The sequence below is a fragment of the Lucilia sericata genome, unplaced genomic scaffold (assembly GCF_015586225.1).
Source record: "Lucilia sericata isolate MDLA Ls3-8-SP2 unplaced genomic scaffold, ASM1558622v1 Contig000073F_arrow, whole genome shotgun sequence".
NCBI classification, from domain to species: domain Eukaryota; kingdom Metazoa; phylum Arthropoda; class Insecta; order Diptera; family Calliphoridae; genus Lucilia; species Lucilia sericata.
The window spans coordinates 722,195-855,000 of NW_023994107.1; the positions used below are offsets into that span (position 1 = coordinate 722,195).

Sequence of the window (132,806 nt, forward strand, 5' to 3'; positions counted from 1 at the left end):
ATAATTCATTCTGAAAAAAGTTTGGATCAGTCCATAATTGGTCAAAGCTTTTATAATAAGATCCATTTCCTTAAGCCATTAACATACAAGTGTATCGATAAATCATTCTGCTAAATTTTGTTAGGATTGGCCATATCTTCCATAACAGTCCATAAACTAGTTATAGACTAGATCAAAGTTAGCTCCATAGGTGTATAAAGCAACTACTAAATAATTTCTATATGATCCACGGAAGCAAAATTTAAATTTTCACAATTTATTAAAAATCTGAAACTTTTTAGATGGGTTTCACAGGTGGAGGATATTTAAGATTCGGCATTGCCGAATATGGAACTTTAACTTTGTTATTATTGCAATTTGTACCTTTACTGATTATACTTATGTGCCAAAAATAATTTTTCTATACCTTAATTGGTTTAGGATTTAGCAAAGGTACCTATGTGATATCATAACAACACCGTAATAATATTTAATTTACACTAGCCAATCTAACACCGTAAATAATGGATCCTCTCTCTCCTTTTGGTGCACTTATCAACTTAAAACACATTTTGCGTCGATTCAATCTCGTCCGTCCTTCCGTTAATATTTCTAATGCAACTTTTTATACTCACCATAAAATATTGGTCATAGACAAAAGTATACATATTCTGGATCCTTATTAAATTCTAAGGCGATCTAGCCATGTCCGTCCGACCATCTGTCTTTTGAAAAAACGATAGAGTCCGAACGGAATGAGTTAGAAGGTTTAAATTTTCTACAAATATTCTCTATATGTAAGGTTTTTTTTGATAGCCCCCCTGCAAGTGGACCCCATAAATACAGCTTTAACGGGCATATACATACATATGTATGTATGTATGTATATCTGGTAAAATTTGATATCTATCTATTTTGAATATTTAACATAGAACATTTTTATACTTTGAGGGGATCACATAATTTTTAAACCCCCTAATGAATTTATATAATTATCTTGGTGTTAATGTGGTGTCCAACAATTGTGCTACTCGAAGTAAATGCTGTGGTACATTTGAAGGATTTTGCGAGAGCCTTCAACTACATACATATGTAATTTCTTAGGTCTATTATACTTTTTTGCTGTATGTATCTAGCTTTCTTGTACAATATTGTTTCACTACATCTTGTTTGAATTCATAGTTCATGGTACATATTTATTTAATTTTCTATTTACACGAGCAGGCGTTTATGGATATCTGTTTGGATAAAACAAAAATGGAAACCAACTCATTAATCGAACTGGGTTGGGGGCATATTAATTAACCAACCTGCTGTTGTGATAATAAATTATTAATGCAGCATTTAGGGCTTTTTATTATTGTGGTGAATGTTACGACAACATTAGCACATTATTGCCAGGTAAAAATAAAATAAAAAAGATTTATATGTTGCTATTTTTGTATGCCTAAAATTATGCACTATTTCATTACAAATATATATATATATATATATAACACCGTCCGAAAAAAGGAGAAGAAATCGTTAGACTGGTTGATATACATACATATGTACGTCTGAAACTGTTTTTTTGTTTTTCATTTCGTGATCCTGTGTCCTTTTTAAAGGACTTAAAAGTTTTAAAGAAGTACATTTTTCAAAAAATATTTTAAAATACTTTTACTGATCAAACAATGCCAACTTTGATGTCAAAAGAACAAGAAGAGTTGGAAAATATTTTGTTTATACCCTCCATCACCATCAGTGGTGATATTTAGTTAGTTTGAAAGGAGGATGTATATACATCAAATCCGAAGAAATACACCTAGGCCTCTATCCGACCTGTTGTGCGCTCCTTAACCAGTGCCTCAGGTGGGAATCGAACCCACCACCTCCGGTCTACCAGACTAGAACACTAACCACTAACCTACCGGAGGCCACATCAGTGGTGATAGAGGGTATATATAAGTTTGTCATTCCGTGTGTAACACCAAGAAATATTCATCTGAGACCCAACAAAGTATATATATTCTGGGTCCTTATGAAATTCTGAGTCGATTTAGCTATGTCCGTCTGTCTGTCTCTGTAAAACACGCTCACGTTAAAACGAAGCAATATAATTTAACCAAATTCACACAAAATATTCATTATTATCCGGATCAGTTTGGTATTAAAAATTAGCAAAATCGGTTCACATCGGGAAAAGTTATGAATCAAAATTTAAAACAACTCCGAAAAAAATAAGCATTTTTTACACATTCTGATGGATTTTCTCGAAAACTGTGCAAGATAATTTCATGAAAATCATCACACATTCGTTTTTACATAAGGTCTTGATTCCAGCCTGAAAATTGCCAGAATCGGTCCATAATTTTATATACCTCCCATACAAAAGTACATATTCCCGGAAAAAGAGTCCTTTATTAATAACTTCCGTCAGAATGTCAATATCTTCACAAAGTTTTACAAATTAAAATCTTATGTCCATGGAATTCATTGAGAGAAAAAAAATTTCTGGATCGGTCCATAATTGGACATAGCTCCCATGCAAGGTCCCCTCCCGAAAATCTCTTAAACGAACATAACTCATTATTAAATTAAGATATCCATATAAAATTTGGTACAAGTATTGCTCATATGCACAGAAATATTACTGTGAAATTTTCCGATCGGTCCATAATTGGTCATAGCTCCCATACAAGGTCTCCTCCCGAAAATCACTTAAACGCGCATAACTCATTACTAAATTAAGATATCCATATAAAATTTGGTACAAGTATTGCTTATATGCACAGAAATATTACTGTGACATTTTCCGATTGGTCCATAATTGGTCATAGCTCCCATACAATGTCCCCTCATTACTAAATTAAGATATCCGTATATAGTTTGGTACAAGTATTGCTCTCACATATAGAAATATTACTATGGAAGTTTTTTTCCGATCGGTCCATAATTGGTCATAGCTCCCACACAATGTCCCCTCCCGAAAATCACTTAAACGCACATAACTCCTTACAAAATATTGATATTCATACACTTAGCACAAATATTGCTCTTATAAATTACACTTTAAAATTGTTTTACTATCGGTCAATATTTGGTCATAGCTCTCATACTAGGTCCTCTCCTTCACTTGAATGATATAGATACAGAATTTTGAAATTTTGTCTTAATATACATAATTAGTCATAGCTCCTTTTACGAAAATCTCATAAACGCACATTACTCATTACCAAATAAAGCTATTGATATAAAATTACAAATATTAGTTTGGTATACAATTAAGATTTTTTCACGATCGGTGCATAACATGGGTGCGGTGTCCTTTAGAAAATCACTTGAACACACATTAATTATTACTAAATTACGAGATAGATACAAAATTTGACTGAAATATAGCTTTTATTTTTTGCTTAAAGAGTTTTTTACGATCGGTCTATAATTGGTCATATCTCCCATACTGGGTCCTGCCCCTAAAAGCAATTTAATTTAACTAGTTGCATTATCAATTTGTGTAGCACAAAATTATATATATGTATTTTGAAAATCCTTAAATCTTTCACACACATTCATACATGCACATTATTAAATATCGTTAAAGCATATCTTAGGGCACTATAAAAATATAAAAGAAAATGGGGTTTACAATGTTCAATAAATCTTGGAATTGTAACAGATTTAAGCTGTTTAAATCTTGGTGTTTTTCTATTTAAGACATGAGAAAACTTATTTCTAAAAATATTTGATCAATTAAAAAAGTATTAATATAAAAGTAGCTGGTGAAGGGTATTTAAGATTCGGCTCAGCCGAATATAGCACTCTAACTTGTTATTTTATACCCTCAGAATAAAAAGATGCCAAAATGTGTTTTCAATATTATTTTTTTCAGAGAAAATTTTGAAGGGCATTTTTGATATCTTTTCATCCTGGCAGAATAAAATAAAAATAACACAAAATATTTTTCAACTCTTCTTGGTCGTTTGACACCAAATTTGCCATTGTAGGGTAAGCAGAAGTATTTATAAAATCTTTTACAAGGAAAAAGGTTCATGTTTTGCTTCATTTAATCTCCAGTTTCATACTTATTCCTGTCTAATTTTGAGTGTAGGATGGTGTAATTATATTGTATATATTATAAATTAATTTAAAATTAATAAATTAATTATTTAATGCTCCATTCGGACCGAACGGATTTGTTATTCAGTGTCTAACTGAGAAATAAACATCGGAGACCCAACGAAGCATATACATATATTCTGGGTCGTTATGAAATTCACAGTCGATTAGATATGTCCATCCGTCTAGATTCTAGACGGAGTAAAATAGGCTAACATTATAACGAACTTATATAAAGTAATGAAATTAATTCAAAATATTCATTGTTATATAGACAAATTCGCATTAAAAACATGCTATATTCGGCATAGCCGAAATACCTTCCACCTGAAAGCCGCTTCTTATAAAAATTCATCTAAATATTTTTAGATAAGATTTTAATAATTTGTAAGTTTAAATTTGACTTCCGTAATGAGGAAACTATTATTTAGAGATCATTTAGTAATTTCTTTGTATATGTATGTGGGGAATTTCGTGTCAAGTGAACCAACTTTGAAAATATATGTCTTCCGATTTGGATGAAATTAGCTTTAAGAGCTTTCAAAGGAAATGGTCTAAGCTTTCTTTTGAGTAGAAAAAAAATGTAAACATAAACGTCCATTTAAAAAAAATAGGGGAAAATTAAGTGCCAAATATTGAAAATTTTTTTTTCTTGAGTTAAAAAATATTTTTTTTGATAGATATCCCACTCGCATCCCATTATGGGACTATAAAGCCCTTAAAGGAAATTGTGTAAGCTTTCATTTAGCAAAAAAGCGTTCATTTTGAAAAAAAAATTGAAAAAAAAACTAAAAAAAATAAGCCGATAGAGCTGAAAATTTGTATCTGACCTAGTATCCAATAGTACTAACCTTGGTGAAAATTTCGTCAAAATCGATTTTTTGAGTTGGGTCACTTGACATACTAGGTTGATCGACTCGGTTTTTCAACCGGGTGCTTTACCAGTGTCGGTTTTTTCAAAATGTTGATTTTTCGAATATCGAATAACTAGGTTTTAAACCCGGTTTCGAATACTTTTATTTGCTTTGTATTCAAAGATTACTTAAATTAAATTAAATTTTGAAGTAAATAATAATACAGCCCGTCTAAGTTTTAAAAATATTGGAGTCCAGCAACTAAAGTATATTTATCTAAAGCACTTTCGGTTAAACTTTTTTGATTTTCCTAATTAATTAACAAATTTTTATTGTAAAATTTATTGGAATAACTATTTGATCAAATTTTATGAATCTTAAGATTATATTCTAATTACAAATATTAATTTGCGGCTAAAATATTATTGATGTCTTGGAATGCATATGAAAATTGTCTAACACGGATTTTAGTATAAACTGGGATTACACTGTCCCACTTTTTTCTAATTTTTGTACATTAAAGAAATATGTAATGTAAATAAGATAACTAGATCTAAATTTATAATCTTTTAAAATGTTAAAAATCAATTAAAGCCATAAAATTTAAATATAAACGTTATTTTTTTTCAAAATAAAATAGATTTTGTTATTTATAATAAAAAACCGGTCAACCGGTATATTCTGTCTTTATAAAATTCTGAGTCGATTTAGTTATGTCCAAGTGTTTCTCTGTCTGTTTAATACATGCTCACGTTAAAACTAATCAAAAAATATACCAAAATATTTATTGCTTTCTTAAGCAGTTTGGTATATCAGCGAAATCGGTTCACAATGTAAAAAGTTGTGAGTAAAAATTTCAGACTACCTCGAAAAAATTAAGTTTTACTTTTCTATTTCTGGAGTAGAATTCTCAGAAACTTCCAAATAACATATGGCATAATTCGATGAATTTAATCATACGTTATTTTTTCGCTCGGAAATCGTTTATGTTCAAAATCAAAAAAAATACTGTAGCCCCCATACAAAAAAATCAAAATATATAAAAAATACCGCTTTCACCAATAAATATGTATATCGGTACATTAATATATTTTGTGTATGAATATATTACTTTGCTAAATATTTCTCGGATCCGCCCATAATTGGTCATAGCTCCCTATAAAACCACCTTCTGATAACCACGTTAATTCACATATTTCATTTCTTAATCCAGATATCGGGATAAAATTCATCATGAATGAGTTTAATGTACATATAAATCGCCTTGCGAAATTCTGTCCGCATCGTTCGATAATTGGACATGCCTACCATATAAGATTCACTTCCTAAAGTTACTTAAAGTTTTTTTCGTATCGGCCCATAATTGGTCATACATTCCATATAAGATCCACTTCTCACATATTTCATTGACAAATCAAGATATCGAGATTAAATTCGATATAAATATATTTTGTCTATGTGTAAACCATTCTGAAAATTTGTTTCCATTGTTTTTGTATCGATAAATCCTTCTGCGAAACTTTGTTTGGATTTACCTATGATAGCTACTGTATAATCAATATCGATATACTTATATAAATCATTATTCTAAATTATTTGTATCAGCCTATAATTTGTCCATAAAAGGTCGATACATTTGTTATGCACCTGATCAAAATTGGTTCCATATGGTCAAATCCAGAAAAAATTTTAATTTTGGGGCATGAAAAAAGTGTGAAATTTTTATGATGGCACATTAATGTCCTTTTATAGACGTGTAGACTTACTCTCAACTATGCAACATCTGTTCGCGTGAATATTTTTTAAGAAGGTACGTCAAAGTTATCGCGGTTTTTTAAATATTAAAAAAAATCTAAAATACATTTCTCCGAAGAATCTAAAAGAATATCTTTATGGAAGTAATTATTAATAACGTCATATTTCACTAATGTAATATCCTTTAGAGACAATTTTTTTTTTAAAATGTCTTGGAAATGTGAACATAGTGTTCACAATAAAAAATAATTTGAAAATCTTAAACGGTTTGGAGAATATGAAATTCAAAGTGTAAATTTATAATAAAATTAACATTATTTTATAATAAAAATTTTAAAGGTGTAGGGTATTATATGGTCGGCCATACTTTCCTACTTGTTTTTAAACTAGAAACATGAAATATATATATGTAGATACTATGACAAAATTAAAACTGCTGCCGCTATTGTAACTTTGAAATTGATTTGATTTGCCTCCGATTTTAAAATTTAATTAAAAAGTACGCGATTATCGTATATGGATAAGTAATGAATCAAATGTTTGATTGGAACTCACGGTAGGAGTAACTATATATTATTTTAGATGATCAATTTTACGGTTCCTACTTTCCATTGCAAAATCTTAAAAAAAAATCTAAAATTAAATATTCTCAATATTTCCGATTTTAAAGTAGGAAATGGGAAAATATTAAGATCACGCGATGTACTAGACCTCTAAATATGATGATATGAGTGTGCCTAGCCAAAAAGTGGTTTTTCAAAAGCTTCATGTTTTCACTAGCGGTTTTTGTCGTCCTCCTATATCTATTCCATTTCCGGTACAATTACTTCAAATTCAAATTGTACAAATTACATATATTACACTGAGCAACAAGAAAATCTTTCCCGAATGAAAAAAATGAAGGCAAACCATCAGTAGACCAAATTCTCAAAAGGGTTTAAAAAGTTAGCTCGAGTTTTTGATATATAGGCATTTAAAGTTTTGCAATTTTATGAAAAATTTTCCCATATACATACATATTTAATACATATGTATGTAATAATATGTAATCCTTTTTAGAAAAACTCTTAAAAAATATGAACTTTGAACCTCGATAAAATCAATACCGTAACGAATTTGGAAATTTTGGAGAACTTAAAATTTTGTATTAAAATCATGTTCAAAATTTTTTTATATTATATATTAGAAAATTTTCCTGAAAAAAGGTATGTTTAAAATGCTCATAAATTAACAATACGAGCTAACTTTTCAAAATTCTTTTGGGAATTAGGTCTATTAATTGTCTACTTTTATTTCCTGTTGGTCTTATTCGGGAAAGATTTGAAGACCCAAAATTTCTTGCATAGTGTTATTTAATGCCCTAAAAAAGGAAATACTTGATGAGTACCGTCATTGCGGAACCAAAAATTTAAACATCAACAATTTATTAAATATCTAAAAATATTCAGATGGGAGGTATTTAAGATTCGGCATAGCCGAATATTGCACTAGGAATTGTTTAAAACGCTATTCGACTATGCTATGCCAACTTGCGTATTAGCAAAGAAAAATTTCATTAGTTATATCCCTAATATACATAGTATGTATAAATCGATATGGTTTAAATGTTTATATGCATATGTACATACATTCATATGTAGATAATATACATATTTAGGATTATTTTGTTAAATAAATACTATTTGCCATTGAGGACTTATCAATATTTCCGTATAAAAAAGAGAAATACAAAAAGTCGAATGGAAAACCTTTATCATTGTCAATCAATTATGTCGTTTTAACTATATATGTATGTATCTATCTTTTCAATACAGTTTGTAGTAAAAAGCAACTAAATAAGATTTTTTTCCTATTTTTATATTGTTGAAATTCACAACCTACATATGTATGTATGTATATCTTATCATTTTAATGCTGCAGCATGCTGTTTGATTAAAATTTTGTATTAATATTATTAATTGAATATTTTTATAACCTACACCACTTTTGTGCTGATGTTTGTAGCATACAAAAATATTCGTCCTAGTAAAGTATACCAATCGGCTTAGAATCGTTTTCTGAGTCGATTAAGCTATGTCCGTCCGTCCGTCTGTCTGGCTGGCTGTCCATGTAAACCTTGTGCGCAAGGTACAGGTCGTAATATTCAAGATAATTGGATGAAATTTGGCACGCACGTTTTATTTGACCAAAGGACGAAGCCTATTGAAAATAGTTAAAATCGGTCCATTATTTCACCTAGCCCCCATAGAACAGGTCCCCCTGAAAAGGGCTTCTGAGCTCATAATTATGTTAAATATACAGATATATCCATAAAATACGGCACAACTAAGTTTTATAGAAGTCTTGATGACCCTGCCAAATTTCATAAAGATCGGGCCCCATCTGACCCTAGCTCCCACACCTTCAGAAAATTACTTGAATGTCCCAAATTAACTTATAAACACAAATATCGCGAAGAAATTCAGTACAATAAAATATTATGTAAATATAAATATATTCACAAAATTTTATCGGGCTTGGTCCATATTTGCCCCTAGCCCCCATATAAAACCTCTTTCAGAAAATTAGTTTTTCATCCATAAATTGCTTAAATGTATCGGAACAAGGGAATATTGAAGATAAATGCTTTATTATGAAAAATAAATCACATTTAATATTCATAACTGGTGTAGGGTATCATATGGTCGGCCACGCCCGACTATACTTTCTTACTTGTTCAGGCTTGTGTTATAGTTCCACTTGGGTATAAGTTATTTTCCAAATTGTAATGATATTTTTAATTATAAGACTACTGAAAATTAAATTTTTCGGACACAACAGCAGAATGGAATGCATTTTTGGGCTCGCTACAGCTCCTCATCAGCAATCTTCTTGTGCAATCATGAGAAACTAGATATTTTCAATAAAATTTCGAAAATAATGACAACCCTATAGCTTTAAAAATCTGTCTTTAATTCTTTTATACCCTACACCACTGTAGTGGGGTGGGTATTATGAGTTCGTGCTGAAGTTTGTAACACCCAAAAAAGTATACCTCAAGGTATACACCTATAGTGGGGAGGGTTTATGAGTTCGTGTTGATGTTTGTAACACCCAAAAAAGTATACCTCAAGGATACCAATTGGCTCAGAATCACTTTCTGAATCGATTAAGCTATGTCCGCTTTTGACTTTAAAGTTTAAACCTAGTTATTGCATTGGGTTTAACTAACATGTTTATAATACATTTAGGATTATTTACATAATTTTTGTTTTATCTTCTAAAGAAATGTTTCTTTTCTATAAAACATTAATATCGATCAACAAATAACAATGTTATATACAAAGAGGCCAGAAAAATTAGTCTAAGGTTAATTAATGCTTGTATAGGGCTTCGTCTTGAGGTCTTAATGAATAGGCTAAATGTCATAATTAATCCTATGTACGTAAAGCGAGATAATGGAGGTCAAAAGTTACAAAAAATGCTTTTTAAAAATATCTCGCTTATTGTGATTCCTACGACTTTATTAGTTGTTTTCGATATTTTAAAATCTCAATGTAGATTGCATTAATAACAATTTTGTCATAATCATTCCGATCATAAATGAAATTTTAATGTTTTTTTAAACAAATTTAATAACCGAGGTTATCAACTTTGAGGGGCTACCCACTGGGTCCCATTCCGACGTAGACCACCTACTACTGTCAATCAACTCGAAAACACCTCAGCTCCAAACATTGCGATTTATACAATAGTTTCAGAGATACCGAATTATTTCCAAAAATAAAAGTTTTTAAACCACTGTACATTGTTATACTTTATTTCTCAGAATCGATATATTACCCATAGTGCAATAATGTCTGTCTATCCATAATTTCAGATAGAATCACAAGTCATAATTATGAATTATATTATCAAAACTAGGCGGTCTCAATCCACATATCTTTCCCATTAAATTTAATTAAAATATATACATTAGGGTGGGTCGAAAATAGTCTTTTCTCTCGGATCAACTTCTAATAGTGAAATTATGTTGTATTTTATCGTCAAATGGAAGGCTGTAAAATATTATTCAAAATTTTGAGGGTAAGAGCCCACGCATCGCCGCCAAAGTTTGTAAATGCGTTTATATGGGAAAAATGGCACTTTTTGGAGTATTTTCACAAAATGAGGCTTAAAGTATTAATTATTGCACCATTTTATAGCAAAATCGTAATGTCTACAAAATTGTCTTTCCAAAAAGATGGAAAAACTCAAAATTGGTTAAAAAAGTTTTGAGTTATTAAAATTTCCCCCTAGAATTTTGTGATTCTGAAGACATATAAAAGTAAATATAAGGAAATTTTTGTTAGTTTTGAAAAATTTTACAAAAAAATATTATGTTTATCTTTATAAGGTTCATACATGTGCTAGTACGAATTTTTGTTCAAATTGGATAACGCTTACTCGGTTTAGTCTGTGGTCAAAAAAGGGACATTATTTTAACAGCATCTCCAAAACTCCATTTTCAAACTTTAAAAAATTTTGTTAAATGGATTATTAAAAATTAAAGTTTTCTATACTGGATATTATAAAGGATATATATAAGAATTAAACACAGAATTAAATATACAAAAACTTGATTTTGACCCCGGTTTTTAGAGGGTTAATGATTTTAAATTTCGGAAATTTTATCAGGAAAATTTAACAACATTTTTTAAAGTTTGAAAATGGAGTTGTGGAGATGTTGCTAAAATAATGGGCCTTTTTTGACCACAGACTAAACCAAGTAAGCGTTATCCAATTTGAACAAAAATTCATACTAGCACATTTATGAATCTTATAAAGATAAACATAATATTTGTTTGTAAAATTTTTTAAAAGTAAAACAAATTTTCTTAAATTTACTTTTATATGTCTTCAGAATCACAAAATTCTCGGGGAAAATTTTAATAACTCAACCATTTTTTAACCAATTTTGAGTTTTTCCATCTTTTTGGAAAGACAATTTTGTAGACATTACGATAAACTTTGGCGGCGATGCGCGGGCTCTTACCCTCAAAATAATTGAATAATATTTTACAGTCTTCCATTTGACGTTAAAATACAACATAATTTCACTATTAGAAGTTGATCCGAGCGAAAAGCCTATTTTCGACCCACCCTAATGTACAAAGTTAGTTAGTTAGTTTGAAAGGAGGATGTATATACATCATATCCGAAGAAATACACCTAGGCCTCTATCGGGCCTGTTGTGCGCTCCTTAACCAGTGTCTCAGGTGGGAATCGAACCCCCCACCTCCGGTCTACCAGACTAGAACACTAACCACTAACCTAACGGAGGCCACATACTTATGTAAAAATTTTTGAATTTTCAAAAAAGAACAAGAACACTCATTGCAGGTTAGCCCAAACCGACTTGCATATCTGCCTAGCATTCAGTGTCTTGTTATTACTGCTATCAACCGTGTATTTCGGGTTATGCATTTCTTGTGCATTTCTCATTGAAAGAAGGCCCCAATGCCTTCCATCTATCTTCAGCATTCTGAAGGAAGAATGTGAGGATACTGCTCTTTTTAATACCTAACTGAGTTGCTATATCAAGAGCTGATCCTGTTTTACTTAACAAACTTATCTGCCTGTTCATTTCCATAAAAGCCCCTATGCACAGGGATCCAAACAAAGCAAGGACAGATCATTCCTGCGAATATTCTTAGTGGAAGAATATTTCTATGTTGCCTCGAATATTGAGATCATGTAGTACCCTACAGGGTCCCCTCTAAAGTGGTGTAGGGTATAAAAACACTATGGTATTGGAAACAAATAAATTCTGGCTGTCTATATTAGAGATCGTTGAAGCCGTAGTCTAATTTTAATTAAATTTTAGTGGAGATATTTTCCTGACATTACACTTAGCGCCAGAGAGTTTTGCTGTAATAACGGACGGGATTTTCCAAACCCGAAACTCTTACTCACAATTTTTTGTAGAATATATATTTTTCTTCACTTGTACATGCAAAACTAATGAGAAAACAATGCCAAAAATTCTTTATTATTTGTCCTTCAATATTAGTCGTTTTCCGGCACGGATTCCCTTTATAAGTAAGTTTTAGACACTAATAAATAAAATAACATCCATTTTAGCAAAATCGATATCATTGGACACCTCTAGTATACATAGGTAATCGTTTGTTATATTCGTCCTTTTATTTATTCATTTCTATTGTTTACATATTATTTTGTTGTTATTTTTCAATCGTGTGGTAAGTTCAAAGGGATTAAAAGTATCCACATAACAAATAAAGAAAATACCCAACCACCCTATAAAACTATGAAAACATTGTTACACATCTATCTATGTGGTGATAGATGTTTAACAAAGTAATAAAAAAGAAAATGTTTCAACATTATATTTGTTCCAGTTACGGATTGTCACCTTATTTCTGGATTGAACGAACATCTTCTAACAAATTATTTATTTATTTACTTTGTATCGGGTTTTATAAGCTTTTCCTCAATTCTATTGAGGTTTGTATTTTGTAAAATATTTAAGATGCGTAAAATTGGCTCACATTTGTATACCGGATAAACATTCGATTACAATTTAAATTGAGATTAATGTCTATGTTTAGTCAAGCGAACGTATAGTTGATGTTTTTTTTTACCATTATTGAAGTTAAAAACATTAAAATATAAATTGAATACATTATAGGTACATATGTATCTATTTGTCTGTTTATTTTCATCAATTATTCATTATGTTTAAGAGTTGATTTTTATTATATATTCGTATCTATATAATTAATAGGCAAGACGATTTTTGGTGACCCCTTTTACTCTTACATCTGATCTGGGCAAAAAATATATCATTTTAAAGGTATTTGTTCACAGATGTGCACAATATATATATTAATGAGATCGGTTCAGAATTTTAGGAGCTATAAATGTTTAAAGTAGTTACTAATACATAGAAACAATAGTCACACGTACGTATTCTTGAAATTAAAAACAAACAAACAAAGCAAGAAACAAAACAAAAAAGTAAACAACACGGATTTTTGAAAAAAGAGAGGAGAGTGCAGAAACGTTTAACTTCTCTGTTGCTGTTTTCTTTTTGTATTTTGCATGATATTTTGATTTTGTTGTTTTTAATAAGATTTTTGTAAACAAATAAGTATGTAAACAGGCTCAGGCAATGCGAAAATAGGATTTTATTGTTTTATATTTTTGTGTAAAGTGCTAAATTGTGAATGAGATAATGATCAATTTTGTTATAACATCGTTACGATTGTTACCAAATCGAATATTTTTATAAGAAGTAGGACTTCAGTTTTATATTCAGAGTTTTCGATTGAAGGTTTTTCGTTATTTAAACTTTTCAAAATAATTAAATTGAAGGACTTTCCTGAGGAAACAACGAACTGGGAATATAACAAGTTAGAGTGCTATATTCGGCTGAGCCGAATCTTAAATACCCTCCACCAGCTACTTTTATATTAATACTTTTCTAATTGCTCAAATATTTGTAGAAATAAGTTTTCTCATGTCTTAAATAGAAAAATACCAAGATTTAAACAACTTAAATCTATTACGATTCCAAGATTTATTGAACATTACAAACGCCATTTTTTTTATAGCGCTTAGCAATATTTAGTAATTTGTATGTATGCATGTGTGTGTGAAAGATTTAAGGATTTTCAAAATACATATATATAATTTTGTTCTACACAAATTGATAATGCAACCTACTATGTGAGATATGACCAAATATAGACCGATCGTAAAAAATTTTGTAAGCTAAATTTCTGTACATAAAAGCTATATTTCAGTCAAATTTTGTATCTATATCGTAATTTAGTAATAAGTAATGTGTGTTTAAGTGATTTTCTGAAGGGAACCTTGTATGGGACCGACCGCACCCATGTTATGAACCGATCGTGAAAAAATCTTGAAATAGAATTTTTGTATACAAAACTAATATTTGTGCCAAATTTTGTATCAATAGCTTTATTTGGTAATGAGTAATGTGCGTTTAAGAGATTTTCGTAAAAGGACCTTGTATGGGAGCAATGACCAATTATGTATATAAAGACAAAATTTTAAAATTCTTTATCTACATCATTATTTGGTAATAAATACTGTGCATTTAAGTGATTTTCTGGAGAGGACCTAGATGAGAGCTATGACCAAATATGGAGCGATCGTAAAACAATTTTATAGTGTAATTTATGTATATAAGAGCAATGATTTTGCTAAATGTATGGATATCAATATTTGGTAATGAGTTATGTGCGTTTAAGTGATTTTCGGGAGTGAACCTTGTATAGAAGTATGACAAAGGATATACCGATCGTTAAAAAATTTAACATTTATGTGTACAAAAATCGTATTTATGTATAAAAATAGTATTTATTTATATCACTATTTGGTAATGAGTTATGTGCCTTTAAGTGTTTTTCTGTAGCAGCTGTGACAATTTCACAGTAATATTTCCCTGTATATGAGCAATACTTCTGCCAAACTTTATATGGATATCTTAATTTAGTAATGAGTTATGTGCGTTTAAGTGATTTTCGGGAGGGGACTTTGTATGGGAGCTCTGACCAGTTATGGTCCGATCCGATATCCTAATTTAGTAATGAGTTATGTGCGTTTAAGTGATTTGGGAAGGGGACCTTGTATGGGAGCTATGACCAATTATGAACCGATCGGAAAAAATTTCACAGTAATATTTTTGTGCATTTGAGTAATACTTATACCAAATTTGATATGGATATTTTAATTTTGTGACTAGTTATGTGCGTTTAAGTGATTTTCGGGAGGGGACCTTGTATGGGAGCTATGCCCAATTATGGACCGATCGGAAAAAACTTTCACAGTAATATTTTTATGCATACGGGCAATACTTATACCAAATTTTATATGGATATCTTAATTTTGTAATGAGTTATGTGCGTTTAAGTGATTTTCGGGAGGGGACCTTGTATGGGTGCTATGACCAATTTTGGACTGATCGGAAAAAACTTTCACAGTAATATTTTTATGCATATGAGTAATACTTGTACCAAATTTTATATGGATATCTTAATTTAGTAATGAGTTATGCGCGTTTAAGTGATTTTCGGGAGGGGACCTTGGAAGGGGGCTATGACCAATTATGGACCGATCGGAAAAAAACTTTCACAGTAATATTTCTAGGCATATGAGTAATACTTGTACCAAATTTTATATGGATTTCTCAATTTAGTAATGAGTTATGCGCATTTAAGTGATTTTCGGGAGGGTGGCTTGTATGGGAGCTATGACCAATTATGGACCGATCGGAAAAAACTTTCACAGTAATATTTCTATGCATATGAGTAATACTTGTACCAAATTTTATATGGATATCTTAATTTAGTAATGAGTTATGCGCGTTTAAGTGATTTTCGGGAGGGGACCTTGTATGGGAGCTATGGCCAATTTTGGACCGATCGGAAAAAAATTTCACAGTAATATTTCTATGCATATGAGTAATACTTGTACCAAATTTTATATGGATATCTTAATTTAGTAATGAGTTATGCGCGTTCAAGTGATTTTCTGCAGGGGACCTTGTATGGGAGCTATGACCAATTTTGGACCGATCGGAAAAAAATTTCACAGTAATATTTCTATGCATATGGGTAATACTTGTACCAAATTTTATATGGATATCTTAATTTAGTAATGAGTTATGCGCGTTTAAGTGATTTTCGGCAGGGGACCTTGTATGGGAGCTATGACCAATTTTGGACCGATCCAGAAAATTTTTTCTCTGAATGAATTTTATTGACAAAACATTTTAATCTGTGAAATTTTGTGAAGATATCTTCATTGTGACGGTAGTTATTAGCAAAAAACCCATTTTCCGGGAATATGTACTTTTGTATGGGAGGTATATGAAATTGTGGACCGATTCTAGCAATTTTCAGCAGGGATCAAGATCCTGTGTAGAAACGAATGTGTGGTGATTTTCATGGAATTATCTTGCATAGTTTTCAAGAAAATTACATCAGAATGTGTAAAAAATGCTTATTTTTTTCGAGGTTGTTTTAAATTTTGATTCATAACTTTTCCCGATGTGAACCGATTTTGCTCATTTTCAATACCAATACCGGATAATAATAAATGTTTTGGGTGAATTTGGTTTAATTGTATTGCTTCGTTTTAAGGTGAGCGTGTTTTACACAGACAGACGGACGGACAGACGGACATAGCTAAATCGACTCAGAATTTCATAAGGACCCAGAATATATATACTTTGTTGGGTCTCAGGTGAATATTTCTTGGTGTTACACACGGAATGACAAAGTTATATATACCCTCTATCACCACTGATGGTGGTGGAGGGTATAAAAACATGTGTAAATAATGCTTGGGGACAACTCAAGATATGCCAAAAAATGTACAGATATTGGTGTTTGACCTGGAAAAATATTGGTAGGACATCAGTACCGGAATTCAGTAATTTTTTTAATTTTAAGTATTGATATCGTAAAGTAATGACAAATATCGGTTGCATTAACGAATTTTCAATTCCCTAACTTTTTAACGACCGTAGAATATTTTAAAGACAAAGATCGGAAAACTATAAGAATGTCAAAAGTTATGTATTGAAATATTTTTAAAATATAAAATTATTAACGTAAACTATTTATTGGTCGTTACACTGCCGATGCTTTTCGATTATGTTTAACGAAAAAAATCGGTGAAATAAAATACTGAATTGCGATACATAATTATTAGTTTTGATTGATTTGGAAGATTTAAATGATGGATTAACGAATTGATTCAGTGTCAGTAAGTAATAAAAAAAGCCTGTATAAAATATAAGTAAAGTTTAGTTCGTCATACCGGTACATGATACACCGCAATAAATGGATAGGTATATCGCTTATATGCAGGTTTAGCACAGCGAGGATTTGATGATATTCTCCTTTTTTGGGTTATTCTAACCAATTAGGAAATAGTAGTGTAATGTGAAAACTGTAAGTTGAATAGGTGATGGTTATATGCTATATAAAAATAGATAAAACTGCTAGATGAAACTGCTAAATATAAAACATGTCTTTTGGGATAAAGAGTGTTTAACCGCACTTAGCAATTTATCGTTTATTTAATAAATGTAGGTCTGCTGAAGTCTTTGTCGAGTGTTATAAGGGAGAATTTATACAGCATATACTTGATGGAAGGACTACTAATGACGTCCAAATAAAATTTATTTATAATTAGATAAGACATTATTTATTTTAAATATTTTTATTGTTTTGACAAATTATTTATAACATTTCCACTCTGTATTTTGAACAGCTAACATATCTTTAATGGTGTGTACAGTAGAGTACTCCAGCATTGTGAACGTAGCGTAAATATGTAGGGGATAATAAGTCGATAGAAGAAATGTTCGTTATTTATTATTTTTAAAATAGTTGAAATACTTTTGTAAAACAAGTTGTATAACTAATTTTGACAATTGAGGTTTTGAACTTCTTGTGGGACTTTTACCTAAAACCCATCACATTTTCTAAAAGAAAACATTAATCAATGCAAATTATACACTTTGATAATATCAAAAAAGTTAATTTTTTACCACAGATTGAACTACAAAAATAGGGTTTTATTTATGCAATTTTTGCAGCATTGGTTCTGGTCGAATTTCGACCGCTGGACGAACTCTAGTATATCTAAATGTATAAATTCCAAATTATATTTTTTATATACATATATGTTATAATATGCAAAATACTTACCGTATAATAAAGAAAATGTGACTAAAGCATAAGAATAATGTATATAGAAAGTACCAATCTATAAATTTATTATCTGAGTAATTTATCAATACACCTCTTCTGTATATTTAAATAAACCATATCGATTTAAAATCTATTTTTTTCGTTACAATTATTAAATTTGTACTTAAATTAAAATTTTTTTCTTGCTAAAATTTGTTTTCATACTTGTTGAAACTTTGTTTTTCCCACAAACTGTTATACGGTGACATACTTTTCTTTGTTTGTGTAGTATACTGTGGCTTTTACAAATTGTCCAACCAATTTTCTTTAAATTTTGCTAAATATTTTACCGCTTTACCTTCGAACTATGTTCGCTGCAAGAAAGTTTTTGACAACAAAATGACAGTATCCGGTTAAGTGAAACACTTATAAATTACGCGCACAACTTTTCCTGTAGAAATCTTTCATCTGCATCTATTGAACACTTTCCCTTACATATACGTTTACAATTTTGTAAAAAGAAAGCAAATAAAACTTTTTAAATTAACAATGTATTACAAATAAGTTTTACAGCTGTGTGTTTTTTTGTTGTAATCGCTATTTGAAATGTCAGTTAAATAAGAAGGAAATCAAATTTTTCAATAGGGTGGCTGCAAAGTTTATTTTCAATATTTCTTGTTTCACCAAAAACGTATAATAACCATTAATAATATCATAGTTAATGATCTGAATTATTAAGTTGATTCAACGATGTCTGTCTTTAGTTTTAATGGTTATCTATTACACTGCTATTAAAATTTCGACTTTGGAAATACCACAGAAATCAGCCAAACATGTAAAATTTTCCCTAATTTTTGTACAACCGGGCCCTTCAAATAAGACTTTAGAAGTCTAAATATGTTATAATAGTCATTCATTCGATTAACCTTGTTCGGTTGACCAATTAAGATTCAGTCAACAGATATTTTAAATTTTTTTTTATCCTTTAACCATGGTAAAAGGTTGGTGCACCAACGCCGGTCACAGCGACTCCACTGTTTTACAAAATAAACCTAGTGATGAATCTTATATGTCCATCATCAAGGCCTGTCCTGCAATTTTAAAGTGAATTTAAAATCAATATTATTATTAACAAGTTAGAGTGCTATATTCGGCTTAGTCGAATCTTAAATACCCTCCACCAGCTACTTTTATATTAATACTTTTTAAATTGATCAAATATTTGTAGAAATAATTTTTCTCATGTCTTAAATAGAAAAACCCCAAGATTTAAACAGCTTAAATCTGTTACAATAATTTGTGTGAAGGATATAAGGAAATTCAAATTTTCGGGGCAGGACCTAGTATGGGAAATATGACCAATTATGAACCGATCGTAAAAAAACCTTTAAGTAACATTTCTGTATATAAAAGCTATATTTCAGTCAAATTTTGTATCTATATCGTAATTAAGTAATAAGTAATGTGTGTTTAAGTGATTTTAAGGGAACCTTGTATGGGACCGATCACACCCATATTATGAACCGATCGTGAAAAAATCTTTGTATAATTTTTGTATACAAAACTAATATTTGTACAAAATTTTGTATCAATAGCTTTATTTGGTAATGAGTAATGTGCGTTTAAGAGATTTTCGTAAGAGGACCTTGTATGGGAGCTATGACCAATTATGGTCCGATCGTAAAAAATTCCACAGTAACATTAATGTATATAAAGGCAACATTTTGGGTAATTCTGTATCTATATCATTATTTGGTAATGAATATTGTGCATTCAAGTGATTTTCTGGAGGTGACCTTGTATGGGAGCTATGACCAAATATGGACCGATCGTGAAGAAATTTTATAGTGTGATTTATGTATATAAGAGCAATATTTGTGCTAAATGTATCGATATCAATATTTAGTAATGAGTTATGTGCGTTTAAGTAATTTACGGAAGGAGACCTTGTATGGGAGCTATGACCAATTAAGGACCGATCGGAAAAAAAATTTCACAACTGTATATATAATGGCAATACTTGTACCAATTTTAATATGGATATCTTAATTAGGTAATGAGTTATGTGCGTCTAAATGATTTTCGGGAGGGGACCTTGTATGGGAGCTATGACCAATTATGAACTGATCGGAATAAAATTAACGGTAATATTTCTGTGCATATAAGCAATACTTGTACCAAATTTTATATGAATACCTTAATTTAGTAATGAGTTATGCGCGTTTAAGTGATTTTCGGAAGGGGACCTTATTTGAGAGCTGTGTCCAATTATGGACCGTTTCAGAAAATTTTTTCTCTAATTGAATTAAATTAATTAATTAAATACCCTCCACCAGCTACTTTTATATTAATACTTTTTAAATTGATCAAATATTTGTAGAAATAATTTTTCTCATGTCTTAAATAGAAAAACCCCAAGATTTAAACAGCTTAAATCTGTTACAATAATTTGTGTGAAGGATATAAGGAAATTCAAATTTTCGGGGCAGGACCTAGTATGGGAAATATGACCAATTATGAACCGATCGTAAAAAAACCTTTAAGTAACATTTCTGTATATAAAAGCTATATTTCAGTCAAATTTTGTATCTATATCGTAATTAAGTAATAAGTAATGTGTGTTTAAGTGATTTTAAGGGAACCTTGTATGGGACCGATCACACCCATATTATGAACCGATCGTGAAAAAATCTTTGTATAATTTTTGTATACAAAACTAATATTTGTACAAAATTTTGTATCAATAGCTTTATTTGGTAATGAGTAATGTGCGTTTAAGAGATTTTCGTAAGAGGACCTTGTATGGGAGCTATGACCAATTATGGTCCGATCGTAAAAAATTCCACAGTAACATTAATGTATATAAAGGCAACATTTTGGGTAATTCTGTATCTATATCATTATTTGGTAATGAATATTGTGCATTCAAGTGATTTTCTGGAGGTGACCTTGTATGGGAGCTATGACCAAATATGGACCGATCGTGAAGAAATTTTATAGTGTGATTTATGTATATAAGAGCAATATTTGTGCTAAATGTATCGATATCAATATTTAGTAATGAGTTATGTGCGTTTAAGTAATTTACGGAAGGAGACCTTGTATGGGAGCTATGACCAATTAAGGACCGATCGGAAAAAAAATTTCACAACTGTATATATAATGGCAATACTTGTACCAATTTTAATATGGATATCTTAATTAGGTAATGAGTTATGTGCGTCTAAATGATTTTCGGGAGGGGACCTTGTATGGGAGCTATGACCAATTATGAACTGATCGGAATAAAATTAACGGTAATATTTCTGTGCATATAAGCAATACTTGTACCAAATTTTATATGAATACCTTAATTTAGTAATGAGTTATGCGCGTTTAAGTGATTTTCGGAAGGGGACCTTATTTGAGAGCTGTGTCCAATTATGGACCGTTTCAGAAAATTTTTTCTCTAATTGAATTTTATTGACATTCTATTGATAGAATTTTAATTTATAAAATTTTGTGAAGATATCAACATTCTGACGGAAGTTATTAAAAATAAACTCATTTTCCGGGAATATGTACTGGGAGGTATAAGAAATTGTGGACCTATTCCGGTAATTTTCAACAGGAATAAAGGTTTCGTATAAAAGCAAATATGTGATGATTTTCATGGAATTATATTGCATAGTTTTCGTGAAAGTTACATCAGAATGTGTAAAAAATGCTTATTTTTTCGGAGTTGTTTTAAATTTTGATTCATAACTTTTCCCGATCTAAACCGATTGTGCTCATTTTTAATACCAAACTGCCAAGGACAATGGTGAACATAGATAAATCGATTCAATATTTCATAAGGACCAAGAATATACAATATACTTTGTTAGGTCTCAGATGAATATTTCTTGGTGTAACACACGGAATGACAAAGTTATATATACCCTCTATCACCACTCATGGTGGTGGAGGGTATCTAAATAGCACCTTTAATGAGAGCTTGGATCAATTAGTTCTTCCGTATTTGCCCACTTTTATCTTAAAACAAGTCATATACGTTATAAAATTTGTAGGATTTTGATATTTTTGCAAGTTGTCCAGATTGGTCGTTATTTCATCACGAGGATGACATTGGAAGCAAGCAATTACCAAGCTCTCTTACAAATAGTAGTTTTGTTTCTGAGAAATAAAATTGTCTAAGAGGATACGTCCACCGCATCTACTACATATTACTTTTCACAAAAAATTATTTTTTTATCGTTTGAGTTCGCAAACCACATGACAAGGCTAAAAAGTAAGTACATATTTACATAATATATAATTTGTAAGTCATTACTAGACGCCTTCTAAATAATGCAGACGGTATGTAGTAGTCACTGAAAATGTTCATAGACATTATGTCATTTTCTTTAAATGTCATAATGTCCATTGACACTTTTAAAACAGGAATGTATTGAAAAATTTGATTAGAATTTAAAAAAAGGAAACGCTTATTCCGAAAAGAATTGCACAAAAATTTGGTGTGTTTTGCATTTTGGATTCCTTTTAAAAAGTGTCCTGAAAAGCCGAGGTTTTAAACTCTGGGGTATTTAGAATAACGGCTTCGCTAAATTAAGCCTTTATTGATAAATGGACTCTTTGAAATCTATAGATTTTATGTCACATTGCTCATGGACATTGTGATACTTTTGAAATTGAGTCATAACGACCATGGACATTATGACTCAATTTAGTGTGTCATAATGTCTATGGACATTATGACCGCCCCATAAATTTGTTTACCTGTTTTTTTAATAAAAATACATTTTGCGTTAATTTTAAACATTAATTTTGTTTCTGTATTATCATTTATTCATAAATATTCGTATATTTTATTGTTATAATTTTGTTTTGTTTTGTTAGTCATGAAATGTACATAGATATATTTAGTAGATCATTGTTTTATATACTTAAATTTCGGTTGTTGTTTTTTGTTTTATTTTTTAAATTTAATTTTGTTATGGTATGTATGCTGTAATTTGCCATCATATTATTTATATTTGTTTACTTTTTTTATAAATGACTAAAATTAATATTTTTTTGTATTTTGGAAATTTCAATAATTTTTATACTAAATAGTTGTTTTATTTATTTGTTAATGTATGTAAGTATCTGTGTATATGTATAATTTGAAATACCGTTAAATTTAATTTTACTTAATTTTAAATTTTACATATAAATTACATTTTTTCTGTGTGTTTTGTTTTCTTTTTAATAGTATTTTCAGATTTCGGTTTTCTGTTTTGGAAAATATTTGTTTTTTTTTTTTGTTTAATTTCCAATTTATTAAGATATTTAATTTTTTTACACAACATTTTTTTGTTCAATATTCTTTTTTTTAAGTTTTTGGTACTCGTATGTCTGTAATTGTATTAAGAATTTATTTATAGTAAATAAAAAAATATTTTTTTATTTGTTTTTTAAATAATTTCTTTTTTGTTTGTTTTGTAATTGTTTTTTGTACAATTAATGACACGTAATTATAGTTGTTATTTAAATGTGTGTGTTTATTTTTTTTTTGTATTTAAGTAGTTTAACATTTGTTTAATTTCACATGATATTTGTTTTCTTTTATTATTAAAATTATATTTAATGAGATGTATATTTTGTTTTTTTTTTCATTAATTTCTTTAGAAATTATAAAGATATGTATGTGTGTAAAATAAATTGTTTTAATGGGATATGATGTTATTAAAGCTTTTCTTGATTTAAATATTTCAAATATTTTCAAAATTAATAATTTATTGTTATATAAGAAATTAACAAGTTGATAAAATTTTTATTAATTTTTAATGGAATATTATGTATGATATTTTTGTTTAATTTTAAGGGCACACTTCGTATCGTGTTTGATTAGGAAAAGTACATGAACATACCGAATTAGTTATAAGAATTTGATTTAATAAATATACAAAAAATCAGCAAAAAATGTTAATAAAGATAGCTTTTTGTTTAAAGAAAGCACCCAATTTGAGTATAGTTTCAAGTCACTCTTTGTTTTCGTTAGATAATATATAGCAAAAACATCTGTTATATCATCTTTCTCTTCTTTTGTGGTATAACATTTTTAATAACAACAGATATAGTCACCATAGTCTTGATTAGGTCAGAATATGGAACTGTAATTTCTAATGTTTGAATTGAAATACAGGGTTCGTGGTTGCATAGATTACATTGAGTGTTTTCGGTTTAACACTCCGCCGATATATTATTTGCCTTAATGAAAAAAAAATATTTCCTTACTGAAATCAACGTCAAACATCCATAACAACAAGCCTATCACGTGACAGCGGATGGTGATAGACAATCTGTCCATCCTTCAAATTTAACTGATTCGAAGGTGGGAACCTTGGTCTCCGTGGCGAACATTGCGTGAAGTGTTCAACATGCCATAGGCAAAAATGTATGGCTGAAAAAGAAAGATGTAGACGGAGAAAATTCTAGGCAACCTTAGTTTTTAGGTGAGGGTTCCGATTCTGAATCCTTAGATGGAGTAGAGCGATATCATAGCAAAGTTGAAAGCGATTTTCTGGGACATAGAGCAGGAAGATTTCATCATCTTTTAGATGAATCAATTCAAGTACACTCAGTAGGATATATCGGATTCTAAAAAAGACGATAAACCAGATTTTTGAAATCCAGATTTTGAAAATCCCGAGAGTACGACTATGCCTATCCATCCCTGAGAGATTTTTTTTTCGGGAATCTTCTTCCCAAAATATGTATTATAAGGAGGATTTAGTCCATTTAGAGAAAGTCTAGGAAAATACATATTATAAGGAATTTCTGTTTCACTTGTTAACACGTTAGTAACAGTTTCATAAAACCGTATTATTGGTTTTCCAAATGAAGAACAAGTTGAGGAGTAATGGAGAAATTTCATGTTTTATTGACAAGAAAAATTACATAAACGGACATACCCAAAGGAAAGAAAAGTTTAAAGACTCCACAGCAGTTCGACACGGTCTCTACTTAACAACTGGTTGACTCTAACTTCTATTTGTTGAGTCATTCTTCCTGAATGTACTAGTTGCAAAGCAGATTAGAGACAGTTGTTACATTCCCAGGTATTACAAATTGGAGGCAATCGTCTCTTTAATGGTCCTAAGTAATCTAGAGGTAAGGACTTTTGTAACCTTTAATAAGAAATTGAGCGCAGAGTAAATTGTCCATTTGAAATCGATAAAATGTAGTTCGATTGGCTTCTTCTTATGACAAAACTATGTTACTAATTCTGCGAATAGTGGTAATCCGAAAGTAGGTGGGATTGCTAGTTTCGAAATTCTTCCTCCAACTGTAGGGTTTAAAAACGCCTAAACTCTTTAAAACTAACATTCTTTCAACATAAGATAAATATGGTAATCATCATCAGTATAAAATAACATATTTGACATCATTATTTCATGGTCGAAAAAATGTTAGTTATGTTGTATCAATCTTTCACCATCTAAATATGTTAAAAAGTCATGCATTCTAATACCCTATAATGTTTTTATTAGGATTTTCATAAATTGCTAAATTTTTACTTAAAAAAATTAATTCAATTATTTTTTGTAGTAAAAGAGAACATCTAAGACTACTAGACACTAGGTGGGCATTGGGGACCTCCTCTCCCCCCATTTTCTAGAGCCATTTATTTTTGAAATTTTTGATTTTGTAAAATTGCTCAACTTTGGCCCACTAGTTCCCCACCAAAGAATATTACCGAAAAAAATATTTTAAGTATTCCGTTTTCTTACTTTATCTAGCCCAAAAAGCAGATTTTTGCTATCGATCGCCTTGAATTTTCTAGCATTTTTCTAAAATAACTCTATTTTTGGGAATTTTTCTAACCATTCGGCTTTAATGGGTTAATTTAATTGGCAAATTTTAGCCAAAGATAGAACGGCTATATTTAAAAAAGCTAATCTGGCAACATTGATCTTTGTAAAACTTTTCTCCCAAAAGTATATTGTTCAACATGATAGTTTAGAGCAATTTAAATAACACTATTTTTCGCTGCATACTTTTAGCAGTTAGTAAACAAATTTCTGTATGTAATAATGTGGCATTTCCCTTTCCTTTATAAAATCAAATGATACGTTTTTTTGTTTGTAAATAATAAAAATCCATTTTCACTGAAGGAATTTACAACAATATTTATTAAATCAAATTTAATAAATTTTTGATGTTTTTTCTGGTATTAAATGTAATTAATGAAATAATTTTTGATATTTTTGTTTTATAAATGAAATATGTATGTATGCAATTACTAGATGCAATTTTTATGTATGTATGTACCATATATTTGTATATAAATACCTTTACCTTTTGTTGGTTTGTTGTTTTATTAATCATATGTATAATATAAATAAAAATATGTATAAATTTGTATGTGTGTATATATAATATTAATTTTTAATGATATGATGATGATTTTTTGTTAATTTTATAATAAAAACACAACATTAAATATACATGTATATTGTTAATATTTTTTACATATTTTTTGTTTTTTTTTTTTAATTTTATAACCGTATTAAAGGTCTAACATAAAGTTTCTTTTAACATGATAGATGCAAAAGTGTAGGTGGTGTGTTTGTATGTATTTATGTAATTTGTTGGTTAATGAGTTTACGTTTTTTTTCTCCCTTGTGGCTTTTTTGTTTAAAAAATATGAAAAATAATAAAAAATAGTAATTAAATTATGTTTTATTTTAATATGAATCCTGTTAATTATTTTTATTTGTTGTATGTTCTTTTGTTTGGTTTTAGTTTTATATTCATGTGGATATGTAAAATGTATGTATGAATGTATGTAAGTGTTTGTTTGTGTATATATTGGTTTTATTTGTATTTAATACGCATACACATACAAATACATAGACCTCATAATAACACAGTAAAATTACAACATTTATGATATGTTTTGCGTATTGCTATGACACTTAATAATCTTGTTTTGTTTTATTTATTTTGTTAATTTTTGATAAATTTGTTAATTTCATATACATAGTTATTATTCTGTTCTTTTCTGCATTACCAACAATTTGTATTGGATGTGTTTATTACTTTTACTTTAATATTTGTTTTATTATTAGAGAAATATGTTGATAGACAGAGAAGTACATATTAAAATATTTATACGTATTTATAACTATAATTATGCCTTATTAGAGAACTAAATAATTTATTTCCATATGCATATAATTTATATATATTTATGGATGTAAATTATATGTATACTTGATAATATTCACTCTAGCGTATGAGTGATTATATCGAATAATTGCTCATACGTAATATTATAAATTAACATAAAACATTGAAATTGGTAGGTAGATCGCAATTTTTTATAATTTATAAATATACAACTCATTTATTAGCCCAAATAATGTAGAAGTACAATTTATCAAACTATGGGATTGTATGAAACTAAATAAAAATTACCATAGGGCATAACCTGGACATTCTAAGTAGCGCTTCTCATAGATCACTAAAATCATTTATTTAAATAACTTTTTAAATAGCGGACCTATGATATTCGATAATACAGATTTTCGGAACGACACGAGTCTCAACTTTTCTTGGATTATTTGCTTTATATCTTTACAATATTCGATAAGAAACATTGGGAAAATTTGACTGGGTGGCTAGTAGCATGCCATATTTAAACCTTGAGAAGTTCATCATAAATAAACGTCTTGCAACTATTAAGGCTCTGAAATGCAATATTCTTCAGGCTCGAGTCAGAGTTCCACTTGGGGATAAGTTATTTTCCAAATTGTAATCATATTTTTAATTATAAGAATAATAAAAATGTATGTTTTTCGGACACAACAGCAGAATGAAATGCATTTTCTGGCACGCTACGGCTCCTCATCAGCAGTCTTCTTGTGCCATATGCTATGTCACTTGTAAACATTATCTATTTAACTCACAAATTTTGAAGAAATGGAATATGGCAATTGTAACAAAGTTCTTATTACAATTTCATTCTACTTAAATGAGTTAGATCTAACTTTACGAGCTTTTTCAGTGCTGTATTCTTATCTATCATTACTCTTTGTCGCTGCTTTAGCCAAGCGGGACTCGAACTCGAGCCTGAAGAATATTTCAATTGATAATATTAGTATCGCAGCTCGAAGAAATCAATAGTCTTAACCTTAACCACTTTAACCGGGGTCAAAAACAATTCAGTTAAAGATACAGGCGATGGAAGTAGGTGAAATTTTCGATTCGAATTGAAATGCAGAATAGGGGTGATTCATTTTTATTCACGAACATTACTTCAAATTTATTTTATATATTCGAAAACATTAATGTACTTATTCTTATTAGGTACACTGAAGAATAGCAAATTTGAGGAATTTCGGGATACGAGAACTGATTTTAACAGCTTTAAACGTTTCTCAATATTTATTCAAGATAAAGTTTGAATTGAGTGACTCGATTCATTAGTCGTACACTCACTGGATAGTACTCATAAAGATTAAGTATAACAAAAAGAGTGTGCTATAGAAAAACGAGTTGAGTTCAATGCAGTGGATCAGTCATTGTGGGTAGCAAATAAGTAGATTCTTTCAAGCAGACTTCTTATGTCCACAATCAAAGCATGAGGCATATATTTTTAGTGAATTTCAGAAGGCCACTCTATATATAGACTTACGGGGTAATGTAGCGATCTTTTTGCCATTTATTACCCGATATTTGCCATTCTGCTAAGTATAATTTTTCGCTACATAAGAGTAACAAGAGAGAAACGACAAGTAACATAATAGAGAGAAACGACAAAGATTTCTGCAATAAGACATCATTATAGTCAAATACTAATTAGATTTACATATTATTATTTTACGAAGGAAAGAGAGAAAGTATTTAAAGATAAATAACAACTGAGAGTGATTATGTTTGTAGGATGTATGAGAAATGAGTGTAGAGTGTAAAATACTTGAGTAAATAATGTAAAATGGTAATTAGAATAAATAACTAAAGTAATGTATGCATGTGTTTGTATTTATGTAAATAACTGTGTTAGTTATTTTTATATCATAGACATTTTACTTCATTGATTTATTCCAGTTGTTGTTTTAAATATTTTCCATGTTGTTTTTGTAAAAAATATTTTATAAATTAAGTTTATATTTTTCTTAAAAATTACAATTTGTTTCTTTCGTTTTCATTTGTTTTTTCTTTTTTTTTTTTTTGTTAAATTTACTGTATAAATATTTATAAATGTAAATTTCTAAATTGTAAATGTATAAATTAAGTTTTTTTTTTTTTTTTTTGTAATTTAATTTTGTTTTTATATTTATATTTATATTTATATTTATATTTAAATATATTTTGTTTTTTTTTCAGTTAATAATAGACAGCGTAGCATAGGAAGACGTCAATACCTGCATAAGACATTTTAGCCATATTTTTTTTGTTTTTATGTGTTAATATGTTTTTGTTATTTTTTTCATACTTTTTTCTGTTTTATTTATTTAATAATATTTTTTTTCAACAAAAATTTAAAGAGACCATAAAAAATGATATAAATGTATGTATGTAAGTATATAATTAACTACGGTATAAAAATTAGTTTATTTTTCTTCATTTATTATGTTTTCTTTATTTATTTAAATGGTACAAAAAAATCAAATAATATAGACTAATTTTTACTTAAACCATAATAATTTTATGGCTGATTTTGAGTTCATTTTTTAAATACGGTTGTTTGAGTTTAAAATACAATTTTATTTATTTTAAATTTGTTATAATTTAAACAACCATATTACGTTTTATTTTTTCATCATTAAAAAAGTCAATTTTATTTCTTTTTATTATTTATTTTTAGGAAAATATGTTTTTTTTTTGGTTTTTCTTGCAGGCTCATTTTTAAAAACTACTTATACTTAAAATTTAGATTTGTTTTTTTTTTAGAATTTTATTTAATTTAATTTAGTTAAACATATAATATACTTACATTTGTTTTAAATATTTTTTTAGTTACATACAATCAATATAAATATTGAAGCACATGCACAGACATGTCTGGATTAAGTTTTCAGTTGTCTCCGTTTTTAATTTAATTTTTATTTTAAGATTTTTAATAGACATATAAAGCATTTGAAAATATATTTTTACTTTTAATTATTTCAAAAAGATTTTGAAGATCTTTTACTATTTTTATTTATATAATCCCTTTTGTCAATTTGTTTATAATTATGTTGGAAATTAATTTTACACTTTATGTTTTTACAAGTACCTTTCATTCATAGACAATTTCTATTTCAGAGCATTTTATTTTTTCTATCTACACTTAGGATCCTACATGTTTTTATGTACAACATTCAAAATTATTTAAAACGAATTTTAAACAAAATATAAAATACATATATAAAAATATAATTAATAAGTAATTCTAAAAATCAAAAAAAAAAAAAAAAAAAAATTGTATGTAGTACATACTAGAGCCTTGCATGAGTGACTTAAATAATAAATTAGAACTATGTTTGACTTACTCATTGTTTTATGAATGATAAAATGAATAGTATATTTGAAAATAATGACTGTTAGTCAATAGTCAGTTCAAACGATATAAGTAATGAGAGTGTTTTTCTGATTCAAGTTAAGTACACAGAAAAAAATGAAATTCAAAATCAAACAAAAAATTCATAAAGCCAAGTATTTTTTTAACTAAAATTGGACCTATCACGAAATTCGTAAAATCAAGTACTCAAATTCGTAAATTCTTTATTGAAAAAATTTCAGGATTTTTCTTATTAAAATAATATACTATTTACGAAAAACATTAATAAATATTCGCAACATTTCCAAACAATTATTTTACTTAAACAATAACGCAAATTATTTGCATTTGTACTGAAATTCAAGCAATTATTTTTTCTGAAACACATAAATTATTTATTGTATTTTGGCAATAATAATACACAAAATTCCTTATTGAATCTATAAAAATTTTGTTAATTGTTGAATTTTAACAAAAATTTTACTAATTCTATAAAATTAAAATTTGTAGAAAAAAGTACTTATATACTTACAACAAATTTATTTCACATTCTAGAAACTATTATTTGTACTGTGAAAACTGAAACACTTATACATTAAATGTTATAAACCAAGTAAGAATTATATCAATTCATTTTAGTACATCCCAAAACTAGTTTTATTGTTGTATTCCATATGCTGACATATAAATAAAACTCAAACAAAAACATTTATTGAACCAGTAAAAATATTTACTGAAAATTAAATTTATTTCAATAAAGTGTTTGTTAGAAAATATTTTCCTTCTGCGTGAAAATCAAACAAATTCGTTATAAAACCAAATAAAAATTTTTATAAAAATCTAAATTAAATTTAAGCAAACGATTGTTAAGAAAAAAAATGTGCATATTTTTTTCTGTGTAGTATACAGTGAGTGAATCGAGTGAAAGCAAAAGAAATTTAAGTTCGACAAATTAACAAATTTTTCGAATATTTCTTCGAATTTTCGAACTTAATTTCAAATATGTAACTTCTGTGATATTTTATAATTGTTGTTGCATATTCGACTGTTTAAACTATTTTATGCCTTATAAGTTATAACTCTATCCTCATATAATGACACATAATTTGATATGGGATATATGCATTGGTGACATCCCCATAAAATATTTCTTTCTGTTAGATTTTAGGATTGCCAAAGTTTGAGCACAATTGGATGATGTTAACCCGTGCCACTGGGGCCTCAAAGGTTTGAAAATATTGATTTTTTGGCAGTTTGGCGACTTCGGCAATCCATATCTCTAGAACTGCTAAAGCTATTTGCCCGAGTCATACATCAAATTGAACACCATACTGATTATAATATTTTATATTCTACTCAATAAATCCGCAACTAGTACTGAAACCGAAAAAGAGCTAATATCCCTAAAAATGTGACTAGGTATCCGTGAGAGCGAAGAGGTATCACTGGAGATCCCAAGCAGGTAAATACAAACTAGTTTCAAAATGTATTGGACAAACTTAAGATACCCCAAAACGAGGCTGTTTGCATACACTGGAATGGAAAACTACTAAAAAACAACCCCTGGGCGTTCCTGAAACTGACAGTAACTCAGGAGAGGAACAAGCCCTAGCAGTGTACGAATATCTAGAGGAATGGGGTCTCGTCAGCTCGGTCGATACAACAGCATCAAATACTGCGAGACTCAATGGAGCGTGCAATCACCTGGAGCAGATGTCTACACCACGTTTTAGAAGTTTTGTTAAGAATGCGAGTTTGGAAGCACATAGGGATAAAAACCAGACATATTTTAAAAAGAATGGTCGGCGATTAATAAATTTAAGTTCGATGAAGGCGAAAATGTTTTGGAACTACTGCCCAAAGAAGAAGTAGAGAATATCAAAGAAGAATTGCAAAGAAAACTAATGGAATGCCAGCCAGCCAGGTCCATTACAACATGCCTGGTGGATGGCAAAAACTATTTACTGTCTGAAAATACAATTCTTTCGTGACCAGTTTAAGCTGACTTCTGAAGAACAGGAGGCCCCCGCGAGTTTAGCGGCAAAACAAGACCTAGACCTCATTGAAAATCTATTAAAATACGAAAGCATTGACAAAAAAATATCAGAAAAAGGAATTAACAAAATGATAAATCACCTGTAGTATCATAGTCCTAAACATTGTTTGACCCAAAGTGCAAAACATCGTAAAGAGTCAAATGGCGACAAAAATTTTAACAAATCAAGCAGAAGAAAATGAGAAGTGCTCCAGAAATATGCGACCCAAACTAAAAACAACTGCCGAAATTCTCGACTTAATTTTTTAAATACATATTTGCTTTCATTCCAACAATTTATAATATAGAAAGGAAAATGGGTTTTTTTCACAATAGGTTCAATCTTTGCTCTAAGGGGTATATAGTCACGGTTTTAGGAACATGGGCCTTATTATCTTGAATTTAGTACTACTTACTTATTGCATATAAAATATAATAAATAGTATTGGCTTCAATTTGATGTATTACACGGACAGATATCTAGAACCGTTTTAGATATATGGGCAGGCAAAGTCGCCAAACTACCAATAAATTTAGATTTTCTAAACTTTGAGGCCCCAGTCGCACGTGTTAACATCTTTCAATCGTGCTCAAACTTTGGCAATCTTAAAACCTAACAAAAGGCGTTAGTTTCAAATCTATCCAGCAAAAACTTGGTTATGACTTGTACTTACTCAATAGCTTACTATTCAATGGTAACTTGCTACCTTCTGCATCATTTTCAAGAAGTCTAGTAAAGAATTACATCTAATCTAATGTATAAGTACTTATTTTCAGGTTTCTTACGTTAGCATATTACGCGAAAGTAACAAAGCAAAGGTGTTTAACATGACCTTCATTTCTAATGACTTCAAGCTATATAAACCGTACACGTTTTTTCATACAATTTACACATTTAAGCTTAAGGGCTTAAACTTTTCTTTGTAATAAAGTTTTTGCTGGGATGTAATCAATAAGCTTAGCTTGTCAAAATATTTGTTTATTTTTCATCTCACACTTAACAACTTTTATCGCCGAACTTTTTGAGTTTTTGGACTTTTCTGATTTCAAATGACGATATACAAATATAATGAGTGAGTTATCAATATGTAAATATATGTCTGTATATTATTTTTAATTAAATTAAAAGAAGTGGAAAGTGTCAGCATTTTCCGTAAACTGTAATTTTAAAATAATAATAAAGTGTAGATTCAGCACTCTAAAAATGAATGATTTTTTATACCAGTTCTGACATTTTAATTTTATGGCTTTTTTAAATGTTTATTAATAAAATTAAAATTAATAAAAATATATGAATGAAATAATAATACTTAATAAGAAATTAAAAGTAAATAAAACAAAAACATATTATAATATCAATTGTTAAAGGATGACAGTAAATAACTAATTTGTTTCTTATTTAAGATATTGATGCCACTAATCGGCATTATATAATGGCATCATTATCTCACGATTGAAAAAAGTAAAAGTTACCCATGGTCAATCTTCTACCATTTATATAAAAATTTATCAAACAAACAAATAATATTATTTAAAAGTGTATAATTTATAAAAATATTAATATGTTTTTAATTAATTTTACTTATTTTAATAAACAATTTAAATTGTATTAAAAAATAATAATGTAGTGTAGTGTTTGTTTAATAAACCTAAGAAAATAGAAAATTTTACAAATATAGATTTACTTATTTATTTAAACATTAAATATTTTTCTTTTTTTACACATTTTACATCCGGTCTCATCAGCATACATACTTTTAGATCCTTATCCTTATTCAAACATTCATTTTCCCTAGACGATTTCTTCTAGTAATATGGCAACTTGTTTATTTTTTATGTTTTTTATAATTTTTATGTTTATAAAATAATAAAAATGAAATAAAATTTGAAAATGCAACAGGTTGCTGGAAATTGTTTGTTATTTTATAATTAATAGTTTATTTCTCGTACTTGTGGTATTTGTTTTTTTTTTTTTTTGTAATGTTTTGTTGGTATTATTTATTTATATTTTTCTTAAATGTTTTTAACACTGATTGTTTTATTAAGCTTCTTAGTTTTTAGGAATTTTATTTCTTTTAATTTTTAATTTTCTTCATATTATTCCAAAATTTTAGAGAGGAAAAAGACATGTGTGGTAAAGGAAAAACTTAAAGATTTTTTATTAAATACAATACATGTTGTAATCTTTGAAGGGATTTATTATTGTTTTAATCTCTTATGTAAAAAAAAAAACATTTCACCTACAGCAAATACACAATTATTTTCCATTAGAATTTTCTTTTCATTTATATTTAGTATTTTTTTCTACATTTATTTAACACTCATCTATGTATATGTACAACTATTTTTTTTACAAATATTTATTTTTTTCATTTCAGTTTAATTTTCCTACAAAATGTTTTTGTTAATAAAAAAAAATTATTGTTTTATTCCACTGATTTCGAAGCAAACAAAAATTTCAATTGTTTGCCAGAATTCTTAGTTCAAGGTGTTTTGGTTGCTGTGTGTTTTTTTATTTTTCAGTAAATTTCCCCTTTTGATTTTATTTTTTTTAGTTTGCAAATAAGTATGCATTGTGGAACTTTTTTAATGCTCTAGAAAATGTTGAAAACAAATAAATAATCAATAATTTTTGGTTTCAATTTGAAAAGAATGAGTTGTAATTGTTAATTATTTGGTTTTAGTAAATTAAAAAAAATATATGTATACAAAGTGTTATTACTATTGCAACCCTGAAATACTTAAGTTAAACAAATTTTCAAATACATATTTTTGATTAATATTTATGGGTTAACAGTTCCTAGTATCACTTATAAATATATATACATCTGGATTCCACTTTCAGAGTTTCAGGTTGTCGTAATGCACCCATTTAGTTTAAGGCCAATTTCGATACAAATCTCGATATTTTTGCGACAAAGATCAATATCAATCATGTAAAAATCCTCGTAAAATATAAATTGGACATTTATTTTCGAAATGACTATTAGAATCTAGTGATGCTTTCTTAAACTTTCATTGAGATTGGGCAAATATATCTATTTTGTAAATGGAAACATTGAATATCGCTTACATCTATTTCCACTTTTTTAGTTTTGTCACTTCGGAACATAGGGAGATACTTTTCAGAAATTTTACAAATATATGTATAAACTTTTATACAATTTTTAAAAATTTCCATTCTACAATATTCATTGTCAATATTGCTTCTTATTTGTTTTGAGACATCAATTAGAGCAGTTACACAGCTGTATTTAATTCGAAAGCCAGACTGCCGATCAGTAAGTAAGTTATTATTTTCAACATGATCATATATTTGAGGACCTTTGGAAAGTAGTTCAAAATTGCTATTGGACGCTATTCACCATTGGACTTACACAGAGGGGAAAAGCAATATACACGCCTGGTACCAAATTGACATCAAAGATTTTATAATTTTTCCATAACATCCGTTGTCAAAGTATATACTTACGTACGATAACACTATGGAATGTGTTATCGTACGTGCTCACTATTGGCAACGGATTGTTTGTCAATTTCGTTTTTTGTCAGATTTCGATAACGAATTGTGGCAATGTTGACAACATTACGTTGTCAACATTACATCGTTGTTGTCGTACGTATGTATATACTTTGACAACAGATGTTATTCAGCTTCATTCATGCAGTTAAAACTGAACACGTTGTTTTGTGTGAAAGTGTCAACATTACAGTTATAAAAGTTTAGATATGACTGCACAAGAGGAAGTGAGGTAAACTTTTTTTTAGGGCTTCAACGTCAACATCTGATACAACACAAACTTTGGATTTACCAACTCCGATATCTCGCATATTTTTCCACATTTTCTTAGAATCAATAGAACACGTAAAAATCCGACTGTAGTATGCACTCTTTGCACTCTCTATCTTATTATTGACTAGTCTTCTAGCGGTACAGAAGTCATTATATAATTCAACTGTTTTAAAACGCTTCCAGCGTGAATACATGAACCATGATTTCTTTCTGCAATTCCTTGCAACTGTTTTTGAGACACTGTTTTGGAAAAAATTGTTCCAATTTTACTTCCAAAAACTTTAGTTGATCATCGATAGATGACATATAGTAAATAGATTTCCAATCTAAATCTATAAGCGATAACTTAAAATCAAGAGTGTTGTGATCAATAGTTGTATAATCATAGTACGTATTCGAATTCGCAATCTCATGGTGTTTGAAGTCAAAGGTAAAAAACAATAAGTCATGTTTAGAGAAACAAGGCACTGGAAGCTGATAATACAACAAAGCTTTCGTACTATTACCAACAAAAAATAACATCCAAAAGCAAGTTCAAGGTGGAAGAAAAGTGAGTTGGCTTCTTTTAACAGGTTATTTGAATTATAGTCTCCACAAATGACAACATCCTCAAATTGTAGTGAAATATTCTTAAGAACATGGAAAACAATGGTAGTATCAATTCTGCGATGTGGTCAGTATACACAGCTTATCAGCATCTTGTTTCCATTGGTCACTAGATGCAGAACTGCAATACAAATTACTTTTTATACCCTTCCTTATATACATAGCCATGCCACTTGCATGGGTCATATCGAAATAAACTAAAGTTCTCTAAGAAGAATAGTGAATCTGGATCACATTGTTTGAACCATATTGCATTTACGTAATAAAAAATTAAAGTTACCGATTCCAAATTTTTTATGGATGAAGTATATTACAATGTGTTATAATTCTCAAACAGTTTATGTGAATTTCGATATGAGAAATGTAAGAAAATATGTATATAAAAAAATATTCCTAGGTTGCAATTAATAATTTAAAAAAAAAATATAATTTTAGTGATATTCTTGTAATTAGAATTGAAACTGCTGATTCTTAAAAACCAACTATATATAATATCCAAAAGGGGTTTACAAAACTTATGCGTTCTTTTACATTAAAACTTAACTCTTCGAGTCAAAAACACATTTAAAAAACAAAACCTTTTCAATTTACTAATTCTTGGAATATATTCATCTATTTTCTAAAGTTGTTTTTATTCACTCGGTGGGGTTTATTGTTTTTTTTTTTTTGTTATTTTTATTCACTGGGAAATATTTGTCACTTGTTTAACCCACCTTCATTATTTTGCCCCTTTTTAGTGGTTGTAAGTATCTTTTTGTTTGTGTTTGTTTTTTTTTTTTTGCTTTTGGCTATGTAAAAGTAGATATACATACATATGTATGTATGTATTAATGTATGTATGTGTTAGTTTTTAGTATATATTTATAATCTCATATCTAATCAACCATCTTCTTCTTCACATCTTTTAGAGTTTTACAATTTATACATTTTCAAATTCCTTAATGTTGTTGTTTCAATATTCGCCAAAGTACAAAGATAATCGCAAATATATGCAGCCATAAATTATGGATTTTTGTAATGCGATTGTACGATGGTGCCAATGACGTCGCAGACGATGGTGTCACACCATTGCCTAAGGCCGCCATTCCAATAGTAGGTGTTGTTGTTGAGATAGTAGTTGTCTCCGTACGTCCAACATCCACTGGATTAAAGAGAAAGGAAAAAGTAAAGAAAATTTTGAGTTTTAATGTATGTATTTTTTTTAATAAAGTGCTAAAGTAAAGTAATACAATATAAGATGATATTATATGTAAAAATTTTAAAGTATTTATTGATGTTAGTGAGAGTATTTATTGGATAAATGAGCTTCTTATAATATTTTAGTAACGTTCTGAATAAAAAAATATTTTAAACTACTTGCCACGAAATTCTCAAAAAGAAAAACTCTAATTTACATATTTTAAAACAAATTTCATTGCACTTACCCTTAATCGAATATGTTTTATAATCCGCAAACTGTTCACCGGGTCCTACTGCTGATGGAATTGTCGAGAGGCATGTCAGCTCCATACGGCCATTAGGACCCACATGTTGTTCTGTCAACTCAATGTTTAATTGGCTCACCGAAAACATACCTTTCTCTTGTTGGGCTTCGGTAACAGCGGCAGCTGCAGCAGCCACTCCACTGCCACCACCAGGATGCGACAATGGTCTGCCGTAACTGGCAGCAAATGCATTCATGGGCCCAGCATTCGGAGGTATACCCAGTTCATTATTCATATTGGGTGGCTGAGGACCAAATCCACCACTATTCAATGTGCTGCGTATAATGCCAAGAGCATTTTCATTGATGTGACGACGATATTTACGACTTGAGGAATTTCTGAAATTACGGAAACAAAATGTAAAAAAAGAAAAGACATTAAATTACGCAATGGAGAAGTTATTTATCAACAAGACAGCAACAAATTGGTTTAAGAATTAAAATTGTATGAATGTTTATTTGTGTTGGTTGTATTTAACACCTCCATACTTCCTGTTACTCGGTACTCACGCACTCCTACTCCAACATTAAACACATTTTTATGATCTCTTTACTTTTGTACGTATATGAGTTGGGGGGCTTTTTATTACTTATTGTATTGTTTAAATCAGCGTATCGTCGAATCACGTAGCAATTCGTGCTAAAGTGTTGCACCAAAGTACCCAAAACTCATACTATCACTCGCATTGTTTGTTCAATTGTTAATAATACGTAAAAGTGCCATTTAAATGTTATAAAGACAACAATGACAACAGCAAATACACAAACACTCACAGAACAATTTTCATCAGCAAAAAAGGATAAAAAAAGGAATCATTGAATGGGCGATTTTTTTCACACTTATCATTGCAACAATAACAAATATATGTGTGTATGTATGTATCCAATACCAGAAGCCGTAGCAATAAAAAACAACAAACAGACGAACACAATAACAAGTGTATAAATAAATAAAAATCATAAATATTTACAGTTTATGATTTATACAGCCAGCCGAAAGAAGGAAGGAAGTTGTTGCAGGCAACACTTGCTCACATTTCATACACAAACCTACTGCGATACCAACAACAATGTTGGCGAATTTGTAGAGTCATTCAACAACCAAGCAAGCTGAGAGGCAGACACTCGCACATCGTTAAATATTATGAAAAGTATTTTATTTCAACCATTTTTTGAATATTTTTAAAAGTGCAACTATGTAAACAGATACATTTTATTTATTTTTGCCACTTTTTTTGTGGCGTTGCATGAGTATATAGACAACAATAAAATAAAATTTGTATTGTAGACTAAGTGTTGGTTGGTATTCTACGAATTGTTTGTACTAATCATGTACGAAGCAGTTTCATTGATATTGATCAAATTAAATCATGTAATGATAATTTACTTTTAAATAAATTTACAAAAATCAAACCTTTTAATAACATAACACAAAATATTTCCCATATTAAATAAAATTATATTTTTTATAAAATTTTTTATAATTTGAATTAATATGTCACCTCATAATTTTCTTACTTTTAAAAAATGCACACTCATACAATATATTGAAATCTCTTTTTTTCTGGAGGGATTCAACGGTGTTGATAGCGGTTCAGCATAAACAGATATGTATAAAAAAACATTTATATGAATTTTTATTTACTTAACTTTTTTCTAAAACAATTTGCACCCCTTGCTAAACTGTTATTCATATATTTTTATACCCTCCACCACCATCAGTGGTGATAGAGGGTATATATAACTTTGTCATTCCGTGTGTAACACCAAGAAATATTCATCTGAGACCCAACAAAGTATATATATTCTGGGTCCTTATGAAATTCTGAGTCGATTTAGCTATGTCCGTCTGTCCGTCCGTCCGTCCGTCTGTCTGTCTGTCTGTGTAAAACACGCTCACGTTAAAACGAAGCAATATAATTTAACCAAATTCAACCAAAATGAGCAAAATCTGTTCACATTGGGAAAAGTTATGAATCAAAATTCAAAACAACCTTGAAAAAAATAAGCATTTTTTATACATTCTGATGTAATTTTCTCGAAAACTATGCAAGATAATTTCATGAAAGTCATCATACGTTCGTTTCTACACAAGATATTTATTTCTGCTGAAAATTGCCAGCATCGGTCCATAATTTCATATACCTCCCATACAAAAGTGCATATTCCCGGAAAATGAGTTTTTGTTAATAACTTTCGTCAGAATGTCGATATCTGCACAAAATTTTACAAATTAAAATCTTATGTTAATAGAATGCATTGAGAAAAAAAATTTTCTGGATCGGTCCATAATTGGACATAGCTTCCATACAAGGACCCTTCCCGAAAATCACTTAAACGTGCATAACTCATTACAAAATTAAGATATCCATATAAAATTTGGAATAAGTATTACTCATATGCACAGAAATATTACTTGAAAATTTTTTTCCGATCGGTCCATAATTGGTCATAGCTCTCATACAAGGTCCCTTCCCGAAAATCAATTAAACACAGATAACTCATTACTAAATTAAAATATCCATATAAAATTTGGTACATGTTTTGCTCTCACATATATAAATATTACTATTAAATTTTTTTCCGATCGGTCCATAATTGGTCATAGCTCCCATACAAGGTCCCCTCCCGAAAATCAGTTCAACGCACATAACTCATTACAAAATATTGATATATAAACATTTAGCACAAATATTGCTCTTATATACATAAATTACACTATAAAATTGTTTTGCAATCGGTCCATATTTGGTCATAGCTCTCATACTAGGTCCCCTCCAGAAAATCACTTAAATGCACAATATTCATTACCAAATAATGATATAGATACAGAATTTTGAAATTTTGTCTTTATATACATAATTGGTCATAGCTCACATACAAGGTCCTTTTACGAAAATCTCTTAAACTCACATTACTCATTACCAAATAAAGCTATTGATACACAATTTGGCGCAAATATTAGTTTTGTATACAAAAATTATATTTCAAGATTTTTTCACGATCGGTTCATAACATGGGTGCGGTCGGTCCTATACATGTTTCCCTTCAGAAAATAACATAAATACTCATAACTTATTACAAAATTAAATAAATCTTGGGATTTTTTCTATTTAAGACATGAGAAAACTTATTTCTACAAATATTTGATCAATTAGAAAAGTATTAATATGAAAGTAGCTGGTGGAGGGCATTTAAGATTCGGCTTAGCCGAATATAGCACTCTAACTTGTTTTCTTTATACAACCTTTTTTGTGACAAAGTCATTGTCTTTATACACGCACTACTTCACTAAGTAGTTTGTTTTGTTTTAAAATGGGAAAAAAAAAACTCTTAAAAACTGTGGCATTTTAAACTCTACTTGGCTTTTATGTATCTTAATGTATATATATTTGCACTAACACTTACGCATTTAGCCATTACTTTATAGATTCTCGTCCCTTATTTTAGCTTTTCTAGTTGGTGACGTTGCGTTAGATTACCTACATATCCAGTGAAATGTTAAGCAGGTTATTTGTACTACAACCTGGCAATTATGCCGGATGTAAGTTAAACTTTGTTTATAAAGTTGTACATGCACAGTTATTATCTTACAAATATTATACACATACATACATACATATGTATGTATATACATATGTTAGACATACTCTTAAAAAATTAAGAATTTATGTAAAATTTTATGAAAGTATCTAAATTTTTATATGATTTATTGACAATAAACTGATTTCATGTAATGGGGTAGAGTATCATATAAATGGCCATGTTCGTTTTAAAGTTGTTTTAATGTATATTCACTTCATAAAAATAGAGCCAACCTAATATACATACTTGCATGAATATGCATTTAATATATGGAAAAAGAACTAAATTCGAGCATGTTGCTGTTAAACGTACAACAACTTCTACCAAAATAAAACGGATATTGTTTTCTAGTTCGTAAAAAGAAAAAGGAAACTAAAATAATAAACAAGAACAAACATGAAATTCTGCTAAAGAAATTTTGATGTAAAATACGATTATTTTACATGTATGTATGTGTGTGTGCATACACATGAATATTTGTTTCAACCTTTATGAATATTTTATGCACTTCTTTTTTTACACTAAATTGTGCAAATTATCATAAAATTTTATTTCTATAATGAGTACATCCTTCAAGTGAAATTGCTTAATATAAGGATGTGCATATGGAAAAGTTTTTATCCTTATCAAAGTGTAATTTGCTTACTTATTCATTTTTCTTATAAATTTAAATATTTTATTTTTTTTTTTTTTGGAAGAGTGGGTATATTAGTTTTTTATTATTTGATGATTAAAATACATATAATTTAATGCAAAGATAATGGATTATAATTTTTGAAAGTTATAATAGGTTGTGTATCAATTTGGGTTAGTTCACCCACATTTTGATATTAAAACTTTACTCCGATGATAATCCTAGTGTAGGCACTAGGGGGAAATGAAAAGTTAATAATTAATATTACATACGAACATGCATATTTATTTTATTTAAATTAATTAAATTTTTTCACAATTGCCCAGGGTTTATATAACACATAAAACCTATATTGAATTATTATGCTTTTAGCCTTAGTCATTTAATTAAGAAAAAGAAACGTTAATTCTCATAAAAATTCAAACACTAGGTAAATTTACTTTCTTCAAAAACGTTTTCCATTTTCGAAGTAAAACATAATTTCTTAATTTAAATGCTTCAGGCAAAACACGTTTGCAATTCAACAATACGCATTATTTTCAATTGTTCAACGATCTGAGTTACGACTCGTTCATGGTTTACGATGCGTATTCAACACTTAATTACAACATAAATGTTGCATTTGTATTTGAGTATGTGTATATAATTCTGTAGTTCTGTGTGGCAATCCCATATAAAATAATTTTCCACTCATTTATATATATATATATAGTTACTACACTTCAATCATAAATGGTCAATTAAGTCAACAATAACATATAACTTGCGCTGGGAGAAATAAATACTTTCCAAGGTGACACTAATAGTTAACTTCATCTCTTAATAACAAAAATGAAAGTTTCAGATAACCAATTGGTTAAAAAATGTTAATGGGATAAAATGATTCCTTGTAAAACTGCTGGGTTTATGGTACATTTTCACATTTAAATGAATGAATTTACGTTCTGCAATTCTATTCACAACACAACTCGTAAGAGTAATGCTATGAGTTTCTTTGTTCGAATCCCTAGTAAGTATACAACAAGTGAGAGTGCTATATTCGGCTATGCCGAATCTCATATACCCACCATCAAATCTTAAAAGGTATGCTCCTCTTTAAAAGGAATGCTCCTCTATAAACATCAAATTAACTGAAGAGATATGGGGTTAATTATTGACCGTTGTTTCATAAATTCTTTTAGGTCAATCACTTCTCAAGCCTTTCCGCATGAAATTCGGTAGGAAGATTTGCGTTCCTATTAATGTTTTTTTAAGTAATTTTCTTTCCTCAATACATTTGGTAGAGAGATTTTAACTCGTATAAAACATATGTGTGTTGAATTTCATCGCTTTTCTGATATTTTTAAGCCAGTAATGAGCTTTAAAGTCATTTTCTGAAGGGGAGCTTATATGGGGGTCAATCATATGTAGATTCTCATAAAAGTCAGCAGAGAGTCAGCTTTACTTGTATTTTTAAGCCAATAATGAACGTTGAAGTAATTTATTGAAGGGGACATTATATGGGGGTAGGGTCAATTAAGGACCGATTTACATAAAATTTGGTAAGGAGATTTGGGATCATATTAAATTTATTTATGTCGAATTTCAACGCTATATTCGTACTTCTAAAATAGATATGTCCGTTAAAGCTGTCCACTTGTATGGGGCTACGCGAAAACGTGGACCGATACCAAACAAACCTTACCTATATAGAATATTTGTGTCTGCTTTCGGCAGACAGACAGACGGACGGACAAGCGGACAGACATGGCTGGATCGTTTTAGAATTTAATAAGAACCCAGAATATATATTCTTTTGTGGGTCTATGACCAATATTTCGATGTGCTACAAACGGAATGACAAAATCGTTATACCCCCCATATTTTTTGATGGTGGGTATAAAAATGCCTAACAGGGAACAATTGGAAAGTTACCAGAATAAGTAGTTTTTAATATATACATAGATTACTTTTCAGTGACTTATTTGGTACTCCGATTTTCTAAATTAGGAAACATAAAAACAAAATTTCTTTCCTAAAAAAAAATTCGAAATTTAAGTAAAATTTTTCTTAAATATAAATTTTAGATAAATACTTTCATAGAATTTAACTGTGACAAAATTGTGTTTCAATTTTAATGAACCAACAATGTTATAATTACTATAATGTTGGAGTTTAAATCGTTTTTAAAAGAAATGACGCTATTGAATTTTACTTAATACAAAATTGTTCAAAAACTGATTTTGTGAAATATGCTTTATATGGGACATAATGTTAAATATGTATAGGCCGATCCTCATAAAATTTGATGGAAGGATTTGGGTTTATATAAAAGTTATTTATGCTGAATTTCTTCTTGATATTAATGTAATTAAGAGAATTATGGATTTAAAGTCATTTGCTAAAGGAGAATTTTTATGGGGAGTAAGGTCAAATAAGGTCTGATCAATACAAACATCAGTATAAATGAGTTTGTAGTAATCCTTAGTGATACTGCTGAATCTGTAAGCAATACGGACTTATTTGATCCTAATCCCTATACAAACCTTCCTTCAGAAAATTACTTGAATCCCATAATTCACCTTTTAATATTAATTGAATTATAATTAAAGTTTAAACGTAAACATACATAAGTATATTTAAATTGGCTCTCGTTAACTACATTTTTTTTTTTTAATTTTCAACCTTAAACTTCTCTAACACTTGCTTACAATAGTACAATTCATTCTTTAGCTTGAGGTTCTCACATTACTCTTTCTTCACATTAATGTTTATAATGTGTTTTTTAATGGATTTTAATTTCAGTATAAACTGATCTGTATAATTTATTACGGAGGTATTTACATTGAAAAGTAAGAGTTAATAGTTTTAAAAGACTTTTAACTTAAAAGTCTTTTAAAACTATTGTTCACTACTTAAGTATTCATTATTATTTTATCTCGGCGATGACATAGAGTCGAAGGGACTCAGTTTCGACAGGACCACTCGTCAAATGTAGTATTGTTTAATCTCAGGATGTCATTAAGCTTAGATCAAGATATCTCACAAAGGTTAGATATAAAGTAACAGTCAAGGAAACTGTTTGTCATATCGGCTAGAGCGTTCACTGAGAAGACCGTCTCTTCCTTTTCCCTGTCCACCCAGTATACAGTTATTACTGTCATGGGGTTATAAGCCTATTTCGGGTTAAACAATTTTTGGCGTTTCTAGTTTAAAAAAGACCACAATAACATGTCCCTTTAGATGTGCCTAGGTATTTTCAGAATTTCGAAGAGAGAAACTATTTATCCGATTTTAATCGTTTTACTCCTTAATCGTTTTAGTCCTAATTTGAAGTTCTCCAAAATTTCTAAATTTGTTATGGTTTAGATTTTATCATATTTTCATATTTTTTGGGACTTTTTTCAAGAAGCATTAAATTTGTCATCGTATAGTTTCTAAACTATCTATTCAATTTTAATCGTTTTAGTCCTTTAGTCAAGGATATCACAAAAATGCACCTTCCATTTTATTTATTCCTCCATATAAGATTGCTTACAGTGTATTCAATAATATATAAAAAATTCAGAATGGGACAATGAGGGGATCTTAAGTAATCCAAATTTTAGTAAAACAATCCACATCATTTTCATACAAATTTCGTATTTACCTGAGAAATATGTGCTCCAAATTTGATCATGTTCAAAATCCTTTGAAATCACCCTATACATACATATTTACTTGAGTCAACATAATTAAAAATTCTTTTATTCCGGTATCGAAAGGACCAAAAGGTAGACTAAGAGAGAAAAATAGGAAAGTGGAAATAGTGAAAGTTCTGATAAGAGACTGTGATAGAAATACAAGAGATTAAGAGTTAAAAAAAAAAACATAGATGAAGTAATTTAATTTAGAGAGAAGGATAGTATTATACTCGAAAAGCTACTGATCAGTGCCATTAGAGTTTGTTGCACCAAATCCACCGCAATGCCTGCTAAAGCCGTTTAGATTACCCAGTTTAATTTTAGATAGCTCTGAGGTGTCTTCCAGAAATCGATGTCACAGATATCTGAGTACCCCAATATAGGACAGTGACATTAAAGATGTTCAATTGATTCTTCTTCTTCCTTATTTTGACAGCTCCTACAGTAGTCATTGAGAGATATTCCAAGTCTCATGGCGTGGTTAACAAATTTTTTTTTATAAACTTTTACAAAAATTTATAATATTAAAAATATTTTTAAAAATTTTGGTAAGTTTAAGATAACATTATCACGTATCTTGATCAAAACAACTTTTTTATTTATATTTACTTTACTTTATTTGTATTATATATGTGTAACAATGACCTAAGTGAAATTTTCTGTAGACTTCTGCCACAATCATGACAGTCTCAAAATTCCCTCCATTACTTAGTTAGTTACTGTAAAACATCTCTTTTTACTTAGTACAACTACTTATGTACAATTTAATATTATGCAACAAAAAGGAAAGAATTAACGAGGGCATAAGCAGCAACAACATCCGGCGCAACAAAAGAGTAGAAACAGTAAATCAACAAAAGCAACAGCAGCATAAACAGAACAACAGCAACAATGCATTTAAAGGGTTTATGTAAATTTTGTTTTTCAGCAACAATAATAAGGAATTGTTTACATATTTGTTAAAAGCAACAACGCTATATGCACTCTATACACTCACTAAAATTAACCCAGCAAACATTTTATGATTGGTAACAATTTGAAAATAAAGCCTTTACCAACAATAAAATTTTTATTTTTTAATTTTGTGAAACTTTATAAAAATTAGAGGTCCATATGTTGCTTAATGAGAATACTTATATATGGATATGTATATTGTGTCTTTTTTAAGGAGAAACTTCTTGTTATATATACTTATGGAATTAAATAAATATGTATTTGTTGCCTTTATGTTTGTTGGGCATACAAACATTTGTGTTTACAAATGTAAGAAATACAAATTCATATACATATGCACGAATATGCACACATAAGTACATTTATATGTAAGTTCGTATATACTTTATAAAGTAAACATTAAGAAATGCTTATTTTGTTAGTTACTGTGCATACGTAACAATACATATATACATATGTATGTATCTCTCATTTATTACAAGATTGACATAAAAAAAACGTTTCGAAAAAAACGACTTTAAAAATTTTATAAAATTCGACTATTTCTAAAGTACATTTGAAACAAATTATCGGATATCAAACATAAAACCAGATAAATAACGTATAAATCTATATGCTGTTAATCTTCATATAAAATAAATTTTTTACTTATCAAATATATTAAAAAAACTTAGAATGCTATATTGGCTTATGCCGAATCTTAAATCCGACATATTCACGTCCTGTTTTATCCCGATAGCTTTATTTCCGAAGATCAAAACAATTGCAATCGTTTCGTTTAGTTAATTTAATAATCCAACGGTGCGTATAAGTAATGTATGTTAATCATACTCAAGTTTAAGAACCTTTTTTCACAGTAAAACAGTTCAATTGAAAATAATTACTGGTGAGCTCTGCAACATTTGAAAGCGTAATTAATTGTAACAATTTAATTTTTAAACGATGCCATTGGCTAGAAGTGTTATATGGGTTCAGGATCAGTTATGATGAGTTTTGATTATTGCATAAGTTGAATTTTTAAGGTTCTTATGGACAGCACTATAATTTTATGAATGAAACATTGTATGGGGATAAAATCAAGTGAAATTCGATTATCACAAACATTTCAATTACTTCAACAGTATTTTTGGAGACAATTTGTATGGGGAGACAGTGAACAGATATTGAATATTTTTAATACCTAACAATACCAATATAGATAATAGGCAATATCTGTAGAGAAGACGGAACATATGTATACTTTGTGTTTCTACTACCAATATTACAATGTGTTACAAATAAATACCCCATTATACCACACGAACCATCTTTTTGATGGTGTGTATAAAAAGAAAACAAAGTCTCCACATGAATATCCTGCAGCTAAAACATTTGAACAGCTTTTCTTTAACATTATACATTCTAACTGAAATGCAGGAATATACACATATTTTCACTATATACATACAAGTTAATAAATACATGCGTAAATATAAGTAGAATAACACTAAAATATTTTTAATACTGTATATAGTTAAATCCTAAAAAACGATTTTCAAAAATTTTTAATTTTAAAATGCCATTTGCCATCTTGTTAAGAAATGTGCAAAAGAAACTTTAAATAAGTTGATTTTTTATGCACAGTTTTTCAGTCAAAAACTTTAAATTTAAATTATTATAAATTATATCTTAATTTTGTCTATGTATTTTAGGATAAAAACACCCTAATATACATTCGTATGAATGTTCACTCTCGTACAATATTACCGTGAGTTGTGTACAATAGCAGTAAATATACACAAAACATAAACCAGAAGCCAAAGGGAAGGAAAAAAATTAACAATACCAGACATTAACAATACCAGACATTAACAATGCCTCATGTACATAACTATGTAGTCACCATACAAGTATTTTCAAAATACAAATAGGGAAACAATAACAAACAACATACATAATACAAAAAAGAAAAAAAAAACTAAAAACAATATTCGCGATTATGAATTCAAAACAGCTGGGATTTACTAACAATGAATACATAATATGAAATTGCATGTTTGTATGCGTGTTTATCTGTTTTTATACCCTACACCACTTTAGTGGGGAGGGTATATTGGATTTGTGCTGATGTTTGTAACATACAAAAATATTCGTCCTAGACCCACCTTAAAGTATACCAATCGGCTTAGAATCGTTTTCTGAGTCGATTAAGCTATGTCCGTCCGTCCGTCTGGCTGTCCATGTAAACCTTGTGCGCAAGGTACAGGTCGCAATTATCAAGATAATTGGATGAAATTTGGCATGCACGTTTTGTTTGACCCAAGGACAAAGCCTATTGAAAATAGTTAAAATCGGTACATTATTTCACCTAGCCCCCATAGAACAGAACCCCCCGAAAAGGGCTTCTGATCTCATTATGTTAAATATACAGATATATCGATAAAATACGGCACAACTATGTTTTATAGAAGTCTTGATGACCCTGCCAAATTTCATAAAGAATGGGCCCCATTTGACCCTAGCTCCCATACAAAGTCTCCTTCAGAAAATTACTTGAATGTCCAAAATTAACTTATAAACACAAATATCGCGATGAAATTCAGCACAATAAAATATTATGTAAATATAAATATATTCACAAAATTTTATCGGACTTGGTCCATATTTGCCCCTAGCCCCCATATAAAGCCTCTTTCAGAAAATTACTTTTTCATCCATAAATGTATCAGAACAAGGGAATTATGAAAAATAAATCACATTTAATATTCATAACTGGTGTAGGGTATCATATGGTCGGCCACGCCCGACTATACTTTCTTAATTGTTTTTATTTTGGAATTATTGTGCGAATTTTTATCCTATTGTGGAATTATTAAGTAGTTGGGGTATTAAAAATTCTGTACGAATGTATGTTTTTCTGTAATACACACATATGTATTTATGGAAACATTTGGACACACAATACTATTACTAAATATCTACTATTTAAACCAATTTCAATACACACAACAATTGAGTTGCCATTTTTACTTGTTGTTTCTATGACTTTTTGTTATATTTCTTTGTTTAAAATTTCAGTTGAACACCAAAGGACAAAATTAAACTGTTGTAAGGGATTGTAACAGTTTTCAAAAATTTTCAAAATTAAGGAATTTACTTTTAAGTATAATAACAAAGATTGGTCTTGGACATTAGTTATTTACAATACAAATTATAGGTTACAGGTTGAATATAATTCGAACATTTTATATACTACCCAGCTAAAAAATATTATCTATGGATCATATAATACAATATATGGATTCATTAATGAAGCATATATGGATTCATTAATGAAGCATATATTTTTATATATGTTCATATCCGAATATTGGCGGAATTGGGAATAATTTCCATATATGTTCATATATGTATTTCCATACTTGTCCATGTAAGGAAAATTTTTTTCATATATGATTCCATATATGACATGAACATTTTTCGGATATGAACATATATGAATATATATGGTCCATATATGATCCATATATAATCATATATGATCGTTTTTATTTGGGTATGTTAAAAAAAATCATTTTAAAATATTGGAGGTCACCCTTCGTTATTAATTGGTACTCTGGACGCAGTCCTTTCTGCCCCTTTTTTCACTCTTACACTGATATTTCTAAACAACTATATAATGCACTATGTATATTTATTGGGCACGATACTTCGTAAAAGGTATTTATATTATTTGTTTTTTTTTTTTCTTTTTTATCAAAAAGTTTGTAATACATTGAAATACTGATTGTAGACCCACAGCCTTAATATAAAATATCTTAGTATGACCGGATTTTTGTATGTATGTGTATACATATGTATGTATGTCCTCTTCTTTTTTCATACTTATTTCAAGTACTTTTTATCGGTCGTCACAGAACAAAGTATGTGTTTGAAAATAAAGATTCCTGTATAATTATTTTTGAGCTGATATATCCTTTTTAAGAACAATTATAATAGAATTGAAGATTTTTATAGGCAAAACCTACATCTGCTTTTTATTTCTGAAATATTAACATTTTTGCATTAACCATTTTTTCACCGACCTAATTCCAAGATGTCATTATATTTATAATATTTTAGATTGTATATCTGCAAAAGTTCTAGACCAAGTATGGTTCCATATGCAAGTTTTAAGTACTCAAAGTTGAATAAAAATAATTATTAGTACCAGCATCGCGGCCCAAGTTCAGATTTAAATAATCTGAACTTGGGCCGCGATAGATAATGTGAATGGATAATGCGCAAAACTTCTACGCGCTGAAAATCATTTAAGACCACCAGAGCTATCGTTACCATGCACTATAATTTAAAGGAGGAAAATAATATACATTTTTTGCAGTTCAGTACAATTGCGATATATAGTTGAAATCATCTCTCAAGGACCTCTCATATGATACCAAATTTATGGTTTATTTTCAGCAAATATAAAAAAAATCATAAAAACCACAATAAAGAACCTTTTTGTCCTTTGATACAGCTCACCAAATATTGACATCAGGACAAAACTTTAAAAAATCGTATCTTAGAATGAACTATATTTTTATTTACGGTGGGAATATCAGAAACTTCCATTTTGGGCCCACCCTAATGTACATATGTTACATATATACAACTGCTCAAAAGTAAAACTCGTTTGAAAGTTAGCTGGTGATTTTGGTATGTTTTATTTATTTTTATTTTTTTTATATATTTCAGTTTTTATATTTATATCCTTTTTTTCCTGGTTTTTGTAAGTATGCATAAAATTTGTTTTCCATTTGTTTAGCTTTAGTTAAGTGTGTTGTATTTGAGAGTATTTGTTTGTGGCAGATTTTAATAAGCCCAAAGCAATTGTAATCAGGCCAAACAAAAAAGGCATTAAGTCAATTTATGACAAAAACACTGGCTGGTTTTATAATAACATTTCCGTTACACATTCATTAAAGTTAGACAGGCATACAAAAATACATACATTTTCAAAGAGTTTTTGCAATACAAAAAAAAACAAAAACATTTGTTGGCCTTTTTGGTTTCAAAGGTCAGCAATTTATTGCGTAAAATAAGCTGAAATGTATTTTTAAACCCTTAGAGTAAAAATTACAAAACAATCCTTTTGAAAAATGAAAAAGTGTAAAAAAAAATTCGAAACACTATTAAACAAATATTTACAAAACATAAAAATAATACAAGACAAATAATGAAAAGGCTCAAATTAATGCTTATAAAATATTCAAAAGCCCAAAAATACTTTCTCGTCACATTTTAGTTGTATTACCGCAAAAGTACTCTATATATCAAATGACTTTTTTTATACCCACCATCAAAAAAGATGGGGGGTATATTGATTTTGTCATTCCGTTTGTAACACATCGAAATATTCATCATAGACCCACAAAAAAATATATATTCCGGGTCCTTATTAAATTCTAAGACGATCTGGCCATGTCCGTCCGTCTGTCCGTCCGTCCGTCGTAGGGACCACACGAGAGGAGCTAGACAGTTGAAATTTTGCATAAATATTACCTATTGTTAAGGTTTGTTTGGTATTGAAAATGGGCAATATCGGTCAACTTTTTCGGATAGCCCCCATACAAGTGGACCTCCAAAAAACAGCTTTAACGGGCATAACTGCTTTAGAACTACAAGTATAGCGATGAAATTCGACATAAATAAGTTTCATATGAGCCAAAATCTTTCTACCAAATTTTTTGAGGATCGGCCCATAAATGACCCTTCCCCCCATATAAGGTCCCCTTCTGAAAATTACTTTAACACTCATTACTGGCCCCAAAATGCAAGTATAGCGATGAAATTCGACATAAATAAGTTCCATGTGAGCCAAAATCTTTCTACCAAATTCTTTGAGGATCGGTCGATAATTGACCCTACCCCCCATATAAGGTCCCCTTTAGAAAATTACTTTAACACTCATTACTGGTCCAAAAAGCGAGTATAGCGATGAAATTCGGTATAAGTAAGTTTCTTAAGAAACAAAATCGCTCTACGAATTTTTTTTAAGATCGGCCCATAAATGACCCTATCCCCCATATAAGGTCGCCTTCTGAAAATGACTTTAACGCTCATTACTGGCTAAAAAATACGAATATAGCAATAAAATTTTACACAATAAAGTTCTTCGCGAGCCCAAATCTTTTTAATAACTTTTGGATAGGTCCATAATTGGCCCTACTCCCCCTATTGGGTCCACTCCAGGAAATAGATTAAACCCTTACTACTGTCTTAAAAATACGAGTAAAGCGATGAAATGCTACACACGTAAGTTTCTTACGAGCCAAAACCTCTGTACCAATTTTTTTGGATCGGCCCATAAATGACCCTTCCCCCATATAAGGGCCTCCTCTGCAAATAACTACAATGCTCATTACTGGCTTAAAAATATTAATGTGACGAAAATTGACGCACATAAGTTTAATCTCTCCACCAAATTTAGGGAGGATCGGTATATAATTTACCCTACCGCCCATATAAGGTCCCCTTCAGAAAATTACTTAAACGATCATTACTGGCTTAAGAATATGAGTTATGAAATACGGTTATGAAATTCGCTCCGAATTTCATGCGGAATGTGTCGGTAATACACAAAAGGTTCCCTTCAGGAAAGAATTTTGGTTAATAAACTACGAGTGTTCGTTATTTAAAATGCGAGTATAGCCCTGAATGTATAAAATTTTATGAGTATCGGTTCATAATTGACGCTCACGGTTTAAGAATTGAAATAAAATATTTTTTTTTTTAATTAATATTTTGTTAGTTCAAAAGAGCTCGGGCCATAATTGACTTAAGCCATATTCCAAATATCACTCTGATGTTTATAGGGGAGCATTCCTTTTACGGCATACGGTTTGATGGTGGGTATATGAGATTCGGCACAGCCGAATATAACACTCTTACTTGTTACACTTGTTGTTTTTTCTTTCTCTCAGACAGTTGTCATGTAATACATACGTATGTACATATGTATTACATTAGGGTGATCCAGAGTGTTTGAGGGAAATGATACCAATAAAAGTAAAGTTTGGTTTATGTGAGGCAACTGTTTTCTGTCTGTAAATGGTGCTTTTAATTCCATAAGTTTAATAACTAAACAGTTACCAGTTATCAAGTATAAAGAGGTTTTGAGACTTACAGTTTTATCTTAAACTTTTACTCTGAGACACATTGCTGTTTCAAAGTGTAAGTATTTCAAAAATTTCAACAAAAACTGTGCGTAATGAGCCAACTGCTCAAGGCAAACTTAATGAAATGAAATTCCTCATATCTTTCTAAATAAACCATTTTGTAAGTGAAGTTGGTTTAGTTACGTCTACTACAATTTAGTAATGTTTGTCATGTTCCCAAAATAAAACCGTAAAACCTTTTAATACACACACAAAAAATATGATGTCTGGGAATTACAGACATTGGAAATACATAAGTTCATAACAAATAAAGAATACAACAAAATAGAAACTCAAGCATGAATACAAGTAAGTAAGAAGCACTACGTTTATTTGCTTTCATAATTTATGGAAAAAACTCAACTTTTTCGCTTTCCTAATTGACCGGGGAGTTGTTACAAATTTTCGTTTTCAAAGCAGCTGACCTTAATCCTATGGAAATATTTATAAGAAAACTGTAACTTTCATTGTTATTTGTTGAATATGAACTTTTGAGTTTGTGGAACGTACAATACGTATGTATACCTTTCCACACTTTATAGCTTCAAGTTGAAAGTTTCATCTTGTAAAATAGCAGCATGGGTACTTGCATTTCTAATATTATTTTTCGTGAATAATTCATGAGACTTGTGTATTTGAAGTGTATCTTGTAGTAATAAATGAAGAGGAAAAATGTAGCAACTAAACTTCAAATTGAGTGTACATTAGAGTGCTTCAAAAATATTAGTTGCGAATTTTGTCACCACCACCCATCTAATTTTTTATACTTTATGAGAAACTAGCATACCCTGGGTGCTTCGCTACCCTAGCCAAAATTAAATACATACAAAATTTTGTTTACTTTTATAGAAAATTAAAATTGATTAAACATTTTTTTCATGTTTCAGTTTTTTACCATCGGAAAAACGAAAAAGTACAAAAATACCTCTCAATAAATTCTCATTTAATAAGGACCGTGTGTCATGTGTTCCGGTTATCCATTATAGAGAATCCAAAAGGTAACATTTGAAGAATGGAAAAGTAGCAAAGAGTACCCACTTACAGAATATTATTTAGTCAAGACCATGTATGTTAAAATAATGTTCCTAGGTTGAATATTTTAGAAAATTAAAAAGCACCATTTATAAGATAAAAAGTACTAAAAATATAATATAATATATATTTTTCCCATTTTCGCTTAGAAATATACTTTTTGGAGAATTAAGTTTACGAAATGTTCTATACTAATGTAAATTTGTTCCAGAAAAATAGTGCTTTCAAAAAGTACCAAAAAATTTACTCGAATTTGGTCCTATGTAGATCTTAGTACTCTAATTTCAAAATAATATACCAACAGCTTATTTTGTGTGAGTAAATAAACTACTTTTTCAAATTTTATAAAAATTGGCTCAATGAGTTTGAATAAAATTAAATTTTGCGCAGTGAAATAGTAAAAAATTTGTTTCAACAAATATTACAGAGTTAGTCCGTAATTTAATAGGAATACTTCAATAAATTGTAAAAGTTTTCTTAATGTCCTAAAAAGTACAAAATACAGTTTTCTCCCATTTAAACAAACAGATGTGTCCTAATTTTGCGAGATATATTAAAAATATTTACAACAAAATATGTAGCATGTTTATTAGTTAAAAAATTATAAAGGGCCAAAAAAGGTACCAAAATCACCTTTGTTACACATTTTCACCCTTTAAAAGTACGAATTTCAAAAAAGTACCAGACCCATCTGCTTATTTTAAGACAGGTGAATTTAAAATTTTTCTTGTATCACTAATATTAGGTAAGATAATTAAGAAAAGCAGTTTTACCCGGTTTTCCCCTTTTTACCCCTAAATGTACAAATTTCCAAGATTAATTTATTTCTATTTTACTGTTACATATTTAAAATATCGGAATATATACTAATTCCTGTAGTTTTAATTTAATATGATCGACAATTATAAAGATACTATTCTCTTATTGTCTTAAGAATACGGAGTTATATGTTTGTTATAAATTTACTCATGAATGATATACAATTTCTGCAAATTTTATATTTTTTCTTCCTTTTTGAATTAAACTGGCCTACAAGAAAATCCTTGTTTAAGAAAAAATGCGATAGAATTGAAAATATTAATATACAAAACCTACATCAGCTTTTCATATCTTTCTATCACGTCGACTTTCTGAAATATTCAAAATTTTCGCATTAAAACTTGTTTCATCGAACTAACTCCAAATTACATTTCTTTAATGTCATTATATTTATAACATACATACAGTTAATCACAAAAATAAGTATACAGAAATACTGACGATTGGTTTTATTTAAAAAAACATATTATTTTTTCAAAAAACAAGAAAGTAACACATTTATTTACTAAAAACAATTATGATAATTATTATTCACTACTTTTTTTGCTTCATATTTTGGTTCTTTGAGTTCTCATTTTAAGCTAAAGTTAAAAAGGTGCAAAATTTACGTCACAAAAGTAAGTATACAGATCATTTCAGTATATATTTGGTTTAATGATATTAACAAAATTTATGAAAATTTTACTTGTATTAATATAATTACTTTTTAATAAAATATTTTTTACACAATAACTTGGAAAAAATCTACTTTTAGTTCCGAAATCTTGAAATTTGGGCTGATTGACTCCAGAAATAATTAGTAGAACAATTTTTCTGATTTCTACGAAATTTTTTTCCACTTTAGACCCCGGATTTTGGATATGTTGACCATTGAACCTTCCAAATGATGCATTAGAAATAGAATTTTTAACTCTTGAAAAGAGTTGTTGTGATATGCTTGGAATTGGCCATTTTGAACACAGTACGTTCCTATAATCCGAAATTTAATTCCGATTTCTTAATACTTACTACATAAACTTGAAAAATTGGATAATTCTATATATTTACTTTAATTTCATCAGGTTTTTCAAATCCTCCGATTTCCAAAGTATACAATAATGCTACCAATCATATCCTGATATACTCGAGACAATAACCATGTTTTATGTATCGGACATTTAATTTGTTCTAGCAAAAAATTAAGATGCATCCGTGTTCAAAATTGTTCAATTCGTACTCATACCACTAATTGTGCCTGATTTAATATAAAAATCTTACTATTTTGGACAATAACCAATTTCAGAACCGATATGAAGTGTAAGTTATTGACATGGTCACCATTTGACGATTATTGGTAGTATTTAGAAGTGTGTAATGGATGATTGGAACCAAAAAACTTGTTTTAATTAATGGATACTAGTACAAATATTATTAATATCGCATTTTAAGATATAAATTTTAGGAAATAGCCGTTAAGTATCGAATATGAACGCTATACTATGTTAAAAACGACAATGTTCCGCAATGGATTGTAATTATTGTAAAGAAACAATTAATTTAAAAGTTAAAATATCGTCTTCCAATGTATCATAATGAACAAACGAGGGATATTATTGAATACCCGATCCAAAACTCCGGGGGTTTAAATAGTCAGATGTTCTTAAATAGGAAAAAATGCTCCTATAAATAATATTCAGATCAATTACCAAAAATTTAAATTTTTCGGAACAAAACGTGAATTTTTTCCATGTTATTGTGTACAGAATATTTTATTATAAAATAATTACATTCAAACAGGTAAAATTTTCATGAATTTTGTTAATATTATTAAGCCAAATACATATTGAAATTATCTGTATACTTACTTTTGTGACGTAAATTTTGCACCTATTTAACTACACCTTAAATGAGAACTCAAGTAACCAAAATAACCCGGAAAAAAGTAGTGAATAATAATTATCATATTTGTTTTTAATAAATAAATGTGTTACTTTTTTGATTTTTGAAGAAATAATATCCTTTTTTAAATAAAACCAATTGTCAGTATTTCTGTATACTTATTTTTGAGATTAACTGTATATGATTCTATACCTGCAAAAATTCAAGACCAAGTATGGTTACACCTGGAAGTTATTAGCACTCAAAATTAAAAATGTTGAAAAATTTAAGATGAAAAACGTTCCTAAATTTGTATATACATAAAACGCTTTGTTTGTAAACAATTTTATAACACTCAAAATTAATTATATTTTATTTTAATAAATGTATACCGCTAGTTCACTTAAGGATAAAAAAAATAATTATCAGGAGCAATAGGTAAAAAGTTAAACTCATTTGATCCCCTCTAAGTCCGGCAGTTCTTGAACGATAGATAAATTTGTGTCTACTATCCAATAGTACTAACTTTAGTGCAAAACGATTTTTTGAGTTGGGTCATTTGATACGAAATTGCCCATAGATATTTATTTGACGTCATTATACATTTTCATATCAAATATGTATTTCCTCTATATTCATAACAATTTTTTTTATCAAAGGTTTATAAAACACATTTTCCAAGCACATTATCTTGTAACAATTTTTTGTTAATGAACAGAGATAAAATTTTAGAAATATTAAATGAAATAAAAATCTGATTATGAATAAAACCTAAAACATATTATATCATATTATTTCAAGCGATTTAATTATAATAATATTTATTTCATAAATTATGATTGATGAGATTTTTCGTGATTTGTAAACATTACAATGGATTTTTGACAGCAACATGTGTGTGTACGTTTATGTGACAAAAATTATTTGTTCATTTAAATCCGCAATCCATTTATTTTCTTCTTTTAGCCAAAACCACACTAAGTCTTCCAGACAGATACTTATTTACCATATAAATATGTTTGTATTTATTCATACATTTGTTTACAATAACCCTACAATTTAAAAGGAGTCAACGGTTCGTTTTTAGCAGTATGTGTCACAAAGTAAATGTCATTACCAAGCATTTGCTGGTTACGGGTAGCAAAATATTTAAAACTTAATTGTTCACTTCAAGATTTAATTGATGTTCCTCTATAGTCAGATGACCTATTTGTAATGAGCCCAACCTTAAGTGCGCACTTGTTTGTCCAACCTAGGACATCCAGTAGCGATTAAGTCTATGCACCGTTGCAGATATCCTGAACTGCAGGGTTATTCAGTATATTTGTATTTATGAAATTATTATGAATATAATGTATGTATATACATATGTACATATGTATATAAATACATATGTAAATCTACATTGCGTGTTTGTGTTTTGAATGAGACAATTTGAAATCTGATTCCTTCATAAAATTTTAAGCATATTGCTTATTTTCTTGAACACAAAGATAACTCAAATCTCGTTTTTAAACGGTATATATTTGAATATATCCTCCTTATTTAAGTATTTTTTAAAAGTTTAATCCAGTTTGATTTTACTTACATATCGATCATTTACTACAAAACCGGCATAAATCAAAAAAATTTCGTTTTTAAAAAACCCGATTACTTCGAGATAAACTAAATTATGGGTTTAAGAAAATTATTTCAAGAGCCAAATCAGCCTCCTGCAAATTTGTTTATGAACATATAGATAGCATAATTAATTACACTGGTCTGCAGAGAAAAAGTATTTATATATACATATTTAATAATAATAGTACATGATTATGATATATATGTAGCTTAAGTGATTTATAGTTATGTATCATATCTATTAATAAAATAAAATTTACATATATCTTTTGGATTTTTAGCAATCAAATTGTTTTATAAAAAAATTTATTTTTTTTTTAATTTTTTAGATTTTGATCTTTTGAGTGCTTACATATAACTTCCAGACAGAACCACACTTGGTCTAGAGTTTTTGCAGGTTTTTAACTTTAAATGTTATAAATACATATACTGATATTAAAATTGTAATTTAGGAATTACTACTTTCAATTATGCGTAATTATATGGTAAAAATTGATAATTACAAGTAATTTAATTAGAAATTATCCATTTACAATTACTTCAAATGTAATTATAATTGAAAATGTAATCATTATCCTCAAGCCTGATTAGATGTATCTCTAAAACTTGGACCTATACGTCCAAAATAACTTAAGTTCCTTCTATTGAAAATCGACAAATCAAATCTATGTAAGTATAATGTATATACTTTTCAAAAATAATTAAAAATTTCCAAAATGGACCTGGCACGATTGCGATATTTGATATTCAATAGAATTCATTTTCAATTTTCGAATTTTCTTTGTACAGTAAGTAACCTTCTACTTGCTGAAAACCCCTTTTTATACCCTACACTACTTTAGTGGGGTTATTGGGTTTGTGCTGATGTTTGTAGCATACAAAAATATTCGTCCTATACCCATCTTAAAGTATACCAGTCGGCTTAGAATCGTTTTCTGAGTCGTTATGTCCACCTGTCCGTCTGGCTGGCTGTCCATGTGCGCAAGGTAGTGGTCGCAATCTTCAAGATAAATTTGGCACACATGCTTTTTTGGCCCAAGGACGAAGCATATTGAAAATGGTTAAAATCGGTTCATTATTTCCCATAGCCCCCATACAACAGAACACCCCGAAAAGGGCTTCTGAGCTCATAATTATGTTAAATATACCGGTATATCGATACAAAGCGCCACAACTAAGTTTTATACAAGTCTTCATGACCTTGCCAAATTTTATAAAGGTCGGGCCTCATTTGACCCTAGCTCCCATACAAAGTCCCCTTTAGAAAATTACTTGAATGCCCAAAATTAACTTATAAACACAAATATCGCGATGAAATTCAGCACAAATAAATATTCTATAAATATAAATACATTCACAAAACTTTATCCGGCTTGGTCCATATTTGCCCCTAGCCCCCCATTTAAAGCCTCTTTCAGAAAATTAGTTTTTCATCCAAAAATTCCTTAAATGTATCGGAACAAGATAATATTGAAGATAAATGTTTTATTATGAAAAATAAATCACACTTAATATTCATAACTGATGTAGGGTATGGTCGGTCACACCCGACAATACTTTCTTACTTGTTTATAAATATATAATTTCTAGCTGTAGGTCACATTTGTAACAATTACTAATTCTAGTAAAGAATAAATGCTATTCAATTATTATCTTTCAATTGGAATTTTATACTGTTGTTGTTATCGCTGTTTTTTCCATTGTTGTTGACTTAATTATTATGTTAAACCACCAGTACGTTCGTAAAAAACAAATAATTTTACATTCAAATGATAATTTACTTTAATAGTGCATTTATCATCAGCAATTTATTGGCAACATTTAGCTGGCTTTTTGTTCTTTTTCCTTCCAATAATTAAGTTAATGGATTTTATTGATTAAACATAAGAGAACACTTATTATTAAAGCAATAATCGCAGTACTGTTTATAGTGATTATTTCAGTAATACAAATATTCCAAATTAAATATGGTGGGATAAAGTGTTTTGAACGTATTACAATAAGCCCATTACATTAAAGGTCATGTTTTGGTTTGGATACTTATTTATGGATTTTTAAATTAATTTGATTTTTTTTTTAATGTCTATGAAAGTAAAAGTGGATAAAAGAAAAATCCCAAGTGTCTCATATACTACTTACATAAAGATAACATTATTGGGTTATAAATAGTATAATGACTCTCTAAATGTTTCTGGATGCCATAATGCAGAAAATGTGTATGTATTATAATTCTAACTCAAGGTTAAAGAACCATTTCTATGGTTGTAGAGTTAGTTACAAATAATAAATAGAAAATAAGCTTTAAAAACTATAAAATACAAATTGACCTTTTAAATTGCACCTCAAATCAATTGATTTTAGAATCTTAAATGCCACAATTTGAAAAAAAAATCCAATATATTTATTATACAATGTGTTAAAATCTATTAAATTTATTTTAACAATAAAATAAAATCTATTAAAGCAACATTTAATGTTCTTTAAACATGCATTTACTACGCTATTGCATTTGTACAACGTACTTGTTTTACTATAAGTCTAGTTTAACTTTTTAACCTTTTTTCACTTGTTTTTTTTTTTTTTTTTAATTTTTATATGAAAAAATTGTAATCCAATCTAGTAACTAACATGCAAGAGTTCAGAGCAATAAAACACATTTCTTTCAAGACTTTTCTTATGTGGTAACAAATGTAGGTGAAACAGTTGTAGAAGGATCTGTAGAAGCAAGAAAAAGAGGCAAACAAAATTTCTTATGAAAGTATAGCATGTGTATGTGTGGACTTTAATTAGATATTATCAAACATAAAATAGTTTTAACTTCTTCGAATCATGCAACAAACAGCTAATAAAACCAGAACAGCAACAGTGGCAATGGCAACAACTACGACAACAACCAGACGCAAAACGCCCTTTCATGTTCTTGCTTGCAACACACATACATATAATGAAAAAAAACATAACAAAATTAAAATGAAATCATGTAAAAAGTAGCCAGTTAACAAAAGGTTAAAAGAAGTCAATTTAATTTACGAAACTGTTGCTATGAATTAACCCTTAAAGGTAGAGTTGGGTTAAAGTTTTAGGTTCATAGCGGAGTGGTAATTGTGTGCTTGATCTGAAGTTTGTAAAGTTTAGAATTACTTTCTGTTTTATATAAACTATGTCTGCACTTCCATCCGGCTGATGCAATTTTTACAAACGTCTATTCGAAGGACAAGAGATTCGTTAAAATCCATGTCCCTGTGTTAATTATGTAACAATATTGACAAAATTTTGCACAAGTGCAATGCATATACATACACAGAGGGAAAAGGAAATATAAACGCCTGGTACCAAATTGACACCAATTCAATAACATCCGTTGTATATACATACGTACGACAACACTACAATTCGTTGTCGAAATCTAAATTTTATACTTATCCGTTGTCTAAATGTTAACAAATATGGTAAGCTCACTATAAGCAACGGATTGTTTGTCAATAGTGAGCTTACCTCTTTTGTTAACATTTAGACAACGGATGTGTATGAAATTTATATTTCGACAACGACTTGCTGCACTGTTGTCAACATTACATACTATTGTCGTGCGTAGTATATACTTTGACAACGGATGGTATTGAAAAATTATAAATAGTTAGTGTCAATTTAGTACCAGGCATGTATATTTCTTTTTGTTTGGTCAAATTCGGTTCTCTTCTTAATTTGAAGCCAATAATTTCCTTTTCACCAAGCCTAAATTTTTTTCCATGAGTATTTATTATTTCAATGCATTTCACAAGAAACGGAAGAAATTTTATGTTTCTTGATAGTGTGAGAAGTGAGCCTTGAGCTATCATGTACATATGTCAGACGAACTGAACTTCGCATCAAGGAAAGGGAAATTGGCTTGTTATTTGGAGTTCCGATTTCATCTTGTAAATAACTTATACAATGGTAAATATATAACAGAATCAATTGGCCATCCTTAAACACATAATCGATATCGGGTATTCCAGATCGGAGGTTCTGATAATACATTTACTAGAAGCAATTCCTCTGCTTCTGTTTCAGGTAATGGAACCGTTACTTTGTAAAATTCAAATTTTACAATCCTTTAAGGGTTAAATTATGAACACAACATCGATTTCTAGTTAACGTGGCTCACAATACACTAACCTTGATAAATTTACTACTATTATTTTCTCCTCCATTCTTGGCTTTGTAAATTATTCTTATTGTTTGTACAAAGGTACTAATTTGGCGCCATTTAAATTTTTGGCAGCTTAACATTCGTTGGTGTCAGTGATCAAAGGCATACTACCTATGCTTCGCTAAATAATTACAACAGTTAAGTATGTGGTTTATTTTAATTGATTGAAATGATTTGAAAAACCACCAACAACGTTTATGTTAAAGAATAAATTATAATTCAAACATTTCCTTATTGCGTCCTCTCCTCCCTTCTACTCCTGCTACAACGTTACGCCCATATTGTAAATTTTATGATATACGAGTTGTAAATTAAAGGATTTCATTGTAATTTGTGCTGTGGTGCTGCGGTGTGGTGCCATTAAAGTCAACCATTTTTAAAGGGATTTTTCCTTTCATTTGACTAGTTTTCCATCCACATTTATGAACTTTTGAATTTAACTTTTAGTTTTTCTTTTTTTTATAAGATGGTAATGGTATTATTTATATTTGTGTGGTTATATGTAAAGTTCTTTACCTTCGTTAATAGTTGTATGGTTGGTTTGGAAATGTGTCACGTAAAAGGTGTGTCCTTTTATTGACTAAACTAGTTAAGTAGACCATTTATAGATGGGGAAAGGTAAATATTAACTTGTTAAATATAAGAAATACTATAGTTCATTTCAAACGTAGTATGATTTTCATACTGAAAGTAATAATTTAATAAAAGTTTATTAATATTTCGAAAAAAATTTTTCTACTTTGAAAAATAACCAATATGGTGCAATAAAATAGGAACACAAAAATTTTAAATTTGCACCTTTTATTAAAAATATTATAACTAATTACCAGGGAAATCAAAAAATGCAAATGTATGTCGTATGGACTCATGGATAAGATAATTATACCTTTCAGGTCAATTTAAGAATTTTGACATAGATTTGTTAGCGCATATTTTTGCATATTTTTCTATTAAGATCATAATTTTGCATGATTTGACTTTAGCAACATATTTAAGGCATATTTTCGAGTTCTTAGAGAATTTTTTACTCTTTTAGTGCATATTTTTATGTTTTATGCTTTAGTTTTTAATTTTTGTATGTTAAGTTATTTTTTTAAAAACTATATTTTAAAAAATTATTATTTTTATACCCACCATCAAAAAAGATGGGGGGTATATTGATTTTGTCATTCCGTGTGTAACACATCGAAATATTGTTCACAGACCCCATAAAGTATATATATTCTGGGACCTCGTAAGATTCTAAGACGATCTAGCTATGTCCGTCCGTCTGTCCGTCTGTCTGTTGTTGGCACGATAGCGTCCACAAAAAAAGAGATATTGAGATGAAATTTTCCCAAAATATTTTTTATTGATCAGAAATGTTTGGTATTGAAAATGGGCAAAATCGGTCAACGATTTCACATAGCCCCCATACAAATGTACCCCCGGAATATTGTGTAAAAAGCTTCAAACATTCACAAATTCGTTGTTTATGAAGCAAATGCCACACAATTTAGCATAAGTCAGTTTTTTGACCTCCGAAATAAAATTCTGAATTATGTCGGAAATAGAACCACAATTGGCCCTACCCCCCATATAAGGTCCCCTTTTGAAAATTACTATAATTCTGATTACTGGCTTAAACATACGAATATAGCGACGAAATTTGCTAAACATGGGTTTCTTGCAAGCCAATATCTCTCCACCAAACTATATGTGGATCGGTCCATAATTGACCCTACCCCCCATATAAGGTCCCCTTCAGAAAATGACATTAACGGTCATTATTGGCGTAAAAATACGAGTATAGCGATGAAATTTGACACAAGTAAGTTTTATATGAGCCAAAATCTCTCTACAAAATTTTATGTGGATCGGTTCATAATTGGCCCTACCCCCCATATAAGGTTCCCTTCAGAAAATGGCTTTAACGCTCATTATTGGCGTAAAAATACGAGTATAGCGATGAAATTTGACATAAGTAAGTTTCATACGATTAAAAATCTCTCCACTAAATTTAATGTGGATCGGTCCATAATTGCCCCTACCCCCCATATAAGGTCCCCTCCATATAATTACTTTAACGCTCATTACTGGCTTAAAAATACGAATATAGCGATGAAATTTCACAGACGTAAGTTTTATATGAGCCAAAATCTCTTTACCAAATTGTATGTGGATCGGTCCATAATTGGCCCTACCCCCCATATAAGGTCCTCTTTGGAAAATGACTATAATGCTGATTACTGGCTTAAACATACGAATATAGCGATGAAATTTGACACACGTAAGTTTCATGCAAGCCAATATCTCTCCACCAAACTATATGTGTATCGGTCCGTAATTGGTCCTACCCCCCATATAAGGTCCCCTCCATAAAATTACTTTAACGCTCATTACTGGCATAAAAATACGAGTATAGCGATGAAATTTCACAGAAGTAAGTTTTATATGACTTCTCTCTACCAAATTTTATGTGGATCGGTCCATAATTGCCCCTATCCGCCCATATAAGGTCCCCTTCTGAAAATGTCTTTAACACTCATTATTGGCGTAAAAATACGAGTATAGCGAAGAAATTTGACAGAAATAAGTATCTTAGGAGCCAAAACCTTTATGTGGATCGGGCCTTAAATGACCCTATCCCGCATATAAGGTCCCTAACAGAAAATTACTTTAACGCTCATTACTGGCCTAAAAAAGCGAGTAAGGCGATGAAATTCGATATAGTTTTGTACTAACATCTCTCTACAAAATTTTGTGGGGATCGGTCCATAATTGACTCTACCTTTCATTTAAGGTCCCCATCAGAAAATAACTTAAACGCTCATTACTGTCGTAAATGAAATTCGATGCAATTCGACATAAACTAATTTTTAGCTAAAATCTCTCTACCATATTTTATGAGGATCGGTCCATAATTAACCTTAACCCCGTATAAGGTCCCTTTAAGAAAATGACTTTAATGCTCATTGCTGGCTAAAAAATACAAGTAGATCTATGAAATTTGAAATAAATAAACTGAAATCTTCCTACCGACTTTTGTGAGAATTGGTCCATATGTGTATATATAACCCTACTCCCTATATAAATTAACATATTTAATTCAAAAGAGCACTGTCAATAGTTAAACCCCCATTAATGGACCTCTTTCAAATATTACAATGATGTTCTCATTAATATCGATACATAATAATAAAATATTCAAAATATCAAAGTTTATTTATATGACAGTGATTTGATGGTGGGTATATAAGATTCGGCATAGCCGAATATAACACTCTTACTTGTTTTAATTTTAATTCCTGTTTTACAATTTTGAAAAAATCGTTTCTATACTACTAAAAACCCTTTGAAAACGTCAAAGAAACCTTAGTCTATAAAATTCAATGTTATTGGTTTTTATTCGATAAAACATTAAATTCTTAATTTCTTAAATTCTAAATAGGGGCATAAAACCGATAACTTGGATTTCACGAGACCAATGCTTTTTGTCGTTAAAAATGACCAATTAAAATGTGAGCTTAGAAGCTACGAATAAAATTGTTAGAAATGTGTTAAACTTTGTCATTTGATTTTTATATAGCACCAAATGTGTCTTCATGTTATTATAGATTATCTGTATGTAAAACGGAATCCTATTAAATTAAACTAGTTCTTCAAACTTTGACATGAATCAATCAAAACAAAAAGATGTATGATGAATATTGATTACTTCATTACATTTTCAGTCCTTTTGAGCATTTGAATGTTAATAATTAATTAAAACTTTTATTTTTAAAACACTTTTATAGCATATTTTTGGTTTGCATATTTTTAGTTTATTACTCCAGATTGCATTTAAAACACTTTTATAGCATATTTTTGGTTTCCCTGCTAATTACATAAAATTATACACACTATCCATGGTCCTAGCTGGCATTTTTTAAATTTTTGATTACATTCGAGTCATTTATGCACGGTTAAAATGATCATATATGCGCTCATTTTCTGATTACACTATGCAAACAATTTTGGGTCTTCGAATCTTTCCCGAACAAGACCAACTGAAAATGAAAGTAGGCAATTAATAGACCCAATTCCCCAAAGGGTTTTAAAAAGTTAGCTCGTATTGTTAATTTATTGTAATTTTAAACTTAGCTTTTTTCAGTAAAATTGTCTCATATGTAATATCAAATGTAAGTAATTGAGTAATTTATATTTTGACTTGTTTCATTGGATTACATACCTTTAAAATACAAATATGGGAAAATTTTTCACAAAATTGCAAAACTTTAAATGCCTATAAATTAAAAACTCGAGCTAACTTTTTCAAACTCTTTGGGGATTTTAGTCTACTGATGGTCCACTTTCATTTTCCGTTCGTCTCATTCTGGAACAATTTTCTTGCTGCACAGTGTTATAAATGATACTTTCGTCGGGAGAAAATGGTACCCTAGCCGCGACTCTTCTAAAAAAGTCTTTTATGAGCACTTCTTTTAATCAATTCCGACTTGTTTTTGAATGTGGTCGGTTTAGAGCCTCGTATCATATTTTAGCCAGATTTTGATTACAATATAAATATATGAAAAATGATATTTTGAAAACCTCTTTTTATGATTGCTGTACATTTTGTTTTTGGAATAAATCACATTTCAATCATTAGCATTATTTTTTAAGCTCGCTACTAATTAATCAGTTTAGTGACTGATTACCAGACATGGTAGGTAGGTAGGTAGGTTGATAGGAGGATGTATACTACATCAAATCCGAAGAAATACACCTAGGCCACTATCGGGCCTGTTGTGCGCTCCAATTCAAGAAAAAAAAAAAAAAAAAAAAAAAAAAAAAAAAAAAATTGTTCACTGAATGTATTATTTTTCCATGTTCAGAAACTCAGTTTCCTGGACGTAATTCCTAAGAATCTTCCAATCGGTGTTGGTTAAGAATGTTATTTCTGGAATAACATCACTTCCAAGATACTTGGATCTAACTTCGACGAATGCCTGACAATGGCAAAGAAAGTGCTCCAGAGTTTCACTGTCCTCTCCACATGCTCTACATTCGTCTGAATTCGCACGTCCAATTTTGTATAGATGTGCTCGTAATCCTGTGTGTCCACTGAGAATACGTACCATCATACTAACCTCAGACTTGCTCATTTTGAGAAGATTTCTCGTCTTGCTCTCATCAGGGTCACCCCATAGAATCTTTGTGGTTCTACCCACCGTTTCATTATTCCAAGAGGCCTTATGGGATTCTCTCATCCATATTTTTAATTCAGCTTTTGTTGCGTCGAATGGTTTTGCGTTTGTCAGGTTAACTACATCGAGCTCCCTTCCCTTTAAAGCTATTACATTCGCCCTTTCGTTGCCGGCTACTCCCGAGTGGCCTGGTACCCATATGATGTGAACCTTACCTCTGGGAGAGTATTCAGTTAAAGCTTTCTTACAATCCAATACGGTCTTAGATTTAATTCTATCACCTGATATCGCACAAATTGCCTTCTGGCTGTCGGTAAATATATTAAGCCCTGTGGGCGCCATATTTATTCTAATCCAATTTACACATTCCGTTATTGCTCGTACTTCTGCCTGGAAGCTTGTGTTATGATTAGGTAAACGGTGGTATATTTCTGTTTCTGGGTCTTCAATATAGAACCCCAGACCCACTTTGTCCCCTAATTTAGAGCCATCCGTGTAGCAACGGATTCCTACTGGTATTTGCTCTAATGTTCCGCTTGACCAAGACATTCTATCTGGGATTAGCGTTTCAAAGTTTCCGACATATTCAGTGTCTGGTATGCGATCAGGCACGTCCGATGAATGTGTATAACCTTCCAATGTGTCCAGTATACATTGATGACGTGTCCTATAACCGTTTTTGGCCAGTTCGCCTAAAGTAAAGAGCCGTTCGGCTGTAAGCGCCGCCTCATATCTTATATATGTTTCAATGGGTGGAATATCTAGCAACGTTTCCAGAGCCTTGGTTGAAGTAGTACACATGGCACCACTTATACCCAAGCAGCATGTACGCTGAACTCCCTGTAGTAGTTTGATATTACACTTTTTGTCCAAAGCAGTCCACCAGATTATTGAAGCATAAGCTAGAATTGGTCTAATTACACTTTTATAAAGCCAATTTGTCATAGTAGGACTAAGACCCCATTTCATGCCTATGGTTCTCCTACATATCGCCCAGCACCGATGTGCCTTGTTGATCCTATCCTCTATGTGGTGTCTCCATTTTAATTTCCGGTCAAGTATTACACCTAAGTACTTAACTTTGTCTGTCACCGGTATCTTCTTGCCCAAGAAGCAAGGTTCAGTATATGTAGAAATTTTTGTTTTTCTTGTGAAAAGACAGATTTCCGTCTTCGCCGGGTTAACATTGAGGCCTCTCGGTTGAGCCCAGCTCAAGGCCGTATTCAGAGCCTCCTCAGCTCTTCTACACAAGTAATTTGGATCCTTTCCCTTTAAAAGTATTACGACATCGTCTGCATAGCAGACAGGTCTAAGTCCTTTCTCGGTTAGGGTCCTTAGGAGGCTATTAATCGTGGTGACCCAGAGTAAAGGTGACAAAATGCCACCCTGTGGTATACCGCGAAATACCTTTTTCCTGATAGTTATATCGTACATCTCGCAGCTTATCCATCTGTTCCTTAGCATGTAGTTGATCCAGTTACGGAGCACCCGGTCAACATAAAACTGGTCTAGGGATTGGATAAGGGTATCAGTGTGCACGTTATTGAAAGCGCCTTCGATGTCAATGCATACTGCCAGTGTATACAGTTTGCTATCGAAAGATTCACTTATGTAGTGGACAACTTCATTTAAAGCGGTCTCCACCGATCGTCCCTTTACATAAGCATGCTGCTTATATTTAAGGTCATTGTATGGTATGCTGCTTTTAACCATGCTATCGACTATCCGTTCCAAGGTTTTAAGTAGGAAGGACGTAAGACTTATCGGTCGATAGGACTTAGGTGTCGCATAGCTAGGTTTCCCTGGTTTGGGTATAAATATTACCCTTGCATCCTGCCATTTAACTGGGGTATATGCCAATTTTAAGCATGCAGTGAATATCTGTGACAGATGTACGGAAACCAGTCCCGCCTCCATCTGCAAAAGTGCCGGGAAAATTCCATCCGGCCCTGCAGCTTTATAGGGAGCAAAGCTCTTGATTGCCCCTTTAACCATGTCAGTTGTAATAACTATTTCCGTGTTACCCTCCCCTTCCTCCAATATCGGTTCATCTATGTTATTCGATATACCGGGTGGGAAATGAGAATCCATTAGGAGTTTCATTGTCTCCTCCATATCCTCAAGCCTCCTGCCCGTGTCATCGATCATAGATTCCGGTTGGACATGAGTTTTGGATAGGAATTTTTTTATCTTCGATACCTCATTTACGCTATCTACCTGTTCACAGAAAAGTTTCCAGGAGTCTCGTTTGGCTCTTCGAACGATTTTCTTATATTCACCAAGTTTATTACGATACTCATCCCAGTATACTGCGGTCTTTTTACGCCGTGCCCGGTTAAATAGTTTGCGAAGAGTCTTCCCAAGGTTCCGGATCTCCCCAGTTACCCAGGGTTTTTCCTGGGCAGATCTCCGCTCTCGCAGAGGGCAGCTGTCCTCGAACGATTCAACCAGGGCACTTGTGAACGTTTCCACTTTGGCATCTATATCCTCTTTATTTCGACATTGAAAAGTGTCCTGACCTAAACGGTTCTTTAGTAAGGCCCCGAACATTGTCCAATTAGTTTTAGACTTATTCCGAAACTTTATCGGCTTTGGTGGTGGCCTTAGTATTTTGAATCTTATGTACCGATGATCAGAAAAGGAGTGCTCGTCCGAAACTCTCCAATCCTGAATTTCGTTTATAAGCTCTTCTGAACATATAGTTATATCTAATACTTCTTCTCTGATTCTATTGACGAAGGTAGCTTTATTACCTAAGTTCAATGTTATCAAGTCTTTAGTATTAAAGAAATCCATGAGGGCTTGTCCCCTGCGATTGGTGTTTGTACTACCCCAAGCTACATGATGCGAGTTGGCATCACAACCTATTACAATTTTCTTATTTTTCCTTTGTGCCTCTTCAACCAGTTTCATCAGATCCGACGTTGGTGGTAGGGTCGGAGAATCGAAAGGCAGGTAAATAGATGCAAGGTATATGTTGCCTCGACCTTGCTTCAGCACCGTTGCATCCGATGTTGATAATCCTGTTGAGAGGAGAAAACATAAGTTCTTGTGACATAAGATACATGTTCTCGGGCGAGATCCTGTATCAGCGTAGAAAAGTTGGAAATTTACGTGATTTAATCCAGAAACCTTGTTGCGAATCGTCCAAGGTTCCTGGATTAAAGCTATATGTATTTTACCTGTGTTGATTTTAGCCATCAGAGCGTTGGTAGCTGTCTCGCTCCGATGGAGGTTTATTTGGATAACCTCAATCATGGTCATCCATTAAACTGTCTTCCAGCGAGTTGGTGGTCACCTCCTCGCTCTTTGGATTTGACTCCTCCGGATAGCCTGAAGTGGCTATTAATGCAGTGAGTACTGTTGATGGCACTGCGGTGTCCTTATCAGGCATAGGAATAGCAGTATTTTTAATAGACACATTCCCAATTCTGGAGAGCATTGCTGTTCTGTCTTCTGGCGGGTGAGTGATTTCCTCCTCGCTTTTAGGATTTGACTCCTCAACATTGCTAGTACTTGCTAATGATGCTTTGGGTACTGTCTTAGGTGTTTTAGTGTCCTTGTCGGGGCCGGTTTTGACAGCCCTTTCAATCGGCGCCTTCCCAATTTTGGAAAGGGCAACTACACTTTCTTCTGGCGAGTTAATGGTAAATTCCTCGATTTTAGGATTTGACTCCTCAACGTTATCAGTAGTGGATACTGTGGTCTTAGGTTTTTTAGTGTCCTTTTCGAGGCTTGTTGTAACAGCCCTTCCAATCGGCACCTTCCCAATTTTGAATATGACAGATTTAGAGGCGAAGTAAGCCCTACCTTTATTCTTGGCAAGACTAGCCATGGATTTCTGGTCGATACCTATTACAAATAAAGTTCCCTCAGGTTCTTCTTTCCTGTAAAAGACATCCCATTTTTCCACGGCCAGCTCAGCATTTTGACCTCCAAGAATTTCCAGTATACGTTCATTAGCCAGTTTACTGCCCCATCCTTTTATGTAGACAGTGGACTTTAGGAGCACCGGAAGCTCGCTCTTCTTTGCCAGTCCCAGCCTAGCGCCGTCCCAGGGAGGAGGGATATTTTCCACCAAGTTCTTTAGGGTGCTAACACATTGGTGAGATGCCAACCTCATCAACATCACGCCCATGCTGAACTCGCAGCTCTCGCTCTCTATTGGTTGTTTGCCCTTTGAAGCTATTGCATGGTCCACTATCTTATTGTTGACCAGGTCTTCTATTTTACTCTGTTGGTCTATTGGAATTTTGCCTGTCGGATTACCGGCATCGTAAACTGCATAGCAGAGATCGTCCCGGTGCCTACTTCTGGCAACTTTGGCGTAAGATGGCGGCTCTTTACCTTTTCCTCCGTCTAGCTTCTCCTTCCTCGTTTTTCGGGGCTTCTTTTGAGATTCCCTTACCTTCGAGGTTGATTTCGCCGACGTGTTCGTCTTCGGAATATCTGGCTTGGCGTTGTCACCCTTACTCGCAGGATTCTCACTTGAGATTCCTTTGAGTGAAGTATGGCTTGGCTTCGACTGTGTATTAGAAGACGGGGAGCTCTTTTTCTTCTTAGGCTTATTCTCAGTTGTCAACTCCTCGGGTGACCTGATCCTTTTTGCCTCAGATCTTGTGAGAGAGTCCGATTCCTTTGGAGTGTCGTGGGATTGACTAACTATGATTTCCTGAAGCATCTTTTTCAACTTCCTCCTCTGTGCTCCAGAAAGTCTTTTCTTAGTAATAGGTAGTTTAGCTATGCTATCACTCACCTCTTTCACCATTTGCTCTACTTCATCCTTTTTGGGATTTGCTATAATGGTATTATTATTATTATCATCTGAGGATTCAGAGTCGGAACCCTCACCTATATTTAAAGGCTGAGGTAGCTTAGAGCTCTCTCCGAGTACATCCTTCTCTTTCACCCCTATATTTTTGCCAGCGGCATGCTGTACACTTGACGCATTGTCCGCCACGGAGGCCAAGGTACCCACCTCCGTAGTAGTATTCTGCTCACGATTGCAGGATGACGACGACACGTGACTCGCGAGTAGATCAACACTTGCCGCCGGTACTGGGTTATTTAGGCCCTGCACCGTAACTTTTATCTTTTTATTTTTATTTTCCATATTTGTTTTTTTTTTTTTTTTTTTTTCCAGTTTTTTGGTCCGCGGGGAATATAATATTCCCAGGTGGTGGACAATCTGCCCTCCCTCAGCTTAAGTGAAATTAAAGCTGGGAGAGGACAGATGGTCCATCACCACCCCCTATCCGCCACCCGGGGACGCGCTCGGTAGGAAAAATCTGGAAAACTCCCCCGAGGATTACCAGACATACTTTAGTGATTAGTCTAACTCTAACTATCTTCCGTAGAAGATAATTAAAGCAAAATATAATTTAATTTTAGGACACACACAATTTTTTTTGCCATCTCATCTAAAAGAGTCTTTTATGAGCCGCTTTTCTAATCACTTTCGACTCATTTTTGAATAATTTTTAAGTTTAATTGTAGCTGTCATCCAACAATCTTCCAAATGATAGGTATTATTAATAAAATTAACTTTTAACAAATTGTTTAATTCAATGAAATAAATAATAATTGATTAGTTACAAATGATTTAATTATTTTTTAACCGTTCATCACTACAGTAGGGAGGTTATTATGGGGTTGTGCTGGTGTTTGTAATCACAAATATATATCAATCGGATCAAAATCACTTCCTGAGTCGATTATGCAATATCATTCCGCCTAGCTAGTTGTCTATGATCGGAAAATATTCAAGATATATAAAGGAAGAAGCCTATATAAAATTTTTGAAATTATTAGCCCCCATACAACCGAACGCCCTTAATGGGGCTTTTGAGCACAATTTTTAAATATATGTAGTTTAAAGAATTTGCATTAATGAGTCTATGTGTTCTACCTCACACTATATTTGAATGTAGCTCACATTTCGGTCGAGAATTAGATAAAGTCTGGTTTGACCGACTATACTTTCTTAGTTGTTTATTTAAAGTATTATTTAAAATCTTAAAATAAATCGAATTTAAAAGTTTTCAAAGATATTAAACTTAACTTAATGAATCACCGTAATTGAAATGTTAATGTCATTTCTGCAAAATTTCAGCCGAGGCCAATTAATTATAAAATATATAATAAAATTGTCAATAGAAAAACTAAAAAAAAAAATAATATATGCAAAAATAAGCAAATCAAAATATTGACAGCTCTAGATTTGTGATATGTATCTGTCACAAAATCATTAAGTTAACAAGATGCTAAAAATAGTAGAGAAAAAATTCACACAAGCCATTAAAAGACAATATATGTATGTATATTTACTATGTATAAAAACACATTTCCATTAAAGATATTCATCAAAACTGTCTAAACTTGATTTAAACTTACTATTTATCAACGTTAATTTATTATAATAGAGCTTTCATATCAACAGATTCACGGAATAGAGCAGTTTATTTAATTAAAATGTGTGTGATGGATCAAAAGTGTGTCAATAGACATACATAATTTAGAAAACAAGATTTAGTATATTTATATGATTAAATTAACTTAATAAGATGCTTAAATTTTAACGCATGATAGTTGTTAATGCGAAGCATGACAATGTATATCAAAATTTAATTTTAAATTATGAATGATTATTAAATATATGTATATATATTACGTATTATGCATCAATTTTGTATAAAACAAAAAAGCGGTATTCTTATAGTCTTCAAAACGTTAACAGAAGTGGTTAGAAACGCTTACTAAAAAATAATCATTAAATAATTGATACTTTATTTTTAAGAAAATAAAAGTATGCGTGCTTTTCTGGTGAGTTTTAGGCATAATAAATATTATCTTACATGAAATTAATATTATTTAATATTCTAGGTATTTGTAACATTATTTACTTTAGCACAAGCTAATAATCTTGGATACAACTACGATAGTCAAAATATTAACTCCGGTACTAACCACTCACCTTTCCCAAATGTTGTGTTACAAAAAGAATTTTACACATATTCGGCACCCGACAACGTATTCGATGATGTTCCAAACATAGGGGAGCTGACAAAAACACGTAAAATGAATTTACGTGTTATTTTCATACGAGCTCCTGAAAATAATGGTCTTGCAAATGCGATCACCAATTTAGTTAGAAGTAGAGTTGAAAGTAAAACTGCCATTTATGTTCTTACGAAACAAACAGATATTGGCAGCTTAACTCAGCAATTGCAAAATCTTAACACTCAAAATCCCAATAAACCTGAAGTACGTTTTGTAAAATATCGCACCGAAGAAGAAGCCGTCAATGCTCAACGAATTATACAGCAACAATATGAAACTTTGGGTGGTAAGACTCAAGTTCACAATGGCGGTGTAGCACCAGTTCTTAACTTTGCTAGTAAGAAACCGCTACATCAACCAGTGTCTTATACAAGTCATCCCGTCAGTCATTCCTATATACCACCCAATGTCTAGCATTGTAAATACTTATAAGAAAAAAATTGTAAATTATGAATAATTATAAATATTTTAAGGAATTAGTTTGTATATTTATAAAATAAATTTTATACACCTTGTGAAGGAACAATCAAACATGGAATATGTAAATTTGTATACCTTATATACATTCTAGGTCGGAGTCGATTAAGCTGTCTCTCTATATGCCTATCGAAATACATTTTCTGAAGACCACAGTTATCGCTTACGGGATCCAAATCCTCAATTATTCTATTAGATATGTTTTCGAGAAGTTTGCTATTTGAAATCAGCAAAATCGGTCCACTAATAAAATAAAATTTGAACAGAAATTTTAGAAAAAATAATTAAAAAGCTTTTTTAATATTAAAAATTAATTGCTCAGGAAAATAAGGGGTTTTGCTGCGAAATTTTAGATAGCACATAGCTTCTCCTTACCATTGCTAATAGGGTATTAAAAATCACAATAAATATGGGTAATGGGTTGTACTTCCATAACCACTTACTTTTCAATGACTACTACTTACCGTCTGGATTACTTAGAAGTATTCTAGTAATGATTTTCTTATAATCTGATATAGAAGTACTTTATTTTCGGCTTTGTCATTTTGTTTTTTATTTACTTGCGTTTTAAGAATTGTGTTTTACAAAAAAATAAAACAAAATTAGTTTTGTTTGTGAAAACCATTATTTGACCCGCAATAAAATAGCTAAGCAGTGGTGCAGTGTGTAGAATATTTGGCTAACAAACCGAAGTCCCTGGTTCGTATTCTAGCTGGCTCTTTTCATATTAAGAAACAAAACAACTGTTTTGTAAGAGAAATTGCAAGTACTTCTTTAACTCCCTATTTGTAAGCGTGCGTAGAAGTACTTGCATCCAATGACATCACCGTGTTAAAATAATGACTTAATATGCTAATGAAGAAGTAGTGAAAAGAGTTTTTATTAGCTTTTTAACTCATTACTTTTCAATGTAAGTTTCTTCTGGGGAGATATTGGCGACTAAAGGTAACAAAAAACTTTTTTTAACGAATGTCTCTCTTATTATATGTCGATGCTATTATAATTTCCATAAAAAATTAAATTCCCTACATTTTAGGTCTAGACTATTTTCGCATAACTTTAGTTATTTTCGAGCTAACGTGCATTGATATTTTAAAATTTTAATATTTTTAACTCCGATATAGATTTTGTAGCAATTTTTGTTCCTAATATTAGCTTAAAAAATACATAATTAATTTCTGTTACATCCTTTATCACAGCATCATCACACTCCCTGTCTGTCTATCCGAAATTTCCGATGATCACACAATATGAACTGAATATCTGATTTTAGAATTTGCAAACAGAATATTAAACTTTTCAGGTATTGTAAAGGTTAAAAAAATAAAGTCAGACTTTTAAAAGTATTTTTCCCGACCAGCAACAAACATTTATTTTTATAGCATTAAAAATACTCTTCAAAATTACATGTAGACTGAATGAATGAATGCCTGAAGTGAAATTGTTACATAGAAAAAGAAAAAAATAAGAAATGACTGTATAAATAAATGCATGCAATAACACGTTTACTCCATATAACCAGTCAGGAGGGTAGTTTACACGTTGTTGCACAATTTATGTTTATGCAACATGTTAAAAACATTTTAACAGCTTAAAAATACATTTTTCTTTATTTCCAACTATTTTCTAAAAAATGTGAAAGGGGGAATTCGAATAAAAAACATTATAAAACAGGTTGGCAGACAGGAAAATAACAAAAGAAATAATAAATTCTTAAACACTGTTACTTCTTTACAGAAAATGTAAACATGAAATATTTTAAATTTACACTCTTTGTCTCAGACATTTTAGATTTAAACGAAACGTCTGTATTAAAGTTAAGTAGAACATAGTGTTTTGAATGTTGAATCTTAAGATTGGTTTTAAATTAAACCAAAAAGAAATAAGGAAGACTATTTACACTGCAATTGTCAATCACTGGTTTATAATTTCTGTATATTTTATAACTTTGTCATTCCGTGTGTAACACCAAGAAATATTGATCTGAGACAGAAAGTATATATATTCTTGGTCCTTATTAAATTCTGAGTCGATTTAGCTATGTCCGTCCGTCTGTCTGTGTAAAACACGCTCACGTAACAACGAAGTGAGATAAATTATTGAAATTTGGTGAGAATATTCCCTATTGTTCACATCGGGAAAAGTTATGTATCAAAATCGAAAACAACTTCTTAAAGAATAAGCATTTTTAAAACATTCTGATGTTATTTTCACGAAAACTATGCAATATATTTTCATGAAAATCATCATACATTTGTTTCTACACAGTTTGACTCCTGCTGAAAATTGGCGGAATCGGTAAATAATTTCATATTGCTCCCATACAAAAGTGCATATTCCAGGAAAATGAGTTTATTATTAATAACTTCCGTCAGAATGTTAATATCTTCACAAAATTTGACAAATTAAATTTCTATGTCAATAGAATTCATTTAGAGAAAAAATTATCTGGATCGGTCCATAATTGGACATAGCTCGCGAAAATCACTTAAACGCACATAACTCACTTCGTAATTAAAATATCCAAATAAAATTTGGTACAAGTATTGCTGTTGTACACAGAAATGTAACTGTGAATTTTTTTCCGATCGGACCATAATTGGTCATAGCTCCCATACGAGGTCCCCTCCTAAAAATCACTTGAAGGCACACAACTCATTACCAAATAGTGATATCCATAAAAATTTTTGTCATAAATAATATTTTTGTACACAGAAATGTTATTTAAAAAATTGTTCACGATCGGTTTATTTTTGTCATAGCTCCCATACAATGTTCCCTTCCGAAAATCACTTAAACGCACATTTAGCACAAATATTGCTCTTATATACATAAATCACACTATAAAATTTGTTTACGATCGGTCCATATTTGGTCATAGTGCCCATACAAAATCTCCTCCAGAAAATCACTTGAATGCACAATCTTCATTTCCAAATAATGATATAGATACAGAATTTAGCCAAAATTTTCTCTTTATTTACATTAATGTTACTGTGGAATTTTCGGATCATAATTGGTCATAGCTCCCATACAAGGTCTTCTTACGAAAATTTCTTAAACGCACATTACTCATTACCAAATAAAGCTATTGATACAAAATTCTGAACAAATATTAGTTTTGTATACAAAGATTATATTTTAAGATTTTTTTCCACGATCGGTTCATAATATGGGTGCGATCGGTCCCATACAAAGTTCCCTTCCGAAAATCACTTAAACACAAATTACTTATTACTTAATTACGATATAGATACAAAATTTGAATGAAATATAGCTTTTTTTACGATCGGTTCATAATTGGTTATATCTCCCATATTAGGTTCTGCCCCGAAAATTTGAATTTCCTTGAATCTTTCACACAAATTATTAAACATCGCTAAATCATATCTTAAGGCGCTTTAAAAATATAAAAGAAAATGGCGTATGTAATGTTCAATAAATCTTGCAATTGTAACAGATTTAAGCTGGGGTTTTTCTATTTAAGACATGAGAAAAATGATTTCTACAAATATTTGATCAAAATTAAAGAAGTATTAATATAAAAGTAGCTGGTGGAGGGTATTTAAGATCCGGCTCAGCCGAATATAACACTTTAACCTTTTTTAACTGTTTTTAATTATTATTTTATATAACTTCCACTTTGTTTGTGTACTACATTCCCCATTTAGAAAATATTGACCTTAATTTACAGTTTGAAAAAGGTAATAAATTATGAAAATACTAATTAGAAAATCCGCAAAAAAATCTACTTTCCTAAATCATTACTTTTGCCTTAAATTATCAAATATTTACAACGGAAACTATGAAAAGATTTCAATATTCTGAACAAAGTTGTAAATTAACTTTTATTATAAACATTAAACTTATTTAAAACTTTAAATTTATGGCTTAATTAAAACAACCAAATAAAATTACAGACTAACAAACATTTTCGAGAACAAGAACACGTACATACATACACATATACATATATGTATGTACCGAAGCCATTTAAAATTAAACCAAAAAATTTTACCAAAAAGTGTACTTGCCACTTGCTGCTAATAGCCCAACAGTTTTATATGGATTTACTGCAATACCATTAAGAAATATTTTTGCAAATGTGTAGATATTGGATTGCCTCCATTTTTTGAGGCATTTGCCATTAATATACTCTTTGTAATGCACAACGGCATCTAGTATGAAGTGTTTATTTTATTCGCCAAAAGAGGAATTTTTCAACTCGAAATCTCAATGCCGTTATAATCGGCGAATAGAGTTCCGCTTGGCAACCATCCGAACTGCTGGGATGTGTATGTCCTTAGATATTTTTGTGTTTTATTTATTTATTACGAGCGATTTTCAGTTTTCAACATGATCTACATGCAGCCAAAACAAAAATGAAATAATATTGAAGGAAAAAACCGGAAACCAACAAAAAAATGTGAAATGAAATGGGAAAAAAGGAAACAAAGCTAAAATTTTGTTTCGTGTAACACATTGATTTAATATGCTGGGAAAACGGAAATTGCGTGCTGTTTTATTTTCGCTCAATAAAAACTTTGAACAGAGTCGTAGTTGTATGGGAAATTTTGCTTTAATTGAAAATATTTGAAATTATCTTCATTTGAAATACACCCAGTCTGGCAATTTAATACTAAACTGTGAGTATGTAAATAAGTATGCACATTAGGGTGGCGTCGTTTGTGTGGACGCAAAATAAGTTACTGATGTTCCGACTGAAAATTAATGCTTGTTTCATTCTAATTTAAAGTAAAGTAAAATATTTCTAGATTTGTTCATGTTTCACGCAAAGGAATGATATCAAATTTATGGCCTTTGAGATGAGATCTCGGATTACCATTAAAGGTGGATTCAAAAGTTTTCGGCTTGAAATATTTTAAAAACTATTTTTATGATTAATTTAACAATTTAAAGTCATTTATTTTACTATCTGAAATTTATATTTAATAAAATCTTAAAGTCGGATTTCTGAAATAAAATTTTTAAAATAATATGTTGGTTAAGAATTTTTAGCCTATGTCCCCAGTGAAGTGCAGTGATGAATCATTTCATACCAATAAAATACGACGGAGCAAAAAACCTATAAAATCAATATGTATGTATATCATATGCATGTAGAGTTAAATACCATTCATTTAAGATACAAATCATCATTTTTATTTAATAAATGTCACAAAAAACCTCAAAAAGAACCTTCATAAGATTTGATCTAGCTCTCTAAATGTTGACCTCAGGACAAAAATTTGTATTTTAGAAAAAACTAAAATTTTGTTTGAGCGGAGCAACATCCATTTTGGGACCACCCTAATGTACATATGTACCAACAAACTACTTGTAATACGAGTAACTATTAACTAAATTATTATTTAACAAAACAAAGTCTCACAAATACCCAGAAAATAAAATTTATTTGAAATAAAACTTTTAATGCTCTACAGACTTAAATCTTTCACTTAAAAAAAATGTACTTAGTTGTAGTTGTAATTGGCTAAAATCGTTGGTATGTTAAGCATTTATTTGATGTTTAGGGGTAATCACGTTAATATTCATATGACCTTGAATTTTAAATATTCAAAACCATTTGTAATATGTAAAAAAGTTTTTTATATGTATACTTGAATTGTTGATTTATAAAAATTCCTATTAAAGTTAATTATTTGTTTGTGTTTGTACTATGTAAAGCATTTAAAGAAAAAGTAATCAGTCTATGTCAAATGCAAATGCTGATTAATTTTTACATACACACATGTGGGGAATTTCGTGTCAAGTGACTCAACTTTAAAAATGATTTTCCGATTGGGACCAAGGTTAGTACTATTGGATTGTAGGTCAAACACATATTTTAGCTCTATCGGTCAAGAACTACCGGATTCAGAGGGGGTCAAAGTTGGATATTTTGGTCATAGAGGATTTTATTCAAATGAGTGTAACTTTTCGCCAATTGGGCCCAACAAAAATTATCCAAAGGAGTTCAGATAGCTATTTCTTCATTGTTTCCTAAAATATTTTTTTAATTTTTTTGTTAAATTTGTTTTGACGACTTTTTTCAAAATGGCACTTTCTGGGTTTAAAAGTAACCTTATACAATTTCCTTTAAGGGCTTTCTAGTCCCATAATGGGATGCGAGGATATCTATCAAAAAATAGTTTTTCCATATTAGGCACTTAAAATACAAATTACTTGTGTAGAAGAGCTGAGGAGGCTCTGAATACGGCCTTGAACTGGGCCCAACTGAGAGGTTAACCCGGTGAAGACAGAAATCTTACTTTTTTACAAGAAAGACACAAATTTCTACGTATATCGAAGCATGCTTCCTATGCAAGAAGATACCGGTGACATACAAAATTAAGTATTTTGGTGTGATCCTTGACAGGAAATTTAAATGGAGACACCACATAGAGGATAGGACTAACAAGGCTCATTGGTGCTGGGCGATATGTAGGAGAACTAAAGGCATGATATGTGGTATTAGTCCTAACATGACAAATTAGCTTTATAAAAGTGTAATTAGACCAATTCTAGCTTATGATTCTTTAGGCGAACTGGTCAAAAGCGGTTATAGGAAACGTTATCAATGTATACTGGAAACACTGGAAGGTTATACACAATCATCGGACGCGCCTGATCTCATACCAGATACAGAATATGACGGAAACTTTGAAACGCTGATCCCAGATATAATGTCTTGGTCAAGCGAAACATTAGAGCAAATACCTGTAGGAATTCGTTGCTACACGGATGGCTCTAAATTGGGGGACAAAGTGGGCCTGAGGTTCTATATTGAAGACCCAGAAACAGTAATATACTACCGTTTACCTAAGGCGAACTGGTCAAAAGCGGTTATAGGAAACATTATCAATGTATACTGGAAACATTGGAAGGTTACACACAATCATCGGACGTGCCAGATCTCATACCAGATACAGAATATGACGGAAACTTTAAAACGCAGATCCCAAAAAGAAACGGTGGGTAGAACCACAGAGATCCTAATGTATTGTAGTTTGACAATAGTTTGTTTAAAATACTATAGTTTTACATAAGGATAGTTTTATAAGACAATTTTGGAGAACTTTAAACTTCGTATTTATACAATGAATGTGTCCACTACATTTCATTAAAAACTGAAGTAGTAAGGTATGTGTTAAAAACGAAGTGAATAAATCAATTTATATGTACTATATGTATGGAATCATACCACTTTAAAAAATAAAAGGTTCAAATAACATCGTAATTTTCAAACTATTGAAAATTATGGTTAAAAAAGAAAATAAAAAAAAAATTTGAAGCAAATCCCAGGATTCGTTTTAAAAAATTTCGGGTTTCGGGATATTCTAATCTCGAAAAAATCACGGAATTTATATTGGCGAATCCCGGGATTTTGCGATTGGCATCCCTAGTCTCTATTCAATGAATGTCTGTCTTTCTACTATATCTATTTCTTCTTACAAGGTGCAAAGTGATCAACTTTGGACCCAAAAAGTTTTTTAGTTTACTTAAAGTCTTTATCTTAGAATTTCCTTAAATAATTTCCATTTAATGTGCATATTTTGTAAATATTTTAATAAAAGTAAAGAAATAAACGCGAAAAATATGTTTTGTGCTTTAACTTCCGTTCTCTGTTCAACGCAATTTCAAGTTAAACGTTTGCGAACATAAAATTAAACTCATAAATTATTCACATTTGTTGGGAAACTAAAACGATTACGTTGGTGTATTGACATTAAGGTGGCCATGTAGATTTTTATTTGAATTAAAATTTATTGTTTTTGAAAAAACTTTACACTACGTATGTTAAATGAATGGCGTAAGGTTGTCACCGAGTAATTAATGTGTTTTTTTGAACATGAAGTGATGTCTAGTTTAGGTTTTGAATTTGGAGCTCTTGGGCTCACGATCCTATTTCTTTGTTTGTGTTCCGATCACGATACATATAGAATTTCTTTATCGAGCACTTGGGAAGTTTTATGGTATAAATCTATCAGTAGAATAATTGCAATTTTTATGAAAATATTTTATCTCAATTGAACGAATCTAAGACAAAAATTCAATTTAGTTTTTTGGTAACCTTAATTTGCAAAATGAACACGAATCCTCATGTGTATGTATTTAGTACTAAAAATCAACGCATGAAGTTTTTCAAATAAAATTGAAAAAGGAAAAAGAAGTTTATTGAGATAAAAATTCCAAAAAAAGGAACAGGTACAACAATCGATATTTCATATACACACAAATAAAACATACTCATTTTAATGTACATACATACATACTATATAAATAGATTTGTGTGGACTTCTCTTATAAAGTGTTTGGGTAAAACTGTTTGGTTCGGGTTCTATAGTATTTGAAATATTTTCCAAAGCAATAAACCCTTGAAAATGGAGCTCCTACATCCTATTTGTTGGGTTATATGCTTGCTGTTGTTTGTATCTTTACAGTTTTACCTTAAACTATTATGTTTTTAAAACGGAACCACATAAATTAACGTTGGCAAATACAAATACACACGTAAAACACATATCCACTCATACAAACTGTTGTAGGTGCAAGACAGTAAAAGTCATGGTTAAATGGAATTAAATGAAACATTCCTTCGTTTTCTTCTTTAAGTTTTATTTATTTTTACTTTTTGGAGCGGAAAAGTTCAAACATCTCAAATTGGGATACAGTTCTGGAAAGCATGCTCCATATACTATATACATACATACATACATGGTTATGCATGTGCAAGGGGAAATGGAAATATTTCTATGTACATATGCATGTACATTTGTATGTACGTTTACATAAGTTAGGAATTTTAATATATTACAAGGGTTAAAGAATTTTGGTATTTTCTTTAAGAATGTTTATATGCATGTTGTATTAACAAAATTTCATTATGTTTGTAAAGTTATTTCGTTGATAAAAACACTTTTATTTTATAATTCTTAATTTTAGTTATAATATTTACTTTTTATAAACATTTTTCCATATCCTAATGTAAAATGACAATATGTTTGTGTTTATAACCCAAGAAGCAAAAACCTTTGAAAATGATGTAAATATATATTTGAAAACATATTTAAATTTCATACATAGTCTTTGAGAACAAATTTGAAAATTTTTGTTTTCAAATTTGTTTGCACTTTAGGTAGAATAGTTCTTACAACACCGGACAATTTCGGGTACAAATATAGTGTATGCATATGTTCTATATATATAAAAATGAATGTGTGTCTGTTTGCTTATATGTTTGTATGTTTGAACGTTATAGACTACTAAACGGCTGAACCGATTTTATTCAAATTTTCACATTTTGAAATTTCAAGTGGGTGAGGTGCCACGCCCATATTAGAAAATATTAAAAACGTATATTTGAGATAATATAACAGTTGGAGTCCTCAAATTTTGTCGGAGCAACTTTAGTGTCAATATAATTATTTAGGACAAAAAGTAGGCGGACTACCATTAGGGGGCGTGGCACCTCCCATATAAATTAAATACAAAAATACGTTTATCTTGGAAACTATTACAGTTAGAATCTTCAAATTTTGCACGAAAAACTTTAACATCCACCTAAACATTTTGGGTAATAAATTGGCGGCACCTTCCATATTAATTAAAGACAAAAATTCGTTTATCTGGAAAACTACGGGAACTAAATTCTTCAAATTTCGCACGAAGAACTTAAATATTCATCTGAACATTTTGTAGGAAAAAAAGCGGACTTTCATCTGCGGGGTCTTGAAGCCCCCACATGAATCAAATAGAAAAATTCGTATATCTGAGAAACTATTAGAGCTAGAATCTTCAAATTTTACATGGGGAACTTTGAAATTCATGTGAACATTTAGAGCATAACGGGCGGACTTTGAATGAGTGGCTTGGCACAACATATATGAATTAAATACAAAATTTCGTGCATCTTAGAAACTCTTATATCATTCAAATTTTTATAGATAGATAGAAATTGGCGATAGATAGAAACTGGCGAACTTGCAATAATTTGCATGACATATTTCATATGTAACATACATATAATAAATCTGGTATTTATTTATGCATATTTTAGGGTAGCAAAGCACACTGGGTATAGCTAGTACTTTACATAAAAACGTTTACTTGATAATTGATTCTGTAAAAACTTAACATAGGACAAAGTATTTTAAAAAGTATTATGATGTCTGCAATGTCTCTTTAAATACCTCTTAAAATATTGATTAATTCTTAATATTGAAAAAAACTTTGTTTAATGCTTCATTCTTAAAACGACATGGCTACATATCAAATTGTGTCTCTCCAAATGTAATTTCTTTGTAACACAATTAAAAACTTACCGTTTAATGTGTCGACAAGGCGCTTTAGAAATACGCAGTTTTAGGAATTAACATTAAAACTATTGATCAAGGAGTACGTTAATTAAAACAAGTGAGATTTCTATCTTTGGCTGTGTCGAATCTTATTACCCTTTAAAAAAATCAAAAAATACCAGTCGTAAACGAAAATGACCCGAAATTCTCCTGTTATATGTTCTCATTTTTTCCGTGGTCTACATGCATAATTTCATATTTCTAGGTCAATATTATAGAAAATTCAAAAAGTACCTTTTTGAAGAAAGAAAAAGGTCTCACTTAGTCCGGGCTCTACATACTTAATTTCTAGGTTCAATATTATAGAAATTTTAAAAAAGTACCTTTTGGAGAACGAAAAAGTACCAAAAAGTCCCATTTTATAGGTTCTCACTTAATCCGGGATCCGCATACTTAATTTCATGTTTCTTGGATTAGTTTTATAGAAAATTCAAAAAGTTCCTTTTGAAGAACGAAAAAGTACCAAAAGGTCCCCTTCTGTAGGTTCTTAAATAATTCGCGCTCAACATGCTTAATTTCGTATTTCTAGGTTGAATATTGTAAAAAATTCAAGTTCTGACAGAATTGTTGAAGATTTGGACCCCAAAGATATCTGGGGTCTTCAGAAAATTTATTTCAACAAAGATACAGACAGTCAAATGGACGGGCAGACATAGCTTAAACGATTCCGCTATATACAAGGACTCGGAATATATATACATTATAGGGTCGAAAACTATATTATAGAAATTACAAGTGGAATGACAAACTTATATATCTTTCTCTTGAAGGTGCTTCAGTAACATTCGAAGAGTATTTAATATAAATATTGTAAAAACGCTTGTTTCCTACTTACCCCCTTATTCACAAACAACATTTTTATTTTATAAAAGGTATATAAAACAACATTTCCATACAAAATCTAATTTATAAACTGTTTATAAAATAAACATTTTGTTTGTGAATAAGGGGGTTAGTATATAAGCAACAAATTATTAAATAATATCTGCATTATAATTTAAAATTTGTAAGCCGGCTGAAGAAATCAACATTCATACAATTTAAGTTTGTTTTTCATAAAAATTACAAATATACAAATATATTCTTCAATGATACATACAACATTCATAGTATGAATGTATCATTTCGCTTAACTGTAATTTATGATTAAAATTTACAGCAATTCGATTTCGATTCGTTCATAAGTATATAATTTTGTACGAGCAAATATATTGATTGGCTGACTGAAATGATGGTTGTCTGATTGCCTCACTCACCTGTGTTTCTTCATGCTGTCCATATGTTTTTTAACCGTATTGTCCATGTGTTGCTTATTATTGTCGTAATTGTGCTGTAGTTCATAATCATCAAATTCGATATCGTGTATAATGGCCAAATGACCGAAGGGATTGTTGTAGGGAAGTGCGGTATGGCGATGTCCGTCGCCATGATGACCATGGTGTCCGCCTTTATGTTGTGTAACCGAATAATCTTCTGTGGCAAAAAAGGAAGAAAGTAAAGAAAATGCGAAAAATAAGTCTATTTATAAAAGGTTTTTCTTTAATTAAATTGTATAAATTGTACTGCTACTACATTGCTTCTACCTTTCCCATGAATTTTACGTATTTACTATTAATGTTTTTAACCAGAATGACGGACTATGTTTCCTGTAACATGGCTAAAAGTAAATACAAGTAAATTTCCTTAGTAGATGTACATACATATGTATGTATGTACGTTTCAGTTGTATGCGGGTTAAGTTTTATTAAATTTAATTTGTTTATTTTTCTTTAAGGTCAAAAGCGCAAAGTAGAACATTTTATTTTACTAACAGTTTACTATACTTTAGTCTTATAAATATAAAGTTAAATTGAATTATTTTTTTCATTTAATTTCTTTTAACAAAGAAGGATATTGAATAAAAAGAAAAGACAAAGGAATAGAAAATTAAATGAAATATATTACGTTGCACTTGTTTAAGCTTATGTTTGATATAGAAATGATTGTCCTTATTAGTATTTTGTTGTATTTAACTTAAAGGGTTTCCAAGTTGTGGTGGCATTGCCTGATCACTATTCGATTCGATTGTCCCTGAACTGCATAAAGAAAATGTGCATAAAGTTTTCTATTTCATTGTCTTTTTCCATTCACCATAGTGCCGCATTGCGCTGACAACTTTAGCAGTTTGTTTTTTCTTTTTTTTTCAGTAGTACGATGAGAATAGAAAAAACTAAACGTTTTAATAGAATATTTATTCAACAATTGAAAAATACATTGAAATTGTACCTACTTACAAGAAAAGGTATGCTAAGAGTTGAAAGTGATTACAGAAAATTTTATATTATTAATATTCAGATTGTTCCATATTCTTGACTATACATTTTTGAATATCTCGACTATACCGAGAGACTATAACTGCTCTATGGTTATGTTCATAAACTGTTTTATATTTTCGACTGTAATATGCTCTATCGTCCTCAATGTAGACTTTTCTATAATGTCGAGTCTTTAGTATCAACATATATGTAGCTTCTATAGTTTCTTTTACTACTCTAGACTGTACTGTAATCAAGACGTCTCGATTATTACTACTCCACTATAATATGATCTATAGTCTCTACTTTAGCGCGGCCAACAGTAGAAACTATAGAACCGTATAAAGTCGAGACTATAAAATTGTTTATGTTGAGGCTAAAGAATAGTCTATATTCATAGTCTAAGTCGAAACCATAGGCAGGCCTATTTCGACATTGACTTTATGTTTACATCCATATATGTATGTATGTAATTGTTTATTATTTATTATACTTTTATTTTAACTGTGAAAACTGTAATTAGAAAATGTTTGTTGGCATACTTCTCCTCCTACAACTTATGAACATGCTGGCTGCAACTTGATTGTTGAAGACAACATTTACAGAAAATTATAATAAAAGAAAATAAAATATATATTTTTTTATTTTCCAGACATATCTGCAATTTTATTTAAAAGGAAAAAAGAAAACTTTTAGGATTATAAGACTTTTCTTCTTAGTATTGTAAGTCTTCTTTTTATTTTATACTCAAACAGTATATTCGAAAGCTTAACTAAGTTGTACATTTTCCTGTTCACTTAAATTTATGATTTTAGTTATATTTGTTTAAAAGATAGAAGGCTAAAAATCCTAATTTTTATAATATAATTCAGATTCAATAAAACTGGTATTTCGCTTAATTTTAAGATCAACCTTTATTTATTTTCGCTATATTTTCTCTAGCATATATATAAATAAATTTTTCGATACAATTCTGCATTTTGATTTTTCTTGGAAAATTAACGGAAATAAAATTCTTTGCAATATATAACGGAAATTTTTTTCCATAAATTTTTGTTGGAAGTACTTACCCCATCCACGGCCAGTTCGTAAACTTTTATCCCATCGATCGGGTATCATTGGTATGTGATATTGTGGCTGATAAATGCTATATTGCTGCTGGGTATACGTGTGTGGTTGCTGTTGGGATTCATGATATTGCTGTTGAATAGTTTGTTTTTGTAGCTTCTTTTGTTTCGCCTGGACTATGTTATATTCCTCCTGCTCGTGTGGCTGTGGTGGTTTACGATGATTTTTGCCACTGATTGAATAAACATGATGGGTGCGTATGTGTTTCTCATCAACCTTTGAAAAAAAAATAGAAAAGGTCAATTGTATGCATAGAATTGTAATGAAAAGGATGGAAGTGGAGTTGAGTTTAAAATTAAATTGTATATATTTATGTGTGAGATTTTATGTATTTTTTCAGTGATTTTTTACCTAAATTCAAATTTGTTGTAATTATATTTATGTGAAAGAGCCTAAGAAATAGAACCTAAACAGGAAAAATTTAAATATTTCTTAATAATATAAAGACTTTATGACCATAAATGGTAGAAACAGTAAAAAGTTTTGAATCAAAATTTATAAATAATCTAATAAAATTTTTCATTTTACTGTTACTGTAAAAAAAATATATAAATAAAATTAAAACAAATTACCACTATTTAATTATACTTTTAGTACTTGTGTAATAATGATAATTATAATAACATAGCATTTTGTAATATGGCTTTAACACACACTCGTAATTAGGACTTGGAATTAAATAAAATGAAAAATATGTATAAAGATATATAAATATAAATATAATCACTAACAACAGCAACAAAAATGGGAATGTTAACAAAACACTAGCAACAACATTTATTATTCACAGTGGTTGGTTGCATTAACAGAGTTTTAAAGTTTAAATTGTATTGAGCCTTTGGGAAACATACTACAAATGAGCACAGTCAGATACATTATGTAAATACATTGTACAACACTCAAAATTACTAAGTAACAAATGTATTAGTTTATCACTATGATTTCATTGCCAGCACTCTTACAAGGATTTTTTTATATTTCTTGGTTTAGTAACCCTTATTCTGATTGCTAGTATGGTAGTGATATCAGTCAGCGACTTGTGGGTTAGATTACCGCCAGGTTGTAATATTAAATCAGGATTTTATATCACATATTATTTTCAGTCCGATTTTTAATGAGACACTAAAATGTTTAGGAAAATATTAGTTTAAAGTATTTTTCTGAAGGGGACTTTATATAGGGGCTAGGGCGAAATGTGGTCCGATTTTCATGAATTCTAACAAACATGGTAGTTCAACACGATTGCTACTTAATAAACTTATTAATTTGTGCTAATACGATGTCCCGAGAGGAGATTTGAATTTCTTAAGAATCTTCGAGTCAAGTCGCGTGTGATTTGGGAGTGGAATTTGAAAGATTTTTTTTTTTTTGTTCCAATTTGACTCAATTCAGTCAACAGCATCACATAATATGTAATTTTTATTATTTGAAATATATAAGAGGTGGGTGTGTCACAGACCCAATTTCCATAAAGCTTTGTATTTTTATACCCACCATGTAATTCGACAAACATAAGTTTTATGCGAGACAAAATCTCCCTACCAATTTTTTTTGAGGATCGACACATAAACTACCCCCATGTAAGGTCCCCTTCAGAAAATTATTTTAATGCTCACTACTGGCTAAAAAATACGAGTGTAGCGTTGAAAAGGAAGTTTCTTACGACTTTTATGGGAATCATCCCATAATTGACCCTACCCCACACATAAGGTCCACTTCAGAAAATTTCTTTAACGCTCATTAATGGCTTAAAAATACTCGTATAGCTATTAAATTCGACACAAGGAAGTTTCTTGAGAGCCAGAATCTCTCTACCACATTTTATGCGGATCGATCCATAATTGACCCTACCCCCCATATATGGTCGCCTTCAGAAAATTACTTTAAAGCCCATTACTGCTCAAAAATGCGAGTAAAGCGGTGAAATTCGACATTAACACGTTTTACGCAAGCCAAAAACTCTCTATCAAATTTTATGAGGATCAGTTCATAATTAACCCTACCTATAAGTCCCCCTTCAGAAAATGATTTTAACACTCATTACTGGCATAACAATACCAGTAATTCGACATAAAGAAGTTTTATGGGAACTGACTTTGATGAAGATGGAACGATAACTGATCCTACTCCCCATTTCAGAACCACTTCAGAAAATTACTTTAACTCTCATTAGTTACTTAAAAATATGACTTAGGTAATGTAATTCGAAATAAAAAACTTCTTTACGAAACATAATTTAGGTACAAAAGTTTACGAAGATCGTTCTAACATGGTCGACTTCAGAAAATGACTTTAACGTTCAATAATGACTCAAAAGTTGGTACAAATTACGATCATTTTCAAGGAACTGATATTTTTCATCTGAATTTGATGAGTATTGGTCGATAACTGATCCAACCCCCCATTATCGTTTTCTTTTAGAAAATTACTTTAAACCTCATAACTAAATTAAAGATACGAGTAGTGCGTACAAAAACAGTTTATGGTTATAAAATTTGGACAAAATCAATTTGTTTTTAAAAATTAATATTTTTATTTGAAACAGCACGTTGAAACATACTTAAAGGTTCTCTTCCAAATGAATATCGATAATAAACAGTGGGTAAAACCACGAAGATCCCATGGGGTGACCCTGATGAGAGCAAAACGAAAAATCTCCTCAAAATGAGCAAGTCTGAAGTTAGTATGATGGTACGTATTCTGAGTAGACACACAGGATTACGAGCACATGTAGAGCATGTAGAGAGGACAGTGAAACTCTTGAACACTTTCTTTGCCACTGCCAGTCATTCGTTTATTCCGGAAATAACATTCCTGACTAACACTGATTGGAAGATTCTTAGAAATTACGTTCAGGAAACTGAGTTTCTGAGCACCGAAAAATAATTCATTCAGTGAACTTTTTTTTTCATGATAATGAGCGCACAACAGGCCCGGTAGTGGCATAGGTGTATTTTTTCTGATTTGATGTAGTATACATCCTCCTATCAACCTAACCTATATTAAATCAAAAGATTGTGCGACGTATGTACATGTGTTGCAAATGTCATACAATTGCAAATATTTACACACACACATAATAAAGTTGTTTAAATGGTAAAGTATCACAAGTGCATTGTTTACCTTTTGTGAAAGTGATATTAAAAACTGAAGAAGTTTTTTAACACTATTAAAGTGGGTGTAGGGTACAGAGGAAATAACTATCCGAACTCCTTTGGAAAATTTTTGCTAGAACCAATAGGTTAAAAGTCTCATCGCATTTGAATAGAACCCTGTATGACCAAAATGTCCAACTTTGACCCCATCTAAGTCCGGCAGTTCTTGACCGATATAGCTGTACTATCCAATAGTGCTAACCTTGGTGCAAATTTTGTCAAAATCGATTTTTTGAGTTGGGTCACTTGACATGAAATTCCCCATATGTTCATATATGCTTGTGACGTCAAAAAACATATATAACCCACAGAGTCTAGACGAAGGTGTTTTTTCGATATACAAAGTAGGGGTCGGTAACAATATTAATTTAACATTTTTATGATTTTTTCTAAAGCATAAAAAGAGACATTAGTGTGACAATAAAAATCAGCCTGAACTTTTCCAAATACAGTAGGACCTTGATTATCCGTAATTCGATTATCCGGGATGGAAAAAGAAATTTTTTTGTATCGACTTAATTTTATTTTGAATTGACTTAAATTTGCTTGCATCGATTAACCGTGATTACCTCTATTATCCGTGATTATTAGCAAATTTTTTTCTATTATTTTTGAACAAATAAGTGAAAAAGGGGAATTCCCTATTTAGTATACGATGAGTTAGAAGCATACATTTAAACCTGTTTAGTATAATTCAGAAATTTGAGAAGTGCGGTTTGTTAGAGTTTATTTTTACAATGTCATCTTTATCAGTGGAAAAAAGAAAAAGAAAAGTCTTAAATACTGAAGACAAACTTAATGTAATTAATGATCATTTAAAAAACAATGTTAGTGTTAAAATTCTCTCACAAAAATACGGAGTGGGGATACAAACAGTTTATGACATTTTAAAAAATAAGGAAAGACTTTTAAAATTTTGTTCAGAAAGTGATTCTGTAATTGGTTTTCGAAACCGAAAAGCTTTAAAGTCTGCTGAAGAACCAAAAGTTGATTTCGCAGTTTATGAATGGTTCCGACAAGAGCGATTTAAAGGGACTCCAATTTCTGGGCTAATGGTGAAGGAAAAAGCTAAAATATTCCACTAAAAATTAGAAACAAATTCAGAGTGTCAATATTCTAACGGTTGGTTGCAGAATTTTAAAAAGCGACATGGAATACATAAACTTCGTGCTGAAGGAGAAAAATCTTCAGCAGATTATATTGCTGCCATAACGTTCGTGGAAAAATTAAATGAATACATATTAACGGAAAAACTTACCAATGAACAAATTTATAACGGAGATGAGACAGGCCTTTTTTGGAAGTGTTTACCTGAAAGCAGTTTGGCTTGCCATAATGAAAATTTCATAGATGGTCATAAGGTTTCAAAAGAGAGAGTAACCACATTACTTTGTGCTAATGCTGCCGGTACACACAAGTGCAAAGTGTTAGTCCAAGAGCATTAAAAAATGTTAAAGATCTTCCCGTTATTTATAAGGCAAATGCAAAAGCTTGGGTAACACAACAAATATTTTTAGAATGGTTTAAGAATAATTTTGTACCAGAAGTGAGAGAGCATTTTAAAAAAATCGGTCTAAAAGATGATAGTAAAATACTTCTGCTATTGGACAATTGCCCAGCACATCCAGACGCAAAGGATTTCAATGCTAAAAATGTTATTGTAAAATATTTTCCACCGAATTGTACGTCTTTGATCCAACCGATGGATCAGGGTGCAATATGGAGCTTTAAATGCCACTACCGAAAAACTATAGTACAAAAACTAGTCACAACAAGCGATAGAGAAGAATTTAAGAAGACATTCAACATCAAAAAAGCACTGTGGTCAATTGATAATACTTGGAACGCTGTTACTTCTGCAGTTTTAAAAAATGTGTGGAATAACTTGTTCTGCCCCGAAAATGAAGGTGTGTCCGAGGTTTAATAAAATCTATTTGTTTAAAATTTTATTATTTTTTATTACAGACCCGGAATTAATGGAGACACTCCAGTCAAATAACGTAAGTCAAATAACAAATATTACATACGATTTTACTACTGAGGATATAGAAACATGGCTCAGCTGTGATGAAAATGATTCTCCATTTGCTGTTCTATCCGATGAAGAAATTATACGCATGATAAATTCCTCTGATGAACCTGAGCAAGAAAATAGGTTGGAAGAATCTGATGATGATATAATTGTTTCAAAAATTGCTTTAAAAGAAGCAATTAATGCAGCCAGTACATTGCTAGATTTCTTGGAGAGCCCTGGATGTTCTGGAATTACAGAAAATCTTGTAAACGAAAATACAAAATTGAAAAAGAAGAGACAAACAACATTACATGATTATTTTTAGAAATTATATAACATGAAATCCTTATCTACTGTTCACTGTTTTTTGACAAAATTATTTTTTATTTATATTTTTGAAACATTTTTTATTTTATTTTTGAAACATGTACATATGTATATAAAATCCTTGAATTATTTAGTTTTTATACAAATATGTACATATTAATTTATTAATTAATAAAAATATCTATTAAAAACCTATACAAAATTGGAACTCAATTAACCGGGAAAATCGATTATACAGAATGCTTCCGGTCCCGACCATCACGGAAAATCGAGGTCCCACTGTACTAAAATTTTCATAAAATTTTTTCCAAAAATCTTTGAGTTTGAATCACAGGATGTAGTTACCTTAGTCACTTTGTTTAATACTAAAAAAGTGATTTTTTTCTTGTAAATACCCACTTTTACTAACTTAGAGTTTACTGATTTTGTCAAATTCACAGCGTGTGAGTTTTTGAACTTGTAGAAAAAATTTGAAAAAAATCTCAAACATCTCACTGTCACCCTAACGCACACATTTACTTACGTAAATATGAGAATGGGTAATTGTATATTCTTTTTTACAAAAAAATATAATATAGTGGGCGTGAAATGCTTGACACTGTTTCATTAATATTATTATAGTTTTCTTGTTTTAAAAGTTATTTTTAATTCGCTTGTTTGTTTTTTCCACTATTATTAATATATGATTACTATATGTATACATATGAACGTGCACGTATGCATTTTATCCTTATTTTATGTTTGATATGGGATTTAATATCAATGTAACGTTGTTATTACATATGTATGTATATCAATGGTGCCCAAAATCACTATTCCCTATCACGCGAGATAGGGCAAGAATATTCTGCTGACGTTGCGTTGACTCACCTACACTATAAGCTTACTTGTGTATTTTCTTATTTGAGCATGTGTTAGTTGATTATCTCTCAACTTGCAAAACAAAATCAACTCAGTTGCTGATCAGCATTTGTCGAACTAAGATCTGTACGCAACTTTTTTAAAATCCATACAGAAATACAACAACAAAACTGTGAGAAAGCCAAATTTATGTAGGTGAATGAGAGAGCACAGCTGATAGTTTTTTATATATGAACTTTAATGTACGCTGTCTGTCAAAATCCATAATATCAATTTGACAATTAGAATAACTTTTTAGTTTGCAGTCATTTTATTAGTACAGTTTTATTTTGGGTTACATTTTGTTCTCTGCTGCTTTACCAATACAAATTAATGTGTAACAGTATGTGTATGGGCAACACTGATGTATATACATACATTCAAACATATACACACACTATTTGCAATATGTAAACATTTCTGCATATGTTGTATGTCCCAGCAATGTTATTAGAATCAATTTATACCTAAAATGGCTTACTAACAAATGTTTGACGCAGAGAGGAAATAACTAATCACCTTACTGTCCATAGGTAATCAAGAGCGAGACAGTTGTAAATTTTTATTAGAATCAATTTATACCTAAAATGGCTTACTACTTACATGTTTGACGCAGAGAGGAAATCACTAATCACCTTACTGTCCCTAGATAATCAAGAGCGAGACAGTTGTAATTTTTCCATTTATTATAAATAACTAATTACAAAACTAGTGATATAACCAGGAGTAATGCGAAATGAAAGGTAAAATTATTATATTATTTAGTTCAGCCCTCCCAAACTGTATGTACAATATGAACATATACATATGTATGTAAATTAAAGCAGTTAAAATAAAGTGAGTAAATACGGTCATAAATACCTCAATTGCATTATATTCACCTACAAACAACAAATATTCACTCACAATTAAATATACATACATATGAGCAAAATCAAAAGTTTTTAAGAATCGATTAAACTGAATTAAAATGCCTCGTATTTGGCTAATCTTTTAAGATAAATAAAAATGTTGATACATTTCCGTATAATTTCCCAAAACACATGTCCAAAATTGCAGACCACTAGTTTGTTATACCACAACTTTATGAACATTTAAAATGTTAAAAATGAAAAAAATGCTTTGAAACTTACCAGAGTTTTTTTTAAATTAATTTCAAAACTGTACTTTCAGTTGATAACTTATAGAGCCATTTTTTATAGACAAAAGTCACAAGACTTTGGACATTTAAAAATTCTTATAATAATTTCATTAATACTTTTTGGCGCAATATGTACGGTTGTAAACAAATGTAACAAAAATTTTGAGTTTTTAAATTTGTTTAGTTTTTATACCCTCCACCACCATCAGTGGTGATTGAGACTATACTTATATATCCGTGTGTAACATCAAGAAATATTCATCTGATACCCAACAAAGTATATATATTCTGGATCCTTATGAAATTCTGAGTCGATTTAGCGATGTCCGTCTGTGCGCCCGTCCGTCTGTCTGTTTGTGCAAAACCTGCTCACGTTAAAAAGAAGCAATAGAAATTCACAAAGTTCACTCAAAACATACTTTATTATCCGGTGCAGTTTGATATTAAAAATCAGCAAAATCGGTTCATGATGTAAAAAGTTATGAGTAAAAATTTCAGACTACCTCCAAATAATAAAGTTTTTTCCCAATTCTTAAGTAGTTTTCTCAGAAACAAAGATATTTTGAAGAATTTTGTCACGCATTATTTTTTTCTGCCAGCGAAACTCATAACAATTGATTCAATATTTCCCATAGCCCCCATACAAAGGTGTATATTCTCGGAAATTAGTTTATCGTTAATAACTACCTCAAATATATCGGTATCAACACATACACATACAAATATAATATGAACAGAAATCATAATACCAACGTAGATCTCAGTCGGACCACAATTGGTCGTAGCCCCCATACATATTTCATTGTGTTTTTACAAATCATTATACAAAATTGTTTCCGGATTGGTCCATAATTGGTAATAGCTCCCATATAAGGCCGACTTCTAAAAATCACTTAGACTTACATATTTCATTATCAAATAAAGCTATCTTGATAAAATTCGACTCAAATATGTTTTGTGTTACATACATATGAATCACTGTACGAAATTTTTCCGGAGAGGCCCGAAATTGGTCATAGCTCCTATATAAAGTTCACTTCCGAAAATAACTTAAACGCACATATTTAATTAATTATAAATCTATTGGAGTAAAATTCGACTTGAATGTTTTTTTTTGCATATAAATCATTATACGAATTTTTTTCCTGATCGGTCCATAATTGGTCACAACTCCCATATAAGGACCATTTCCGAAAATTACTTAAACGCACATTGACAATCAAAGTTATCGGGATAAAATTCGACATAAATGTGTATTTTGTATATATAAAACGTTATACGGAATTTTACTTTTGAAAATAACTAAATACCACTTAAGTCATTCTTAAATGATCTAAGGACAGAGCAAACTTGCCAAGAACAGGCGTATTTTCTAAAAATTTAACATTTTTGAATATGACATTCATAGCTATTAACGAATGCAGTTGTAATATCGAGTAAATTTAATATCATTATAATTAGTGAACCCCGATTCAAATGCGCATAAAAATTTGTAAATGCGAATTTTTATGATAATTTTTAAGTTTTTGCTAAATTTAATTTAAAATTTTGTAAATTTTTTGCAGTAATGGATTCTATTTCTTAACAATTTTTGATTTTGCTCATATACTTATTCCAATATTCAAGCACTTATGTAGTATATACACACATAGATACCACCAAGGTAAATTATAAATCGCATGTTGACCTTAATTAAAAATACATTTCTAAATAAATATTTCATTGTGTATGAATATGTACATATTTGCACAAATAGTAGTAGTAGTAGCAACAGAAGCGAATAACCAAATTGACCACAAATAAACACCGTCACATTTGTGAATGTGTGTACCATTGTATTACTAAAACGGCTATGATCCACCGGATATAGAATTATTTTTAACGGATATATTTTAAACCAATGAATTTATTGACCATGTATTCATTATTCAATGCATACAATTATTATTTATTTACAGCAATTATTTTGTGTATAAAACATTTTTCGATCACTCATCAATAGTTAAAATTCAATCTGTCACATTTTGTTGTATTATGAAAAAAGAGTCTAATAATTTTAATAGACATTTTATGATTGATTTATGCACTGTAAATTGGTGGAAAATGATGATTGAAAAGAAAAATATTTTTATTTATAACTAACCAGTAGTTCGATCGGACAGTCTCGAATTACCTATTTAATCTACCACTTAGGGTTACCCCTAGCCACCGACTGCCCAAGTGACTAGCTATTTGAGCATGTGCTTGTCCTACAAGGAAGTCAATCGTCACGAAGAAACAGACAAAAAGCTTTTTTTTTTTGCTTTTTAAGTGGCTTGCTAACAAAGTGGACACTTAAGTGACTATTATCTTCATCCTTGTTTACAAAGAGTACATCTGTGACGAAAGATCAATAAGAGGTTTCCAGGAGGTTAGACGTTAGTGGAAATCACTGTATTTTTCGGATGCATTGACTCTTTGTCGAACTGCTGGGTATATACTATATATGGCGAAATTAACAATGCGTAAATATATTTTCATGTACACATACATACATACATACATACATACATACATACATACATACATACATACATACATACATACATACATACATACATACATACATACATACATACATACATACATACATACATACATACATACATACATACATACATACATACATACATACATACATACATACATACATACATACATACATACATACATACATACATACATACATACATACATACATACATACATACATACATACATACATACATACATACATACATACATACATACATAGGTATGTTCATCTAACAATACATATAGGGCATTTACTACAAGATTGGCATAACTCATAATTCTGTTTTTTTTTAACAAAGTACTAAAAGAATGCGCCATGCAGTTCTATGAGAAGACGGCAAGAAATATTTGGTAGATGGTACTTTAGGGTATAATTAATGTAATGAATCTATTAAAACTAGATTCATTTTTAAACAAGTTAGTGTGCTACATTCGGATATGTCGAATACGAAATGAATTTTGAAGCGATTTTTAGAAGCGGACTCTGTAAGGGTGCTCCGACAAATTATGGTTCGATAAAGAAAAAAATTTCGCCGAAAAAAATGCAAAAGTCCAAAATATGTATTATACTTAGTTTCAAATGTTGTCCCGATTATTTGTTAATGAATTATGTGCATGTAAGTAATTTTTGGAGGTAAAGAGATTATATGGGAGCTGTGACCAATTATGAGCTGATCCGAAAAAAATTTCGCCAAATAATTTGTAAGCTGCAAAAAGTTATTGTATGTGCGTTTTCTAAAATAGAAGTGTAGGTATGGTCAAATACATATGAGCTTATCTTCATAAAATTAAGTAGGCAAATAAATGTATGTTTTAATAAACCTAAGTTTAATTTCACTGCTATACTGCACAGTGGGGCAGAATGGAAATTTTTTGGAAATAAATCTGGCATTTCTAAACGGCTGATCCGATCGGGATAAAATTTGGCGTGAGCGTAGCCAAGGAGTATTCGAGTTTAAGTTTTGAAGATGAATCCTGCAGATGCCCCAGGGACGGCGCTGTGGCGGCTCAAAGTAGGGTACCTACGACATGTAAAATTTTTAAACTCGTGCCATTTTTTTGTTTTTCACCCAAATACAAAGATTTTTATATTTTGTGAAAGCGCTCGAGAGAGATCTTGAAAAAACATGCTTGGACATACTACTTATCTCTTATAATATCCGAGTTATAGGCATTTAAAAATTTAGTGATACAAAATTTACCATACCTTGGTCCGCCTTTTTTTGAATACCGGGCGTAATTTTGGACCAAATGGACTCAATTTTTTCTTGTTAGTTAGACAACAAAATTTCCAATAATATACAAAAAATTTCAGATCAATATCGTTTACAGATCCAAAAATATACGTTTTTTAATTTAAAAATTCAAAAAATTTTAGATTTTTGGCGTTTTTTTGCCAAAAATGTGTCTTAACTCTTTTATTAATAAAATAAATTTTTTATTAAGAACATATAACAATTTTATAGTTTTCTAAAAGGTATCTTTACGCAGAACGCTTTGGCGTAAAAAACTTGTCCTATTTTTTGAAAATGTTGCCACTGCGTCCTTCCGAATATGACCTATTTTTTATCAAAACTTCAACTTTGGGCGACATGTTCTAAAATCCCAAAGCTGGGATCAGAAAACTGAAAGCAGTTTTGGAAACCTCAATATGTTTTCTATTTACTCCAAAAGTATTTTCCCAGCCCTGAAAGAAATGTGGACCCTATGGGCAAAAAAGTAAAAAATCCCATTTTTGGGATTTTCATTCCTATTTTTGGGAATTGCGGGATGCCCTTTGACCTTTTCAATTTTTTTTTTGCATATTCTTATTTGAAATGACAAATTTAACAAGCGTTGAAAATTTCATTGAGTTTTGTTCATAAATAAAGATTTTGTCATATATTACATATTTGTTTAATTTCTAAAACTATGATTTATATCAACATTTTAATAGGATCGCAGATAGCTACAACAATTTAGTCCATATTTATCCCTTAATATAATTTTTTAGTTAGATATGGAAATTCTCGACCCTTTACAAAAAATTTCAAGCCAATATCTCAATTACATTCAAAAATATGTTCATTTAAACCTGTGTCCTTTAATTTCATCTTTTTCATATTTTAGTATTAAGTATGACAGAACATATTTAAATCTTATCACTTTACCTATTTTCTATTTGTTTGCTTATCCTTATAATTGAAAGGTCCTATTATGCTTAAATTTTCAAAAATTTATAACTATTTTTTACCTAAATTTTTTCGAAAGATCATTTCGTTCTGTTTCGTTTATGATCATGTAGGTAAAAATGTACAGGTAATGATAATTTCGATTCATTCACTAATAAGAAATATCAATGACTGAATTACAGGTTATAGTAATATAGTCCTAAATGTTAATAGGTAGACAATTCGTAATTTTTTACTTTGGAATACCTGTATCGGAAATGACAAGAATTGGTATATAAGTAAACTTCTCAGATTTTAAGTACCATATTTAATAAATCTACAATGAAGATTACATTAAAGTACGAAGAGTTGTGTTCCGTTTTATGGAGTATATCTTCAAAAGGGCCAGAAAGAATTGAAGACATTTCAAATTATATAAAAACTACATATAGTAGAAAAGTAGACAAAACAGGCATATCAAAAATTGAAAACTTTTTAAAACTTTTTGATGTAAAAAGTAAGTCTGTGGATGGAAATCAAAAGAAATTTCGATTAAAATTTTGTAGTTGGATGGAAACTACTACGGAAATCTCAACTTACAACACATCAATAGGAGCGCCTTGCAAGTCATACGAAGACTTATGTTCAAGGTAAAAAAAAAGAGGGTCACACAAAAACTTTTTTCAATCTCAAATGAGGAAATTGCTGATACATTTAACGAAATGCTGAAAAAGGAAAACCAACATATGGATGTCGTACATATTGCAACTATTCTTCCTAATGCATCACCAAAACGACTTAAGCGAATTGTGGAAAGTATACCAACTCCAACATCATAATCAAATTTTACTGAAGAGGAAGCAATAGCGCTTATGTTGGAACTGGGTCTCAGTCGAAATAAGTACCAAATATTAAGAAAAGCTCTGCATGAAAAAGGACACAATATATTACCATCATACAAGGCGATCCAGGAAAAAAAAACAAACTATCCTACTAAATCAACAAAAAATAATGAAGAATTGAAAGAACTGAGAGCTGCGGAAAAAAGCAGAATCCAAGAAGAATTTAAAGTTCAGATGGGATTAAACATCGACAAACCACTTTCAAGTTGCGGTAGTACAAATGACGGTAATACGTCGAGAAGGTTTTTTCGTGATTTTGAAATTACTTCAAAAATAACTGGAATCGACAAGGAGTTGCTTCGAAGAGTTAAAACTATTTTAATGGCACTGAATAGTAAACATAAAATTAATGAAAATCAATTTGGGGAATACACATCTGAAATTTCTAAATTACTTGTATCTCTGTATCCATGGAGGGAACTAACACCAACAGTACACAAAGTATTGTGTCATGGTCAAATAATAATTGAATCGAATATTCTTCCACTTGGAGAGTTAACAGAAGAAGCCCAGGAAGCGAGGAATCGAGACTTTAAGCATGTTCAACTATTCAGCTCAAGAAAATGCTCCAGGCAATCACAGAATGAAGATATTTTTAATAGTTTACTTCTATCTTCTGATCCTGTTCTTTCAACTATGCGAAAAAGATGGATTTGTTATGAAACTCTATCATCTCAAAACAAGGAAGATTTAAAGGACTTATATTACCTTCTGGATATGTATACCGATATGACAGATTATTTTATAGAAAATAAGTAGTGTTAGGAATTAACTATATAAGTAGGTTGTAAGAATTAATTGTATTATGTTTAAGATAAACAGTTCAAATAAAAAAAGCTATTATACTAACTGATGATATTGTATTAAATTGTGTTTTATATTTCGGTGGGCGGGAAAGGTAATTTGTGTGGGGTGATTTAGGTGTTGTTGTGCGTGGCTCATAATAAAATTATAATTTTTTTTATTTAATATACAATATTATAATAAAATAATTAACTAAATAATTTTTAAAAATTGTCCAAATATTTTATTCAACACCAAATGTATGTTCTGTCATACTTAATACTAAAATATGAAAAAGATGAAATTAAAGGACACAGGTTTAAATGAACATATTTTTGAATGTAATTGAGATATTGGCTTGAAATTTTTTGTAAAGGGTCGAGAATTTCCATATCTAACTAAAAAATTATATTAAGGGATAAATATGGACTAAATTGTTGTAGCTATCTGCGATCCTATTAAAATTTTGATATAAATCATAGTTTTAGAAATTAAACAAATATGTAATATATGACAAAATCTTTATTTATGAACAAAACTCAATGAAATTTTCAACGCTTGTTAAATTTGTCATTTCAAATAAGAATATACAAAAAAAAATTGAAAAGGTCAAAGGGCATCCCGCAATTCCCAAAAATAGGAATGAAAATCCCAAAAATGGGATTTTTTATTTTTTTTCCCATAGGGTCCACATTTCTTTCAGGGCTGGGAAAATACTTTTGGAGTAAATAGAAAACATATTGAGGTTTCCAAAACTGCTTTCAGTTTTCTGATCCCAGCTTTGGGATTTTAGAACATGTCGCCCAAAGTTGAAGTTTTGATAAAAAATAGGTCATATTCGGAAGGACGCAGTGGCAACATTTTCAAAAAATAGGACTAGTTTTTTACGCCAAAGCGTTCTGCGTAAAGATACCTTTTAGAAAACTATAAAATTGTTATATGTTCTTAATAAAAATTTTATTTTATTAATAAAAGAGTTAAGACACATTTTTGGCAAAAAAACGCCAAAAATCTAAAAATTTTTGAATTTTTAAATTAAAAAACGTATATTTTTGGATCTGTAAACGATATTGATCTGAAATTTTTTGTATATTATTGTCTAACTAACAAGAAAAAATTGAGTCCATTTGGTCCAAAATTACGCCCGGTATTCAAAAAAAGGCGGACCAAGGTATGGTAAATTTTGTATCACTAAATTTTTAAATGCCTATAACTCGGATATTATAAGAGATAAGTAGTATGTCCAAGCATGATTTTTCAAGATCTCGTCGAGCGCTTTCACAAAATATAAAAATCTTTGTATTTGGGTGAAAAACAAAAAAATGGCACGAGTTTAAAAATTTTACATGTCGTAGGTACCCTACTTTGAGCCGCCACAGCGCCGTCCCTGGGGCATCTGCAGGGTTCATCTTCAAAACTTAAACTCGAATACTCCTTGGCTACGCTCACGCCAAATTTTATCCCGATCGGATCAGCCGTTTAGAAATGCCAGATTTATTTCCAAAAAATTTCCATTCTGCCCCACTGTGATACTGGTATTTTTTTAATAGTTATAGGCGTTAAAGTCATATTCTAAGGGAAGGTAGATTTCATATATCGTCCGAATCTAATAAAATTAGATATGTAGGTAAATTAAGGTTCCAATAAAAATTTCATACGTCGAATTCTGTTGCTCTGCCAAAACTAAATCTTGCCAAATTTCAACATCTATATATATAAAAATGAATGTGTGTTTGTTTGTATGTTTGAACGTTATAGACTACTAAACGGCTGAACCGATTTTCTTGAAATTTTCACAGCATATTCCTGCATGTCTGAAATAGGTAATAGGCTACTTTTTATTTCGAAATTTCAAGTGGGTGATGAGCCACGCCCACATTAAGAAAATATAAAATCTGTATATTTTAGATAATATAACAGTTAGAGTCCTCAAATTTTGTCGGAGCCACTTTAGTGTCAATATGATCATTTAGGACAAAAAGTAGGCGGACTAGCATTAGGGGGCGTGGTACCTCCCATATAAATTAAATACAAAAATTCGTTTATCTGGGAAACTAATAGAACTAAATTCTTAAAATTTAGCACGAAGAACTTTAACATCCATATAAACATTTTGGGTAATAAATTGGCGGACTAGCCATGAGGGGAGCGGCACCTCCCATATTAATTAAATACAAAAATTCGTTTATCTGGGAAACTAATAGAACTAAATTCTTAAAATTTTGCACAAAGAACTTTAACATCAATATAAACATTTTGGGTAAAAAATTGGCGGACTACCCATGAGGAGAGCGGCACCTCCCATATTAATTAAAAACAAAAATTCGTTTATCTGAGAAACTAATAGAACTAAATTCTTAAAATTTTGCACGAAGAACTTTAATATTCATCTGAACATTTTTAAGGAAAAAAGAGCGGACTTTCATCTGGGGGGCTTGGAGCCCCCATATGAATAAAATAGAAAAATTCGTATATCTGAGAAACAATTAGAGCTAGAATCATTAAATTTTACTTGAAGAACTTTGACATTCACCTAAACATTTAGAATATAACGGGCGGACTTCCAATGGGTTACTTGGTACCTCCCATATGAATTAAATACAAAATTTCGTTTAACTGGGAAACTAATAGAACTAGATTCTTCAAATTTTGAACAAATTATTTTAATAATCATCTGAATATTTTGGAGGAAAAAGGGCGGTCTTTCATCCGGGGGGCTTGAAGCCCCCACATGAATTAAATTCGTATATCTGAGAAACTATTAGAGCTAGAATCTTCAAATTTTACATGAAGAACTTTGACATTCATGTGAACATTTAGAGAATAACGGGCGGACTTTCAATGGGGGGCTTGGCACCACATATATGAATTAAATACAAAATTTCGTGCATCTTGTAAACTCTTATATTATTCAAATTTTTTGTAGATAGATAGAAATTGGCGATAGATAGAAACTGGCGAACTTGCAATAATTTGCTTGACATCTTTCATATGTAACATATAATAAATCTGGTATTTATTTATACATATTCCTTTTAGGGTAGCAAAGCACACTGGGTATAGCTAGTTATCTATATATATAAAAATGAATGTGTGTTTGTTTGTATGTTTGTATGTTTGAACGTTATAGACTACTAAACGGCTGAACCGATTTTCTTGAAATTTTCACAGCATATTCCTGCATGTCTGGAATAGGTAATAGGCTACCTTTTATTTCGAAATTTCAAGTGGGCGATGAGCCACGCCCACATTAAGAAAATATAAAATCCGTATATTTTAGATAATATAACAGTTAGAGTCCTCAAATTTTGTCGGAGCCACTTTAGTGTCAATATGATCATTTAGGACAAAAAGTAGGCGGACTAGCATTAGGGGGCGTGGTACCTCCCATATAAATTAAATACAAAAATTCGTTTATCTGGGAAACTAATAGAACTAAATTCTTAAAATTTAGCACGAAGAACTTTAACATCCATATAAACATTTTGGGTAATAAATTGGCGGACTACCCATGAGGGGAGCGGCACCTCCCATATTAATTAAATACAAAAATTCGTTTATCTGGGAAACTAATAGAACTAAATTCTTAAAATTTTGCACAAAGAACTTTAACATCCATATAAACATTTTGGGTAAAAAATTGGCGGACTACCCATGAGGAGAGCGGCACCTCCCATATTAATTAAAAACAAAAATTCGTTTATCTGGGAAACTAATAGAACTAAATTCTTAAAATTTTGCACGAAGAACTTTAATATTCATCTGAACATTTTTAAGGAAAAAAGAGCGGACTTTCATCTGGGGGGCTTAGAGCCCCCATATGAATAAAATAGAAAAATTCGTATATCTGAGAAACAATTAGAGCTAGAATCATTAAATTTTACTTGAAGAACTTTGACATTCACCTGAACATTTAGAATATAACGGGCGGACTTCCAATGGGTTACTTGGTACCTCCCATATGAATTAAATACAAAATTTCGTTTAACTGGGAAACTAATAGAACTAGATTCTTCAAATTTTGAACAAATTATTTTAATAATCATCTGAATATTTTGGAGGAAAAAGGGCGGACTTTGAAGCCCCCACATGAATTAAATTCGTATATCTGAGAAACTATTAGAGCTAGAATCTTAAAATTTTACATGAAGAACTTTGACATTCATGTGAACATTTAGAGAATAACGGGCGGACTTTCAATGGGGGGCTTGGCACCACACATATGAATTAAATACAAAATTTCGTGCATCTTGGAAACTCTTATATTATTCAAATTTTTTGTAGATAGATAGAAATTGGCGATAGATAGAAACTGGCGAACTTGCAATAATTTGCTTGACATCTTTTATATGTAACATATAATAAATCTGGTATTTATTTATACATATTCCTTTTAGGGTAGCAAAGCACACTGGGTATAGCTAGTTGATACATAAGTAACATTTTTATGATAGCTAAAACTATATTTCGGGGACCACTTTTAAATTTTATGAAAATACGTTCATAATAGACCCTACCCGGCATTTATGGTCTTCTGCAGAAAATGACTTTAATGCTCATTACTGGATTAAAAACGCCAGAATAGCAATGAAATTCGACATAAATGGGTTTTATACGAACTAAAATCTCTTTATCAAATTTTTTATTTTTAATTGGGTCATAATTATAAGGTCTTCGTCAGAAAATTAAACCTATCAAATCTTATGAAAATCGGTACATAAGCCGTCTTACAGAAAATCTATATATATAAAAATGAAAGTATACTGCTAAACGGCTGGACCGATTTTCCTGAAATTTTCACGGTTTCTTCCTGAATGTCTGGAAGGAACTATAGGTTACTTTTTATGTTGAAATTTCAAGTCGGCGACGTTCCACGCCCATAGTATATCTGAGATAATATAACAGCTAGAGTCTTCAAATTTTGTCGGAGCAACTTTAATATAAATATATAATTATTTAAGACAAAAAGTGGGCGGAATAGCATTAGGGGGCGTGGCACCTCCCATATAGATTAAATACAAAAATTCGTTTATCTTGGAAACTATTACAGTTAGAATATTAAAAATTTGCACGAGTAACTTTAAAATCCATGTAAACATTTTGGGAAATAAATTGGCGGACTATCCATGAGGGGAGCAGCACCTCCCATATTAATACAATACAAAAATTAGTTTATCTGGGAAAATAATTGAACTAAATTCTTCAAATTTTGCACTAAGAACTTAAATATTCATCTGAACATTTTGGAGAAAACAGAGCGGACTTTCGTCATGGGGGGGGCTTGGAGTCCCCATATAAATTAAATAGAAAAATTCGTATATCTGAGAAACTATTAGAGCTAGAATCTTCAAATTTTAATTGAAGAATTTTGACATTCATGTGAACATTCAGAGAATAATGGGCGGACTTTCAATGGGGATCTTGGCACCTCACATAGGAATTAAATACAAAATTTCGCTTATCAGGGAAACTAATAGAACAAGATTCTTCAAATTTAGCAAGAAGAACTTTTGAGACATATGAACATTTTGATGGAAAAAATGGCGGACTTTCATCTGGGGGTTTTGAGTTCCCATATGAATTAAATAGAAAAATTCGTATATCTGAGAAACTATTAGAGCTAGAGTCTTCAAATTCTACATGAAGATCTTTGACATTCATGTGAACATTTAGAGAATAACGGGCGGACTTTCAATGGGGTCTTGACACCCCCTATATGAATTAAATACAAAATTTCGTATATCTGGGAAAATATTAGATTTTATTTAAATTTGTCATCGATTACATTAAAATCTTAATTAACGTTCGGAAAAATTGTATCTCTGGAAAACATTACAGTTAGAATCTTCAAAATTATTAAGAAGATTTTTTATTTATATTGCTTTTAGGGTAGCAAAGCAAAGTATAGCTAGTATGTTTATAATTTTCGATAAACTTGATTTGTTTTTTTATAATTAATTAAAATAAGTATCAATATTTGTGTTATTAGGAAACACCACTAAAGTGGTGTAGGGTAAAGTGAACTAAATTATTTCTCTCACATTTAATTTGAAACATTAATATGAAAACTATGTATGTATTTATATGTGTATTAAAACATTTATGCATGTAATCCTATCCATTTTGACAATTATGAAATATGTACCTATGTTATTCATGGGTAATCCAATTTAAATATTTGTAATGTATAAGCTGAATGAATGTAAATATTTATATCCGCCGAAATGTTATGTAAACGAAGTTAATTTTAATATTTAAAATTGATTATCAAAATACACTTACCTTTTTGCCATTTATAAGCCATGTAATGTGTGGTGCTGGTCGGGCACGTGTTGTATTACATAATGCCATTAGACGCTCGCCAATAGCCACAGGACTGCGTTTACGGAACCTGATCACCGGTGGGCCCGTTTGTGGTACTACATGTTTTAAAAGAAAATACCAAAAACTCAGGTTTAATGTTAATTTTAAAAGAGAAAATGTATATGTATACTTACAAAATACATTCATAAATTGTTCCACAGATGCTTTTGTATACAATGGTGAGGTCATTGATACCTCACAGGTAAATTGTCCGGATAATTTAAAATCAACATTAGCCAAAGTCACTTGAGATTCATTTGAATTTTCCCACTGAAAGCATGAACAAATACATAAAACGAGAAAAACAGAACCTCGTTACAATCAAGTTAATAATCGTTTAACCCAGTTTCAATGAGTTTTCTGATATATAATTTTTTCTGTTTGTTGGTTGGTTTGTTTGTGTTTTTTATTGCCACTAGCTAATAAAAGCAATGGAGTGTAGTTTATAAATGAATTCATGGAGTTCGACTGTATGGTTGTATGGCTATGTGTTTATGTACTTACATCGATGATTGCTCCTTCCATGGTAAAATTTTTAAACGGTGGTTTTCGTCCCTTAACAAATTCAAAAAATTTCATTTCTTCCCTAAACCATGATACCTGCAATAAAAATCAATGACAAAGGAAAAAATGAAAACCAAACACTTTAACATACATACATGCTCTTATAAATACCAATACAAAATATGTATATACAAATATACAATAATATTAATAACAAAAATCAATATTTAGGTTTAGACATTTTATTAAATTGAACATATTGCAGGCAAGAAGGAAAAACCTTGAATATGATCAGGGAAGGATTTATAAGTAAAATGATTTAAAGTTAAAATAAGGCCCATTATATGTACACTCCGAAAGGAAGTTTGTATATGACGAAATCATTATCATGTACATATACTGATAGAAAAATAAATTTATCAAATAAATAATATTAGTTTCCCTCCACACCATCCATGGAGAAATCTGATCACGCTAATCAACATTTTTTTAAGAACGTCTATCTTATTCGGCGTCTTGTGATTGTACAGGAAAAAATATAGCAATTTAAAGCAAATTTTAAAACAATTTTTTGGGATTTTATATCTGCAATAAAGTTTCGATGATTTTGAACAATAATTGAATTTTGAGCTTCGTGTGGGTCAGGGCTTTATAATTATACCCTACACCACTTTAGTGGGGAGGGTATATTGGATTTGTGCTGATGTTTGTAACATATACAAATATTCGTCTTAGACCCACCTTAAAGTATACCAATCGGCTTAGAATCGCTTTCTGAGTCGATTAAGTTATGTCCGTCCGTCCGTCCGTCCGTCTGGCTGTCCATGTAAACCTTGTGTGCAAGCTATAGGTCGCAATTTTCAAGATAATTGGATGAAATTTGGCACGCACGTCTTATTTGACCCAAGGACGAAGCCTATTGAAAATGGTTAAAATCGGTCCATTATTTCACCTAGCCCCCATAGAACAGAACCGCCCGAAAAGGGCTTCTGAGCTCATAATTATGTTAAATAAACAGATATATCGATAAAATACGGCACAACTAAGTTTTATAGAAGTCTTGATAACCCTGCCAAATTTCATAAAGATCGGGCCCCATTTGACCCTAGCTCCCATACAAAGTCCCCTTCAGAAAATTACTTGAATGTCCCAAATTAACTTATAAACACAAATATCGCGATGAAATTCAGCACAATAAAATATTATGTAAATATAAATATATTCACAGAATTTTATCGGGCTTGGTCCATATTTGCCCCTAGGCCCCATATAAAGCCTCTTTCAGAAAATTAGTTTTTCATCCATAAATTGCTTAAATGTATCGGAACAAGGGAATAAATGCGATATTATGAAAAATAAATCACATTTAATATTCATAACTGGTGTAGGGTATCATATGGTCGGCCACGCCCGACTATACTTTCTTACTTGTTTTTTATGAGTTTATTATTATTTTTGCATGAAGAAAATATTTAGTACAAATATTTTTAACCTTCTGCTAGAGACATCTTGGTGCAAAAACCTTCCAAGGAAAAATCGGATTTCTAAAAACATTCACTAATAAATATACATAAAATTTTAATAGTAAAGCATTAATATCGCTTTATGTGAATTGTCCTTTCATTATTTTTGAAAATCTCATTGTACAATTATGCGATATCAAATGTGAATTGGACACTGATTACAAACATATATCTGAATATCTACATCAGAAACAAATATTTTTAAATAAATATTAGACATCAGTGATGCCCGGTCCGCTATCTATAGGTAGTTAGGTAGATAGAAAGATAGATATATAGATATATAGTTAGATAGCTAGTAGATAGATAGATAGATAGATAGATAGATAGTAGATAGATAGATAGATAGATAGATAGATAGATAGATAGATAGATAGATAGATAGATAGATAGATAGATAGATAGATAGATAGATAGATAGATAGATAGATAGATAGATAGATAGATAGATAGATAGATAGATAGATAGATAGATAGATAGATAGATAGATAGATAGATAGATAGATAGATAGATAAATAGATAGATAGATAGATAGATAGATAGATAGATAGATAGATAGATAGATAGATAGATAGATAGATAGATAGATAGATAGATAGATAGATAGATAGATAGATAGATAGATAGATAGATAGATAGAGATAGATAGATAGATAGATAGATAGATAGATAGATAGATAGATAGATAGATAGATAGATAGATAGATAGATAGATAGATAGATAGATAGATAGATAGATAGATAGATAGATAGATAGATAGATAGATAGATAGATAGATAGATAGATAGATAGATAGATAGATAGATAGATAGATAGATAGATAGATAGATCGATAGATAGATAGATAGATAGATAGATAGATAGATAGATAGATAGATAGATAGATAGATAGATAGATATATAATACAAACATTCTTACGGATTAAATATAGTTGGAGGAAATCTGACCACTTTCATTATTGACTTATTTATATTAGTATCCTAGGGCTCTTTCCAAAATATTACCCACATTATTTGCTTCTTAAATATGCAAATATGCTACAATACACGTATGTTTGTTTATAATTATTTTTAAACTGCATGTTATATAACCTCAATAACCAAAGTACATTGGCCCCATCTTAATTGTATGTACGTAAGCATGTCAATATCAGTACAAACCTCAATTAGACACTCTTATCTATTTTAAAATGAAATCAGGAATAAGATCCTGTAAAAAATTCAAGTTGTCAAAATTGAAATTGATTGACATTTCCATGTCAAATACCATTTTCTATTTTGTACTCTTGTATGTGCCCTCACTCTACATAGTTTATTTTTCCCATTTTGTAACTTTTTTTGTTATTTTTTTCTGCGACCACAGGAGAGAGAAAAAAATCCAAGACATAAGTGGTTCACCATTATTGACAGCGATGACGTTGATATTTACTAAATTGATATATAAAGAAATATATAGTAAGAATAGAAAACCTGACAGGTTTCGTTAAAACGTTGGCTAAAACAAATTTGAGGGGAACGGAAGTTGTCATTGTAATATTCATCCCACTATACTTAAATTCCACCTGTGGTAGTTTTTATTCTTATTAGTTTTTCTATTGTACTGAGAGTACAATAAACATTTTTAGTTAAACACACAAATTGGTAAAGAGAAATTGTGTGGGATGCGAAATAGCGGGATATTCCAATAAATATCAATGTTAAATCGATTTGGTTATAGACATACATATATTTTATTCACATTTCGGGGGACTAGTCTATTCCAAACAATATAACATAACCGTAAGATTCTTATAATTGCACAATATCCTTATGTAATATACATATTTTGGCTGCGTCATTATTTATTTATTTGGTCTTCTTCCTTAAGAAGTGTCCTTTATAATTAAAAGAACTTAAATAAATAAAACAAAAAGTAGCATATTATGTATGAACTTAAAAGTAAATTTACTTTTACTCTTTTTCCATTTATATAATTATATTTGAGTAAATATTTATTTTGGTGTGTAACACTTTGTTAACAATGAAATGTTTGAACTGGAACACAAACAAATACAAATTAAAGGAAAATATTTTTTTACAGGTACAAACTTATGGGGCGTTGGTTTTCCATAGACAAATAATGCGCAAAAATTGCTGAAAACTTTTACAGCACAGACAGCTAAGAATATCAACCTTAAAGTATACCAGTCGTCACATAGATAATTACAAAGTGTGACGAAATTACAAAAGGTGGATACAATCCTTTTCGAATAACTTTTTATACGCTCCCCCACCATCAGTGTTGATAGAGAGTATATATAAATTTGTCATTCCGTTTGTAACACCAATATTTACCTGAGACCCAACAAAGTATATGTTTATATTCTGGGTCCTTATTAAATTCTGAGTCAATTTAGCTATGTCCGTCTGTCTGACTGCCTGGTTAAAACATGCTCACGTTAAAACTAAGCAAATAATTGTTGTACTAAGCAGTTTGGTATTGAAAATCAGCAAAATCGGTCTACAACTTAAAAAGTTATGACTAAAAATTTCAGAGTACCTCGAAAAAATACGTTTTTTCCTAATTCTTGAGTAGTTTTCTCATAAACTACCAAAGATAAATGGATGAATTTTGACATACGTTATTTTTTTTCATCCAGAGATTAATTCATTTCAAAATTGTAACATTCCATCCAAAATTTCCCATCCGGAAATGAATTTATCGTTAATAACTGCCAGAAATATACCGGTATCAACACATAATTTTGTACATCTTGATATAATATGACCGATACCGACTTAGTTCTGTAACGGTTCTAAATTGGTCATAGCTCCCACATCGGAAAATCAATTAAACGCGCATAATTCGGGATAAAAGTCGACATGACTTTTGTGTATACATATATGTACTATATTTTTTTTTCAGTATCGGTTCATAATTGGTCATAGCTCCAATATAAAGCTACTTTCGGAAATGCACATATTTATACTATATTACATTAATTAATAAAGCTATCGGGGTAAAACTAGACGTGTATATGTTTGTATACATATTTTTATCGGATCAGTTCTCAATTGGTCATATATGACCATATGAGTTTTAATAAAAAATAGCTTGCGGGTGCAGGGTTTTTAAGATTCGGCTTAGCCGAATATAGCTTGTTTTTTAACTTGTTGTATTTTTAAATTTTGCATTTTGTATGTATGTATGTATGTATTATGTATGTATGTATGTATGTATGTATGTATGTATGTATGTATGTATGTATGTATGTATGTATGTAGTATGTATGTATGTATGTATGTATGTATGTATGTATGTATGTATGTATGTATGTATGTATGTATGTATGTATGTATGTATGTATGTATGTATGTATGTATGTATGTATGTATGTATGTATGTATGTATGTATGTATGTATGTATGTATGTAGTATGATGTATGTATGTATGATGTATGTATGTATGTATGTATGTAGTATGTATGTATGTATGTATGTATGTATGTATGTATGTATGTATGTATGTATGTATGTATGTATGTATGTATGTATGTATGTATGTATGTATGTATGTATGTATGTATGTATGTATGTATGTATGTATGTATGTATGTATGTATGTATGTATGTATGTATGTATGTATGTATGTATGTATGTATGTATGTATGTATGTATGTATGTATGTATGTATGTACGTATGCATGTATGTATGTATGTATGTATGTATGTACGTATGCATGTATGTATGTATGTCCGTCTGTTTTTTAATTACCAATATAGTGATGGAATTCGACATAAGCAGGTTTTATACGAAACAAAAGCTCTACCAAATTTTATGAACATCGGGCCAGAAAATATACGTAATAAATGAGTAATTTCTTTAAGACAATAACAAAAGAATTGCTTCATAAGTATCAAACATTTAATATAGGGGATCATTCCTTTTACGGCATATGATTTGATGAATCGGCATAACCGTATATAAAACTCTTCCTTATATTTGCTTTATACCGTTTAAAAAGGTTTTAAAAAGACTAATATGTAATTGTATCGTTATTTCACCACAGACTAATGAGTAAACGTTATTATATTTGAATGGATATTCGTAGCAGCATACATACTTATATATGAATCTTAGAAACGTTAGAAATTCGTCACAAATTTTATTTTAAACTTTTTTCAACGCATCTTAATGCATGTGTTAAAATAGTCAATGAAAAGTTTCAGTTCGGATCTGCAACCTCAAATTGCAGGGTTTATCCTGCAAAACTACACGCTCAGACACATCTCAGTAAGTAGTTCACATGCTTGTAATACATTTTTACAATCAGTGGTTCGTTTCAATTCGCTGGTATTTATTTTTGCATTTGAGTTTTAATTGGCTTTAATTTTCTGTTTTCTAATTTTTTTTTTTACATTTTGTAAAAATACAGTTGTGTGTATATTTCAGCCGCAGTTCCGCTTTAAACGCGTTGTGTTTCTAGTTAATTTATCCATTAAAAAGGAGCAAAAGGAACACTTAATGTTGAATTACATTTGTATGGACTACAAGTGCTCGAGTGTTGTAAAGTGTTCGTGTGCGTAGAAAAGAGTATATTATCCTTTTGTAGCACGTTTATTGCTATTTGTTTCACCATAATCAGAGGCATTTGGTCAAGTATCTGGAGGGAGGTGGTTGGAGGTATTTGTAGTGGTCGTTTGTTTAAATAAAGTTGCAGGTGGGGATGGAGTGCCGAGAATATGAGTTCATTTATACAGTAAATTAAATGTATTAGTCGCGGTTTTGCAATTAGTCTTAACATGACCACAATGTCGATGCCGCGCCATTAATTCTTTTGACCTTAGTCTAGGGCTTATGTTAAATGTTGTATAACACGAGGTCGGTTTGTTTTTTTTTTTTTTTTTTTTTTTGTATTTCTGTAAAAGCCAAAACATTTAACCCAATTACACACTTTCACTGTATTTTATGTACATTTAGGGTTTTTTGTCCATATTTAATGGTTTTTAGGGATTCGTACATTATTTCACCTTAATTATGTTCTTATTTATATATGTTGTTCTATTTGGCCATAACAAAAATATTTAGTTTTTGTTTTAATATTTATGAAATTGATACTTAAGTTTCCAAGAGATTATTATTTTTTTGAAATTGTTTGTAAAATAATTATTTAAATTTAACAATTTATTTTGGGTTGAATAACCAGTAAACAGTTATGATAATGACTGACTGACTAAACCTTAAATCAAACAAGACTAATCATCCAGCAATGTTCCAAATGCTAACTGGGCCGTAATAGATTGAAACATTATTAAATACATACGAAAAATTTTTTCTAAAAAAATAAGTTCTAGAACGAGCACAAACAGAAACACTTCGGATTATTAAACAAAAACTTTGTACATAGTAATTGCCATTACTTCTTTAACTTGTTTTGTTTCTTAAATAGGTCTTAAGTGTTTTCAAGGAACTAGATCATTGACACTAGTTATACATTGCTACGTTCCAAGGTTGACAAAACCAAACAAAAATCATTATTCTAGGAAAGGTTCCAGAACCATTCCAAAGAAAGAAGGTCGACTTCATAACAAAGTGACAATTTCGAACACAAATCATTGGTCCGAACACCAAATTAGAACAAGTATAGCATAAAATAATAAGCTCTAGAACTAGTTGTGAAACTAATACAATTTTTTTCAAATCATAATTTAAACAAGTTAGAGTGCTATATTCGGCTGAGCCGAAACTTAAATACCCTCCACCAGCTACTTTTATATTAATACTTTTTTAATTGATCAAATATTTGTATAAATAATCTTTCTCATGTCTTAAATAGAAAAACCCCAAGATTTAAACAGCTTAAATCTGTTACAGTTGCAAGATTTCTTGAACATTACAAACGCCATTCTTTTTTATATAACTAACTAACTAACTAAGTGATTTTCGGAGGGGAATCTTGTATGGGACCGATCGCACCTATATTATGAACAGATCGTGAAAAAATCTTAAAATATAATTTTTGTATACAAAACTAATATTTGTGCAAAATTTTGTATCAATAGCTTTATTTGGTAATGAGTAATGTGCGTTTAAGAGATTTTCGTGAGAGGACCTTGTATTGGAGCTATGACCAATTATGTTCCGATCGTAAAAAATTCCAAAGCAACATTAATGTATATAAAGGCAAAATTCTGTATATATCATTATTTGGTAATGAATATTGGGCATTCAAGTGGTTTTCTGGAGAGGACCATGTATGGGAGCTATGATCAAATATGGAACGATCGTAAACAAATTTTATAGTGTGATTTATGTATATAAGAGCAATATTTGTGCTAAATGTATCGATATCAATATTTAGTTATGAGTTATGTGCGTTTAAGTGATTTTCGGAAAGGAACCTTGTATGGGAGCTATGACCAAATATGAACCGATCGTGAAAAAATTTTGAAATAACATTTCTGTGTACAAAAATAGTATTTATGACAAATTTTTTATGTAATATATTTGGTAATGAGTTGTGTGCCTTTAAGTGTTTTTCTGTAGTGGACCTTGTATGGGAGCTATGACCAATTACGGACCGATTGGAAAAAAATTTCATAGTAATATTTCTGTATATAAGAGCTATACTTATACCAAATTTTATATGGATTTCTTAATTAGTAATGAGTTATGCGCTTTTAAGTGATTTTCGGGAGGGGACCTTGTATGAGTACTATGACCAATTATGAACCGATCCAGAATTTTTTTTTGTAAATGAATTCTATTCACATAGAATTTTGATTTGTAAAATTTTGTGAGGATATCAACATTCTGACGGAAGTTAATAACAATAAACTTTTTTCCGGGAATATGTACTTTTGTATGGGAGGTATAATAAATTGTGGACCGATTACTGCAATTTTCCCGATGTGAACCGATTTTGCTGCCTAGGACAATAGAGAATATTCTGGTCCAATTTCAATAACTTATTTCACTTCGTTTTTACGTAAGCGTGTTTTACAGAGACAGACAGACAGAATCGACACAGAATTTCATAAGGACAAAGAATATATATTCAGATGAATATTTCTTGGTGTTACACACGGAATATCAAAGTTATATATACCCCCTATCACCATTCATGGTGGTGGAGGGTATAAACATTTGTTATGGTATTAGTTACAAACTGATTAAAACTTACAAACTCTATATTTTTGCAAGTTTCATAACGCCATATATTTTGTTTATCTATTAATTCAATTATAAGATTTTCTTATATAAATATTCTATAATAAAGGTTTCATGAAAAGGTAACAAATTTATTTCGTAAAATCAGTAGACTTGAACACTTTCAAAAGAAATTCTGAAACCAATTATTTAAAAGCTGCATTAAATTTTATACTTAATACTTAATAAAAACATCATCATAATCATACTCATTTTCGTTGTCCTTGTTTTTCTTACCTTGAATAGAACACTCGAATCTACATCATGCAGACATTCTAATGTCGCACTGGCACCACGTTCCACCCATCTCGGCACCTTTAACTGCACATCGGCATCCGTGTGAGCGTCTGTAATGAATGATAAAAATCCAGAGTGTTAATAAATTTTATTTTATACTTTAAGCAGCACACAGCTGAAAGCAAAAAATAATACAAGAATCCGAATAAAAGTAAATAATAAAATGGCTAAAATGGAATTACAGAGAAAAATGGAATGTTTAAAACTTTCCATTTTGGCTAAAAGTAAATGTTTTCATTCCCCCAGAGTATAATTTTCTAGGTCATAAACGAGAGCATGACAAAGCTGGGCAAATCAAGTGCAGAGATAAAATGGAAGATGAAAGCAAATGAAGAAAAATACAAATTAAAATCCAAAACTCTGTCGAAATAACCTTGAAATAAAATATACTTGTAACAGACTGAATGAATAGATGCCACTGCCAGGCTGGCTGGTTGGTTGGCTGCCTAACTAACCAAGTTTAACTAATCATCCAACCATTCCTTTTACTCCGCTCTGGAAGTTTAAGCGCATATGAAGTGGTCTTCATCTAAAGCAATGATAAGATTTAAATGTAACAAATGATTTAAGAGACTTAAAGTGAAATACTGCAGAAACACAGAAGAGCAAATGGAAAAAAAACAAGTGTCTGGAAAAATTACTTACGTTTAATTACGAGTTAAAGGATTAAATTGTTAATACTTTTTATTCTCTAATTTCCTAATAGCTGGTATTAGTTTGGATAATAGCAAGTTGTATATTTCTTTTATTTTTTTATTTCTTTATAATTCAGAGGAAATGTTATGGTATGAGTATTTAATGACATGTGAATATAACATTTTAATTGTAATGTAGAAAGATTAAAATTATATTTCTTAATTAAATTAAAACAAATTACAGCGCTATATTCGGTTGTGCCGAATCTTAAAAACCCTCCACCAGCAAGCTATTTTTAATTAAAACCCATTTAACTATCTAATTTTTAGATAACTTGGCGAAATTGTTGTTTCCTTATTAAATGCATGTCAATCTAATTTTAATTAAGTCCAGAAAAATGTATATTAATAGGCCAGTTCGAAAACATTTTAATATAATGATATATCTTTACACAGAACATATTCTTGTCGAATTTTATCCGGATATAATCATTTAATAACGAATTAAGTGGTATTAAGTGATTTTCAGAAGTAAACCTTGTATGGGAGCAAAGACAACTTATGGACCGATCAGGAAAAAATTCGGTAGAATGATTTATATGCTCACAAAACACACAAAACATAAACATATTCGTACTTTATCGCGATAGCTTTATTATTCAAAGAAACATATGCGTTTAAGTGATTTTTGTAAGTGGACCTTATATGGGAGCCTATCCGGAAAAAATTTCGTAGAGAGATTCATATAAAGACAAAACATATTTGTGTCAAATTTTATCTAGTGTTTATAAGCCAACTTTTGGAAAAACCGGTTTTTCGGTTAACCGACCATTTCTAAAAAACCGGCTTGTCGGTTAACCGAGTACAACAAAACCGGTTAACCAAAATTTTTGGAAATCTTTAAAATATAATATTTAATTTCATTTTGCGAAATATTATGAATTACTTAATAAGATATTTGCACTTTTTAGTATAGATATGTACATTAATATATCATAAGAAAGCAAACTTATGCAGATCTGAAGTTATTATTGATTCGTCAGGTATATGGAAGTTGCCATATGAGGAATAAATTGACCTTTGAATATATAACGCATCTATGTCAATAAAAAATTTAATGTCCAAGACTATCAAGTATACATAGTGTTCAGGCTCGCGACGATTCATCGGGAACGGAAGCAGACGACAACTGTATCGACATAGATATTGAGCCCATGCTTTAACTGTGACTCCCTCCGCTCACTACGCCTGTTGCTGTTCAAATTACTGTGAATGACACTTAGGAATATTGACAGGCGTCATTCTTACTTCCTTTTAATCAACCTAAGCGCCATTACAGTTTGTGAAAAACTCCAGCAGCATAAATTCTCGACAGCGACAATAACCCTTATGTTTCGATAAATAAAATCCGTTTTAAGAACGTTTGAGAAACTTCTCGATTTTTATTATACTCACGCAGTAAACAAGGAAGTGCATTTCATCATCAAAGTTATTTATTCGTCTTAATAATTAACAAATTTCTTCATATAATGGTTGGAATTTATATAATAGGTAATTTTTTATTAGTTTAAATGCCAACTTTTTACTAATTTCCTGATTGTCTGAAATTGTAAATCTCCATTTTATATGCATAGTATATGTTTAACATTTCCTAACATTTGTTTAACAATCTTATCTATTCAAAATTTTTAAAAATCACAATAAAAAATCAAAGAAAACATACAATTTTGTACTAAAAATTAGATTTTTTTTGGAACCAGTTAACCGAGACTTAAAAACCGGATAACCCGGTTAACCAAAAACCAATATTTTAAAAAAACCGGTTTGCGAAAAACCGAAATATGCAATAAAAACCGGTTCTTCGGTTAACCGGTTTATGAACACTAATATTATCATGATAACTTTATTTGACAATGAAATATGTGCATTTAAGTGATTTTCGGAAATGGGCCTTATATGGAATCTATGACCAATTATGGGCATATTCAGAAAAAATTTCGTAGAGTGATTCATATTTAGACAAAACATATTTGTGTCGAATTTTATCAAGATAGCTTTATTTGACAATGAAATCTGTGCTTTTAAATGATTTTCAGAAGTGGGCCTTATATGGGAGCTATGACCAATTGTGGGCCGACTGAGATATACGTTGATATTATGATTTCTGTTTACATTATATTTGCATGTACAAAATTTTGTGTTGATACCGATATATTTGAGGGACTGTACTTTGTTGGGTCTTAAATGAATATTTCTTGGTGTTACACACGGAATGACAAACTTATATATACCCTCTATCACCACTGATGGTGGTGGAGGGTATAAAAAATCATTCACTATATTAAAAAAGATATTGAAAAATCGGTCACGGAATGGAAATTAATGCACAACAAGTTCAAGTGCTATATTCGGCTATGCCGAATCTTAAATACCCTCCACCAGCAAACTACTCTTTATTAAAACCCATTTAACTATATAATTTTTAGATAACTTGACAAAAATTTTGTTTCCGTAGTGAGAGTACTAACATTTATGCATATGTGGAACTTATTTCGATCAGGTCTAGAAAAATGTATATTTATCTATACGCAGAACATACTTATGTATAATTTTATCTGGATATAATCATTTAAGAATGAATTAAGTGGTATTAAGTGATTTTCAGAAGTAAAATTCCGTTTAACGATTTATATATACAAAATACACAATTTTGTCGAATTTTATCCCGATAACTTTAATTGTCAAGTGCATTTAAGTAATTTTCGGAAATGGTCCTTATTAAATAATGAAATATGTGCGTTTAAGTGATTTGCGGAAGTGGACTTTATGTACTTTATATAGGATCCATGACCAATAACGGGAGTGATTCATATATAGACGAAACATATTTGTGTCGAATTTATCAAGACAGCTTTATTTGATAATTAAATATATGCGTTAAAGTGATTTTCGGAAGTTTGCCTTATTTAGGAGCTATGAACAGTAATGAACCGATCCGAAAAAAAACTTTTTTCGAAATAGTCTGAAATTTTTACAACAGACGGACGGGCGGACAGACGGACTTAGCTAAATTGACGCAGAATTTTATAAGGATCAATAATATACATACATAATATACATTGTTGGGTCTCAGATAAATATTTCTTGGTGTTACACATGGAATGACAAAGTTATATATACCCGCTATCACCGCAAGGGATGCCAATCCCGAAATTCCGATTCCGAAAATCCCGGGATTTTTCGGGATTAAAAAATCCCGCAAATCCCGGGATTTGTTACTAATTTTTTTTTTAAATTCTTTTAAGAGCCATAATTTCATTCAATTCGCTTGAAACTTGCGATCTTAGTTTTTTTTGACTTATGCAGAACAATATTCAGCACAGCTAATCTTGTACATTTTGAACCTTTAATTTTTTATAGTGGTATGATACCATATATAGTGCATACAAATTTATTTTTTCATTTCGTCGTAGACCCAAAAAGTATACACATTTTTTGTCTATAGTAGACTCATTCTATTTAGGCCGCAAATTTGGACCAAAATTAACACAAGAAACCGTAAAAGGACCTCCTCTGAAAATCAATTTGATGCCGATATTAATATCAATACATTACAATTAGCTATTTGATGAAATTCATTTTTAAAATATAATCGATTTGAATCTACAAAAATTGTATAATATTAAATTTCTGCGCCTTTTTTCTCTCAAATGGAAAGTATTTTGTTGTCTGTGTAGTATTTTGCAAGAAAATATTAAACCATTCCTCGATCGAAATTCATCATACCTTTTCAAATCGATTGATTTCAAATTCTTCGAATTCCATCACATACTGGTAAATTAAATTGTTCTGAATGTAGATAAAATGTTCATTTATGATCTAATTTGATATTCATAGGATTGAACGTTATATTTATTATACCCTGTACCACTACAGTGTGCTGATATTTGTAACGTATACAAATATTGGTCCTACATCCACCTTAAAGTATACCGATCGACTCAGAATCACTTTCTGAGTCGGCTGTCGTTTGACTCTTGCCCCCATACGAACCCCTTAAAAAAATATCTTAAACATCCAAAAATTTACTTATAACCATTAGTATCATGATGACATTCAGCATAACTAACTTTTTTATAAAATTACATCCCTCTTCCCAATTTTTTGAGGATCGGCCCATATTTGACACTAGCTCCCATATAAAGCCTCTTTTAGAAATTTAATTTTTCATCAATAAATTGTTTAAATACATCGGAATTAAGGTAAAATTCAAAAAAAATTTATGAAAAATATATAATTTTTAAAATATACTCATGGTGTAGGTATCATATAGTCGGCCATGTCCGACTACACATTCCTGCTTGTTTTTATTTAGGAAGTATGTATGTAGTTACCAAATTTATGAAATTATGATATTCTTAAAGTTTTTATTTAAGAATTGGAATTAATTTGATTGCTTTAATTTAAATTTATCTTCTGTCGATTAAATTCCAGAAGATTAAACAATTTTCTTCACAAACATGAAGGTTTAAGATCTTCATGTATAAAATAATTAAATTTATGTAATCGCGAAATACCGTCAATCCCGAAAAATCCCGGGATCCCGAAAAATCCCGGGATCCCGAAATATCCCGGGATTGCAATATTCAAAATCCCGAATCCCGGGATTTATAAAAGCCAGTCCCGTTTGGCATCCCTAATCACCACAGATGGTGGTGGAGGGTATAAAAATTTTGTATAATTATTGAATTCACATATCAATATTTTGAACAGATTTTTTAAATATAATTTCGTATAAACATCTCACACACCCAGTACAAAAGTGACATAAAGAAATTATGAAACATAAAGAAAGGCATAACGTTTTTTCTTGAACAGTCAACAATAACAAAATACACTAATATTTTTTATTAAAGACAAACAAGAATCTTGTGCACAGTTTAAGGCTTAAAGAATATAAAACCGCAAAAAAATTAATTTTGAGTTGAGTCACTTTAGTACTAATTTTTATACCCACCATCAAAAACGATGTAACACATCGAGATATTGGTCATAGACTCACTAAAGTATATACATATATATATATTCTGTGTCCTTATTAAATTCTACGACGATCTTGCCATGTCTGTCCGTCAGCCTGTTCGTCTGTTGAAATCACGATAGGGACCACACGAGAGGAGCTCGACAGTAATTTTGCATAAATATTCTCTATTGTTACGGTTTGTTTGGTATTAAAAATGGGCAATATCGGTCCACGTTTTCGGTTATTCCGCATACAATTGGACCCCGAACAAAAACAGCTTTAACGGGCATAACTTTTTTTAAAACTACGATTATAGCGATGAAATTCAACAATTCAAGTTTCATATGAGCCAAAATCTCTCCACCAAATTTTATGAGAATTATTCCATAATTGACCCTAGCCCCCATATAAGGTCCTCTTCTGAAAATTACTTTAACGATCATTATTGACTTAAAAATACGCGCATAGCTATGAAGTTCGAGCCAAAATCTCTCTACAAAATTTTATGTGGATCGATCCATAATTGATCCTACAACAATATAAGATTCCCTTCAGAAAATGACTCAACCTGTTATGTGAGAGCCAAAACTCTCTATCAAATTTTATGAGGATCAGTCCATAATTGAACCTACCCCCATATAAGGTCCCCTTCAGAAAATGATTTTAACGCTCCACAGTGGTATAGGAAAAAAAGAGGGAAATAATTCGGTAACTTCTAAACGGTTAATCCGATTTTGATGAAATTTGGTATGCACAAAGAGGAGGTGTTGTCGAGTTTAGGTTTTAAATTTGGACCTTATAGGCCAACCAGGGGCCCGGCGGGGGGTCCTCAAATTAGGACACCTCGGCTATGTGAAATTTTTAAAACGATCCTATTTCTTCATTTCAGTTCCGATTTTAAAAAAAATTTCGTATATAGAATCTCCTCATCGAGCACTATAAAAAAACATTTTTTAACTTTTTTAAAAAAAGTATTCCGCGAATTTTTTAATTTTCAAAAATTATATACAGTTTTGAAAAATAGACAAAATTACCTTTCCATTGATATATAACATGCCTACCTAATGTTTTTTAAGTGACAAATTAATTAGGGAAAACTCAACATCTTTTAGAAAATTTACCTAGCACTATTATTTTCATCCATATATGTAACAGATTTAAGAGTTAACCTTATGGATGAAAATAGGCATATTATATATCAATGGAAAGGTAATTTTGTCTATTTTTCAAAACTGTATATAATTTTTGAAAATTAAAAAATTCGCGGAATACTTTTTTTAAAAAAGTTAAAAAATGTTTTTTATTCAGTTTTTGCGAAGATACAAATTTTTCAAATTGCAATAAAAATTTTATTTATGAATATTTTTTGATGAAATTTTACAGTTAGGTAGATTTTTTTACTCAAAATTCAAAATTAAATAAAAATTTCGAATTTTCTTATTAGAAATCCCGGAATTCCCAAAAAAGTTTTAAAAAATCCCAAAAATGGGATTTTTTGGTTTTTTGCCTATTATATCCATACTAGGGGCGGGGTTATCGAAACCCGTTACAAAATGATTAAGAACATATTGGGTCATATAAAACAGGTCACTATAATTTGATATCGACTATGCGATTTGAGAATTTTTGCTCAAAATTGAATTTTCCATAAAAATTGGGTTTTTTTGGATGGACCTGGTCCCCTCGGTATCAAAAATTTTTAGGTTTTGTTTCATTTATCGTATTTTATGTAAAGTCAGCTTTCCAAAAAGTATAAATTCTATATACATCTTCTTAGAAACTTTTTAGATAACTTAAAAAGAAAAAATACTTTTTTCCCAAAAAAATTACAAAAAATCGCCTTTTTTAATTTTTTAAATTAAAATGCCTATAACTTTGGACTCAGTCATGATTTTTACATAATTCTTTCACTGCTTGATATATAAACTTGTTGTTAAGCGAATAAAGAAAAATGGCGAAAATCGGGAATATTTGGACCCGCTATTATCAAAAAACTAAAGTAAGGACGGTAAAAATTTTAAAATTTTAATTTTCAAATGCGAATATCTCCTAAACTATAAGAGATAATTTAAAAATTTAACATAGCCGAGGTGTCCTAAAACCTAAACTCGACAACACCTCCTCTTTGTGCATACCAAATTTCATTAAAATCGGATTAACCGTTTAGAAGTTACCGAATTATTTCCCTCTTTTTTTTCCTACACCACTGTGCGCTCATTATTGGCACAATATAGGGAGTACAGCGATGAAATTCGACATAAACAATATTTGTGTGAACAAAAATTCGGTAGAGCACGGTCCATACTTAAGCCTTCATTAAAGGCCCTCTACCAAATATTACCCTGATGTTCATATTAATATCGATATATGATAATAAAATTCAACATACATAGATCTAATAAATTAGAATTTTTTTCGATAATAACAAAAACATATGTTCGTAAATTTCAAAGTTTATTTGTAAGGAAGCATTGCATTTCGGCAATGATTTGATGGTGGGTATATAAATTAGATTCGGCATGGCCGAATATAATACTCTTACTTGTCAGTTTAAGGATAAATATTTATAATGCTGCACTAGTTTTTGTTCTTTTAAGTTTTTCTTCACACAAAATATATTTAACACTTGATGAACTTGACTTAAATTATTTAAAATCATAAAAAAATCTACCAAAATAATTACAAACTCCTAGACCAGATTCTTTATTTATTTAGTTATAACATTCACACATTCTAGTTACTTTGCCAATTTAAACAAAAGTTCACCCGATAGTAATAATGAAGAAAACCATAAAAACTTAAACAATTATTTTGTCTTATACAAACGTACGAGGGTGCAATTGAAAGTAAGGTTAAATAAATATAATCTTCATATTATGTTTTATATGTAGTTAGTGAGTCAGTTATTTTGAAAGTAGTACGAATGTAAATTATATCAGATACGAAGAAATACATCAAAGCATCTATCGCGTTTACGCATTGATAGTCTACAACGCATGTTATTTAAATTTACTTGAAAACAAAAAAATCGTTTGTATTTGAACAATATACTTATAAGCACATTCAGATAGACTCTCGCATTTTATTTATTGAAATGTAAATAGCAATAGTTCTTATTTATTTTCACTTGTGCCAAAGAAATGTTTTTAGTTTTGCTGTTGCTGATTTCTTTTCTTTAATTTTTAGTAGCAAGTAAAACCACAATTAGTCTTGGCATTTTAACACATCAAGTGCAATCAAAAGTTTTCCCTTGAAAATTCTCAACTCACTATTGTAATTTTCACTTCACTTTCGTTTGACTTTTTTATTTTTGCTACAAATATAAGAAAATAATATAAACATATAAACTTACAAATACACATATGTATGGCCAATTCCATGAAAATGTAAACCACGAAATAAAACCCTTAAATGTTTTGCATTTTTAATGATAATTCATTCAACAAAATTTGGTTTATGATATTTTTTTTGCACCAAAAACCAAGGCTAAAACACGAACCATTATTACACCTAGTCACCATACAACCGGACCAGCAAATATCGCTTTTTAGCTGATAATCCTGTTATTTATAAAAATCCCTTCAATCAATCATATGTATTAATACATATAAGCCTAAACCTTACTGCCGATTTTTATAAAAAGTTTAATTTCACAAAAAAATTAAGCGACCATTACTCACTTATAAGCAGAATATAAATCTCATTCCCATATTTTAGAGGATCGGTCCATATTTGACCCATAATACACCTAATTTTAATTTATCTATAAATTGCTTAAACATGTATATCGATCGGCCATGTCCGACTACACTCTTCTATTCCTTTTTATACCCACCATCAAAAAATATGGGGGTATATTGATTTTGTCATTCCGTTTGTAACACATCGAAATATTCCTCATAGACCCACAAAAGTATATATATTCTGGATCCTTATTAAAGTTTAAGGCGATCTAGCCATGTCCGTCTGTTTGTCTGTTGAAAAGACGATAGAGTCCGAACGGAATGAGCTAGAGGGTTGAAATTTTCAACAAATATTCTCTATAGGGATAGTTTGTATTGAAAATGGACCATATTAGTCCACGATTTCGGATAGCCTCCATACAAGTAGACCCCGAAAAGAGCCTAAATGGACATATATGTTTTAAAAGTGTTACTATAGCGATGAAATTTAACATAAAAAAGTTCCATATGATCCAAAATCTCCCTAGCAAATTTTATAAAGAACGCTCCTTAATTGACCCTACCCCCCATATAAAGTCCCCTTTAGAAAATTACTTTAACTCTCATTACTGGCTTAAAAATACGAGTACAACCATGAAATTTGACTAAGTATGTTTCTTACCAAAGCCTCCCTACCAAATTTTATGGGGATCGGTCCATAATTGACCCTACCCCCAATATATAGGTACTATACTAGTATTTTTACTTAGGTTGACTACAGAGTGGGCGCTAAAAGCGATGCGAAGCTTTGCGCTACAAACTTTTGCTTGCGTTTTCTCGCATCAAGCTTCGCTTTCACTCTGACATGACACATTAGAAAACACAAGGAAAGGTTTGTAGCGCAAAGCTTCGAATTGCTTGTAGCAGACACTCTGACATCAGCCTTATACTAGTATTTTTAAGCCAGTAATGAATGTTAAAGTCATTTTCTGAAGCGGACCTTTAAAGGGGGTAGGGTCAATTATGGACCGATCAACATAAAATTTGGTAGAGAGACTTACTTATGTCAAATTTCAGAGTTATACTAGTATTTTGAAGCCAGTAATAAGCGTTAAACTCATTTTTTGAAGCGGAGCTTATATGGGGGGTAATGTTAACTATGGACCGATCCACATAAAATTTGGCAGGAAATTTTGGATCATATGAAACTTATTTATGTCGAATTTTATCGCTATGCTCGCAATTTTAAAAGAGATATGTCCGTTAAAGCTGTTTCGGGGGTACACTTCTATGGGGGCTATCCGAAAACGTAGACCGATATTGCCCATTTTCAATACCAAACAAAACTTAGCTATAGAGAATATTTTTGGGAAATCGGACTCTATCGTGCTTTCAACAGACAGACGGATGGACGGATGGATAGACATGGCTAAATCGTTTTAGAATTTAATAAGGACCCAGAATATATATACTTTTTGGATCTATGACCAATATTTCGATGTGTTATAAACGGAATGACAAAATCAATATATCCCCTATCTTTTGGGTATAAAAAGAAACACCTACAGAGTTATCAGATTTTCGTTTATATTTACATGTACCTACTTTAACAAATTGAATTAAATACTAAAATTAGCTTAACTTTTCCGAAATTTATTTTTTATCGTCCTTTCATATGATACAAAATGATAGAATTATTTTTTGTAAAAAAATTCTTCAAATTAAGTTGTTCTAAGTTTAGAACATAAATAGACAATTTTTTCAGCTACTGATAGACGTTAACACTTTAAATAGAAACTGAACTTACGTTCGTTTACATGTATTTCAATGCTAACTGTTAATTATTGATTTTTCGAATTTATTCTAGACTTGTTATTATTGTTGTTATTGTTTGGTGTATTTCCTTTATTTTCTTTGTATTGTAAGTTGGTCCTTCATACATTTGTAATTTTATGTGTATAAAATATTAACTTAGAATATTTAAATGTACTCGTATGTTAACATTGGATTTTATACACTCAGAAAAATCATCGAATAAACTCATTTGGTATATACATTAATTAATTAGCCTTAGTTATATGAAATAAATATTTAAACGAAAAATGAAAACTTTAATCAACACCAAAAATATTTATGAGAGAAATGCAATCTTATTAGGACCCAAAATATCCTATTTTTTAGAAAGGAAAAATAATAAATTTATAATATGTATATTTATGTATGCAGTAGCTTATCATATTTCATCCCACGCTAAAGAAACAATTATTTTCTATTTTCCTTTTGCTCAACTACAGCATATACATAATTCAATGAATTTACGCCTACACTTATAAATGGAATTTGTAAATACCTATTATTACAAAGAAAAAGAAAGAAGGGGGCTTGGAGAAAATCATTGACGTTAATATTAAATAAAAGAAAATTATTTAAAAATTTAAATTTACGAATGGTATTTTTAGAAAATGTTAGAATAGAAATTATAGTCAACAAAAGTTTTAAAATCTAAATATCAAAACATTGTATTTATGAAATTTATTTTTTATGAAATCAATTTTATGAAATCAATTATAAGTAGTAATTGAATATACAATTTTGTTATAGGTTGAACTTCAAAAAATAAAATAATTGAAAACGAGGTTTTGGTAATTGAAATCGTTTTTTCAGTTTTTTCTGTGAAGTTTTTAGTTAGATTATTTCTGTTCCACAAAACGACTTTATTGTATTATAAAAGGCATATAAAATTCAAAAAATTCTGAAAATTCTGAAAAGGACTAAACTAAATGCTAAAATTTTTTTTTAATTTTTTCTGTATACCTAAGC

The 132,806-nt window shown here is 30.3% G+C and overlaps 2 protein-coding genes across 2 annotated transcripts; one reads left to right on the top strand and one right to left on the bottom strand.

The window, feature by feature from the left end:
• Positions 1-35,037: 35,037 nt before the first annotated feature.
• On the bottom strand, positions 35,038-120,716 carry LOC119616449 (the record flags this gene model as incomplete). Its single annotated transcript, XM_037972795.1, has 8 exons — positions 35,038-38,483; positions 38,767-39,164; positions 88,674-88,890; positions 90,782-91,055; positions 111,068-111,204; positions 111,283-111,418; positions 111,653-111,748; positions 120,607-120,716. Coding segments are annotated over 8 exons (1,571 nt in total), but the record flags the coding sequence as incomplete, so codon positions are not given.
• LOC119616472 lies at positions 76,241-77,045 on the top strand. The gene is made up of 2 exons (XM_037972832.1): positions 76,241-76,345; positions 76,406-77,045. The coding sequence occupies exons 1-2, from the start codon at positions 76,331-76,333 to the stop codon at positions 76,994-76,996; spliced, it is 606 nt and encodes a 201-aa protein (XP_037828760.1). The 5' UTR covers positions 76,241-76,330; the 3' UTR covers positions 76,997-77,045.
• Positions 120,717-132,806: the final 12,090 nt, after the last annotated feature.